The 140,983-nt window shown below is 40.2% G+C and overlaps 1 protein-coding gene across 5 annotated transcripts; it reads left to right on the forward strand.

Annotated features, from left to right (window-relative positions):
- The first annotated feature begins 8,443 nt into the window (after window positions 1-8,443).
- CDC42SE2 (CDC42 small effector 2) lies at window positions 8,444-94,204 on the forward strand. 5 transcript variants are annotated; one of them, XM_027653108.1, is made up of 7 exons: window positions 8,444-8,707; window positions 9,747-9,804; window positions 23,282-23,354; window positions 60,356-60,679; window positions 87,143-87,244; window positions 91,702-91,819; window positions 92,250-94,204. In XM_027653108.1, exons 4-6 carry the CDS (start codon window positions 60,626-60,628, stop codon window positions 91,798-91,800), a joined length of 255 nt encoding a protein of 84 aa, XP_027508909.1. In that variant the 5' UTR covers window positions 8,444-8,707; window positions 9,747-9,804; window positions 23,282-23,354; window positions 60,356-60,625; the 3' UTR covers window positions 91,801-91,819; window positions 92,250-94,204. The 5 variants fall into 5 exon arrangements, with proteins under 5 accessions (XP_027508909.1, XP_027508912.1, XP_027508910.1 ...); XM_027653109.1 differs by lacking the exon at window positions 8,444-8,707 and adding an exon at window positions 8,983-9,090; XM_027653110.1 differs by lacking the exon at window positions 8,444-8,707 and adding an exon at window positions 9,501-9,614.
- Window positions 94,205-140,983: the final 46,779 nt, after the last annotated feature.

The following is a 140,983-nucleotide window of genomic DNA, read 5'->3' on the forward strand; positions in this document are numbered from 1 at the left end:
AGAAATATTGTTGCAGAGAGCTCGGTAGCTCTGAGGAAAGCTTCCTATGTTTTGCATGGTTTCCTGAGGAAAGGAACTAAATTAACCATAGACTAGTAAAGGGAAACAAGATGGTTGAATAAATGCTGCCTTCTCAATTTTGTGCCATAAGGGAGAAAAGGCAGTCACTCAAGACAGTGAGGAAATAGAGTTTCAAAGAATATTTGGATTGCAGTGCAATTTCCTGGCAGATCTTATTGTTATCATATATTGTTAAAGGCATAAAGCTGGAAAAAAAATCTATTCTGGCTGCCTATGGTAGGTATGATTTTCATCATGTCATTTGGGTAGTTGGGTAGACCCATTTTCTAGGCCAATTCTCCAAAATATATACATGTGAAAACCAGAGATTTTTTTACAGCTGTTTTCCTGTTACTCTATTTGCTCTCTTTCTCAGTTTTGTGGTAGAGTTTTTTGGGGTTTTTGTTGTTGTTGTTTTGTTTTGTTGTTTTTTGATTTTTTTTTAATTTATTTTTTGTGCCGGCATAAGTAAGGCTCTTCTTATTTTAGTTCAAATTGCACATGCTGTACCTGTCTATATGTTTATTATAAAAAGGTAAAGTCCCAGTTTTGTAAGTCCCTACAAGTTTGAGTAAAAGAGTTAGCCCAAGAAATAAGAGAAATACTGTCCAGGAGATGGAAAACAACAGAATATTTATTAATCTGTGGAGAAATCCCACAGTAGAGACTTTGTGAATGTCTCCACTGCAAGAAAAACTTCAGTCATCTGAATTTTTTATGAGACACCAGGGAATCAATCACAGAATAAAAACTTTAAGAAGCTAGAACATGTGGGTTATAGCATTCATGGAACTCCATACTGTTCTCTTATTGATAGTCCATCTTAGCTCATATTTCAACCTACATGCACACATCTGTCCTTCTCTTTTGTAGTTTTGTCACAGATCGAGATATCTCTTCCCTTTGCAAATCTGAAACCAGCCTTCAGAATGGATGCTAACATCCATTTCCATCTCACGAAAACATTCTCTTACACCATTGTCAGTGTTATTTGCCACATCAGTGAACTTGTTCAGTTCAGCAATAAAAGGGCAGGTGTTTGGGTGCTGGCCTGTGCAGACAACCATGCCCTGTTGTGGCAAATTCTCTCTGTCTGGCAGCGCAAATGGACGTGCAGAACTGCACCTTTCCCAAGAATGAATCAGTGAGGCTGATGGCATGGTGATAAAAAACCTCTGTAACCTCACACACACATTTTCTGGGGCGTGAATAGCATGTGAGTTTAATTTTTGAGGCAACTTCGTGTATATCCTGCCTCTGGATTGATTGGAGAGTTTTCTGAAATAACCCCGACTCTGCTTGCAGTTAGCAGGATTCCCGTTCTAGGAAAAGCTCAGCGTGTTTTTCCTAGCACATCAGCTAGTTCTGCTGTAAGCCCCACCTCTTTTGACCAGTACTGTTGGACACAAAATACACCACCTGAACTCAACACTGTCCAAAATCCCAGCTGCAGGTTCGAAGAGCCAATGTTTCGAGGCATAGAGTCGCTGCTCAGATGCTTAGGGTGGTTGTTTTTTTTTTCTCATGAATACAAACGTTCAGTTCAAACCAAATGTTGTCAGTCTATGGTGGCCTAGGACTGAAAGCAATCCTGAATTAATCCAGAAGGTTTTCAAGAGACCAAAAATACCAACGACATATGAGTTGATGCAACTTACTGCCAGTTACATAAACAAGGAAGGCATCTTAATGGAATGGTTGTTGGCCCAGCCAAATACTGCTGCAAACAGGCTTTTAGTACTACCTACTCATCAGCTGTATAAGATTCTGAACAGAATGAACACTTGCTTAAAATTAAATAATTAAATTTAACTAGCTACAATAAAGAGCACAGGATTAAAAAACAAAACAAAACAAAACAAATCAAAGCAAAAGTTACACTGTATTTCATAAGATGGAGCGGAACATGGGAGCCCCTGGTATAAAAAAAATAAAGACCCAAACCCACCCAGTGCTGTGTTAGGAAGCTGAATTTTTTTACAATGTGAAAAACTGGTATCACTGAAGACAATGGCATGTCTTCCACTAAGTCATTCAAGTATTAAGGTCACTTTGCTGTGTTTAGGAACTAGAGAACATTTAATGGGTATGACAGAATTCACCTTAGAAGCACAAAATACCCCTGACACTGGATACAGTATCCTACTGTATTTTTTAAAAGTCAGAAATAGAGTTATTCTGAAAGTATTAGGAATGCTGGTTTTCTTTTCAGTGTTCCTTTTATTCTGGTGATGGGGCAAAATGGATGGCTTAAAGTGATGGAGATTACTTTAAAAGAAATGGAGATTTATATTCTTATTAGATGAAGACTTGCCATCTTGTCATTAATCCTCAGCTACACTGAGCTGGTTCTATTGCAGGGACTGCAGTTAGAATGTGAGTACACCTGGTTTGCAGTTCAGGACAGGGCTGCTATGGTTGCTTTCAAAAAAACAGTAAGTATGAATCTGTCATGGAAACGGTAACTAAAAAAGAAGAAAATGTAATAAGAAAATTAACTCAAAGATCAAGAACAAGGGAGCCATGTCAGCTTTCAAAGTGCTGCCTGGATGCTAGAAGGGATGATGGTAAGTGGTTCAGAGGCCTAGTAAGCCACTTACCTACAGATCCTGTTGACTTAGGAGGACTTTTTCCCAGACAAATAAAAGCTTCCTGGGAAAACACTTGAACCTAGGTAGGAGCACTGATGAGATAAGTCTGTAAAACTCTCTGTGCCATTAGCAAATCACCTAGCATTATTAACAGCACTGGTAAGGAAAATTAGATGTCACAAAGGATTCCAAATGGTTTCTTCCCATTCCCAGACCGTTCTACCTGCTTTTTTGTAGTGACATGCTGCAAGGCCTGTAAAATGCAAAGCCAGCTTTTTACCGTGCCTAGTGGAATGCCCCTAGTCTCTGGCATAACCAATAAAACTACATTTTCATAAAAGGGAAACCAAAGTAAAGCCCTAGAGCTTCTGAAACAATAATGAATTTTAAAAGTGTGGAATTATTTACTATTTGTATCACAATAGCAAGCAGAGAAGCCAAAAAAATTGGGAGTTGCTTAATACTGGGCAATGTGCAAACATAGCACAAACATCACAGAAATATGCAACCTAAACAGTCCAGACAGCCAGAGGGTGATAGAGAAAACACAGATGCATGTTAAACAATTACGAATTTCCAAAGCCAGAGTAAAAACTAAGAGAACCTACAGAAAATACATTAGAGACCTAATTATCAGCAGGTTTCCTGCCAGTGTAAAAAATGCTATTGTTTGTGGAGTTTCATTTCTGCCGGAGAAAAAGGGCAATGAATGAAGGTATCATGCAGATATTTCATTGCAGGCTCACTGTGAAGCAACTGTATCACTGCAGCTACTTAGCAAAGTTCCTTTCTGATAGAAGCAGTACTATTATCTGAGAAAATCCCATTGGATTTTCACTTGGTGAGCTTCTTTTGTTTAAGGATCTTCTTTTTATTATGTAGAAAAGCTCTGAGCTACTTTGCTCAGGTCTTTACATGTTGAGTGAGAACTTACTGAGCCAAGAGGGCACACATTCTTTTCCTCTGTCTCCACACTTTCTTGGTGAGTGGTAAATCCGCTTCACACTACTTGGTGAAACAGCACCTCAGTTTGTGTTTCAGGTCAGTTCCAATTCAGAAAAAGACATACGGTACCTACAAGGCCTTCAGGGAGCAGGCATGGTGCATCAGCTTCCACGTGGGCAGTTATTGGGCCACAAAGAGGGACTTGTATCCAAAATGCACACAGATTCAGAGACTTTGCTGCGACTTCTGGGTGAAACTCCTACTCTTCTGGAAAAAACAACAAGTTTTTTCCTTACCCTGTCTTGTTCACAGAGAAGAATCAATCAGAGAAACAGTGGAAGGTGAATATCCCCGCCAGCTTCTTCTTTTACCATAAAAGAAGACAAGCAAGAAGTTAACCCTTCTTCTCTGCCCCCACCACCCCCACTCACTGGGCTGAGTTCCTCTTAAAGCTGGTGGCTGTGACTGGACTCACCTTCTGCATTGGCCATGGACAGACTCTTGCAACTGACTGAACGAGCAAAGCATAACACGTTGCCTCTTGTTAGCTGAGCCTCAAGAACAGGCTGTATTCCTGGTTCCTTGCCTGTGGCAACTGCGAAACAAAACATGTTTGCCCAGGTTGCCATCGCGAATCACACACTCACAGAGTCATTTAGGTTGGAAAAGACCTCCAATATCATCCAGTCCAACCTTTGACTGGTCATCACCTTGTCAACTAGACCATGGCATTAAGTGCCATGCCCATTTTTTTCCTGGACACCTCCAGGGACGGTGACTCCACCACCTCCCTGGGCAGTACATTCCGATGTTTAACAGCCCTTTCCATGAAAAGATTCCCCATGAAGGTATGAAGGTACGCAGTTGCCACAGGTAAGGAATGTAGGTATGGTCAGCTAACGCAACTCAGTGAGTAGCAATTACCACTTGTAATTGCTGGTACACACCTTCACTGACTTGTATGTGGTTACAGTAGAAATAGAGGAATCCCATGGAGTTTATGAGTGTTATACCCACACACTATTATTTAGTCACGGCTAACACGTTTGTTGTATTGTTCATTCAAAGGAGGGAACAACATAATGTTAAATTTGGAATTATAAGGTAATTTTTCCCTTTTGTAATCCATCTTTTTTTTTGTTTTGTTTTGGTTTGTTTGTTTGTTTGGGTTTTTTTGTGGGTTTTTTTGTGGGTTTTTTTGTTTGTGTGGTTTTGTTTGGTTTTGGTTTGGGTTTTTTTTTAGGGTTTTTTTTTTACAGACACCATCAAAGCCAGACGATGGATTTTTCTATTTGTTGTGTTTGGTATGCTAACTAGGAAACACTCTGGCCCACAAGGTGAGAATAATGTTGTTTACCATCAAAGCTTCATATAAATATTGATTTATTTCTGCCTGTCCATTTTTTTTCATGCTTTGGCCTGAGGCCCTGGGAACAACAGGAGAGGAAGAGGTTTTTGAAAGAAAAAGTTCTTGCCCAGCTTTGGATATGGAAGAAGTAATTAGTGAAAATAGATAGTAATATGGGCAAGACTGTCACTGGGGAAAGAAATAAGAAGAATGGTCAGTATTTAGTCAGAAAGACACAAGAGAGATACTTGGAAAGTGGTAAAAGCACCATGACTGTGCCTTTGAGGAACTAACCCTAACGAAGCAGAACACAAACTATTGGTCAGAGCACATTTGTCCAACTCAGCTCAATCTACTGAAGGCTTAATTGAGTTTATTTGTAAGCATGGCTGGCTCTATACACAGTTTGTTCTCACACACAACATGATTAGTACTTTATTAGTGACAACGGCAGAATAGGTACCATTGCTGCCAGAAGCAGCCTGGCACATGACTGCCTTCTGACAAGTGTTTGGCACATGCTTTCACAACACAGATGAATATTTTGACTCTGCTGCTGGACCTGGTTTGAAAAGGTTATCTTCTCAGAGGTTTATGCTACTGGCTACACAACGTCCCTTTGGGCACACTAGTGTGTGTGGAGACACGTGACAGTGGGGATGCCTCAAACTCTGAAGTTGTACTGGAACCATCTAACACAGATGACAGTGGGTGCAGACGCTTTGTTCCTTGAGAGGAATTGTTCAAGCCACGTGTTACCACAGTGCTTGATGAAAATCCCACAACTCTGAAGGAGTATAATGGTACTGGTAAAGTGGATAATCCTTCAGGATATCATTCCTGTGTTAGGTGCTCTGGCCAAAGATTTCTGTGATGTTTCTCCAATTCGCCTGCTCCTGCATGAAATTTGACCAATAAAAACTGGAAGTTCTTACATCACATATCTTAAATATACAATATTGAAACAGCACATTTCATCGTGTTCACCTTATTGGTTTGTACGCTTAAAAAACCAGGACGATGTTTCTGCTGACATTTTCTGTGTAAATATGCCTACTCTCAACATTTCAATTCAACTACACATTATTTTTTGTGCAAGTTCAACAGAACTTCTTGTAGCATGTCTTCTTCAATATTGCTTTGTTCCTTCTCCCAACAATTTTTCAGGAGTGGAGTCCCAAGAAACAGAGCTTGAGAAAGAAAATGAACTTGTGGTTTAGACTGACTGATCTTCACTCAAACGCTGGATTAAGTTTCTGGTTTTACCACATCCTATATGTATGACCCGAGGCAAGCTACACTGCCTCTTTGTGCTGCAATTTCTCATCTTGAAGGTGGGGATAATAAGACTTTCTCTACATCACAGGATTCTTGCGAAGTAAAGTCCATTAACAGTAATGAAAATCTTCAGCAGAGTGGAAATAACTGTTGCAGCTGTTCTTTGCAGGTATGAATAAGGTGAAGTGCCAGGTCCTCCACTTGGATTGCAGCAATCCCAAGCGGTGCAACAGGCCTGGGGAGGAGTGGCTTGAGAGCTGTTCTCAAGCAGGGACTCGAGGAAGGGACTTGGGGGTGCTGCTTGACAGCTGGCTCCATATCAGCCAACAGTGTGCCCAGGTGGCCAAGAAGGCCAATGGTATCTTGGCCTGTAGCAAGAATAGCTGTAGCCAGAAGGACCAGGGCAGTAACCATCCCCCTGTACTTGGCATTGTTGAGGCCACACCTCGAGTACTGCATTCATTTCTGGGCCTCTCACTTTAAAAAGGACAATGAGGTGCTAAGATTTGTCTAGTGAAGGGCAACAAGGCTTGATTAGAGTCTGGAAACCACCTCTTAAGAAGAGCTGACAGAGCTAAGGTTTGTTTAGTCTCAGGAAGAGGAAGCTCAGGGGCACTTGATTGCCCTACAACTACCTGAAAGGAGTCAGTGAGATGGGGGCCAATCTCTTCTACCTTGCCTGTAGTGAGAGGACTAGAGGAAATGTCCTTAAGCTGAGACTGGGGAAATTCACATTAGATATTAGAAATTTTTTTTCACTGTTGGGGTAGTCAGGAATTGGGATAGGTTGCCCAAGAAGGTTATGGAGTCATTACCCCTGGATACGTTTAAAAGGCATTTGGGTCTGGTACTGGATGATATGATTTAGTGGCTAAAGTGGTGGTACTGAGTTGATGGCTGGACTGGATGATCTTAAAGGTCTCTTTCAACCTCATTGATTCTGTGATCTAAATAAGGGTGTTCATCATTTAAACACAAGGAACAGAAACACCATTGGCAGGGCACTGAGCTGAAACTGGTTTTTTAGTGACTGTCTCTGCAAGGCGAGATCAGTGGTAGGGCATGCCTGATGCAGATGCTCCTTACACCATGTCATTCTGAAGGCAAATTAGACATAAGCACATCTGGTACCTCAGCAGACACAAAGCCCTCTTAAAAAAATGCCCAAAATTGTAAAAAAATAGTCTGGAAAAACAATAAAAACCAAACGTTGTCAGTCAAGAAGTCTATATTGCTAGTTAAGTGCAAATGTCAGTGACGCATACAGGCTGAAAAAAGAGATCAAAATGTTTTTAATTATCTTTTATATGTATGATACTCTTTTCACGCTATTTTATACAATTTTGTGGATTTAGGTATAGACCAGGAAATTTTCCACTCCACAGCTGGTATCTCCAGTTGCTTTCCCTGTGATATCCAAATTCAGGTTACCGGCAACTCATTAGCACTGCCACATTTTCCATTCTAACTCATGCCACTGAACCACAGATGATGTGCAAAACTGGGACAAGTAATGCACAGGTGAGATGGCAACCTGTCTCTGTGTGGAGAGCCACATCTTGACCGGGTCACTGGGTAGAGCTGTACCTCTCTACCCAGCAAGGAATATCCGATTTTGTGCATTCATCATATTTCATATTTGAGTAATGGTTGCCACCTTTAGCATTTTCGCCCTCCTTTCTATTTTTAAAAGACAATACATGAGCTGGTGGAATTGAGTGGTGACAGCTCTCTTCAAGAGTCGCAGTGGCACCTATTTTGAACCAGTAAACCATTCACAGGTGTGGAGCACCCACGATGAGCCATCACCTCCCTGTCACCGACTGAAGCGACTGCCGCGGGGGGGGAACGGGGGGACGGGGATGTAGCACTGGGAAATTTCACTGACGGTCAGAGCGCGTTAGCAGCTGTCAACAGAGGGAGGTCAGAAGCCAGAGACCCGGAGGTCTGGGCACAACCACACCAGCTTTCGTGACCTGGTACCCGCTACTCCTCCCCGCCCCGGCAGAGTCCGGCCGGGCGGCGGGGACCGCTCAGCCCGCGGGCGGCGGGGGCGGGGCGGGCGGTGGTGGCGGGGGAGGAGCGGGGCGGGCGGCACGGCGATAGCGCTGACGGGCAGCGGCAGCCGCTCTTTGTCCCCTCCCCTCCCCGGCGCGCCCAGCCCAGCCCAGCCCAGCCGGCAGCGCGGAGCGGAGCGGGCCGGGCTGGGGATTCCCTCCCCGCGCCGCCGAGGTCGCCATCTTCGCCCCCGAGCTCGCCTCGGACGCTGCCGGCCGGGCCCCCCGGGAGCCGCCGGGAGCCTGCGCCGCGCCCGCCCGCTGCATGTGACCGCCGGGCGGCAGCGGCCTCCTCCTCCGCCGATCTCGGCTGCGTCCTCCTCCGCCCCCGGCGCGGCGGGGAGGGGGCGCGGGGCGCCCGGCAGCGGGACACGGCGGTGCCGGGGCGCGGCGGGCAGACAAAGGAGCGGGCGCCGCCGTGGGCAGCGGTGAGTGGCGGGGCAGGGTGCGGGGACCCCGCGCTCGCCGCCTTTCCCTGTACCTGCCGGCGGGCTGGGCTGCGCCGCGGCCGCTCCCTTCCCCCGGGGGGCCGAGCGGAGGGATGGGGAGGGGGGCGATGCGCTGCCGCCGCTGCCGCCGCCGCCTGGGACAGCCCGGTGTTTCCCGGAGCGCCGACCCCGCGGCCGGGAAGCGGCGAGTGCGGGCCGAGCGGGGTACCCGGGGGCGGCGGGGGCCGGTGCTGGGCGGGGCGTTGCGGGGGAGGCTCCGGCCGCGCTGCTCGGGCAGTGCCGCGGGCGCGGCGAGGGATGCTCGGCGGTCATCGCTCCTGGCGCTCGGGCAAAGAGAGGAGCGAGCGGCACCACATTTTCTGGTGGGCGATTAAAAAAAAAAAAAAAAATTAAGAGGGGTTATTTTTTCGTGATTTTTTTTTTTTTTGTGTGTGTGTGTGCGTGCGTGCGGGGTTTTGTTTTTTTTTTTTTTTGGGGGGGTGGGGAGGTTGTGAGGGCTTTGCTTGCTTGTTCGTTCCCTTTTTTTTAATGGTCGTGTTCCCCTGCCCCCTCGCCCGAGCGTGCGGCGGTAGGGCAGGTGCTGCTGGGGTGCTGCTGTGGGCAGGTGGACGAACGGCGGGGCAGCGCGGCCTGAGGCCGGGCTTTGCTGGGGCTGGGCTCGGGCTTTGCTGGGGCTGGGCTCGGGTTTTGCTCGGGCTGGGCTCGGGCTGTGCCCGGCGCAGGGCGTGGTGCCGTGGCGGGGATGCCGCGGCTCCTCCTCCCCTCCCTCTCTCGCACCCGCGTCCCCGAGCCCCGCGGCGCTGCCCGAGCGCTACGAGGCCGCCCGGGAGGGGAAGGAGAGGCGCTGGGGTACAAACAGCTATGAATTTCTTGCGCGCCCGGAGAGGTGAATTAGTATTTAACGCGGTTACTTGAAGCGTGGCGCTTGCCCTCTGGGTGTAAGCGTGCGGTTTTGAGGCGGTCGCTCCGTGTATGCGGCCGTGTGCTCTTACCGGAATTATAACTCTTTCTCTCCTAGGCCACGAGAACGTGAGGCTCTGTGACTTTGAACTCTGAAGCTGGATATGCATTAAACTGTAAGTCTCCTGATTTTGGTCCTGAACTTGAATTCATGAATGAAAGGAGTAACGATTTCATGTTTGTGAGACAAAAACTGGAGAAGTAATTTAAGTGAAACCCTAAGCAGGCTTTTCCCATGCCCATTACAAGTATATTTCCCTCCTGGACTGTGATAATTGGTCAAAAGTAGAAAAGTAAAGAAAGTCTGTAAAACCTGGGGGAAGGGGTTGCCTTAAGCTTGAGTTGTCTTAAGCTCTTTCTTTAGGTATTGTTTTGGTGATTTCTCTTATTTATTCCTCAAGGGCTGACAGTCACCTTTTAAGGAAACACCTGTAAGCATAATACTAGTACGTTTCTCTATATTTGACTGAAGTAATTGAGGTTAGGTACTGCTTTTTCCTCGCTCATAAGCAATATTTAGTCAATTATTTTGTTTAGGTAATAGTAGCTCACTGAAGGTACAGATACATTTCTGAGAGTTGGTTTTTTATGGTTTTGAAACATAGATGGGTTTTTGAAAGGTGTAGTAAAATACTAGATTTCTACTATAATAATGTTTTTTGAAGGGCAGATGGGGCTGTTGTAGATGAAACTGATCCAGAAAGTGATCCAGCAAACGATTACAGCCACTAATGAAATAAGTAGGAGCTCAAATAAGCCATGAGTTAATTCACTGTATAAATTTAGTATGTACATAAACTGAATTGTGTGTCAATAGATGCATCACTGCTCTGTTAAATTTGGTTTCTCCCATTAGCTTGGGTGAGAAACTAGAACCTGGATATAGTTTCTGTATATCTAGGTCGAAGCTGTACAGCTTAGAAATTACATCATGCAGTCCAGAAAATATTATATGGCATTTCTGCACCGGAGGAATGAATAACTCTGAAACTGTTGTTGTGCGTAGCTTGTCCAGAAACGTTACAGCTCTGTCGTGCATTATCTTTTCACTTAAAGGCTGTTTTGCTGAAAAAATAATTGTTGATTTATTACGAGGGTGTTGGAAGTTCCACGGTGGCTTGACATGCAGTCTGTGGGAAGCCGTGTGGGCATGTTGGCTGGTCAGGATAGGGAAAAGACCAGTTATAAGTGTTTTGAATGTCCTATCATAGTTTCTGCTGTCCAAAAACCAAACTGAGTTGATTTAGAAACGGGAAAGGGAGATGAGAAATTGAGTGTCTTTCTAAATATTTTGCTGTGCCTTTTTTTTGCCTAAATATCAGAGCTGTCATTGCAGTGATAAAACATTAACCCTAGAGTGGTGATCATGTGGTATGGAGGCATTGCAGTAAACAAGATGTATTAAATGTCTCATTTCATATCTTTCCCCAACAAGAAGTGTAAATGACACTGTCCTGGGTTTCTGGGAGTAATGGTTTGTGGTGGTGAAATAATGCTAATCAGGAGTTGTTGCTGTAGTTGATTATCCACTGAGGAGGAGTCCGTGTAACACCTGTTAAGTTGACCAAGATTTTTAGAGCAAGCCTGCACAAACCCCTAAGATATTTGTGCCAGACCTTTTGGCTCCCAGAGGTGGGGTGCGAAGGAGTTTCTTTTTTTGCCTCTTTAGTTTCTTCTTGCTGGAATTATAGTGCACTATTAGAAAAATACTTTTTTCTGTAGAAGGAAGGAGAAGGAAAACAGGTTTCGTTCTGTGATATGTAATTGAGATGGTAGTTCCTTGGAGTTGAAGAATTTTTTTCCAACTATTAGGAATGTCACTGAGATATTTGCTTTGCTTTGTGTGATTTATAGACCAACCTTTAGGCATGAAGCATAATGTGAAATTAAATTAGTCAATAATGTAAAAAAAACCCCCAGTGTTGAAGTACTCCATGGAAATAACTCTCTTGCTGATATTTTTTTTTTTTTTTGGGTGATTGTTTTTACTTTCATTTTCAGTGAACTTAGCTTGATGTGGAGAGACAAATTAGGTGTAAACTTAGCATACCATATTGCTAAAGAAAATCTCATGCCAGTCTGTTTTGCAAACTCTGTCATGCTTCCTGTTAGCTCTGGGCAGAAACCCACACGATCAGTGTCATTTGGATAAAATTCAAATGTAACTAATTTTTACTAATTTTTTTGAGTGATACTTTGACTCTTCGAATTAGTTTTCAGTAACTCAGTTGCAACTCTTGATTAGGCTTGACAGACTGAGCCCAGGTACTAAGTAGCAGTTTATCATGTAGTTAATTACCGCAACACATGTTTTTGCTAGATAGGGTTCTAGCTAATGTTATAGAGTGTTGCCTTGCGTAAACACAGGTCTGAATGGCCCCTTTATCTTTGGTCCCTGCCATACCTCTGGGTGTCTGTTTCCTGTTCTACACCTCTGTGTGCATAGATAGAGAAAATGGATGAAGACTAGTGTGGCCCTTCCTAGGGCCTTGTTGTACCTCTCTGTGTCACATTCATCAAAGTACGTTTGCTGGTAACTGCCCTACGTGTTTAATGTCAGTCTTCTTGTGTCCCCTAGTTTTGATATTGACCTTTAAAGGGGATAAAGAGTTTGAAAAGAACTTAGGGTGTTGTGAAAGTGTTAGTCGCTGTTTTGATGCTTCAAAAGTGAGAGAAATGCTTTCTTGTATATGTTGAAGGGCTGTAGAGAAATGGCTGCTGTTTACCCCACAAACATGGCTGAAGCATATAAATACCTGTCTTCCAATGCAATTTTACCAATTCTCAAAGTATACTTAGCAGGGTTAACATGAAGGAGTTTTTTTAATGTTGTAGCTGTCTTATTGTATTACTTTTACATTAAAAAGTACTGAAGCAAAGCATACATGATGACTGCACAAATAAATGATTTTTTTTTTTTAAAAGAACAGATTTTTGAATTAACTAGATGGAGATGCATTAGAAAAGCATGGACGTGGTGTTCCTTCCTGTAGCCAAGCCTGGGAGAAAAATAAAGGGGAGAGGAGGAGGAGAAATGCTGCTCTGAAAGATGCTGATCCTGAGAGAGGTGGATTGGATTTATTTTTCTTTAAAAAACTTCAGTAGATCTGAAGAGAGGCTTGTGATTATTCACAGTCACTTGGAGGTTTCATGTAATTTTGATGAAACAAGTCTGTCTTACATGATTAGTATGTCTTGTTTTATTGTGTGACTAGCAATGGTGTTAAGAAACAATGACAAATTCAAGGAAGGAGCAACCTGAAGCAAATGGAAGTGGGTAGGAGAGTAATCAAACAGCTGCACTGAACATGTTGAAGTGAGGGCTTCACATAAAGGGCAGATTGAAGAGGAAGTTCAGCAGCAAGAAAGCTGACTTAGTAACAAACTGAATGTAGGAAAGTTAGGCTAGTGAGTGTCCTACAAGAGGGTCTGTGCTCAGTGAGTTACACAGATGGGTTACTGTGCCTGAGCACTCCTTTGGTCTCTTTCAAGTTCAGTGTTTTCTGGGTGGTTGTTAGGGGATGTGTGAGATGAAATTCCCAGCCAGTCCAAGGGTAACTATTGCTCTAAGAGGATCAGTAGTTTCTGTTGACCACCTAAACATACAAGAGGAAGAGGAGCTCTCTTGCTCATATACAAGGCACAGTTAAGGGAGTGCAGACCTACTTCAAAGCAGTCTTACATATTCCTTGTCAGTGTCTCATTAACAGAAGGTCTTGGAAAGGAGGTGTAAGGGGGAAGATGTGAGGTGTCACTGTGATCGTCAGCAGGTTTTGCAGGCTTCTTCTGGAAACATGACTGAATTGTATTAATTTTCTCTTCTGGTTTAGTTAGCTTTTTGTCCAGTCAAATTGGCAGTATTTCTTGTGAGATGTCAGAGGGAGAACTCATACCTTCTCTCTGCATGTGCAGTAGGTGCAGGAGTGGTGCATGGGAGAAAGCAAGCTGCTTACAATTGCACTGCCTGAAGAGTTAGGAGCTGTTCAGCTTACTTCAAAGTTATGGCTAAGCTATATTCAACAAACTACTGAAATGGGTCTGTGTGGATTGTGTTCAGTGGATGGCTTACTTATCTGGCTGGTGTTGAAAGTAGGGATCACTTTATAGGCCAACATCTAGTAATGTCAAAGTTCTGTTGGGTTGCAGTTGCCCGAGCACCTGATCTGATACTGTGATAATTAGAAAACTGTGAACTCAGTCTTTCACTGAACAGAATTTAAATTCTTTCCCCACTGTTTGTAAATTGTAACAGAAGTGTCATGGCCCAGGGTGAGGTTTATCTGCACTATATAAACCAATGCCTCTGTGCTGGGGGAGAGGTGCTGGAAAAGAAATTGCAATTCATCTTCATAGTAAAGGAGAAAGTTTGAGCTAAACAATAAGGGGCTTGTAAGGCTGGGAGAATATCACACATGGTGATGACCACTGCGATCCAACAGTTTTTCACAGCTTAACAGTTACAGTACTTAGAGTTGCACTTTAGGCAAACGGGGGTAAAATACTGTATGTATCTGTGGCTGTTAAAGCTAAAAGAGAGAACGATTTGTTTTATCAATGTATAAACAGTACAAGGACAAAACAGTGCATGAACCAAGTAGCTGATTACAGACTTTATCATTGTTTCCTGGATGTTTTGGTATCTTATGCTTTTTTACAAATTGCTGTACAGCTCAACCTGGTTTTTTTCTCACTGTACGCGCCTTGAACTTTATCAGTTGCTACACAGAGTTCAGAAATGTTTCCTTAAGAAAACTTTCTTTCCATGGAGTAGAAAGTGTTTTGTCATCAAAGCCTTTGCAGTCAAAATCCCAATTGTCCTCACGGAAAAAATAAATGTTTCTGCCTTTTCAATGAGGTTTGTAATTTTTGACTTTAATTTAGTGCCTTTTCTATCCCAAAGTACTGGCCTATCATGTATGGGCTTGATATACCTTTCCTTTTTGGAAGGGTACCTTCTATCATCTTTCTTGTACTCACCCACTGAATTTGGAGGCCAACTGTTTAAGTCTTGTGTAAAAACAGGACTCCTCTAAATTGCATCTGGCTTCCTTGTCAAAACCGTTATATTACTAAATACTGAAATATTATATGCAGAAAGTGCCTTGTTACATTTGTTGGTTGCTTTTATCTTACAGCTCGTTTTCACTAATTCTTGTGCTGACTCTTTTAATTGGCCCTACGGTGATGCAGCTATTAGCATCAAACACCAGTTGCCAAAGGAATTCCACCTACTCCTTTAAAGCTTCCCAAGAACTATTGCTCATTTGAGCTCAACTACCTATTTCCCCTTCTAACTCTTCAAGTCAACGGTATCTTGCCCTGATTTTTTGCACTAAAGTTCTTTTCTAATAAGCTGAGTTTTATAAGGTTTGTTCTGCCTTGATGTAATTAAAAAAATTAAAATTGATGTAAGAAGATTGTTTTAAGTTAAGAGTAATTCTGTTTATTTGAACTGTGTAAAGAGATTTTGAGATACAATAGGAGCTGTTTCCTCCAGCCAAAAATATGTGTAAGTATTTCAGAAGCGGGAGTTTACCCGTTCTATTTGGTGTTGACATATCCAAGAAGTCAATGTACAATGGACTGGAAGAATAGTTTAAATATATGTGTTTTAAGTAACCTCTAATTTTGAAGTGGAGAGAGGAGGGAGCAGGGAATGGTCTCTCCATACATTTTGTTAATGTATTTACTGTTTAGTTGGGGCACAAAGAATCAACAATTGTCACCTTTGCTCCCAGTCCTTTGCCCTCTATGTTGTCAGGGTATGTACATATTCACAGTAAGATGATCCTTATTTATTAAGATTTTTTTAATTATTATTATTATTATGTATTTCAGTTGAAAACTGTGATAAATTAAAGGAAACTGCATCAAGGGCAATCCCATTTGGGAGAAGCAATAGGCACAGGTCTGTTATAGTCCAGAGTCCAAGTGTGCCTTTTAGTTAAATAGTACATAGTATATAAATTAAGAATTCCTTTGAAAAAAATACATTGTTCTGAAAGTGACACTTCTATAGAGAGCTGCTCAAATATTGACTGAGATAATGGATGATTCTAGATTATGCTTTTTATACTGTATATATGCTATTTCTTTTTTCAAATTATTAAACTTCAGTCCCTATCTTTCAAGCACAGAAAGCATGATGTGAAAGCTTTGTTGCTTTTTTTTCTCCTGGCTGAGGTCATACTAAGATGTTTTTGTCAGTGTTCTTCTGTACAGACAACTTTATCGAAACTATTTGTGACTTACTGTCTCTTTAATTGTAACTTAATTTGTGTTTGCATCTATTCAAAGATGCTGAGGGCATTTCAAATGCCATACTGTTCCAAAATCCCAGGCAGCAAATTTTGCACATCACCATGGTAATGTGTGTGTGCACATGTGGGAGGAAGGCTAAAGTTGGAATCTGCATTTAACAGAATCTTTTAATATTGCATATGCTCAGTGGCACTAGCACTGCTTGTTCTTTGACATAGATATGTTCTTTGCTTAATTAAAAACAAAGTAATATAATGGACTTAAAACTCCCCATCTTCCTTTTTTTAATTGTTGGGTTTTTCTTTTTTTTTGCGATTCTGAAACAAATCCACTGAAATAATCAGATATGTGGCTAATTATTGAATCCTCTTTCTGTTCTGAAAATGGCACATGATAATCTTGCAATATAGCAAAGAAATTTCAAAAGTTCTTTGTTCCCTCTCTGAGAACTTATGGACAGGCTTAAGTCACTGTTTTCCAACTAGATCTACCTAGCAAGGACACTTACTACTGATAGCACGTCCTTGTGATTTCTGCCAACTTACTGTGAATGTTTAAGGTTCTCGATTTTTGGGTAAGCCTATCTGGATGCTTTTCTACATGCAGTTGTTGCCTCAGTCACAGAATTAGTTCTGAAGTGTCATCAATACTAGTTTGTTTCTTTTTTTTCAGAGAGGAACTGTTTTGTGTTCTGGAGTGCTGAAACTGGTTCTTAATTGCCCTTATTCAGTCAGCGCTGATGACAGATAAACTTATAAATGCCTATGAATTTATAGGAAAAGTGGATAGGAGTGAAGTTAAAACTAACTTTTGTCTCTACTACTGTAGTCTAAGTAAACTGGAGATATAAATATATTGGAGGCTTGGATGAAGAGTGATTTGTTTTTTCCATTACTATATTGATTGAAACCTCTAAGAAGGAGAGCTATGAAGATGGTGAAGGGCGTAGAGTGGAACCTGTATGAGGAGCAGCTGAGACTTGGCTTGTTCAGCCTGGAGAAGAGGTGACTGAGGGGAGACCTCTTTGCAGTTACAGCTTCCTTGGGAGGGGAAGAGGAGGGGCAGGCACTGATCTCTGCTCTGTGGACACCAGTGGCAGGACCCTAGGGAATGGCCTGAAGTTGTGACAGGGGAGGTTTAGGCTGGATATTAGGAAAAGATTCTTCACCCAGAGGGTGGCTGGGCACTGAGCAAGTTCCCCAGAGTCACAGCATCAAACCTGAGTTCAAGAAATATTTAGACAATGCTCTCAGGTACATGGTGTGATTGTGGGGTTGTCTGGTGCAGGGCTAAGGGTTGGACTGTGATGTTCCTGGGGGTCCCCTCCAACTCAGGATGTTTTATGAATCTATGAAATTTTGATGAGTTGCAATAATTTACTAGTTTAAAAACACTGACCCACTGGCATTGAGAATTACAGAGGCATTGATATGGGTTCAAAATGTCAAGTCATGACTTTTGTGTTAGATGGCCTGAGGGGGTGAGCTTCTTCACGCTGTCGTTGCATAGGTAAACCTAAAGCAAAACTGCCAAGAAGGATGTGGAGTTAAAATGCTCTTGCTGCATAGGAGTTCAGATGACTCAGAGGAGGCTCATGAGAGCTGCCTGTGCCACCAGCAGAACAGAGTCATTAGCCTGGCGTGACATGAACTGTCAGACTGTCCTGAACTTACACGGTCGTGTGTAGATCTGAGCCATCTGTGTGTGCACTCACGTTACTTGGAGTATTTTGTTTTTACAATGCTATTCTCTTGTTGTACACAATCTGTCATAGTAATAACACTTATTACCGTGGTGTTCTTCCTTCAAAATGCCAGGCCTCCTTTCGAGAGTGCCGGTGTGGGAAGTGATGACTTTGACAGTCTTTGCCTTAAGAAAACAACTTGTGTTTTTTCAAGGTTGTTTTTGTGAAGGCTGAACACTGTAGGCAGGGGAGTCATTTGTATATCTAGTGACTTGCTTGTGGAGGAGAGAGACGTTTAACGTCCGCTAACAGACTATCGCTCTTCCCAGTTCTTTAAAAGACAAAACTGGAGGGTCAGTAGGACTTCAAACAGTGGTTTGGGTGGGATTTTTTTTGTTCCATTGATTCCCTCAGACTTCTGTTTCTGTTGTGTGCAGTATTTGTAGTAGCACACAGGTTGATTGCCACCTGGGTGACATAAAGCAGACAGCTAAGGGATTATTCATACTAGAATTTGAAGGAAAATTTAAGTAAATTACATCCTTTACCTGATGCATCAGTGAACCTGCCATGGCAGGTTCTCAAAGTCTGTATTGGCAGCTGTGAAAACACAGTAACTGCTTCTGAAAAATATGCTAAATGCACCTTCCTCCCACCAAAACTCCTGATAGTCTTAGATTCCTTCAACTGTTTCCTTACAAAAAAAAATGAAAGCCTTTATGATAGTAAAATAATCTGAGAAAGAAGCATTAGGGCACAGATACTTTTTCCTTCATTTTAGAAAGGCTTAGCCTTTCAAACACTGTCATACATACTGAATGTCTCCATACTAAAAATTTAGTTTGTCTAATTAGAGTGAAATATTAAAAAACATTTCACTCCTTATGTAGCTGAATTTCTGTGCTCCCAGCCTCTGACCAAGGTGTCTTTCAGTCTTCTCCTTAGTGTATTCATGCAGCATTGTCCATTCATCTTCCAAGTAGACATATGTGTCACTGATGAGCCAAGGAGTTTCACTGGAATAGAGAAGAAATAGGAAAGCCAGATACCAGCACAGATAAACATGACTTGGAGGTCAGTCTTCTAGGTGTCTGACACCTGCTGATTTCCAAAAGAATTATTTTATTTTTTCACTTTTTTTGTCCTCGGGGAGATTTCTGGATGCCAACTGAAGTAAATGTGAACATTATAAAGAATTGAAATGTCTTAGTGTTGCTGTCTTCTAAGGATCTCTTGAAAAAAATGTTTGAGGTGGGGAAAAGATGTTCAGAGATAAGTTGAAGCAGGCTACTCTTCCCAAGTTCTCTCCTAGGCTATCTTCCACCTAAGTACGTATCTAACTGTAAATTCTGTCTCTAATTTGTTCTGTAAAGGACTCTAATTTTGAGATTTGTATCCCTCTGATAGGAATAGGAGAAAGTAAAATGAACTTTTATGATTTTTTTTGTTTGTCAACTTACCTTTAATGTTATGTGCCTTATGGCTCTTTTGGTGCCAAATATGCACAGCTCTGAACTCACTGACATTTCCTAACTCTGGTGCACCAATTCATTTAATAGAACCATAATGAATGTGACCAGTTATAAGCTTCATAATGAAATAATAAAGTGTACTTTACTGGCTGTCTCTGATTTTCTGTATGTATGTGACTTTGCCATTGGCTGGAATAGGAGGATGGTTGTAAATCTCTGTGTATATACTATTTATGTCTATGGGGGTGAACATTACTTAGCAGGTGCAAGACTAGTCCTTGATATTTTTTCCCTTTCTCTTTTTAATAGCTTGCAAAAGGATGAAAAGGTTAGATGTTATAATGAAGACTGTAAAACCCAATATAAAATTTAGAGTATCATTTTCTTGTGGATAAACCAGTGAAACTGCTAGAGTTCACTGCTTTTTTTTTTTCTTTCAACGGAAAAGACTGAATGTTTGCAGGCTACTTAACTAGTTGTTCATGTACCTTTAACTTATGGTCTCTGTAGCTTAGAAAATAGCTTTTCTTATGACACAAATGCATTTTTAAAGCTTACTCTACATGTGTAGTGTTTTCAAGTTCTCTACCAAATTTCAACCTGTTTTGTGTAATTAGAAAACAACTTAGAAAATGTTGTGGGGCTACACTGACGATTTTCCTCTCTGAATTTGATGCTTAGGAATAACTATTAATTTTCTCAAGTCTGTTAATGCTTATGATGCTTCTGTAACTGCCCCATTAAAATATACTTCTTTGGCATTTAGGTTCTCTAAAATAATGTGTGTCTCCTCAGTAGAAGCACTGTAGATATGTTTCACCTTTCTAAGGTAACCTGTGCCTCATTTACCATATTGATTTGTACCTTGTCATCTTCATTTTCATACACGGGTTTCATAGTGAACTCCTCAAAAAAAGGCTAATGTGACTTTTAAGCTGTGGTGGACTAAGACAAATAAGAAATCATCTGACCAGATAATATCAGGATGATGATAAAATGACCTGCTAGTGTGACAACGTTAGTGATTTCTTGTAACTGGTTAAATCAGTAATTTAATTATTACTTAGGAACACAGCCTTGAAAACAAGGCTTCAGACAGGCATAAAGCTTCAAATTCTCATGCAAATGATAACAGTTAGACAATTGCTAGTTATAACTGACTTTTTTAATGAAAGAGTGATGTGGGCAGATCTGCAATAAGCTGTCCAGACTTAACAGAAAGTGGGCACGGCTTGATTAGTAGTGTGCCTTGGTAGTACCTGCAAACAGCCATTCTTTCCCCTCTGCTGTCATTTAATAGCCTTTCAAGCCAAAAGTCTACCATTTATAGAAATGGTTTTGTTAATTAAATTCTCCATTGGGATGTGGGCTTCTTTCACGTGAGACTCCAAATAGCTGTGACATGATAACTTACAACCACTGGTCCACATCATCTCATTTGTGACAGACTTTTTGAAATGTTATGTACAAGGATGGCTTTCATTGTTCTGTCCTGCTGCTCTAACAGCATGGCCCTAGATTTCTAATGCTACAATTTAGGAAAGTCTATAAGTCTATACTTGGTCTAATTTTCTTTGAGGAGAGGGGTGGAGGAAGGCATTCGTCTTAGAAGTTGTAAATACAGATACTCTTATTTTTACCCTTACCTCATTTGTTACATGTTGAAATTGTTTATACAGAATTGCAGTCTCTACATGTTCAGGATGTTATGTATGCTATCAATGTGTACTCAATGCTAACATCTCATAATGCTGAATTGTCTCAATTTTCTCTTAGTAAAATTTACTAATATGGATCTTTTTCCACTTTGCTTTCAGTTGCATTGCATTTGAGTGAGGAGGTCTTTGCTTAACTGCAGTTAAACTGGTTGTTTCTCACAACTGTATATCAGATTTTGTCTACAGAGTCTTGAACTGGAAGGTAGCTAATTTTCAATGACAATTCAGTTACAAAATAGACACCTGCTCTCAGGGTACATGTTTGTGTTGCTGGCATTAAGGGGTTTGTTTGCTTTCATATTGAGGTTGTTAAGCAGCCTGTGTGGTATCATGTGCTGTAAGCTGGTTGCTCGGTTGTTTTGTCAGAGGAACAACTTATTATGGTATGGTTGTCTTACTGGGGTGGGGGGAGAAGTCATCATATCTCTATTTACAGGTATTCTGAATATTTTACATAGCTTATATAGCTTATGTGGAGCCCAAGTACCATGCTGTTGAAGTGTTTTTCTTGTATGCTCTGTTGCTTTGCTCCAACTAGATGTCCCATCTTTGGGATCTGTAGTTCTCCAACCCTCATCCAGCAACTCTGCACCTTTTATGTAGTCTGCTAAGCTTATTGTTCTCTTAATTAAAGTTTACTTTTGTCTCCACTTCATTACTCTGTGGTAACTAAGAATAAACAAAGAGTAAAAACCTGTTGTCTCACTCCTTAGCCAAAGGGAGGAGACTGGAATCTCATACTTTCCGCAGAGTCTCCTTGTGTCACTGTCAGAACTGTACAATAATCAAACATTATTTTCCTGAAGGCAGTTATAGCCAATTCTTAATACTGTTTCTTTTAGTAATCCATCCATGTGATGTATTTGTTTTTTGAACACCCAGATTTCTATCCTCATAAAAAAGGTGCTCAGAGCTCTTGACATGTAGTGCTGTGCAGACAAGTTTCCCCCTTTCCTCCCCAACATATTTCTTTTGTTTTAGCATTTTTCTGCATTTGTAGTCTATTTTACTTGCTCTCATCTGCCTTAGCTCTTTGTTTCTAGTCCATAATTTTTCTGACAATCTTTTCTGAACACTATGTAGGTAAAGATAAAAACCCCTTAATTTTACTTTTTAAATCTGTCTTATGTCAGTCTGAGAGAAAATAGAAGACTCAGTTCCCTAGGTTGTGAACAAGGAAGGGCTGAAATATGACAAACAAGACCCCAGTAAATGTCAGCAAGCAAATACCTTGACATATAGCGTGAAAATTAAAACATCGGGTATCTGAAGTGTAGCAGAGAGGTGGGGCTTTTTGTTTGTGGGTTTGTTTTGCTTCTTTTTAAAAATAAAGTCTACAAAAACACTGCCCTGCCTAAACACAGGAAATGCATAAAATCTGATTTACTGCTGCATTTGCCTTATTTTTGCGTGCACATTTGAAGTGTGAACTGGATTGTTTGGGGTTTTCAGCTTTCTGTGCAGCTTCTGTCTGTTTTGAAGCTCACTTCTGATATATGAATGCTGTCGTGACAGTTTGTCATTACAGGTGGATGCTCTCTAAACACAGGCTGTTTTCTGATTTATTGTGTTTGCATTTTTGTTTTTTTTTTTTTGTTTGGATACAGGTTTAACAGGAGTAAATAATCTGCTACCACTTCAAATAGCAGTGATTCTTCTTGTCTCTCAGAGCCAACTCTTATGAATGTGTTTCCTTTCTGTTATTGCCTGCAGTACTTGTAATCCATCCTTCCTTTAGCTGAGAACTGCTGAACTTGGTAACAGATGTCATGGATGATAACTCAATAACAAACTTGTTTGCTAAACCTCACACAGATCATGATTTAACTGCCAACACATTTTTACTGGGACTTAGTACAAACTAGTTATTCCCTGAACTACCTGGTATTACCAGTAATCTGAAGTCTGATCATTAAGAAAGATTACCTAGCTAATCTTGCAACAACAACAACAAAAAAAATTGGAATATATATCTGGTTCAGGGCCTTTCCACATGCTCCTGCCAATATTAAAGTCTGAGCCTAGCAAAGAAAGCAGCCAGAGCTAAGTAGTTACTGCTTTTGTACCCTTTCTCCTTATTTACTTTGTATAACTGTCATATGTATGTATATATACATATAAATTATTTATGTATTTTAAACAGTGTGTGAACATATTGGGATAAAAGAATAAAGACCTGAGAGTCACAAGTCAGTGAAAGTTTCTTCCAACACTGCTGTGAACAAGGTAGCCTCTAATCCTTCAATTCATTCATATATGGAAGTAGCTCTGTCATTCTGACATCTGTGGTGCTCTGCAAAAGAGAACTATTGGAGAAACTTCTGACTTTTCCTCCTTGGTAGCTGTTTTCTTTCTGGAAACATGAACTTACATTGCTCTTGATTGTGAATAATTTGCATTAGGAGCTGTAATACATGGTCACTTATGTAAATTTTTTTCTCTTTTCCTTTCTCTCTAGTATTGGGGATCTCTTCACTGAATAACTTGCTGCTTAAACAAAGGACTAGAGTAACTGAAGTTGGGAAAGTCAGGTGGGTAATACTGTCACTTTATATTTCACATTAAATATTGATGTAAACACAGATGACAGGTCTATGAATATTCTCTGTGATACTAAAACCATCAAAACATGATATGGATTTTAAGCTTAAGTAGATTGGACCTGGTTTCATGGACTTTTTGTGAATTCTAAGCAACATTTCAAGTGCTTGGTGAGAAGCCCCTGATAAGAAGTCCAGCAGACTTATGCTAAGCAAATGTACTTTGTGCTCATAATAAAAATAGATTAATATTCATATCTAATTGAGACTAATTTTGACAGGAGGTCCAGGTATTATTAATTTAACAAATTATTTTTGTCAGCATTGTTTTATTGTCCCAGCATACTCTGGTATTCATGGTATGTGCAGCCACATACACTCTATCTAATTTCCTTCCCCAATGTTCTTACCAAAATAATTTCTCAATGGATTTGTTAATTACATCCATTTCTATACATTTGTTTCAAGTAAGGCTTCTAAATAGATCTCCAATATGTAACTCTTAGATAAGATGGCAAAATTCTTTTAGTGATCTTTGTGTAATACCTTTCATGGCTTCAGTAATTTGATTTGTGATGTCATATAATATGCTATTGTTTGTCCTGGTTTGCACTGATTTTAAGGACCCATCCAGCTTTCTTCCCTTCACTACTTTCTAATTTCCATCAAGTATGCATGCTTTGGTGTGGTATTAAATAATCTGTTTGAATGGTCAGTGTTTTTAATCAGTTGAATTTGGCTACACCGAAATTCTGAGATAGATCTGTTCCTATTTGACTTTAGTAAGTGATTATGATTGCAGTACATTTATGTGGGGGAAATGTCTGTGAATTACGTGAATACTGATGGAACAGTTAAATCCTGAAACTATTGCTGGTTTCTTATGAGCTCAGTTCTGTATAGCAACTTTAATTTTAGAGACTTGTGGATTCTGCTCTGATACTGTTTTCTTGTTTTTGTCTAAAAATCCCAAATGCACTGTGGAAAAGGATTCTGTAGGGTGCCAGTACTTTAGGAAATGTGCATAAAAATCTCTTACACGTGCTGTTTCCTCAGAAAGAGGTGTAACTTCTGGAACACATTGCACAATTCTCCGCATAGTGTTTTGCAGGCTTTGCTCTCAGCTTCATTTCTCAGGAGCTATGTAACAAGTATCTTTCTATTTTACCTTGCTCTTTGTGCTGCACCGTTCAGGCAGTACATAATTCTCTTTCCCTTCCCCCATGTTTCTTTGACAACTCTGAAGTGTTTTCAGTGCAGCTGAAGATACCAGACATGTTTGGGCTTATCCTTCATGTTGTACACTTCCTTTCCATTATCACCTGGTCTTTTTAGTTCTGATTTCACAATGACTTGTAAAATGTTTCAGCTAGAGAGGCTGGGGAAGAAAGAGTATGCATATGAATTTGCCCTGGAGAAGTATGTGACAAGGAAGTGGTTGTATTATACCAGCATGTGAAACTAGAGTGTTTCCCAAAGTGGGAGCAGGAGCTGCAGCCTCTGTCACTGGCCCTGCAGTTCCTCCTCTGGCTTGCTTCTCACTGCTGTGGCTCAGGAGCATCCCCAGGTGTTTATATACCCACCCTGTGAAAAAATGTTCCGTTGCAGAATGAGGAGGGGCTGTGCAGATGGGGAATCTCTGTCCCTGAGACTCTGTCAGGACAGGGGAGAGAGAAGAAGGAAATAGTAGCCTAATCATGTAATTTTTAAATAGTTAAATAATTTTAAAAACTACCAACCTTTGTAAAAATCCACAGCCAACCCTCCCTCCAGCCCCCCGCCCACAGTAAAGGTGGATGGAAGGGGGAGAAGGGAAGGCAGGCAGTTGGGGTAGCATGTGTAGGGATGATAAGGGCAGGTACAAGATGGTGATGTCTCTTTGAAGAAGAAGACTGAGAGGAAAAGAGGAACAATATTTAATACCATAGGGGAGATGGGGTTGTATTGCAAGCAGCAGCAGGAGACCACAGGCATGGATGAGGGCTGATGCAGGAAGACCAAGTGGGGAAGAGACAGGACTTCTGGAGCACTGGCTCAGTCGGTGGTGATCCCCACTGGAGCTGGAGCAGGCAGGAAGCAAAGAGAACTCCACAGGGCAAAAATATGTGTATTTCATCCTTGTGCCAGAAACAAGTGAAGTGCACTGCGTGTTCCCAGCCTGTTGGCTGCCCTTTCTGTACGTGCTCCAGGAGTGTCTGCAGGAAGCTTCAATCACAGGTCAGGAAGTACAGCCTTCCTGACTTGCCTTGCTGGCAGCTATGAAGTTGGTGAGAATAAAATCTCCATAAACATCTTATATTATGACCTATCCCAGCCTAAAAAAAAAAAAAAGAAGTCCTTTTATTTTATCCTTAGCCTTAAGTCCTAATAAATTCTCTTCACTTATCTTGAGTTTTTGAGGTTCAAACTGATAGATTGTAAGACAGTGATGCAGGGCAGTGCTCTGCCACTATTTCCTGCTGCCTCTTTACCTAGAACTCTGAAACTTTTCCTTCCTCTGAACCACTGCAATTGTGTGGTTGGATTTGCATCTTTGTTCACATGCCAATGTTTTTTGTCGCATGACTTTGACCATGTGCTTGGTGGATGTACTTCCAGTCATGTGAAGTAGAAGCATTAAGGCTTGTGGCTCTTCTTCATAGTATATTCCTCATCTGGTCTCGTGATACTCTGAAACATATACTTTCCAACTGCTTGGAGCAAACCTAGAGAAACACGGGAAAAAAAAAAAAATAGTGTTTTTCTCAACTCTTCCTTTCTAGTAATTCACTAAGGTTCTATAATAATGGGGTGGTGAAAAAGATGGAAAAAAATACCTTCTGGAGGTAGTGTCAAAACGGTAATGAATTTTAGATAAATGCTTTTACACCAGGAAATTACTTGAGTTTGTTGAGGAAGCCTTTGTTCCACTCGTGTCTGGCACTAAAAACTTGTGCAACACTTCTGCAGTGCACTCCTGTAGCCAGAAGAACTACCTAAAATGTTAGTGGATTGTTTGTGGGTTCTGTGCACGTCTTGATACCACCACAGAAAAGCCCATATATCTTCAAAATCTGAATTATGTGTTTTCTGTTATTTTGCTTTTTTGCTATGCTGTTTTCAAATTTGGTTCATGGTCTGGCTTTTCTGAGCAAGATTTTAATGGATCTTAGTTTCTTGTGTAAGGAAATGTTTAGACTTCATCCACTATGCTATTATCAATTCTGTGTGATTCCAATTTTCAATTTAATAATTGATTCATAAATTTGGAGCTGTGCCATAAAGAAAAATTTTATTTCATTTATATAATTGAAATTTAGCTCAATGCTGTTCACTTTTAAGGACAGAGGAAGAAAACTCACATAAGATGTTGGATTTCAACATTTTTGTTTCATGAAGGGCCTTTGTTTTTCAGTTTAGCTTGACTTCTACCTTTAACTCCAGATTTCTGATCGTTGCATTAAATCTGTAGAATAACCCTGAAGTAACAGCGGTGTAAAACTGTCCTTCTGTTACTACATTTCAGATGTCCATTTGTGCAAACACTCACATTTCAGTACTGCTGTCTCTTGTACCATCTGTGTTTGTATCTGACTGTCCTCCACTTCCTTCTTTGTTAAACTTAGGTCAGAGCACTGGGGTGCAGCAGGATTATGTGACTGATTCAGCTTCTCACATAGGTCTTCAAAACTGGTTTGTTGTTGGTTTGTTGGGTTTTTTTCCCCTGAAGTATCATATTTGCATTTTGAGGTAGAACACAACTGATCTATATTAGTGTAGAAGCCCCCAGTGCAATTTTTGCTCTCACTTTTCGCAGTGAGGTGGAACATGAAGCACAAATTCTCTGAAGCTTTGTGCCACTGGAAACCATAAAACAGGGGAAAGTTAGGAATCAAAGACTGTCAGTAAGAGAACTGAAGTCATGGAAACCAACTTTGATTACACCTGTCTGTATGAAGAGAACATTAAACAAAAAGTAGGAAAGAAAAGTGTATCAGGAATGTTGGTTGATGTCTAAATTAGGTACTTAAACTGGTTTGTCCTCCTCTGTGGTGTAATGGGGAAGAGAAGGAAAGCACAGGGCCCACGAAGAAATTATACTGGGAAATACACCTGCATGATGTTCAGTTTCTGTAATTTGAAGTATTGAATATCCAACCTGAGAGATCTTTCATTTTTGAGGTTTTATATTTAGGCTTCTAACTAGCTATAGAATGTACTTTATAATGATATTTAAGTATCTCTAACAGATTGGGTAGATCTCATGGAAAAGATTTTTTTTTTTTTCCTTTCTGGAAGCACAGTCATATACTGTAATCTTTTCCTTAAATTGGCTAATCTTATATACAGTGTGAACTATGGCATCCTGAAAAACCCATATGTGCTTCCTGCTCTGTAACACCCACTGCCCTTTGCAATCAAATTTTTGTTTTTGTGTAGGAAAAAAAGTGCCATTTTCTAGTTAAGGCACAAAGCCTAAGAAGCCTAAGAGTATAATTCTGGCTTTTTCCACCATGAATAATCACATCTCCACGGAAAATGCCCGAAGTCCCTGTAATAATGCTTGGGACAAAGTGCTGTCTGCAAAGAGAATGCGAAAGACAGTGTCCTTGGACTACTTGAACGTTGGCATCCTGTTTCCTGGGAGAGCCCAGGCTGAGTGTTAACAGTCCTTGTCACAAATTGTTTAGCACTTACTGTTTGTCTTGTGTACATCAGATTTGTAGTTACCCCCCAGTGTGTGATGCTTATTCATTCAGAAAAGTTACCAGACGTGTTATGCAGTCAGATTGCTACAGGTATGAAATAATTAAGGAACCCTATTCTGCAGCAAGAAATTACTTGAAATACTTAAAACCTAGTAAGTTAGGTAGCTCAGAGGCAGAGAAGAGCTCCTGTAAAGTCTAAGAAGCTGAATCTTTACAGCAGGCTGAAAGTGTACACAAGTGGAGGAGATCTGTTTCCCTTAACATACCTTAATGTTGTTTTTGAATTCTGGGTTGGACTTCTAACCATGACAGCTGTCCATTTTCTTCAAAGGAAGGAGAAGGATAATATTCTCTCCTATATGAACGATCTAATATCAAGAGGAAAAGAGCAAACCATGAACAGATCTGTATTAATGGCAGAATTTAACTATCAGGTTCATCTTTGCCACAGAAAATACTCTCACACTCTGTCTTTTGGACCAACAGTTGCTACAGCACACTGAAGGACGTAGAATAGATTATATTCTCTCTTTGTTTCTTAACACTATGTACAACTTAATGAGTACTCCCTTATTAGGAAAAACACTTTTAAACTGTATTCCTTAAAGGAATGATGTGTTCCGATAAGCACTTGTTCAGAATTTTGACACATAGTTCCAAAATACCATCTTGAAAATCTTATTAAAATTAAATTTTGAACATGCAGATTTCAAAGACTTCTTTATTCCTTTCTGTCATTTCATAGATGTCTAATTTGGATGGTTTCTCATGTCCAGAATTGTTTGTTTGAGCTGCTCTCATGCTCGGGAGAGACTGATCTGGTTTATTGGCATATGCTTCATTCAAATCATATTAGGCTTACCACAAGATATCACTCAGTTATGTAATTTTCTTTTTTAAAATATAATAAGTGAAGCAATTCCTCTCTGCTCCTGACTCCTTAAACATGAGCTACAGCATTTTTCAACAATCTGATTTCTTCTTTTGACTGAGGCAGTCCAAAAGAAGCACATCTTGCCTTTAAGTCTGTCTTTGTATTGAAATGTATATCAGTCTTTAATCCTTCCAGTCTTTCTTCATTCTCAGTTATTAATCCTGCCAGGAATGTTTTCTGTTACTGAGCATATTGGGGAGGAAAGGTAAATAGGCCAGTATTTCCATTATTCCTGTTGCATAATGGATCCATGCCTCTTTCTGACTGTGTTATGCGTGGCTGACCTTTCATTTGGGACTGGTTTGTTAGACTTCATTTCAAGTATCTGCCAAGTTACTTTGTCAGTCACAGACTCACAGAACCATAGAATATGCTGAGTTGGAAGGGACCCACAGGGATCGAGTCCAACCCTTAGCCTTGCACTGGACCATCCACAAGAGTCACACCATGTGCCTGAGAGTATCATCCAATGGTTTCTTGAACTCTGTCAGGCTTGGTGCTGTGACCACTGCCTTGGGGAGCCTGTTCAGTGCCCAACCACTCTCTGGGGGAAGAACCTTTTTCTAATATCCAGCCTAAACCTGCCCTGACACAGTTTCAGGCCATTCCCTCAGATTCTGTCACTGGTCACCACATGCTCTTCTTCTCCTCCCCAGGAAGTTGTAACTGCCATGAGCTCTCCCCTCAGTCTCCTCTTCTCCAGCTGAACAGACCAAGTGCCTTCAGCTGCTCCTCATACGGCTTCCTCTCAAGACCCTTCACCTTGGGCAGTTGCAGCGGCTTCACCAGGTTTTTGTTTGCTTTTTAGTTAAAGGGAGTGGACTTCCCATATAGCTAGAGGGAGAAGCTGGTGCTCAGGAACTGTGAGAGAAGCTTTTTGAGCAAGTTACCACGGAGAGTGATGGGAAGAGAAGACAGCAGCAATCACTGATCAGAACCACTATTCTCAACCCCTCATCATTTAATCCCCGGGCGTTTCAACGCACTGCTCCAAGCTCTTCCTGATATCCTCCTCGGGGTAACTTCGGAGGGCACTTCACTGGTGCTCCCTGGAGGTGTGGAGAAGTGTCTCGGAAGAAGGAAGAAGTTTTGTGGGGGTTGTGTGCTGAGGAGGAGAAGATGGGCTGGAAGCGCTGCTGCTGCTGGGGAGGCAGAGGCGCCAGGGACCTTCTCTGCCAGCTCATCCCAGTGCCAGGGTTCCTGCTTCCCGCCTGCAGGACGCGCCTCTACATCAACCACTGGGCTGTGCAGATAACTGGGGGGCTCCTGGAGGCCAACAGGGTAGTGAGCAAATATGGATATGTCAATATAGGAAGGAAAGTTTAAGCAGTACCTTTCAAGTGCCTCTCTGCATTCCTGAACATCTCTAGAAGAAAGTGTCAGTTTGACAAAGCTGGAATAGGGCAGCAGATGATCTTTCTTGATAGTTCTCCAGTTATTTTTATCAGACTCCAAGCCTTGTAAAGATTCCATATATTCCTCAAATGTCTGCATTTTTCTTGCCATTATCTTCCCTTTCTTACTGGCTTACTGTTACCTACATCCTGAGGATCCAGTTACCTACTGGATGTTGTTATCTACATCCTGAGGACTTTGCTGTCACCGTCCAAGCTCGCTCGGCCCTGGCAGATGAACCTTAGGATTAAAGGGTGGGTCCAGTTCTGTGCATGCTGCGTCTCACCTAAAAAATCCACCGCGCAGGCTTGAAGGATATATCTACATTCACAAAGCCCTGTAGCGACAGGCAAGGGTCGAAACGGCAGGTGAAAGGTGCCCTGGAAGCCACAAACCCAACCCTGGAGGCAGGCGGTTCAGGACATTGGTCGTGTGAGACTGACCCCGGAGATGACAGTCTCTTGGGGCAGCACCCTGAATGACCAAGCAGCCTTTTCAAGGACAGCACTGCTTGCTCCACACAGAGAGGGGCCTAGAAAAGGTGACCTAAACAAAGCTCATCTCCACCCTTCACCCAGTTGGTTAACCGCAGCCAACGGGCATCTTCTGATGTGGTCAAACAAAGATTAAGAGACAAAGGCACACACTTGCCTTCAAAGGTGTATCCAAATTGACACTCGCATGCTGGAACATCAGAACCATGCTTGATAATGCAGATGGTGGACGTCCTGAGTGTCTTCTGCTCTAATTGCCCACAAACTGTCACGACTCAACATTGACATAGCTGCTCTCAGTGAAGTTTGTCTCCATGAGGAAGGCAGCCTTATAGAATATGGTGCTGGTTGCACACTCTTCTGATCAGGTAAACCCAGAACTGAAAGGCATCTTTCAGGAGTTGGCTTCACGATTAAAAACTCTATTGTCTCTAAACTTGAAAATTTGCTGACAGGTCACTCTGACCGCATTATCTCCCTACGCCTTCCACTACACAACAACCAATACGCTGACCTCTTTAGTATATATGCCCCAACTCTCCAAGCTGACCCTGCTGAAAAAGATAAATTTTACGCTGATCTGCACCGCCTTACCCAAAAGGCACCTGCAGATGATAAGATCATTATCCTTGGTGATTTCAACGTCACAGTAGGAAAGAACTCTGAAGCTTGGAAAGCAGTATCAGGCAAGCATGGTGTTGGAAACCGCAACGATAACGGCCGACTTCTGCTAGAGTTTTGTGCAGAGCAGCAGCTCACCATCACCAATGCTGTCTTTCAGCAGAAAGATAGTCTGAAGACAAACTGGATGCATCCCAGATCCAAGCATTGGCACCTCATCGATTATGTCTTGGTGTGACAGAGAGGTGTTTGCGATGTTCACCATACCCACATGATGCCTGGTGCAGAATGCCAAACAGACCATCGGCTGGTGCTCTGCAAACTTAACTTCAACCTCAAGTTCCAACTTAAAAGGGGCAGTATCCCAAGGAGAAGACACCAAGTTAATGATCTTCAAACAGCCACAGTGAGAGACTGTTTCCAGGCAAATCATCAAACTAGGCTTGAAGATCATTCCATAGATCCCTCTCCCAAAACACTTTGGCAACATATTAAAAACAGCATCCTGCAGTCCTCTGAAGAATCCTTAGGGTTCTCCTTCAAGAATAACAAGGACTGGTTTGATGAAAACAATCAAGAGATCCAGGAATTGTTGAGGAAGAAGAGAATGGCTCACCAAGCACACCTTGCACTGCCATCCTGTCACATAAGAAAAGCAGCCTTTCATCTCGCATGCAGCAGGCTCCAACAGAAACTCTGTGACATACAGAACAAGTGGTGGGTCAATTTAGCAGAAAAAATTCAATTATACACAGACACGGGTGATCACAGAGGATTTTATGGGCTTTGAAAACAGCATATGGACCTACACAGCAGGTCCAAAGCCCTCTACTCAGTGCAAATGGTCAAATGCTTCTGAACTGATGGTCTGAACACTTTCAGACTCTTTTCAGTACTAGCCGTGTAGTTCAAGACTCAGCAATTCAGTCCATCACACAACAACTGGTGAAGAATGAATTGGATATTGCCCCTACTATGGGAGAAACCCTTAAGGCCATACAACAGGTAAAAACTGTCAAGGCAGCTGGGGTTGATGGAATTCCACCTGAAGTCTGGAAACGTGGGGGCCAAACACTCCATGCTGGATTTCACAAGTTTGTGGTGCACTGTTGGGAACTAGATGAACTCCCATCAGACCTTCGTGATGCAGTCATCATCACTTTGTATAAGAAGAAAGGAGATAAATCAGACTGTTCAAATTACTCTGCTCTCCATTGCTGGCAAAATCCTGGCAAGAATACTTTTGAACAGACTAATACCCACTACAGCAGAAGGAATTCTACCTGAAAGCCAATGTGGTTTCAGAGCCGACAGGAGTACCACAGACATGGTGTTTGTTCTCAGACAACTGCAAGAGAAGTACAGGGAACAGAATAAAGGTCTCTGTGTAACCTTTGTTGACCTCACCAAGGCTTTCGATACTGTGAGCAGGAAAGGTCTGTGGCAGATTTTGGAACGTTAGGATGTCCCCCCAAGTTCCTTAAAATGATCATCTCACTCCATGAGGATCAGCATGGCCAAGTCAGACATGGCAATGCTCTTTCTGAGCCCTTTCAAATAACCAATGGTGTGAAACAAGGCTGCATTCTTGCACCAGCTCTATTCACAGTCTTTTTCAGCAGGATGCTCAAAGGGCCACGGGAGACCTCGACAAAGAAAATGGTATCTACATTCGATACTGTACTGATGGAAGCCTATTCAACCTAAGGTGACTGAAGGCCCGCACTAAGACCTTAAATCATCTTGTCTGGGAGCTCCTTTACGCTGACAACAACGCCCTCATCACCCACACAGAAGCAGCTCTGCAGCGTTTAACGTCCTGCTTTGCAGAGGCTGATGAGCTTTTTGGGCTAAAAGTCAGCTTAAAGAAGACAGAAGTTTTCTATCAACCTGCACCTCAGGAAGTCTTCCACCATCCCCACATCACCATTGGTGAATCAGAGCTCAAATCAGTCCAGCAGTTTAATTACCTAGGCAGCCTCATCTCCTTGGATAGTAAGATTGATGGGGAGATAGACAACAGGTTAGCAAAGGCATACAGTGCCTTCAGAAAACTCCATAAGAGTTTGGCAAAACAAACACTTGAAGAAAAGTACCAAGATCAGTGTTTACAGAGCCATAGTGCTGTCTGCTCTCTCATATGGATCTGAATCCTGGGTCATCTACAGCCACCACCTGCGACTCCTCGAACGCTTCCATCAACGCTGCCTCCGTACAATCCTAAACATCCACTGCTCAGATTATGGGACCAATCCATCTGTTCTAGAACAAGCAGCAGTCACAAGTATAGAGGCCATGCTGATGAGAACACAGCTGTGCTGGGCAGGGCACGTCTCCAGGATGAAGGACCAACCACCCCCTCCCTAAGATCTTACTCTATGGTGAACTTGCCACCAGCTGCCGCAAGAGAGGAGCCCCGAAGAGGAGATACAAGGACTGCCTGAAACAACATCTCAGCCTTGGCCATATTGATCACCAGAACTGGTCTACTCTGGCCTTCAATCGGGAGGTCTGCAGACACACCATCTATAACGCTGCTGATGCCTTTGAGAACGCAGCAGGATCACCCTTGAGGAGAAAAGACAACATAGAAAGAACCATGTCTTGTCAATACCACCTGAGGAGTCTTTCTGCTGTGTCTTTTGTAACCAGACTTTTCTATCTCACATTGGCCTTTTTAGCCACCAGCATGCTTGTAGCAAGTGTGGGTGGAGTCCTTCCCCAATCTTCATTCGTGAAGCCTGGCCATGATGATGATGATGAGTTAATGTGAGTGAATTAAAAAATCAGAATGGTAATGCCAGCATAGATCCCCTTTTAAGAGTAGTTTATTCAAGTTAATGCTAGTATTGCGGGGAAGGTGCTTTTACTGTGGTAAGGAGGAAATGTGAAATACCTTCTCTTAAAGAAGACTGCATGGGTCTTATTTGCTGTAGTATTTATAGATAGATAGATACAGATATGAAAACATATTAATTACCTTATGCAGAGGAGGTATTGGAGGCACAGAGAAGCATTGTAATTAATTATTGGGGGGTAGGAGTGCCAGAGGAATTGTCTGATTTGTAAAACAGCAAGCCACATCTGTAGTTGAATAACACCTTCATCTCAAAAGATCTGTCAGGCTTTGAATGAAAACTGCTGAGTGCTTGGCACTTCTGGAAATCTAGCTACTTAACTTTCCATTTGAGTTTTGAGATGCTTTTAACATAAGGGTCCTAATTGGAATGCCACAAGAAGACTGCTGTATTGAATGTTTTCTGTCTTTTAATGGACTGTGACTTAACACATAAATGAAAAGCCACACATTGACATGAATCTCTAGTCCCAGCTGATTTTAAAGTGCAGATCTAGTTTTTATACAGATGTTATTACTTGATTTATCTGTTGTAGAACAAACAAACTCATGGAAGATAACTGAAATTTCTTGTTGTTAACAGAGTTGCTTTGGAATAAAAATATGATTTACTGTCAAAATTTCATTATTTATCTTCAGATAACTCAGTCTAGAGAATGATTTTGTCAGCAACTGCTCTTTTATAAATATGATGGTTCCTTTGTTTCTGTACCCTACTTCTTCTTCTCAGTACCTCCTGCAACTATCTTTGCCCCTGGATATTTAGAGAGATTTCAGCAAAGCTTCTTAATGTAGTAGGTTATCTGTCGTGCTTTTACTTTCCCTCCTTTAATTTCTTTTATTTGTTGAAAAACAAATCTCCCACCCAGTTATTTTATACTGTATGTAGACTTCAGACCTGTTTCATAAGTGTAGTTTCTTTTGCTCTGCTGTGCTCTGCCTTGCTTCTCCCCCTCCTCTCTCTTTCCCCCAGCATTACACTGGCTTTTCCTGTTACCCCCAATATAACACTAACCTTTCCTGTTACCTTTGTGCTTCTTCCTGTTCCTTTCTGCTGCTTGTGTCTCAATATAGCTGTAGTGGTTAATATCACTGTGGTGATGCTTGTTAGCTGGACCAAGAATTTGAAGGCTGATGGATAATGTTACATTATGAAGTCTTTTGTGGGGTGGTACAGGAGACAAATTGTAACTAATTCTGTTTTAAAAGCCTTAGAAAAAGCTGATAGCTCTGCAAAAACTGACTGTGGTGTCATTTAAGGGCAAGGGACTCAATATGTGTTACAAATCATAGAATGGTTTGGGTTGGAAGGGACCTTTAAAGTGGTATTGGAGACTCTTGGATTCTCTTTGTTAACCTCTCTATTGGTTTGCTGTGACCAGTAACTCCTTGTAAATAGGCATCAAATCCCAGGTGTAAAGTTTTGTTGCAGAAAAATTTTTGTTATATATCCCCAAAACAAGCATGTGCTTGTTCTAGTCTTTATAGGTTGATGTACTTTCATTTCCATATATGTTTAAAGAAGTCACATACCGTTAACTTACCAGAAGCTTCTACAACAGAGTAGTACTGCAGCTATTGCTAATTTGGTAGTTGAAACTGAGCTCAAGTGTGGAAGTGGTTTTTTTGTTTGTTTCACTGCCTTTTTTTTTTTTCTTTTCAGCTGAGAATCCTCTAGTAGGAAGACTCACACATATTCAGAAGTAATAGCTTGTTTTGCTGAAAGTGATGATATTCTGTGGATGTGTTCAATAGCACAGTTACTAATAACACGCAGTTACAAAAAAAACCAAAAGCCCGTCACTTGACAAGCTGTGAGAGGTAACTTCTCAGAAAAGCTTCTGGAAAGCTTTTCACTATTTCTTTGTTTTGCTGTTAGTATTTGTACATTTAGAAAGTACTTCTTTTTGAGATACTGCAGTTTCAATATTACAATAAAATAGGGTATTCACCAAGAAGTGGAAGACAGTATTTTATTGTTTTCAGAACTTTTTCAAAAATCCCAAACACTTTGTCTCATTCCCCTTCAAAATACCAGTATGAAATTAATGAGTCAAAGTTGATGACCACTATCTGCTGATTCTTATTACTGGTGTAATACCAGCACTGTCTAAATTTTACAGCTGCCTAGGGTATCAATATATTATAAAGCAAGTTAAATCAGCATTTGTTTTGAGGGTGGTAGCTTTGTGCACATCTCACTGAAGCAATTGGAATGCTTGAGATATCTATTTAGCAACATAAAAATATACACACATACTAGTTAATTTCAAATGTTCGAAAATGGATGTACTAGAAACGTAAAAAGCAGATTTACTCTCTTTTGACAAATGTCAGCATTATTCACTACATTGCATGTCCAAGAACTGCAGTTGTGTCAACACCACTTTGTGTTATTCTACTGCTCCTCTAACTTCTATTCCTCTTTATTCTTCTAGTTACTTCTGCCTTGTGTGGTGCTTAATGTGAAATAACATGTGGTTTTATTGTTGTTGTTGGAGTTTTCTTCCCTTGGACTCTAGCTGATGTATATGTTTAACATGGAAATTGAAATTCTTTCTACTAGTTGTTCTACCATCCCAGTTACAGGGCTATACAATAGGAGGTGGGAGAGAGGTATGAGATCAAGCTAGATAGAAGAGCAGATGGAATCAAGTATTAAAATATTATTATATGTAAACATGGTAGCTCTATCTTTTCTTGATCTTATTTTGTTCTTACTTTAAGTATTTATGAGATGTTCACATGAAGGAAAGCCCACAACTGTAGGTTAAGGCATCACAAATTCTGGACTAGAAGAAAAATTAACTTTTTGTGGCACTGGAAGTATTTCAGTCATGGTTCTTGAATAATACCAGTTGTATTATTCTTCAGGATTAAATGCTTTACACAACACTGAGACAGTTAACTGTAAATGTGTTGCTTTTGTAAGTTCACAAATTAGAAATTAGGTTTGTTCATCTCTGCTTTTCTTTGTGCCCTTCAGAAATAATCATATGAGGATCAAAGACCTCAGCAGAAGTACCAAGGGGAGACACATTAGGGAAGATCTCTTTCTTAAAAGGTTATTGTGAAGTAGACTAGTCTGTCCTTTTGTTAACACAGAGTTAAAACAGCATACTTCTGTCTATGGTCCTTCCAGTGTTAGGTCACCATTGTCAGATCTTGGGACAGGTAGCAGCCTCTTAATTTCAGGCTGTGTCTGGAAGTCATCACCTCCCGACTGTTCAGGAGTGCAGCATGCTCTGGTAATCTTATGGGCAGGAAATGCTGCAATTCTTATTGCCTTCTGTGGACACTTGGCTTCCTCAGAGCTGGCACAGATCCCACTGCTGCTGCATAAAGAGGCAGACCTTCAGGTACAGGACTGATGATTTGATGACATTTAGTGAAAAACTAGTTTGACCTTTAGTTAAGGCCTAGAAAAACTGTGATTTCCTTCTCACCTTTTGTTATGTGATAGTCTGACACCCTAGGTGAGAACGCTTTTGTACCCCATTTAATCTCTGCATGTGCTATTAATGTAAAACTAAAGATCACTTCAGCTTGCTCACCATGCAGTTAATATTCTGTTTCCATTGTGAACAACTTATTTGCACATAGACTCAAAAAACATGTTTTATGAGTTATGCGTTGGTACTCAGGGTTCTAATGAAGAGTTAATATCTTTCTCTAAACAGTTTTATGCTCTTTAGCAGTGAATTTTTTGCCCTGAGGAGGAACAGTCTAAAATGAAAAACAATTAATTTTGCTTGTTTTCTTTCTTCTGACATTAGAAATGCTAAACAACTTCTTTACAGAAAATTGCTGACAGCATATTGGCAAGCAAGATGGTACCAAAACCAGTCCATGAAACAATTAGTTTTTAAATATTTTGATTAAAAAAAAATATTTATTTGGCTATGTTTTCTGAATGGAAACACTGCCCATATCCCTCTCCTTCACAAGTGACACAATCATGTGAATGCGTTCATAAATGAATCCAGCTGTTAAAGCCAATAAAGATTTTAGCTGAGCCCTGGTAAGGTGGTTCAGTGTGAATGAACAGTGCTTAAGACCACAGCACAGTATGCTGATTCAGTCACTGAGTCCTTTTCTGTTTTCTGTCTTTAATCTGTATGTCCCAGAGAAGGCTAGCACTTTTTAAAACAGAGTTCTTTCTGGAAGGTCGGGCATATTAGGATATTGTTCTAACTGGTTTTGAAAGTACAGTTCTCATCTCAATAGTTCTTAAAGTGCAGTGCGAGCTTCCCGAGTCGTTTAGTCAAGACTGGATCATAAATGAGCAGCTTCCGAGGAGCATCCCTGGAGGGGAGCAGGCTGTGGGGGTGACAGGCAGCTGAGCCGGGGCACCCCGTGCCTTCTGCAGCTCTTCACATGAGCAAGGTCACGTCTGGCAGCAGCGCTTGCCTGCCTGCTTTCTGCTGGGGGGAGAGGGGGGAGTGCTCTAATCTGGCGGTGCTGTGCCTGCTCGGAGGAGCAGATAATGAAACCCTTTGTGTCCCCCCTCTTAGAGACATGTGCTTCAGCAGCAATGGGCCGTGCAGCTGCAGCCCTGGCAACAAGGGCCCGGAGGAAAGAATGAGGGCAGCTTCCCAGCGCGGGATGGCTGGAGGGTTGGGGATGAGCAAATTAAACCGGTGGCATAGTGTTTAGACGAACCTGTTGCCTGTTATCCTTCCTACGGATGTTTGGGGTTTTTTTTTTCCCTGATTTTGACCCTTAGAGTGAAATCTGTTTATGTGGTTTTTAGTGCATAGATAAATCAATGGCTACAGGCTTACCAGTGTCTTTGTTACTTTTAGAGTCTTGATAGTGCGTTTTCTGGAGAATTTGCAGTGTTGGTCTGATACAATGCACATTTCATTGTCACCAGTTAAGGAGCACGAAAGAAGTCAGTTTGAGCTGATTTTTGTAGCATAGGTGCACGAAATACTTAAAGAAGCCACGCTTGGAGAAACTAATTTATTTTTAAAAGTGTATGTATATGTATACATATTCATGGCGATATTTGCATTGGTGCTTCTGAGGTGGTTACGCTCATTGTGACAGCTGTCTTCTAGAAAAATTAATGTTGAATGTTTCATTTTTCAGATGTGACAATCTGATCTATTTGCATGGGAACTTCCACGAATGAACTGGGGATAAGGCTGCTGTTGATGTGAATATGATAGGCTCCATTAATTACCTTAGCTGTGGGTAGTGATTCACAAGCCCCAGTTGGGGCTGCATGTCTGGGAGAGAGGGGGCATTTGTTTGAGGGAGAGACAGAATAATGAATATCTTAAACCAAATGGTCTGTGCCTGAGTGGCAGACAAAGAGGGCTTTGGGGCAGTGGCTGATTATTCTGCGTGAAAGGACCACAGCCGTATCTGCCTTTTGTGCTGAACCTCTCATGTGAGCCATTGCCCCCTATTTTTGGGGAGGAAAAGGGGAGATCAAATCCACTTAGGAAGCAAGTGCACCTTGCCAGTGAAGGTGCTGTTTCTGACTCCATCACGTACATCTGGTTAGCTTAGCGAGGAATGGAGATGTGGAAATTTTGGTTATTTTGTTTCTGTTTTCTAGTCTTTTGACAAATACAGTAGACACTTTTGAGCAAGTTGTGTACAGCCCTTTGTTTGTTCTCTCTTCCCCCTTCCGTACCTCCTAGATGCAGTCTCTAATGTCTATGCTGCAAGCTGATTGTAAGTCAAGAGCCCAGAGCAAATGGAGCAGCAGATGTGATATGATTCCTGGATGTTCTCTGAATCAGGCCGGAGTGCTGACCTGAGGCAATCACAAGTCAGGACAACATTCCCTTCCACTGACTGTGCTACACAGGCACTATTGTCCTGTACAGGAGCTGGGTGAAAAACTCCATCTTTAACATCTTTAACTTCTTTAACTTCTCAAGCAAGAGTTAATGAAGCTTGATTGTAGACTGAATGAGTTACTGATTTCTTGAGTTTTCTTTGTTTTCTTTTTTTTTTTTTTTTTTTTGTTTTGCCTCTTCCCTCACTTGTTCTGTGTTCAGCTTGAGCAATGAAAGAGGCCTGAAGGTGAAAGCTAGGGAGAGCATGTTCTTCCACTAGGTGTATTTGTTGACTTGCTGTAAAGGCAAAAGGAAGGGTCTTGCACTTAAATATTTGGAAACACCTTGAGTCTCAAATTGTAGAATTCTCTGTCTTTTTTGAGGAATAGGAAAAATGAGGGAAATTCTTTGGGGCTGGGAGACAACTTGAGGCTGTACTTAAATGGTAGGTTTAACAATTGTATCTTGTGCTCTTTTCAGAAGTTGCTACTGAAGGCAAAGCTACAGATTTAAAGTTCTTTTGTCCTCTTTAACAGTCCTTTTCCTTTATTTGAGAAGGAGCAACCATAACGGAAAAACATGTTCAAGAGCAATTGCAACTTTTATCTATATGCATACTTCTTACACCTTAATCTTAAGTTTCAGATAAAAATTGTTATCCTAGGCAAAGGAATTGGTGTGTGGTTTTGGGTTTTTTGTTTCCAAACATACACAGAAAATCCTTGTCAGCAGATACAAGGAGAATGTCCCCCACCCCTCCCACACACAGAAAAGAAAAAATGAGCAGTTGTGTGACATTGGAGGAGATAGGATCTCATTCAAAACAGAGCAACTTTGTATGTCAGACTGAATTGTCACCATGCAGCTGTTTGACAGTTTATTCAAAGGAGTTGCTGCTTGCCTTTCCTTTGAGTTGATTTTCTTAAGTCGGTTCTACATGCAGGTTGGATTGTACATGGCAGTAAAACCCTAATGACAAATGAAATACTATGGTGTTAACAAATGTTTAAAAACAAACAATACCAAACGGAATTAAGACAAGTGTGAAGGCAGAAAATACCTTTGTTTTCCCCCTCTTGAACAGGGAGGCTTCCACTGAATTTTACAGCTGAAGTTGTCGGTGGTGGTGGAGTTTCACAGCAGTTCTGTAGTGTGCAGAAAGAATGCTCACCACAAAGCTTGTGAATGTCAGTAAGAAGATATTTATCAATTGTATATACTCCAAATATATTACAATACCTTCTTCAAAAGTGGTTGCAGACCTTCTTAGGAGTTCAGGTTAATTGGGGGTAGGGGAAAATGTCTCCTTAGGACTAAAGAAAATAGTACATCTTCTCTTAAAGTCAAAAAATCTACCATTGTAGTTCTTTTGTGAAAGGCAGTGTGCTAGTTTGGGCTATTGTAGTCTTTCCAAAAGTTGTCTAATCCCTGTTTCTTGGTCATTTGCCACAGCAGTTCTTGAGAGAAAATGAAGCTGTTGTACTACTTAGTGGTTTGTATCTCCAAATTACTGTGATGCTGGCATGGGACAAAGTTCTACTGTGTTTAATGAGACTATGCCCGTGTTTTAAAAGGGAAGCATGTGCTGACCATGGCAATACCAGTAAAGGTAGTGGATTTGTGTGTTAGGAAATTCTAATGGCTTGTCCTGTTTCTCCATAATAACAGTTGGAGCCAGGATGATAATTCTGAATATATATTTACCACTGTGGTCTAAGGAACTAAATATTCACCAAGAGAAATAACTCTGATTAACCAATTTTACCTGTCAGAAGAGCAGAATAAGACACCAGATGGTAAGAGTAGAATAGGTGGTGTTGGAAAAGCATTTTTTTTTTTCCCAAGCTTAAACTTGGAAGCATCTGATGTGAAATCCATCAGGAGCTAAGCCTTGTCACTTACTGTGCTGTCTGTGGCTTCTTCAGGTCTTGGAGGAACCTGATAGTCTTTCCTGATATGAAGAGCCTCAGTAGTTGCCCCTGCCATTTTCCTCATGGCATTTTCTTTATGGCTTTGTCGTGTACATCACAAAAAAATTGCTGCTTATGCTGCCTGTCTGAAAAACTTCCGTAGTTGATCTTGAGTAAAAGGAACTTTTATTTCCCTGTTTCAAGTGGGCAAATGGTTTTGAGTCTCCATGCTTGTATTTACTGAGAGTCTCACTCTGTGTGGCAGCAGCATTCTTTTCATAGCGAGGCAGCACAAGTGTTATACCTCATATTTGTTATTCAGGACCGTTCAAGTTTATCAGCACAAGTACTCTGTGGGTTATGATTGTTTTGGCATGAGAAATACCATGGTCAAAACACTGTTTATTTTATATGCTTCCACTAGGGGTTCTCTCGAGGTCAGAAGGTTGGAGAGAAAAGTAATTTTTGCCTGTATTTTCTTTGCCTTCCTCACCTGATGGCAAGCAGGTAACTAACTAAAAAACCGTAAGAAAGATTGTGTGGAGATAGTATGCCTCTGATCCATATCACAATTGCTGATACTGTTTTCAAAGGTGTTTTCTTGTAAATAAGCTCACTTATTCCTTTTCCTCCCTCCCAAACAAATTCTCCAGAGCTAGGTCTTCGTCCCTGAAAGTGTTCACTCAGTGTGGATAAGCAAATATGGACAGATAACATGACAGCAGAATTGAAGTACCCACAATTGGAAAAAGAATGTAACTTCACTGCTGTGCCATCTTACAGTGATAAGACTTTATTTCACGCTGATAACATCTGCTATAAGTAGATACTGTTTTGACCAGTACAAAATTCAATATTTAGTGAATTCTTTTTCCTTGCCATATGTGTTCATGGAGGAGAGAAGTACAGATATTCTTGAGGAGGAAGAGAAAGCAAGAAATAGGTAGGAGCAATGTCTGAAGACTGTGCTGAGCTAGTGTGGAGACCTGGACAACACAGAATGAGAGCAGGAAGTACAGGCTCCTCTTTTAACAAAACTTCTGGGAACATAAGTGTAAAAGGACTCTGTAGCAAGAAGAACCTGTTTCTCTATGAAGGGCAACACCTGTATGGAACATCACTGTATGGAACAGGTGGTGTAGCACAGAAGGGTTGCTCTGCTTGTTCTTTCTACTTTGTTTTCCAACTTTTGGCTCCTATCCCTTCTGTCCCCAGGATGTAACATGCCTGCTTCACAGTGCAGAACTGCAGGAAGAACAGAGGCAGCACAAAGAGGAAAAACACTAGAGACTGAGAATTTGGCAGCCTGACACATCTTGAGGGTGATTGTTTTGTTTGTTTGAAATACCAGCAGAAAGATAAAAGTTGCACAGAGTTCTATTATCAGTTTCAGCCTTAGCAGCAGCATAACCATGCAGATATCTTGAGGGAAGAGTTAAGGAATATGCTTAGTAGTTTGGGGTTCACTTTTCCCAAATTCTGCATCTCTTGTCACTCTAGTATCTTTATTTCTTTAAGATTTGAGCTGTATTTCATAGACCATTTTACAGAAGCTAAATACGTAGACAAGACCCAACAGAATATTCATTAATTTAAAAAAAACCCAAAACATATGGAAAACATCCACAGCAAAAATGTTGAGGTAGATTGCGAAGCAGGGAAAATTACTACAAAGCTTTGATTATTTGTTTATAAAGAAAACAATATATGTCTTTACTTGGAATGTCATACATAATGAAAATAATAGTAAAAGGCTAGTGATGTATGATCTCCCCCAACATTCCACACTTTCCAGATGCTTATTTGTACTTCTTCCTGTACCTTCCCTTTTAAAAACTGAGGAGGTAGAGCAAATGTTCTTTGAGAAAGCAGAAAACAAAATTAAGGGGAGAGGGAGGGATGAGGAAGTGTTGTGAATTGGAAGGAAATGGAGGGGTGCTTTTCTAAGACTTAGCTGGCTTAATCATTAGAATAACTTTCTAAGGGTACTAATAGATATGCATCATTTGTTTTCTTCAAATGTGATTTGAATGCCTGTTTAAAAATGTGATTTGAATGCCAGTTTAAAAATGTGAATCACGAAACAGACTAGAGATTCACTAAAGATCTTCAATCATGACATCAGTGTCTCTTTGTGTAGGATATTGGATGGCAGTGTTGTGGAGGCCTTTTCAGATTGGAAGCACGTTGGTCTGCTTCTCACTGTTTCTGTTTGTAACTAGAAATTCCAGAGCAGGCCGTCCTTAGTTTATCTAGCATTTGTCTACAGAGTGAACTTTCAAACTCCAGGGAGGTTTTTTCTGCTGCTTAGTTTACAAAAAAAAAAAAAATAAAAACCAACCAACCATTCTCCCCACTCTCCAAAAAAAAAAGAGGGGAAAAAAAAAAAAAAGACAACATTTGGCTAAACACAGAGCAGTACAAAGTACAATATAAGTGGCCACAAATCAACCAGTGACTTAACTATATATTTGTTTGTTGTTTTTACTTGTTAAGAATCTACTTTCGACTTAATCCTCCTTGGCAAAGAGCAACCACACAAAGAAATGTGGTTCCAGCAAATATATGCATCAGTAAACAGGATGTTGTTTGTTTTCCAGGTAACTTCTATAGGTCAGCATTAGTAAGTAAGCTTTCTTTTCAACCTGTATTTTGTTTCTTTAGCCTGCTTTTTCTTGTGTAACTTGTCTGACTTGCAAGGCTTTTGACTCTTAGTTGTAATCTCAAGCCTTAAGTATAAAGTCTGTGTCTTGAGAAAAAGATTAGGCATTTAAAAATCCTGTTATGTCATATGAAAATCATTTCAAAATAAAATACAAATTTCTAGTGACTTACACAGACCCCCATGTATTAATAAACAATAAGAAATACAGTGCTATCTGGTGCAGTTACAGTCACTTGTAGCAAAGACAACAAATCTTCCTTCATATTTTTGAGATATCTTTGCTTGGCATGTACCTGGCAGTTAAACATTGATAAGTATAACAACTGCATATGTGATATATTAATGTTACAAACTCACTGTGTCCATTGGGGTTTTTTTAGAAGTTTGTGCAATGAGGTTTTGTCGAGGGCTGCTGAGGATACTGCAGAGCCTTTATAAATACACAAGACAAGGTTGACATAAGGGAAATGAAACTACTAAAAGCACATAAAACTTGATAGGTATCGTACTCTTAAACTCCCCATGTGGATACTGTAATTTCTCATGTCTAATAGAGAAGTAGTATCCGTGGATACTGCAGCCACTGCAATATGTTCATAATATGGCTTACTACAGTCAGTCTTTCCCACCTAAGGAAGGATTAAGCCTAGTCTTTTCTTAAAATTACGATGTTAATTGAGAACCAGCTGCCAGACATGCAGAAGACTACTTGTTATATTTGTTCTGAGGAGCAAAATCAAATACCTGAAAAGACTCCCTTTAAAAATAATGTTGATTCCATCACGAAATGGTCTGATTATGTATCTTCTCAGTTGTATTGATAGAATGCAAAAAAGCAGATACCAAGACAGATGTGTGGTGGTGTTTTGTTCTTTTTAAAACCATCACAAATGAAAGCAATTCGTGACAACTGCAGAGTTCTGTGAGCTGAGTTCAGAAAAACTTCTGCCGAGGAACATTTTTGTTGCTTTCTGTATAAAGGTAACATAGCTTACTTTTGTTATATCTGTTCATAAAAAGGTAAAAGATTAACATACAGAATTCAAAAGTAATAAACATTTGTTGGCCTGCTGAAAAGATGCTGTCTTTAGCATCTCAGAGCACTTTTGATGTCCTACCTCTGTGATAAAACATATTTTGAAATCTGTACAATGGTGCAAATGCATGTGCTTAGAACTAAGTTGACTAAGAATGTCCTTGGCTATCTTGAGTTGTAAAATAATACTATTGTATTATTTCTCACAGATGTAAAGTGGAAGAGGTTCAGGAGACTTTCTCAGAGCCAGAACGGTCATGACAAAGGCTCCAGAGCCTGTCAGAAATCTCCTGTTTCTCAGTTTGTTTTTAGCAGTTAAATTAACTCCTGTTAAATAGTTAGAAATAGAATTCATGATATTTGATTATACTCAAAGATCTTTTTATGTATGCATGATGTTTCCTTTCAGTAATTACCACGCTTTGCTGTGACAATCCTATCTCCAAACTGACTTCACAAATTCTATCAAAGAGGTGACTGGGGCCCAAGATGAAGAGTTATGCCTGTGTTAGAATTGTGGGAAATACATTAAGCAAAAAATTGTGGTTTACTTACCTGCTTAATACTATTTCTCAAAGTTTTTGTGAAGTCTTTAAATGGTTACTGAATAATTTTTTTTTTTTTTTTGGTAATGTAACTTCTCAACATACATTAAGGTCCTTTTGATATTTTTCCCCCAGAATCATGTGCTGAGACTTCCACTGTTTGCCTACAGAGACTGTTCTACAATTTAGAAAAAAAAATTGAAAGGTTTTTTTTTTTTATACTAGCTTTCCATTTTTTCCCCTATAGCATTTAACATGGGTAAATTGTGTTAGAGTAGGAAGGGGACCTGGAGGCTGGATGTCAGAGTACAGAAGTGCTTGTTTGCAAACCTGCCTTCAGAAGTAATTACCCAGTTATATCAACAATGTAATTTTTGTTTTGGGAATAATAATTATTTTTCTAATTAAAGTTGTGTTTTATGATTCCATCTTTCATTTGAAAGCATGGCCATGCAAATAAAAAATTGTTATGTTTGGTAAATAAGCTAGATAACTTGATCTCATGTTTATTCTTTGTAATTTAACTTTGATTTTTCATTTATTGGTGAAAACGCTACACTGGTCTCTTAATTGCTCTCAGTGATTAAAGATATTGAGTTAACAGGGGGCTTTCTAGCCCATATCAACTAAATGAAAAATGCACATCTGTGTTCAACTCAGGCACCCTCTTTCTCTTCAGAACAATGGTATCTTTCTGTGAAATTAAAACAAGCATCATACAAAGTGTCTGAGTTGGCAACGTGCTCTGAGCTTCTGTAGGTGCTGTGTAGTACTTACTGACAGAAGAAGTAAATGTTTGATAAAAGAACTACGCTCATAAATGTGTTTGATTGAATGAAACAGATTTATAAGCACAGTGCTATTACAAAACATAAACTTAGAACAAACCCAAGATCTTTTAAATCGAGGTTTTTTTATTATTATTATTGTTATTGTTATTATTGTTGTTGTTACAATAACCTGGGAATAGTTATTTTAGTTTTGATATGATGCAGCTCTGATTCTTCATGCAGCATAGCAATACACAGGAATTTTCAGGAGGAAAAATACTTGTCAGAATATTTTTTAACTAGGTCCTACCACGTGGTTCTGCTTTGCAAATGTCACATCTTATAAACTGAGTTAGGTCTAGCCCTTGATGCCCAGCTATCAACTGCACACAGATGCCCATGCAGGGGTTGAGGTACAGAGCATGTGAGGGAGCCTGTGAATTATTTTAAGAACAGACTTTCCAAGGCAGAAGTTGTAGTGTAGGAACACAACTAACTGAAAGCTAATAGGATGTAAGCGGCAAATGCTGTCTGGCTTTGAGCTAAAGAAAGAAATATCCTTATTTGGGGGCAGGTAGGACTGCGAATGTGGCTGTTTGGGGGATTTTTTTTGGATGGTTAGGATGTTTTGAGAAGGTCTTGTGTTGTTGTGGTAGCTCCTTACTCATTCAGAACAGAGCTATCTGGTCAGGCTAAGGAACCAAACCTGATAAGAAGAACTGGACATCTTGTTAATTTTTGTTTAATGAATTTGGAGCCTAGTTAAGATTGCAGATAGCTCAAGCACAGGGGTTGAATGCATTCACAACATCTGTTTCTGAGCACCTTGTAGCAGGATACAAAATAGTGTTTTTCAAACTGCACTAAATTGAGAAGCAGATAGCTTTGCTGCGAGTTGAGTTTTAGTGTACATAAAACATCTTCTACCAACAAGAAAGTTAACAGTTAAATCAGGGAACGTGAAGGTAAATTGAGCAAAAAAAAGTCATGTTATTTAAATCTTCTTTATTGCCCTGGATCGAAACACAGAGCAGATTTACAACTGCGTGTGTGCTCTTTGCTTTAGAATGGCTTATTTTTTTATGTTACAGTGGCCTCGCATTTGAACAATATACAGTGTAGCAAAGGTAGCACTGAAAGCTGCAGCACTGAGATTTTTGGTGGGAAAGCTTTGGTGTACCTTCTCTTTCTCATTTGCTGGTTGGGTTGAGGCTGGAACCTGAAAGTAACTCTCCATATGATTCTTTATGTCTTCTGGTGTACTTACCCCCACCCCTCTCACCATCCCCCCCACCAAGCTTGTACCATTAGGAGCAAAATATACTGTTCTGATTAATTTTTAGCTAGGTTGTGTTGAGTAGCTGAGTCTGGCATGACTCTGCTTTGAAAATGTCATGTTCTGCCTCCGGTGAATAGAATTGCTGTTGTGTGACATGAGCTTAGTCTAGAATGTATTAGGAGAAGAATAGGAAGGGTGTTTCTAGTGCAAAATATGTCTAAGAGCAAAGAAAAAGCATTTTTAAGGAAGAGATCTAGCATCAGATGCATGAGTGTGTCAAAGCCAGCTGGCTGAAGCACTTCTGCAGTCGGAATAAATGAGTAAATGTGATGCAGGTGAATCAGACTTTGTTACTGGGGAGAAAAATAAAACCTTAGTAATCTAAGTATCCGTCTGTTTTCTCCTCCAGCTTTTAAAAGAGTTGTCAGCTATCTGCACTGAGGGTGATTGCAGATGTGTGTGGCATTAGTGAGGCTGTACCTGGGGGTTGGAAAGCTGAGTGAGGGTCCCTGGCCCAGGGCTTGCCTCCTGGGAGTCAGGCTGGTCTGCAGGCAGCAACCTGTGTGCCCACTGGCTGCACACACCCACCTTCTTGCACCCTTGGCCAAGAAGCTGCTCTGGATCTTGCCAGTTTACCTGTTCATCTAGTTATCTTCCCCTGCTGTCATATAACCCAAATCTTAGAGAAACCAAATTATTCCATGTCACAGAAAACTTTCAAACTCATGGTGAAATAGACACAACCAAGAGAATTGGTATCTTGAGGGCGGACAAGAGACCACCTGCCAAATCCAGATGTCTCCTGAGAAGTATCTCTGGCTGTGTCCTGAGGAACAAAACAGAAAGTGATCAGGTGTATTGTCTCAGTCCTCTCTTGCTTATTAATAAAATACATAGAAAATACTTCCTTTGCATCACAAAGAACAGAATTACGATTACATTTTGAAGTAGCTGTTGTTAATATCACTAGAAGTTCATGGTGGAGTTCAAATAGTGTCATCCTGTGGTTATTTGGTGTCAGAGTACACTTTTCACATTGCCTACTTGCTTCCTTATGGCGAGACACTGATTAAGAATTGAGGCACGTTAAGTTTTACTTTCATATTTAGTAGCCATGTACTGCAAGTTGATTATGAATTTGTCAGCAGCTTTGAGTTTGGGGAGCTGAAATAAACCTATTAACATTTAAAGGTATGAACAAGCTAGCCTAAAGCTTGTTGGAAAAATAACTTGTGGCCTTGACACACCTTTATTGTAGGTTTTCCCACTCACTGGATACCTAACAGTGCAGGTAAGCCATAACACCTCTGTATATGTGGGTGTTTCCTGTGGAAGCCAAACCATTTGAGGTTTACAGGGGTTTTACATTGGCTGTAAAACTCCAGGTGAGTTTTACTCTGCTGCTGAGATGTGTCCCTCAGGGCGTTTTCCAAGTAGACATTTTTAGCAGTAATGGCATTGAACTTTTTGTGGGTACACAGGGAACACGATTCAGCGTTCCTTGGCAGGACAGGCGGGTCACTTCTGAGGAGACAATTTAGCTTCTTTTGTGTTCAGGTCTCAGAACGGCACTAACTGTTCCGCTGAGAATACACACTTTGTCAAAATGTTTCTGGAACATTTTGAAACTCCCTTTTGTTGTACGGCACTTTGTTTCTTAACTAGGTCAATAATTTTGGTATCTTCACTGAAATTGCATTTAAGTGTTGGAAATCTGTGCACCACGTATTTTTATTTTAAGATGACTATATGTACCTAGCTATTCTTCTACACATGTAGGAAAGACAGCATAGTGTCTTTTGGTTTTAAAATTGCACATCTCTACCTTATTTAAATTTTAATAACTTATAATTAAACTTTACTTGGTAAAGTTTTCTTGTTGTATAGTTGTCTAGTTGTCTAGTGTATAAAATGACGTGTTGTGGGTGAATTAAGAGAAATCATGGTTATAATGTTAACTAAAAACGTTTTGTTAGTGATTAAATGATGATCAAATTATAATTAATCTGATTAAGTGATGATCAAATTATAATTAATCAGTGGTTGATTGCAAATTAAATGATAATCAATTAAGCAGTAATTGAATGGGAACTAAGCAGTGATTTAACCCGGTTTTCAAGAAGGGTGAGAAGGAAGACCCTGACAGCTACAGGCCTGTCAGTCTCACTTCAGTATCTGGTGTGGGAGTTACTGGAAAACACCTGAAGGACAACAGAGTCATCAGTCACAGGTAGCATGAGTTCATGAGGCGAAAGATCTGTTTGACAAACTGGATTTCCTTTTAGAACAAAGTGGCCCACCCCGCTGACCAAGAGAAGCCAATTGATGTAATCATTTTGGATTTCAATAAAGCTTTTGTCACCGCCTCACAGGATCCTTCTGGCCAAAATGTCCAGCACACAGCTGGATAAACACACCATGTGGTGGGTGAGCAACTGGCCCATGGGTTGGGCACAGAGGGTAATAGTGACTGGGGTGACAGCAGACTGGAGGCCTGTCACTAGTGGGGTTCCACAGGGCTCCATCTTAGGGCCTGTGCTCTTTGATGTTTTTATAACGGGTCTGGATGCAGGTATTGAGTCAGTTGCATTACATTAAATAAGTTTACCAGTTACACTAAATTAGGAGGAGCTGTGGACTCCTTTGAGGGTGGAGGGGCCTTACAGAGAGATCTGGTTAGACTAGAGGGATGGGAAATCACCAGGAGTATGGAGTTAAACAAGAACAAGTTTCAGATTTTGCGTCTGGGTCGAGGTATTGCTGCTTGAACATACAAACTGGGGGCCAAGAGTCTGAAAAGCTGCCACTCAGAAAGAGAGTTGGGAAGAGATCTGTCATTTGGGTTGATGGCAAGTTGAATGTTATTTAACAGTGTGCCCTGGCAGCCAGAAGGGCCAGCTGTGTCCTGGGGTGCATTAGGGACAGCAACTGACAGCTGAGTGAGGGAGGTGATTGTCCTACTCTGCTGTGCACTGGTGCAGCCTCTGCTCAAGGGATGTGTGCCATTTTGAGCCCCGCTGTTTAAGAAGGATATAAAGCTGATGCAGAGGGAAGGGTGACCAAAGCAGTGGAAGGTCTCGAGGGCAATACTTCTGAAGAGAGGCCGAGGTCACTGGATTTGTTCCACTTGGAGAAGAGAAGGCTGATGAGTAACCCCATCACAGCCAGCTCAGCATGGCACAGTTTGGTCCTGGTAAAGGCATGGCCGAGATTCCATAGTCCCTATGAAGATACAGCCTGGGACAGGCTTGCATAGCAGGGCTGACTTCAGTCAGACCTTCTTGTCAGTGATGCCTGAAACAAAGCACTCCTCACTCAGAGTATGTGCATCCACCATGGGCTTGCCAAGCAACAAACTTGATCTGCACTTCCAACCAAAAAAATTAGCAAGCAAATATCTGTCACAAAATGAAAGTCAGCAAGGATTTTCGAGACTTTGTTTGCAGTTACATTTTTTTCATGCTCTGATTGTGGGGGTAAACATTTTATCAGTGTAAGCAGCAAGAGCTTTCTGTGGTCAAGTACTTATTTCAAAGAGTAAATTAGATACTCAGATTCAGCTGAATATTAAGGATCATTTGCAATGACTCTCAATTTGAGAGAGGGACAAGCAGAGAGCAATAGTTCCTCTTAATTAATGTGCAGTATCTGAATCAAGCTGCAGTTCAAAGGTGGTCCCAAAATAGGATATTTTGGGAATTACAGTATTTCATCTATGATAAACAAATCTGTATAGGTACTGGTGTTAATGCTACTAATGAGGTATGAGTATGTGTGCATGTGTAATGCCTTGGTGCAAGCAACTATGGAGAGAAAAAAAATCTGAAGAGTTTCTTCATTTTTCTCCCCTGTCTGAATTTCATTCTGTTTTGAAAAATCAGAGATCCTTTCAACAAAAAAGAAAACGTGCTGTTGACTTGGAAAACTTAATTTCATGCTGACTGCAACTCTAACATATGAACTTCTTCTTTACCAGCTGACCTTAGTTCTCCTTAATAGAGCCTGGTTGTCTGAGGTTTGTAGAGGTAAAAGCTTGTTAGCTTTCTCGTTGTTTACATACTTGCATGATAGCCTTGGCCATGGGAATGAAATACTTTATGATTGCTGCAGTTACTAATTACAGGTTGTGTGTGTGTGGCTTCATATGGATATGTGCATGCACAGGCAGTCGTGGTGTCTGGTAGGTTTCTTGTGTGTAGAAGTGTCTAAGAAGGGTTATCTGTTCTGTGGAAGTCTGAAAGCTCTCTTGTGTGTACTTGTTAGTAGTTGTATTTCAGTTCATTATTTTCTTTGCAATTGTTTAATTGTTACAGAATTAAGACACTTCTATGCTTTATGGCATATTTGAATTATGGTACAGGAACCAAATTTCCTTGTTGCTATGGTTATGTCTAGATTTTCCTTTCCCTTAAGTGACTTAAGAAATGTCTCAAGGCAGGGGAAGAGAAGCATTTCTTGCTGTATGCTGCTACATAAAGATGAAACCTGACCCTCCTGTCCAGGTGTCAGTTTGTGCTGCATGTTACACAGTGCTGTGCTGCCAGATCCCAGGCTACTGATGGACAACTAAGAAAAAGTCAGGCAATTTATCAGGTTGTTTTTCGGTTGGTTTTGGTTTTTTTTTTCTCCACATGGTCTGGTTTGAAAGCACACATAATGCTATGGTAAGCATTTTTACATGTATACAGATTCCTGACTAGAGCATTCTTTTTGAGACGTGCTTTATCAGTCTGTCTACTGGTGCAACTCCCCATGCTCAAGTTTAGAGCAAAATCCAAACAGGCCTAGTTATCACTTACCACCTCTCACCAGTTCTAAAATTTCTGTGCTTTCTGGCTCTGCAACATGCCCCAGTAACATCCTGCTTTTCCCGCCTGAGTTGGGTGGTATTGCATGTATTTCTGCTCCATTTTCTGTCTGAAGATGGACTTCCTGTAAGATAAACCAAACACTTAATATACTACTCTGAAGTGTGTAGTCAGGAAAAACTGATACCACTCCAGACCAGTTGTAGCCTGGTTTAGACTTGTGTATGTGTGGTTCTTGTGTGAGTGCTCTTCAAATGAGCAACCAGTAAGGGCAGTAGAAGTTGAAGCCAACTTCTGTAACCTGTATTAAGCTGCAGAGTGGTCATTTAATGTGATTTCTGAAAGTACAGTCCAGTGGACAGTAACAATAGACTGTACTGCTTCCTGGGAACTGATACTCCTGAGAAAATGGGCTGCATGAACTAATAGGTCTCTACCTACAGCTTCTGTGACTACATACTCTAAAAGTCCTGAATTCCACTTCTTCTCTACATTGATCCAAAGTGTCTTTGAAAATGTGATTTGTCTTAACTTTTAAGTTTCTTTAAGCAATCTCCCATCTGCCTACATGTGGGTACACATGTAGAGTTCAAATCATCTAAAGCAGCTAATAATAGAGAAATTATAAAAGGGCTAGAGAATAAATATGTATAAATAGTAAGGCTATTAAAAAAGCAGATTAAAAAAGTACACAGTTCTGTTGCACTCTGAACAAAAAGCTGTTGCTATTTTTGTTGCTTGCAAGCTGTGGAACTGAAAGCTAAAGCAGAGACGTGCTGCTTGAGCTGATGCACTCTTCCTATTTGGAACACTGCATTGCCATGTGCCAAGGGCAGCTTGAACAGAGGTGTTTCATCTGGCTTTTCTAACAGGGGCGTGTGAACCCTTAGATAGCAGCACTGGGCGACTGAGTGAATGTAGTGATACAAAATGTGATGCTGCTTTTGCTTACTGTAATTGGTCTCATAATTTGAGACCTTGAGTGGGAGGTGACAAAGTGATGTCCAGGTATTAGATAAATTACTTGTTAGTAGAATTGCCTCATTAAGGTGTAAGGCCTGACATGGCTCCATGATCTCAGACTTGGGGGAGAAGTTAACGAAGACTGGGGAGAAGGATGTGCTACTGATAGTAGACAAAAACAATAGAGAATTCATAGGCCACAGGGACTTCTGGCAGAGCTCTAAAGATAAGGAAGAAACTAACAAAGCCAACTCAGCAACTGTGCTGAAATCAGCTCCAGCTGAATAAAAGGTGGTTCTGGCAGAGGGAGATTGTGACCATTGACTCATGGCCCACTGATTCAAGAAACCCACTGACTCAAAAGAAGAGGCTGACTGAGCATGCTGACTAATTAGCATGAGAAGTGAGAAAATCATTTAACCAGTAGAAGATATAGTACTAATTAATAAGAGAACTATGTAACTTGTAGCCAGTGAATTTATTGTAGCCAGTGAATCACTTGTAGCCAGTGATTTATTTGTTTGTTAAAATGTATAAATAGTGTAAGGTTTTGACGACTGGGGAGACAGCCTTTTGTGGGTTACCCATCAGCTCCCTACTTTGTGCAAAATGGAACAAAGAAATAGAAACACCTTGTCTTGGGTGTGTAAATTGGTGCTGCACACCAGCTTGCCTTCAGGACAGCAGAAGGGATAGCAATAATTTGCTGAAGTGCCTTAAAATGTCTTCAGATGCAATGTTAGACTTGTGTTGCAAGGCTGTTTTATCACAGATGGTGAAAATCTGCAGTGGTGGTGTGCCATGGTGATTGATTTTTTTGACATGACACACTTACTGTACTGGTGAGAGTTTGCCTCTCTGAATTGCTTGCAGTTTTAATGGCCTTTTCTCCTCTTGTTCACACTTACTCCTTTCTTCTATCCTGAATCTTTCTTGAAAATTGTTTTGATGTATTTGTTTCCTGTGAAAAAAAGAATATTATAAAGGCTGTGAATAATGCTTTTTATCTATTGTCATATTAAAAAAAGGTAAGGGTCCCTATCTTATATGGTCTGCATGCAGTTTGTCATGAGCATGACTATTCCCTTCCTTTTAATGCTACTCTGTTTTTAAAATTATGGTCTCTCTGGATGAGAATATTGTGGATTCCCAATCATTACTTTAGAATTAGTAACTGGGGATTCTTCAGGGAGGTTTGAAGTTTGTTTTTTTTTTTTTTTTCTTTCCATTCTTTATGGAAATGATACCTTGTTGATAGCCTGTCTTGAACCTTTACTTTGCCCTGGGAATTTTTTCCTCTCTGACTGATATTACCAGTTAGAATTAGCAAGGAGGCTAGCTGAGAAAAGCATTCTTTTGTGTTACCCTCAATAGGGATTACCACTTAAGAAGAAAATGTTATTGACCAATTAAAACTTCGACTAACAGGAATTCTTTTTTTTTTTTTAAATATAATATGCTATCAGTGACTTGATAGGAATAGCCTAGTATTTCTCCTTACAAACTTACTGTGGTTTCCTTCCTGTATCTTTTGCTGCCTTCCCATGTATTAACCTAGGTGGGTACGTTTTTTTGCAGGGAAACTTGTGATGACTTCCTAAAAACTGAAAACACAAAAGCTGGGGGTGTTCTGGTTCCAGTGAAAGATGAGATTCTTTGTAAAGCCAGACTCTGTTCTATTACCTACAACAACATTTTTTTTTTTAAATAAATCAACCCATCTGTCTCTTTAAGTATTCCATAATAGTGCCTGTACCCTATTCCCTCATTTTCATCACTCTTTCAAACTTTTAACTCAGAAGAAAAGTACTGTCATAGTAGTAATCGTTTATGGCTATTATTTGTGTTGAGCTTGATTTGAAGTACAACCTTGTTTCTATGTTGAAAATATACTAATGCAAGCCATTTCAGTATAAATAGGGACAAAAAATAAGAACTGATTCCAAATGACCAGTAATCCCAAAATAAAACCCTGTAATAAAATCTTATAAATGGCTTTACTCATAATGTGCAAAACTATATTATAAAGATGTGGATAAAATAACCTCTTTGCAGAGTCAGGACCTATGTGTTCAGGACTTGAAAACATACAAGAAAGTCTAACTCAAACGTTGAAGAAGTTTCTTAGATGTCCTTAAACTAAACCCTAAAGCACTTGGCTGGGGTTTGGAACAGAATCGATATGGGAAAATTAAGAGGAAATGAAGAAGGGATTTCAACCTTATTTGCCCTGTGTTGATGGCGAATGTTGTCCCTCTTTTGTCTGGCAAGAGTTACTTGCAGCTCAGGTTTCTCAGGACCTGAAAGTGCAAAAGATAATTGGTGCATTAATATGAGTACCAGAGTCCCCAGAAGTGCCTGTTCTGGTAGCAGTGAAGGGAGGAAGAGCGTTTCTAAGTGCAGTGCCCCGGTGAGGAGATAGTTTCTGATACAAAATTCATGCTTGAAGGCAACTTTCCCCATGGGTTGTGTTTGTTTAAGACCTCTTACTTCTTGTAAGTTGTTTTCTTTAAAAACGTGAGACTGGTAAGGGAATAAACACTTCTCACTTCCTTTGAGGGCTGGAGATCATCCTCCAGTTGCTACAGCTGTAAGTGTATGGAAGTGTGCACCACTGCAACCCCTCTGTTGGTTTGGACACACCTTAATCCTCTTTCCTCCTCACTTCTGGCTGCCACTTGTGTAGTCATCATCAAGAGGAAAACGTGTGGCTACAACAGAGGTTTAAAGTGAAAAACATGAAGTCTTAAAAATACGCTCAGAAATGATAGTTTTTCTACTTACAACTTGCAGGATTGAAACTAATTATAGCTTTTTTAAACCTTTAAGGGAAAAAAACCCCAGTGGAGAGCAACCATGTATTTCAGTGAATTAATCTCCAATATTAAGAATATTAAGAATAACTGTAAATTTCTTTCTTATAAAGTACTTGAAACTAAAATGCTAGTAGGTCTGATTGTGACTGTGCATACATGTGCACATTATCATGTACATGTCATCATGTTGTGTCATGACATGGCATACTTAGTTATGATTTTTTGTTCACAGTTTGAGGTTTGTTTTTTTTTGTTTTTTTTTACCTTCCGCCCCCCTTCTCCTTAAGCAGTAGTCTGAGCTTTGAAGCAAATCTAGCTAAATTCAGACACTAACACCTGCTGTCATTTTTTTTCTCTCTTCCTGTGGTTTTATTTGCTTCAAGTAATTGTCAAAGAGTGTTGTTACTGCACTTCCTGTTTGAAGCCACAGTGAACAGTGTGCAGTCAGAGGACACAGAGGGTTCACCCTTAAAAGGAACTATATAGATATTTTTTTTTAAAAAAACAGTGGCTGTTCTTAAGCTATATAATTAATAAGTACCTTTATTTTAACTGACCCTTCTCTGCATACAGCATATTCCTGTATGGATCAGCTAAGGTAAACGCTGCCTAACCTGCTTTTTATCAGTAAACATAAAGAGCTAGGGGGGAAAATTGATTTCCTTGTTTACCTTTTCTTCTCTGTATATTTCCCACAGAGAAGTTAATACTGCTTCAGTAAGAAAAATGGGTGATACTGCAACAGAATGTGCTCTGCCTCAACTATTCGTTAATGCTGCCTTTATGACTGGTATTTTACAATCAGCCATGGTTTTGGGTTTTGCAGTAAACCAGTCACCGTGGAATAAACCTTAGAGTAATGAAAATTACCTTACTGGTTTTCACTCTAAATATTAAACAATGTATTATTTTTTTAGTATCTTAATTTCTCCATACTACTTAGAATGTCTGTAAATGGTATGAGATTGAAATAATAAATAAGGTATAAAAGCCTTAAGATGCTGAACAACTTTGTTCAGCATGATAGTCCTGTGTGTTCTTGCAATGTGAATCAGGCACTCTAAAATAAATTGCACTCAGAGTTCAGAAGGTTTACGTGGGAAAAGCAAATAGGTGTTTCACCACTCATCACTTGATAAACTTACCGGTTCAGACAGAGTAAGTGCCTTATCTTTTCCACATGAGCTCTGCAGTGTTCTGCAGCTCTGAGCACCATAAACTGTGTAAAGAGCAAACACAAAGGGTGGCAGAGCTGTGGTCATGAACTGTGTTCTTCAGCCTCTGATCTCTAAGGTCCCTTCCAGCCCAGACCATTCTGTGGTTCTATGATTCAAATCTTAATCCTATGACAAAGCAGGGAACTAGCTGTAAAATATTGCACAGATTTTGGGACCTCGTAAACTGCAGCCAGGTTTGAGGTGCAGTTCAGGCTTTGGAGGAACACTTTCCCACGAGATTGCTAATGTGCTGATGCTACGTAATTACCTGACTAGTAGCTGTAGGTCAGTATGGTGCTTTTTATTTTCTTTCTTTATAACCAGTAATTTGGAAAAGAACAGCAGAATTTTCCTGTTTCAACTTGTTCTTTAAACAGGAAACTAGCAGTGTAAGACAAGTTCCTAATATGTCGCCATTGACATCGCAGCGCTGATACGCCTTTTTCTTTTCAGATTAATTGTTTTTTCTTTCCTTTTCAGTGCAGCAGATTTATACCTTATATTTTATATTAATTTTACCACTGTAAAAAATCATGTTTAACGGGCTGGGGTGGAGTATGAAATTCTGGAGCTCTAACAAATCCTGCTAAGTACTTGTTTGCCTTTTAAGAGGTGCTTTTAATGTTAGTTTTCTCCAGACTTAGTGATATGTCAACCATGTTTTTTTAATTAAAAGACAGCAGATTGAAAAAGTGTTGTTCAAGTGTTGAAATCTTGAAAAAGAACCATGAAACTAAAGGCAAATATAGCACCATACCAGGCAATAGAAGATAAAATATATTTTTAAGAATGAACATGTTATCAGAGGCTATTATTCACAATCGCTGGGTTGGCTTTGTTATTCAGCAGCTTTTAATCTAAGGTGAGGAGTCATTGCTGTGTTTCAGAACAACTTGGAGCCTATCTTCTCAGAAGTAAACCAACCACATTTTAAGAAGGCATAAGCTGTACAGTTACTGAACTAGAATTGTCAAATGTTACACGCTAACAGGAGTCAACCGTGTTTGAATTCTGATTTTGTTACATACTGAATGAAATTTAGAAAAGAAATTTGTGTAGCATGCAAATGCCAGTACTGCAGAGAACAATAGAGTATTTTCTTGTCAAGGTTTCCTTTGTTAGTCCAGGTCTTGCTGTTTAAAGTTCATCATATTTTCAGTTGTATAGAGAGCTGATGAAGGTGGTATCAAAGTGGAACTGCTCTGACACAGAATGTGTGTGTATATTTATATATGTGTGTGTGTGTGTGTGTGTGTAGTTTTATGCATCCCATGGAGTCTCCAAACCACTTCATACTGTGAGGGATTGCACTGAAGTAATGATACATAGCTATGCAAATGTTTGTACGAGTGAAGACACAGTTGTATATAGAATTATTGAGTATGGATGTAAAAACTTCAGAGTACTCATTATCTTGCTTTCTCTTAAAGTCAAGTTTATGATAAATTTCAAGATAAATGAAATCTCACAGGAATTTTTATTGCACTCCTACCGAAAGAAACTGGAATGGAGATTTATCAATAAACAGTATTTTAGCAAAGGAATGGTTGGAATCTGGAACCTCATTTGTTACACTGGAGGAATTTTAGAGCTTTTAGGAAGCAGTTTCAAACTCTACGATGTCCTATTTTGAAGTCAGTTGTACATGAAGCGTAGGGTAGAAGAGAATAGAAGGAGAATACATTGTGTAGACCAAGTCCAGCCATTTTGCAAATTTTTCATGTACATAAATTTTATTTGTTTCCTCAACATTTAGGAAAGCATCCCTTGGACTGACAATTGTGTGACAGGGTTGAGGTTATATACTATTTAAACCTCACACTGTGAATGGACTGAGTAACTTTTCCATTGAGAAATATGATGTCAAGAGGCACATTTCCCTAAGAAGTTTAAAGGGGTGTGTGGGCAAATTATCACTTTCCGAAATGACATTTGAGAGTTAAAAACAAATCAAACCAAGATGACTGCCAAAAGATTGGATGCCAGTTCTTACTATCACTTCATCTAACCAAAGCTGGAATGTAGGCCTCATATGGATTTTATGGTCTATGCTATTTTTGGTAGTCACTGCAGAAATAAGCACATGACTTCAGTCTGTGATTCAGGATATTACCAAGAAATTGGTGCTGTGGGTGGCTGGCTGGGAGCTTAAGATTCTGTATATTCTCTCTTTTTGATGTAATGTACTTCTCTTTTCAGGTTCACATAACGCTAGGGACCAAAGAAGCATACATAACATTTCTGTGGTGCTGGGATCAACCTTCTGAAAGAAGACTAAAATAACCTTTTGCCTTCAAGTTGTTTGTCCTGGGACTGACTTGTCTTTGGAGAAAGAGCTCAACAGAAAAAAAAGATTTTCACATTGGAGCCATTATAAATAAACCTGTTTGAAGAATTTGCTATCTGCAGACAGGCTTAGGAAGGTTGAGTCCTGCATTTCATCTGCATTCCCACTTCAGACTGTAAACAATGAGTGAATTTTGGTTGTGTTTCAACTGCTGTATTGCAGAACAGCCTCAGCCTGTAAGTATGATATTGGCACTGCTTTGTTTTAATATAATTAACCACATTGTTCACATTTTCTGGTTTTCTTATGGCTTTTTAAATTAGTGCTGTTTGGCCAAGCTTGGTGAGAATTAATTAACATCCTGCCTTGCTGGGGACAGAAAAAAATCTGTTCTAAACTGCTGTCATACTGGTGTTTTCCTGTCCTTAAGATCAGATATATCCTTGGAAAGAGCCTGTATTTGTTTGAATTGAAGAGGAGGAGAAGGGAAGGGTGATGAGGGTATAAACTGTCATCCCAGAGTAAATAACTTTTTAGTGAAAATCCGTAAATGTCCTGACTTCTGTATGGCTGAAGGCCCACCTATGGGTGTGGCTAGATTATGACTGGAGAAGGAATCTGTTAAAAAGTTCGAAGTGAAATCCAGCCCTCCACTGCCTTAATTTAATCAAGGATTTCAGCTTTAATAGTTCTGTTAATTTTTAGAGTAAATCTTTAGAGAGTGAAGGGATGCACTTAAGTGGAATTTGAAATGGTGGTTGTGTGAAAAACTACGTAGCGAACAGTTGGATGAAAGAACATTTCAGAGCATGCGTAAGGAAAACAGAAAAAACTCTTGGGAAATGTTTTTGGGTTTCATATACCCTAAGTACCTTTAGAGTATGTTTCCGAGTTCAGTGCTGTTGGGAGAAAGTCTGCCTGCATGAACCAGGCACATGGTTAGAATTGTGAGAAAAATCCTTGTATGCTGGCATTCAGATCAAGTTAATAAATGTATAGAAATGACAGTGAAAAAAAGCCCAGTTACTACTAAAGGATATGCTGGTATTACAGTGACCAGGAGAATCCCAGAGTGACTAAATTCATGTCAATATGCTCAGATGTTAATATTTGGCTTTGGGGAAGCCAGAGGATTGGGGGGGAATCTCACATTAGGCGTTGTCATTGCACAAAGACTGAATGCCAGACTGAACCTTGGATGGCATGCAAATATTAAAGTGTGACCATTACCATTTTGAACTAATAAGTGCAACTTCATCACAATCCTAGTGAAGCAGAGCTGTGGGAGATGAACTGTGAGACACCAACATGGGAAGCTGTGATCCTCTCCTGTTGCTTGTATACCATGCAATCCTTTAAAATGCTAGCTGCATCCATATATAGCCAAAGTTATTTGCCTTGGTTTCTGAACATATATTTGAATAAGATATGAAGTTCAAAATATTTCAGGTAGAAAAATTGAGTGTTCTGTTTGGCTTTGAGAATCCCAAGGCTCAGTTCATTACTCAGAATCTTAACTCAAGCTTCACGATACATTTAAGTTACTGCCCAAAAAAATGCACATACATTAATAAAGCACGTGGAGATCTGTGGGTCATGACTCATGGAGCAGGTGGGAAATTTACTTCAAAGGTGGAGAAAAGGGAAGCAACCCATTTTTTTGTTTCTGCTGAAATAGTGGTGGGCATTAGCTTGATAATTGAAACCATCCTTGTGTTTAAGATACAAATAGCACATTGCTGAGCATTCACCTAGTTTCTGAAATCTGCCTTTCAAATGCTGTAGGAGACTTGCTTGTTATGAAGTGCCAAAATTGTTAAGGATGCATCTCAGAAAAAAAAAAAGGAATGTGTTCCCTTTGTGGCATGCTTGGCAAAAGGCATTTAATTATCCTTTCCCCTGTTGTGTTGTGTTGTACAGCCATTGCTCTACCATACACTGTTGCACTAAGAGGGGTGTTTGATCAGACAGGTGTACCTCTGAGCAAGTACAGGAACATTTTCTGTCTCTGACATGTAGCAAAGCAGGTACTGTAAGTGTGAGGCAAACTGATAAACGAGACAAGTGGTGAGGAAGCAGTGTTTCCCCTGTCTCTGCAGGTGCTGTGTGATTACATGTTTGGGGGACTTACATGCCGAAAAACCTGCTCATTTTTAGCCCAAAATACAGTTACTTATTGCCCCATTGTATCATAAGCTGAGTGAAACATGCAAACTTGGATAAAAGTTACATGTCATTCCCCTGCTCTGGACTCAACCTGTCAGTTAGAGCTAAGGAGAAATGCCTAATCTGCCCAGTTTCATCCTTTTCATATACCTTCTTTCATTTTAACTCCTGCATCTCAACTTCTTCATGGCCTGGCTAACAGTGTCCCAGCTGAACTTTCATGTTCAGCCATTGCATGTTTAAGTGTACTTCTTCTGTGGGTGGACTAATATGGTCTTGTAGCAAGACCAACAACCACCAGTCTCTCAAAATAGACTTCGAAAGCAGGAAGTTAACTTGCTGCTTGTTCTGATCAATGTTCAAAATGTTTCTTCTGTTTTTAAACTTATATTTGTTGTAGAATCATCATAGAATCATAGAGTTAACTGGGTTGGAAGGGACTTCTGAGATCATCAAATTCAACCCTCGATCCAACCCTGCCGTGGTTCCCAGACCATGGCACTGATGCCACATCCAGTCTCTTCTTAAAAACCTCCAGGGATGGAGAATCCACCACTTCCCTGGGCAACCCATTCTAATGCCTGATTACCCTTTCTGTAAAGAATTTCTTCCTAATATCCTGAGTCTGAAGTGACCCACAAGGATCATCAAGTCCATCTCTTAGCCCTGCACAGGACAGCCCCAAGAATCACACCATGGTGCCTGAGAGCATTGCCCAAATGTCTCTTGAGTTGTGTCAGGCTTGGTGCTGTGACCCTGGGAAGCCTGTTACAGTGCCCAACCACCCTCTGGGTGAAAAACCTTTTCCTAATATCCAGCCCATGAAGCTGCTGACACAACTTCGTGCTGTTCCCTCAGCTCCTCTCACTGGTCACCAGAGAAAGGTGAATCAGCACCAGAGAAAGGAGGAAAATCTTGTCTACATCATCTGTCCATCCAGTTCCATGGCTGTTGTGTAAGGGCACCTGGGAAGGTGAGGCAGGCTGGGAGGGGACTTGCCTGTCACCACGAACCTGCTTCCATTCTCCTGCATCTCCTAGGTCTTTTCCTTCTGCCTGGTGGCATTCTCTGAAAGATGAGCTTTTTTCTCATTATCTCTGGCAGTTGCTGATGTCTGAGACACCTTTAATGTCATGAATAGTGACATGAATTGAAGCATGTTCCTGATAGTGTCTTAGGTCTTCCTTTTAAGTAGCCAGAGGTTTTTACCATGGTAGGATCCAAGCAAAAGCCAGTGGAAGGTGTTCTTGTGTGAACTTCTTTTTTTTGGATTGATAACATATTTTACCACAGTTAAGCTTCTTCACTAGAGAGGGAAAAAATGAAACTTCTAATAGTTGCATGTTTCTGTCGTATTTATAGCATCCATTGAGCATCCAAGGAGTTTCCTCCTCCCTTGAAATCCAGGATGCAAGAACTGTCTCTGCTTTCTTCTGGCACAATCATAGCATACTGTATTAGAAATTGCCAAGTACAGCATCTCTGTTCTTTTCAGCTATAGTGCACTTAAAATGAAAACTGTGTACATGCATGAGCCCTTTCAGTCAATTTTATAGAAGAACAATAAGAACGTGTTAGTTACTGAATTTCACTGCCATTACTTCTCTAGGGTACCCTAGAGCAGAACAGTAACAATGTTGCATTTATATACTAGTGCACTTTGAGGTTCCTTAGTTCAAAGACATTATTCAAGCGTTACCATCATCTTTTAGTGATCTGTATCACGGCACAGCTTTTTGTCTTTTGTCAGTGCTAAATGGATACACCCTCCAGCTGTGGAACAAAACACAGATGTCTTAGAAAGCAGTGTTCTACTCCCTCTCCTAAAATATTACTTTGGTTGCTAAATATTTCGCTTGGTGTATCCAAAACTGCAGTATTCATGGGTCATGGAGGGCACATGTTTGAAACTGGGTCTCTAAGCTTCTCTGAAATAGGGTGATGAATGAGGAAAAGAAGTATTCAAAGAAACAAGGGTAATCAGGGATGCAGTTGAAGGAAGCATGTTCCTGATAGTGTCTTAGGTCTTCCTTTTAAGTAGCCAGAGGTTTTTACCGTGGTAGAATCCAAGCAAAAGCCGATGGAAGGTGTTCTTGTGTGAACTTCTTTTTTTTTTTGGATTGATAACATATTTTACCACAGGGAAGACTTCAGACAACCAGTTGCTTTCATATCTGTTTTCCTGATACCAAGGAGGTGTTGTTAATCTCTTAATATCTATGTTCAGGTTTTCTTGGTTGCTTAAGTAACCTGGATTCAATCACTTATGATCTGACCCAAACCTTTATTTTGAGAAGAGTAACTCTTTCTGTGATTCCACCAGGTTTCTTACACCTCTCACTGATACCCTTTATAGGTTCTGTAAGCTGATTTTGCAATTCCCAGTGCAAGATCATTCTTCCCATGCTTTCTCCTTGTTATCATCTCATCCACTGCTCATTTCAGTAAACTGCCAAATCCCCACTACCAGATGCATCTCTTGATAACAGAAATTTAGAAAGCCTTTTGTCTTGCAGGTTTTCAGAGGTGTCCATGCTTTCTTTTGTAGGCTGAGCTTGCCACCTACAACAGGAACCTGTTATTTTCCTATAGTTCTTTTTTCCTGTTCTGTCCATTTTTGACTTGCAAAGTTAATTTTTGGTCTGAGAAGCCTTTGGTCATGATCTGGTGCACTCCCACCTGGTTTGGGCCAGAGCTCAGTATATCTGAGCTTTTCAGTTTGCTTTGACCTTGCAGTAAAATTACTGCTCTTCTACAAAAGAATAAAAAATGGTTTCTTCCTTCCCTAGTTAATTAGTTGCTGTTTTACTGCCTGTCTTTTGTTTAAATGATTTCCATTTTGTGTTTTGTCAGGAGGCTGTTATGGTTTTGTTGCATGCTATGCTGTAAATGTTTAAAGTGGTTTGGAAAGTGAAGTTTGCTCGGTGTCTCTCTTGATGTATGAAAGAGGATTGAGAGATAGGTGGGGAGAGATAGAGTGGGGAGGCCCATCTTAAAATAAAGGCCGAAAAAACCCTGCACATACTACTGTATTTATCAGCTGAACTGAATGCTGATTGTTACAGAAGACACAAATGATCTTGACCCTGGTTGCTTAAGGAAATTAACCACTGACGGATATTGTCAGCACTAGCTTGCTTTCTGGAGAAGGAGTCATAGGTAGAGCTAAGGACATATCTACAACTGCAATTTGTGCAACTCTTAAAAACTTGATCACAGTAAAGATAGTGAAGCATTCAGTATGCCGAAGAACTGCAGAATAAATCACCCTCAGTAGGCACACAGCAATTTTGGTCTTTGCTGCTGAAGAAGTACTGGTCCAGGCTCCCAGCAGTACTGTGCAAGTGCAGCTTCACACTTAAAAACTCTAAAACTCAGTCTCTCTTTTCATTACATTTGATCAACCCATTGCATTCAGTAAACCCATGAAGGACTTGTGTAAAAAAAGGTGACAACTTTAGAGAGCCATCAGATTTCAGAGTTGTCCTACTGAGTTACATATTGAGCTGTCGGTTCAAATATTTCAAATTCCTTCTTTTTCCTATTCAGTGCTCTTGTTAGAAGTAGCTTGAGGGGGAAGTAGCTTGTCGAAGGGGACAGAGTTAAATAAGCAGCAAAATGCTTGGCCTTTATTTCTCAAACCTGATCTGCTTGTGTGGCTTTCAGCCTGATAGGGCTGTTTGGGGTTTTTCTTTTACCTTTAAATTAGCCTCCACATGTCTTAAAATATCTGCTGTGGTGTTCAAGTATTAAAGTGTCCACAAAGAGAAACAACAAATGTAGCATTTTTTATTTATATATAAATACCTGAATGAAAATTAACTGAATATTTTACGATACTTTATTATGGCTGTGAAATTTGTTAGCTCTCCCTTAGCTTTACTGACGCTGTTTACTTAATATAATGCCAGTTGATGACATGGAAAATAGCTCTTTGGGGGAGGCTGGAAAGGAGAATTATGCCAGCTTTCTGTTGATGAGAATGTGTCTTGCCATTATCAACATGCTTGAAGAAGGACGTAATAAGCTTTTAATATCTGCAGGCTCTACAGAGCCCAGGCTTTCCACTTAAACATGGGGAGGAAGTAGGTTGTGCTCTTTCTTGACCTGGATACCAGTGTTAGAGCCCTTGAATTGCTTGGTTCTCTTAAACCTTGAAATCTTTCAGAGAGAAGACATCTTCAAGAGCAAACCCCCCCCACCCCCCGTAAGAGTCACTGACAAAAGGAGCAGCTGCAAGAACTAGTTGATACTCCCTAGAAAAAGTTGATAGGTTTTTTTGCAGCCATCCTTGGAGACTATGCTGAAGCATTTCTGAAATTACCAAACCCAGTGCAATTTTTTGCAATTTTTTTTCTTTTTTTTTTTTTTTAATGAGAGTTGAAGGTACAAAGCCCCGGAATTTTTGGCATGTCTTAGTTCTAATGCTTGGCAGTTCAGCTGTTTTTTCCCTGTTCTGCTTTTCATGTTGTAGCAGGGGAGATGGGCAAGCATGAAGGCTTAGGGACATTTCTACTTGCCAACAGCTAGAGGCAGAGGTATTTTAGGCATAGTCTGGGAGATGTGCACTTTCGCTGACACTGCATGGAAGTATGCTTTGTGTTAGTGAGTAGAGAAGTCAGTGACTGCCCTGAAGCTAAGTGTTCAGCCTTTTAGCTTTAACTGTTTTTCATATGAAAGGGTCTATTGAGACTAGAAGCTTCCTCTGCTGCTATCTTACTGTAAAAACACTGCTGTATTTTCATCGTAACTTTTCTGGAATGGATCTCTGGATATTCTGTTGGAGGTAATTCCTAAGACTAGCATGCAGGTCACAGAATATGCATTTTTAAATGGCTGTTTTAAAGATCTCTGCCTGTACTTACATTTTCAATTCCCAACATGAGCATTTCACAATGCTGAAAGTTTTCCTTTTTCAGACTGTTCCTCAAACCTTTGGTTCTGCAGTTCCAGTCTTGACACTTACTTATGCATGAGACATGCATGACAACAAACTTCTCATTTATTTATATTATAGCTATTCTTCAGGTATTCTCAAAGATCCTGAGTTTTTAAGGTACACATTAAGCCAGAGACTTTAATATGTAATCACTTGCAATGATTTTCTTGCCTTCATCTTCAAAGTATCGTATCTGATCACTTTAAAATGCTGACTTCTGTAATTCTAGGCTTATATCCTGCCACAGAGTGAGGAGAATAAAAGAGTGGAGCTTGGGCAGAAAAGCTGAAGTTTGAACTGCACTCTGATGCAGATTCAGGGAAGTGATGAATCTGAACCTACTGGGGTTTTTTTGTTTTTCAAATAATTTTAGAGAGTTTTTTTTAGCTACTTGGGCGTATCCTCAAGAGATCTGTATTTTACTGTAGCCAGGGAAAGATAATATCTCTCTTTGTGTTCTCTCCCTTAAATAAATGTGTGACACTGAGTGATTTGTTAACTGTCATGCTCTGAGAGTCTCCTCACATCAAAAGGGTTGAGGCTTGCATGGAATTTTTTTTAATAGTTTTACTACATTATCTCTCTTCTTGCAATTGTAACTTCAGCTCATTCAGACTCAGAAAATAATGTGGGTTTATAATATGCTGTCTTTAGGAGGCACAGAGTCTTCATAATTGTATGTTTCTCTTGCTTGTGATATGACTTTTTCAGTGTGAACATAACAACCCTTTATGTTCTACTTGATGGTGTATCAAAAAGGACTACCTGGTTCATAATTTGCGTGTTCTGGGATGCTCTCACATCAGAATGTTTTAATTTTGCCATGTCTTTGTCAGGACCACGTTACAGTTTATGTGTTTCTAACCAAGAAACACAAAGATTGTTTCAAGTTAGTGCGTGGCTGTTTTGCCTCCAGACGTTGAGAAATTAATTGGGACCAAATTGTGATTTGCCTTTTAAGTTTGCCCAGACCAGCCCTTCTTTGCTGACACTGGGGGTGGCTCTTCATGCTTTACAGCTCAGCCAGCTGGAGCTTTCCACCTGTGAAGCAGAGGTGCAGAGCTCATCATCATCACAGTGCATAGGAAGAAATAGTGTTGCTTATCAGAGTCTGCATTCCCCCGAAGTTTACACTCATCTCTCTGAGGGGGATGTGGTGCAGCACAGGGCTTTGTGGTTTCACTTTGTTAAAAGACATTGTGACCTTTGAAAGTATTGGACTTACTTAAAAACACTTCCCGTGAGCGTTGTGTCGTGACCACTGAGTGCGCTGGAAATTTGTAGCGTTCTCTTATTCTGGCTTCAGACTGCTTTAAGCACAGGCTCAAGTCTCATCTCTACTGAAAACCCTCCCAGTTCTGCCACTAATGCCAAGTTCAGGCCTTCTTGCAGTCCAGGCCTGACTCATTCAAAATGTCAACATTGCTATGTCCTTGTTCTACAGCTGGAAGGAGTCAGGCAGGTTATTTGAAGAGCTATATGGTGGTCCATCAGTGGCTTCAGAGCCTGGGACCTTAAATGAAGAAAGAGCAGAAAAATTGGGACATGAATTGAATTTTAATGAAATGGATGGAAAGACTTCAACAGGATTTATGAATAGATGTTAATTGGGGATTACACCAGAATGATGGAATTTTAGAGGTGATGTCACAGTCAGGGTTTTCAAAAAGACAGTTGCATAAACTGTGGTTACCAATCTTTACCTCACCATGTATATTTGCTTAAAACTTGCCTTTTGGGGTGCTTTGTTAGTTTTGTGAACTCTCAGGAATTAAATTATCTAAAGAAAGCACACTTGGCTACCTTCAACTGGTAACTGAAGTTGTGTATCAAGGAAGTGTATTATTTAGAGAAGGAAATTACTATTATGACACATCAAGTTCTTCTAAATGTTTAGCTTACAAGCTAAAATCCACTTCAGGTAGATTTCTTGCAAGACCACAGTAAAATTTATATAGGGCATGTCCTATTTAACTCTGTCTGGAACAAATATTACTTTAAATACAGATTGCTGTACTCCGCTTACTGAAAAGACCATTTAATTCCTAGGCTCTAGGATGGTGGTTAAGTAGTGGATTGCTGTAAAAATGGGGGAATGAATGCTGCTAAGCATATATTCCAAACAAATCTGCTAGGATATGTAAACACACACACACACGTGTGTGTGCAGGTATGTGACAATACTGGGTTGCTTGTGTTTGTGGTAGCAGCTTGGAATTGCTAAACCTGTAAAGAGAAGAAGAAATGCCAACACAAGAACAGGCATGCTGATCCACAGATCAGCAGGCAGAAGAGCTCACAGAGCCTTTTATTCTCCGTGGAAGAATACCAGATGCATATTTTCTCTTTTTTAACATCAGAACGAAGCTTTGAAAAATGAAATTTCTCTAGGGTTTTTAGTGCAAAGAAAGGAAGATTTGAGAGAGAAAGAAAAAAAAGTTACAATGTGTGTACTTCAGAGATTAAAGAAACAACACGAGAGAGAGAAGTGGGCCTAGTTAATTATTGCTTTTAAAGAGTTTTAAAACCTGTAAAAGATTTCTAAGCCCGTTATGCTGTGTGGATATTTACTTTTCTATAATCTAACCATGAAGACAGTGTAAATCCACAAAATGCTATGCAACCAATGCTTGGGAGGGAGAAGAGGTTATTCAAGTGGCCGTGGTAAAGCAGTGTGGACTAAACTGACTGCTGGAAGGCTAGAAATGTAGTTTTTGTGTGGTCCTGCCCCTAAAGAAGTAAAACCTGTGTGCATCTCAGGTCAGTGAGATTCAGCTGCTCTTTTTAATTCAGGAATAAAATGCCAACATTTCCATTATTAAAGGAGATTAATGTTCCTACACAGGGAAGATTAAGGAAGAGGAAGTTTACACCTTTTCATACATACACACCTAGATTAAAATCTGGCAAAAACCTGACTGAGCTGTGAAGACAGATGTGTGTTTAGCTGATTTAGTGGTTAAAGAACTGAAGGTTGTGGGGTTTTCTGCAGGCTGAAGCACTTAATGTTTTTTCCATATAGCAAAGACATTTTCTCTGATTTGTAGAAGTATTGGAATGTAAGGCTGGATTTTGGTGTTTAGTTGATTTTTCTTTTGTCTGTTTTGGTTGGAGTTTCTTGTTTATTTTGGGTTCTTTTGTGTGTGTTTTGGGAATAATATTCTGAACTGCAGCAAAAACCAACTGCCAGAGTATTTTTCTTGGTGCTTGCCTGGGATCCTACTGATTGCCAAGATACTCTTGGATGTTTAGTAGTAGTTTTTATGGGCAATAAATTTATTCTAGCTAGATTTTAAAATGGATGATGCTACTTCTTGGTTACATGAACATTATTTTTTTTTTTTTACTTTACTTACTTGATGGTCACTGTGAACACCTTTTCTATATCTAACTAGATTATAAAACAAGAGTTCCTGAAGCAATCAATATTCATTGTTATGAATCAATCTGCCATAACATTTTACAAATGTGAGGGCATCTTGATCATCCATTGAAGACAGTAAAATTATTCTCCTTGTGTGCTGCTGGTAACATGTTTCATATCAACAAAATTATGTTCTGCAATATCTTTGTCTCTTTCTCACTGTCTGTGAGCTTGACACCAGTGTAAACACTGTTTACTCTGTTTAGTCAGAGAGAACACAAGAGCTTACATCAGCCTGTTCTATCTCTATATAATAGGAAAAGTGACCCGGTACCTTACAGTACCTTATATTACATAACAACTTACGTAATTTAGTGTTCAGGAATTAGTCAGCTCACATCATTCTCCAGTGAAAATGAAAGAAAATATATAAAGGGAATGAGAGGACTTTATTTTGTTTTGTTGTGCTTGTAATTTTTGTCTAAAAAAAGGATGCTCTGATACACAAGTCAAAAACCTATTTTACCATATGGTTGTTTGCTGATCACTAAAATGTAAATCAAGTGATTGACTCCTACAAGGACCCACTTTTGAAAATAAGTAAATCTCCCAGTTGCCAAGTCTACAAGCTCCATCTGGGTTCAGAGAGTCGAGCTGAATCTTTTTCCCACACTGGTACAGTAAGTTTTCCACGAACAATCCCTCTGCTTCAGCTCACTGGAATTTAGTAAATAATTTGGTCATGCCCAAGAAGGAATAGAATTCAGCTTGGGCTCTTAGCAGTGTTGGCTCTGCGGGGCTGACTATTACTGACAATTTACTTGTTATGACCAAACATAGCAGACACTTTATGTTTTTAATGCCTAAGACAAGAAATGCTGTAGGATGCACTGTCTGTGGTACAGATCGTGCTGTTACTGTTCCCCAGATAGGCAGCCACATCTAAGTTTTACACTGTGGTTTGTGCAAGTTTAAGTGGTTCAGTTTGTTAAACAAAAATGAACTGTGGCTATACAATCTCTGAACACAGAAGGAGTGGTCTGAAAATGAAGCCTGCAGGGAAACTGTTGGGAAGGGCAGAAACATTTGGGTTTCTCAGGGTTTTTTCGTAGCGATCACAGAATCAACCAGGTTGGAGAAGACCTCTGAAGTCAGCAAGTCCAGCCTTTGACCTAACACCACCTTGTCACCCAGACCATGGCACTAAGTGCCACATCCAGTCTCTTCTTAAATACCTTCAGGAGTGGGGACTCCACCACGTCCCTGGGCAGCCCATTGTAATTCCCAATCACTCTCTCTGTAAAGGACTTCTTCCTAATGTCCAACCTAAATCTCCCCTGGCGCAGCTTAAGACTTGGGTGTAGCTCTACAGATAGTTTGGGGCAAAGAAAGATTAGGAAATAGCCAAAAGCTTCAAGTGACATGGTTTCCTAAGAGTACTCTGTTGTCTTCTAGCTGTACAACCTTTGTGATCCTTTATCTAGGTGACTTGTAAAACAGTTGTTCTCTGCAGTAAGAAAAGCCAGCAACACTTGGGTAAAGTTCCTCAAAATTCTCAAAAATATTTGTAATGTGCTATTTCCAGACGTGTCAAGGGAGAGGTTAAAGAGGTTCTGAGGGTAACCTTACAGGCACCACTGGTGTTTTACCAGTTCCATGGTAGACAACTCAGAATACACCTGAAAAGTGAGACTTTTCCTGTTGGTGCAATTCTTCTTGCCCTGAAGTATTTTGATGTAGAGCTTTGCCACAGTTGAGAAGCATGTGTCAATGTCTGTTCATGACAGCAGCTGCAGGTGGCTCCTCTAATGCCTCTGTCTATGGATATTGTCAGAACTTCAGGGAAGCCTGGTAAAATAGTGAACCAAGGTTGAGACACAGAAAACATGCAGGATATCTGAGAAGAAAATTAACTTGTGGCAGATTCTGTGCCATGGAAGGAAGTGTCTGGGTGGTATAGCCTGGTGACAGCATGGCATAGGGAACTCTTAAATCTCATACGACCAACATTTGGCAGTTATCATACTATCGAGCCAGTGGTTCAGATCTAATTTTTTTTTTTAATTGGCATAAGCTGCCATAGTCCACTGAAGACCTGTGTGTTAGTAAAGGGTACCTGACACTTGGATTATGAAACACACAGTGGGGGTTGTGGCAATATTTTAGCTTAGTTGTTGGTGTTTTCCTTTAATTTAGGAGCAACATATATCCTTCTACAACAATTGCTATTCAATTCTGTGTTCACAGCTCTAGTTGTTGGGAAAATGGAATTGTGTCCTGTCTTTTTAGGTATCATATGGTTCCATTTGCTGAAGAGTAAAAGGAAATATATTTACTATAAAAAATCTACACTTATTATTTTGCAACCAGTTTAGAAATTCCCAGCCTGTAGCTCTTTAGAAAACCTGATTTGGCTCTGCGTGCTTATTCCTCTTTCTGCTCTTCATTCTGACCTTAACTGCCAGTGGCTGTAAATCTGTAGCCAAAAGCTGATGTTGGTTGGCTGTATCTTGGTTTTGGTAGAAGCTGACTACCCTTGTGGAGCTGGGAAGCAGTTGCCCTGAAGTTGCCAGTAATGCATGACCCTGGAGGAGTCTGAGAGATCTCCATGGTGCTCAGTGTTGCAATGCTAAATCTTCCTGTTTAGCTGACAAAGAAACATGCTCTCCTATTCTTCCTGTCATAAGAAGCTCTGGCATATGGCTTTATTCTGGCAAGACTAGTAGATCTGACACACTAAGAAAGCCACTATATTTCCCAGGTTTCTACAGTGAATCCAACTTCAGCATTGCCAGCAGTAGGCTGAGGGAATAGTATGAAAAGTATGCAAGTAGAAGACATGGTAAGTCAATAATAGAAAATTTATCATAGATAACTTAGTGCAGAAAACCTGCAAGACAGTGAGGGATAAGTTTGCAACAGAAATGGACTAGTAAGTAGAAAGGTTTCTCTGAAAGATTCAAGCAGCCAACACTGCCTCTGTAAATGAATTTGTGATATGTTGTTGATCCTACCCATGACTCTAGCAGTAAAGTAGGAGTAGTGAATATATCTGAGACTTTGTCCTCTACAAAATTTCTGTGTCTTTATAGTGCAGATAGTGGAACAGTAAGGAGCTGTTGCTGCTACTGCTCCTGAATACTTCTTTTCAACAACATTGGATTTAGAGTAGAAGAATTTGACAAATAAATTAGGAGTATGGAACACTTTCTGACTTGATGAAATTAAAATAGTTAGTGATTGTTTACGCTCAAGACCTGTGGAATTGTGGCATGCCTCAACAAGAATATTTAAAAGTGCCTGTACATGTTTGGAACTGGTGTTTTCCTTTCAAGGGGACACTGGACAAGGCACTAAGAATTCCTTTGTTTTGCCAAGGAAAGCAGAACACTCCTTGAAAGGGCTTCCTTTTTATGTTCCTTGTAATGAAATAGGTAGGCTTACAGTGCTTGACTAGTTTTCCCTCACAATGGTCTTTTTCTTTATTGTCTGTCTTTTGAACCTGCAGATTTGCAATGGCACATCTTGTTGCTCTTCCTTTGCTGCTGTGCTTCTGTTGGAACTTGTTAATTAGCTCCTGATCAGCTTCCCTTCTGACTTTGGGGGTTGTTTGCCACACTTCAGGCATAGGCTTTTGTGTTGCTGCTTGTTGTCAGATACTATTCTGCATATGTCAAAAGCTGAGCAGAGAGCTAATTTAAGTCTAAGTGCAGCTGTTAATGAGAACATTCCTGAAGAGTTGCTGGTGAACTACTCTTCCAGAGATGCTTCTGTCCATTCTAAGTGTGGGCTTGGCATGTAAGCATCCCTAAGCATCTACTTGGCCATCTGTTGCTGAATTGTTCTGGCTGGTTGTTGTGTTGTCTTGTTGTAATTTCATGTGTGGTACCATCATTTCCACGTCCATTAGTGGGATCACCATTCAAATGTGTGACTTTTATTCATAGCATGGGAAGAACATGGGAGGCTGTTCCTGCTTCCCTTGCGTAGGTTCTGACTCCTTTTTGCCTTGACGTTTTAGGAGCAAGCGAAGACAGACTGTCAGATTATGATGTATTTTGGGATGCACTTTTCCCAGTGACTTACCTAAAATGAACCAGATGAACAGATTTCCAGCACTAACAGTCAAATCTGAGAGCTTTGCACAAGTCTTCAGAGGAGCAAGATGTGGGATGGCACAGAAGGAAATCTGTGATTCCATGCTTATGAATGCTTCTCCCCTACTGCAGAACAGGGTATCTGAGGCCATGTGACAGCACTCACATGTGCTGAGGAGGTAACTCGGTCAGGATGCCTTTGGAGCAGAAAAGGACAACCCAGAGATAATGCTGAGTTTACTCAGGTGACAAATAACTTCAGCAAGGAAATGCCAGTGGGAAGAGCACCAGAAAGGTCAGCAGTCAGGAGTGTGTCCCATAGAGTGACACACAGAACTAATGGGATTTCTTCCCTTAGAAAGGGATATGTACAAAAAAAAGATAAAATATCTACATTCAGAGCACACTCATTTTGATAAAACTGCACTGAGAAGTAAATAGTACAGTACACCTTTAGAAAACTAGGAGAGTATTTAGGTATTTCATATGTGTATAAGCAAACAAGAAACTGCTGCTATCTGGGCAAACTGATGCCAGGTTTCTAGGATGAATACTCACGGAGGTATATAAAAGCTGACAAATTCACTGTGTGTGTGTGTGTTTGTTGACTCTTGAGGATATTGCTATTAAATGTTGTGGCTTTGTTTTTGCCTGCGGCGCAAGTGCTAGAGATTCCACTCATTTCCTGCTGCTGACAAATACCAGTGCCATAACTTGTGAAGATCCACTGTCTCCCACTAAGGGATTACTGTGAGTTGTGTACAGGGGTTTTCTGAAAATCCGAGGTGTGCCCTGATTTATTGTAGTAGTTAAAGGGGAATGGCGGCGTTCAGGCCTGTGAGCACATATGACAATGCATTTAGAGCTATTACCTCCAGTGCAGTGGGTGTTTTAACTATCTGGTCCAGAGACAGTGTTAGACTTACTAAGTGATTGATTCTGTGTGGTGAGTGTGACTGAGGATCCTGTATCCAACAGTGGGTGTTACCTGTTGCCTATTCAGAGGTAATATTTCAGTATGTTTTGTGTTCTTTTACTTTTCTGCAGTGGAGTTTGGTATGTGCATATCCTTCTGGTTTAGAAGATTATACAGAGTGTACATAGAAGTACAGAAGGCTTGTATGTGATGTACCTTCTGCAACATGTGTGCTTCCACCTAGGTGCAAGCGTGTGCAGACACCTGCATACTCACTACATAACAGACTTGTTTATATTAGTCAGCTAGCTCTAGGAAGTCGTATTAGAGGATTTGCAAGCATGAAAGGTAATTTCTCAACAAAGCAATTTCAATACACGGTGTATTCAAGGACACCCAAAGCTTTCGTTTTGTGTTGTAGCTGGGGAGTAAAGAGACATTCATTTGGCTGAGCAGGAGGGGCTGCATGCAATCCTGACACATGTCCTCTGGAGAGCTACAGCTGTCATCGTGCTAGATGATCTTTCATCCAGCAGTATTTCTTGTGTTCTTGTTGGGAAAGGTCAGTGAGGGAAAGGAAGGAAAGCTCAACGTGACGCAATTCGCGTCGTGTTCTTATCGACACTTGGGGATTTAATTTTTATCAGAAGCTATCAGAAGTTTCCAGAAAGTTTGTGTTGTGGTGTGTCTTTACATCATCTGTTTAACCGCTGCTTTATGTCGTTATGGTTTTGATTACTGGGGAGAATATACAGCAGAGTCAATTCCAGCCCACTCTGCTTTCTTCATCACCATCTGAAGTTAGACTTTTGGAAAGTAACCTAGGTGACAGGACACCTCTGGGTATCATCTAGTGCAATACACCTGCTTGAGGCAGAACCAACTAGACTTGGTTTTTGCAGGGCCATGCCTGTTTGTGTTCTGGGGATCTCAAAGAATGGACTTCTCGGTCCAGTGTTGGACCACCTACATAACTATTTATTGTATTTATTTGCTTAATCAGTATTTTCTATGTTGTTGTGGATTCTCAGGCTGTCACTGTGCAACTTCAAGTCTGTCTGTCTTCTGTACCTTCCTATTAGATAGTGGAAAACTATTAAGACCACAAGCAGATGTCTCTTCTCTTCTTAAGGGGAAATAAACCCACTATTTCAGTCTCTCTATGCCCTGTACAGCAGAATTCTTGTCCCTTATCTGTGTCACAGGTCTGGTTCACTCCAAAGGAGCAGTGATTAACTTTGTTTCCAACTGTGTGGGCTGGTAATAAGCACTTGATCCAAGCAACAGCTAACCTATTGGAAGTTGTTCAGCTAGGCAACTGTAAGGAAAGAGTTAATATATTAATGTTAAGGTCTGATCTTTGCTGAGATATTACGCCCAATATCACAGACAAGGGGGCTGACAAAGGCCTAAAAAGGCTGGAGAGGGATAGTAGAAAACCAGTATTATTATCTCAGATGTTTCGAGTTTTTTTAATTTATGTTTTATTTTTTAAATTATGTTAGAGACATTAATCATCAGAAGTAATTAAAATAAAATTATTAGAAAGATAAGTAAGAATTATTTTTGTGGTACAAAGTGGCAGCCAAGTTGAAAGTTCTAAATGTCATCTTAAAATTGTTCTGATGTGTATTTTTAAAAGGAGTACTTAGAAGTTATAACAAGGAGTGAATTCAGATTTACTGTGTTACTTAAAGTTGGTTTAAGCATCTGGAATGGAACAAATTCCCTTTGATGCGTGAGCTAAACACATTTCTTAAAAGATCTATTGTGTTTCAGTCATTTGACCTCATCTGGCAATTTTTTCCTGTTTATTTAGAAAACATAGGCTACAATTGCTAGTTTTGTCATATGATGACTAACATCATCATAATACAATGGAATATTGTGTAAACAAATCAAAAAGCTTATACTTCAAAAGATTCAAGAAGGTGCTGAATTTTCTAAAAGCAAAGGAGCTGTTTGAGATAATATGCAATCCACTTTGATGTATTAATTTATGAAATAGATTAATTTGATGTGAAGTTGAACATAAAATCAGTCTGGAAGATTTGATAAAGTCAACTTTGCTGCCATGTTAGCTTCTTTTTCCTTTTACCTTTGTTTTTTTTCTCTATATGAATGGAACTGCTAATTGTTTTGCCAAGGAGTTCAGAAAGCAATCAGATTTCCTAATTCTTTTTATTTCCACTCCAATCAGACAGTACATTCCAAGTGATTTTGCCACAAAAGCTAAATCCATCCACCATTTGATAATCAGTTCATTAGATACTAGTTATAACAGCTTACATTATTTAAAAGTTTAGATCTTTTCAGTCCTGGATCTCCATTTCCTAACTCCTTTAGCTAGAGAAGTCACGAAACATCCTGAATTTTTGGAAACTTGATGAAAGCTCAGTGTGCTGGACACCTGCTACTTGTCACTGTTGCTTAAAGAGCTGGCGTGAAAACCTGTACTGGTTTCCTCCTGCTTCTGTTCTGAGGAAGCCTTAGTTTGTAAGATCCTTAAACAGACAAGAGTCTCCAGGCAATCTACTTGAAACTGCCCGTGTAGGAGACTGAGAAAATGTGATGTGAAGGACAGCAGCTTTGGTGTTTTGCAGTTGATGAAGATCACAGCCCTGGTATCTAAGCCCATCATTATACTGGGCTTAGATACCACATCTTACTGCTTTAGAACAAATCTGTCACTGAAATGTGGCTGTTTGGAGGGAGGGAGTGAGTGGCTAGCATTTCAATTTGCCTTGCATATTATCCTAGTCGTGCTTCTCTCTGTGCAGTAGACCTTCTGACGTGAAGCATTTGAAACTTACAGGTCTAGTCCTTCACCCTTGCTTATTCAGGGAGGATGTGGGCTCCTGCAGTTCAAATGGTCATTGTCACTTTATGGTTCAAGAAATGGAATTAAATGTTCGAAACTTTAAGCTTTCTGGAATTTTAACATTACTCTGTGTGGTACCTCTTCAATTTCATCAGCTTCTCTACAAACTGCAAGCACTATACAAAAGCTGGACTTTGCAGTGTAAGTTCACAGATTTTAAAAAGCTGAAAAAAAATTGAAAATATTCAGGGAAACGTTTAGGGAGAGTGCAGCCTTTTCTTCTTCAAAAATATCACACTGGCTTTGTGCTGATATTACACATCCAGCCATTGGTTTCACAGTGTTAGCTTGCTACCTGATGGTCTAGTTGCTCGAGATGGGAGTGCATTAGCATTCCTGATTTATACACATACATGTTTTTTTTGTTTTTAACATGAACCTGTAGGTTCCTAATTAGGGAGGAAAGTGTGGAGAAATGCATCTTAAACGCACAACGCGCAAAAACAAATACAAGGGAGACCATTGCCCCTACAGCCCCCTCATGCAGGGTTTGGTGAAAGACTCTACAGCCTTTTTAGGCAATTTTGATGGGTCACTATTGGGCACCCAGACACGTCACTCAGACCACAGCTTGCTATGAGAGACAAACAGCCATCCTGTGCACATGAGACTATTTTGGAAGCAGAACAGCATGTGTGTGGGAGGACAGAAAGCCACCTCTACAGGGTGATGTGATACTTCCTATTCTGAGCAAGTCCCTAGCCCTTCCTTTGTGTTAGTCTGTGGAGGATCAGCTGGGTGCCACAGCACAGGGACTCTTTTGCTGCTGGTATTTTTGCAGAGCAGATATAAAAAGTAAGAAAGATCAAAGAAGGAAAATAAAGCAAAGGATGTTTTCTCTCCTTCAGTTTCTCCTCTAACCATCCAAATCCCCCATCTTGAAATAATTGACTATCTTGACTTTGATTAAATCCTTTCCTTAGGTTTCTATCCTAGCTTTTTTTTTTTTTCTGTCTTTGGCTTTCACTGCTTTTGAAGTTTCAGCTGAGTTCTTGAAAACAAAGCTAGCAAACAGCTCCTTTTCAACAGAGAGTTGTATCACTGAAACATTTAGTAGATCACTTTGTCCTCAGGGAAGAGTTATGAAACACCTATCTTGATTGGTGACAAAGAACCTGGAGAGTAAATCTGCACATTAAAAGAGTTTGCTTTTCCATTGGGTAATGCTGAAATTAACACTAGAATGAAAAGCAGCAGAAATTCTCAAAAAAAAGGTTGCTGTTTGAGGTTTTTTTCTGAAAAGTCAAACACAATAGGTGTGAGCCTCCATATAAATTTGATAGTTCCTATTTAATTTTAAAAAATCCGTATCATATCCATATTATCTCTGTCTTTCACACTAATATAGTGTGAAAACAAAATATTGTGAAAACAAATGTATCATGCAGATACAGTGGAAAACCAGGAGTATATTCCTTTTTTGCATATTCCCTGTCTACCCTAAGAATGTCAGTTGTGGTGGCTTAACTGGGATTTATTTTCTTTTAGGAGGGCTTGGGATTTGAATTGGTTTAGTATGGAAAGATGTAAAAGTGCTGGATCTCCTGGTGTAACAAAGGATTAGATGATGTTGTTAAATATTTTATTATGTTCAAATTACTATACTGTTACTTAAAAGTCGAGCTTGTGGAGAAGTATCAGGGAGTGAATTTCTTCTTATTGTATTTGATGCCATTGTAACGACTGAGATAGCAATGACTGGGCAGACTGAACAATTGACCCTTATGTGGTGGAGATAAGTTTAAAAGCTGCGTAACTTTCTAGTGCTTACAAGTGCACAGTGACCTTTCTGCTTTTAGAAGAGGAAACTTTTTGGAGGCAGTAAATGTTAAGTGATCATCTTTTCACCACAGAAACTCATTCTGCAAAGCAGCTCTTTATAGCGTCCAGATTGAGCATTCAGTTCTCTGTTCCCAGTGGGGAGTTAGCAAGTAAATTTATTAAGTCTTGAATGAGGCTTCAGAGAGAAATTAAATGTTCCTTAGTTATCTTTTGCCAACAGAGATAAGCCTGTTTTATGACAGTATTCTTTCAAGAAAAGGGGAAAACTATTTTTTGGCTTAGCTAGGTTACTGAGTCTGCAAACCAACAGTAAGCATTGCTGATTCCATGAAGGCCATCCCAGCCCGTGATGCTCCTACCATAACCCACTCTAATGTGGAATATTAAGAATATCTTGCTCTACACAGTCTCCACACCTTTTAGATTTTTTTTTGTTCTTTTTGATAGTCTGAAATTAGAGAAAAGACTGATACAAGACTGCAAAATTAACCTTGGGAAGCTGATGCTTCTACTCTGCATCAGTTGAGGTGCCAAAGCATGGTACATAGTGTTGTTTTTTCTCATGTATGTATCAAGCCAAAATAATATGTCATGAAAAATAATAGAGAGTGTCGTGCAGAATAAGGAGAAATGATGAGAAATTTGGGCCAAAGTTCCTCTTATACAGATAATGAGAATGAGAGACAAGACAAACTTGGTCAAAATAAGGAAGGTGCATCACTTGCTGTTTTATATCTGGATCACTTCATGTTGACTTGGATCTGGTTGGAAGTACATTGAACAAAATTAGACTAAATAGAAATATCAGCATGCTATTTCCTTTCTAATATATTTTACTGTGCCCTACAGTTTTTGGAACACAGATAAATATGACAGGACTAAAAAAAATGCCTTGAAATGCATTATATACTGATATAATTTATGTAATACATAAATATGTTGCGTAGAATGTATTTTTACTGCATACAAACCGGGACAAAACTATATCTATAAAATGTCATTAAAAATTACACATAAAGTTTGGGTAACGGCTACAAAGTTGGCAGCAGGAAAGTTATCCTTTCCTTGCAGTGTGTTGATGATATTAATAAGTAACAGTTAAAGTTCTGCTCCATAGAAGCACAGCTGTGTCTGTGTTAGTTTTAGAGAGGAGTGATTAAAACAAAGATTTGCTGTTTGTGACTTAAATACCAAATTTTGTCGTTCTAAATGTGAGTTGCAAAGATCCAGCCTGCCCCTGCCACTGGTGTGTTGCTCACGTGGATGCTGAGGGCAGCAGGTATTCTGTTGCCTGGTTCCTTACAGTTTACTGAGATCCCAAGATATAAAAACCCAGGACAACATACAGCTGGATAAAGAGCATTGCTGTGTGGGGAGGAAAAAAAAGAGTTGGCAGGTTTTCTTGTTTGCAAAGCGGAGATAAATTAAATGGGTAGGTGATAGGAGAAAAGTGCCACGTGGGTGAATTTTAATAAGGAAGTATTGTTTTCAGAAACTCTGTGTTCACAACGTGGTAATAACTTATCATCCCCTCTGAATTTCTTGAGTTTCCCCCATGGATCTCTTTATGCTTAGAGTGCATATTCTTCATCTGCACTTGCAATATCACTTTCATGTGAGGGCTGACTGGGGCTGAGATGGAGCCTTCTGCAGGTAAAATGCACTCAGGCTTTTGTGTCGCAGGATCCTTTGCAGTGCTGTGTGTCACTGACACTCGGATTTGTAACGCGTTTCTATCAGCTATTTTATAAAAATCTGGTGTAGATTTAGCAGAACATGCTCTTCTGCCAGCTAAACAGATTTCTTTGCTTTTGACTCCCAATGCATGTAGGTTGGCACTTGACTTTGGAGTACCTTCGTATGATATTCTGTTTGGCTTGATTTGCAACTTCAAGTTTTAACATCTTCCAGAAAAGTAATTATCAACCTCCTAGGATCTAAGTGACATGACTTAAATAGTTTTTTGATGTGTTTGAGACTGTGATTTTACTCTGCATGTCTTGTCTTTTTCTTTTTTTTCTGAGAGGGCCTCTCATGAAGAGCAGAGAGAGATGCGTACTGTGCAAAGGGGAAAAAATTCCAGAACTTGTGTTTTTTATATGTGTATACATACAGGCAGAGAAACTGTGTAGTTCACAACTGTTGCCATCACTTTGTGAAGTGGCTTGACCTAAAGAAGCACAGCCCAACCACTGGGCAAAATTTGGAGATAGTGACAAAAGATCACTTCTTCCCTGAAAGCCAAAAGTAGAGGAGAATAAAAATTAAAAATTAAATTTTACATACCTCTGGACCCACCAGTGACAATTGTTTGTTTAAAGAAACAAATTACAGTTCTGATTTTTTTGCCATAAGTAGTCCTTTGAACTACGAAAAACTGTTTCAGTAAAATGTTTGTGTCTTTGCTGAAGGGTAGGATCAATACATGGTATAATTAGATTTACTTTTTAGACAAAGGTTTAAAATGGTTTATAGTTTCAAGACACTTGCGGGGTTAAAATAAATTGTGTGTTGCAACTGTTGGTGGCTGTCTGAATTCTGATCTGGCACTTTGAAGGAAGTAGTGGGTGCAAAGCATCGCTTGCAGGTTAAGAATAGAAATGATCAATTTTTACTTCATTTCTGTGGGAACCTAAATCTGATCCTGTTTCATTGCATTTAGTATTTGTTCAAAGCAAAGCTCCTTGGATGGGTCCTCAGATTGCTTCCATTCCTTTCAGACATTTAACACAAAACCTGCATCTCTTCTGCTTCTGTTTAAAGATTAGTTCTACTTTTCATGGTGTAAATATTACCTGGTGTCTGCTTTGCAATCCAGGTTCTGCAGTTCTTTGTCAAGGGAACAAACTGAGCAAAGTCATTAAATGATAATAGTTCATATACCACTTCCAGGATCCTGTTGCTGGTCTTTTCATCTCGTCTTTGTTGTGCTCCTCGCCCCCTTTGTAAAGGGGTAAATGCCTTGAGATAAGGCAAAGAGGAAAAAAAAATCATATACTTCAATATAAATTTTAAACCTTTTTGCCCATTGATGCGAAATGGTTCAGTAACTTGATCCAAACTGACAAGAAAGATAACAGATAAGTTAGCTAACCATAATATGAACTTCCTTCTATTTCCCCCCTGCTAAGAAAAAAAATCCACAAGGAACACAGATACAGGACACATGGTCTCATTGCAGTCAGATTGACAGAGCTGAGGCATACATTTGTTCTGTCAGAAATGTATTGAAAACAAACCTCTAGATGATACAAATATTCAGGGGGGTGTGTGTATGTTACAGTTCTTTGCACTAGCATCACAGGCATTCGTTGTTTTTATAGATTCATTATTTTTATAGATTACCTTTATGGTGAGATCTCATTATTTACTCATTACTGAGTTAGTGGCGTGTAAATATATTCTAAGGCTAATTATTTATGGTATGATACCAGGTGGAGTTTGGGGTGTGGGTGAAGGTTAGCAGGATTAAATTTTGCTAGGCTCTGTCAGTATTTTTTTTTTTTTTTTTAACGCAGAGTAGTTTATAAGTCTTCCCCTCCTGAAAGTCGCCGTGATTATCTCAGCTGGTCAGCCAGATAAGTGGCTCTGCAGAAGGCAGTGGCCAGTTCCCAAGAACAGTATTTTTAACTCCCAGAACACAACCTAAATCACAATCCTCCACCACAACAAATCAATCACACAGGCAGATTCGTGACTTATGGAGAGACACAAACGATACACAGAGGGCAATGAGCACAATTGTACATTTAATTTCTTCCTAAGTAGGAGATGAACTGCTTCTCAGCCTCTTTCAAATTAAATTTACTACAGCATCCATCTTGTGTGTTAATTCTTACTGTTAATAGAACAGTGGTATTGCATGTATTCCTACAGGTACAGGAACTCAGAAAATACAACTTCACAATAAAATCCCGGAAAAATTTATGTTTATAATGTCCTCTGTAAAAGCTCTGTAACCTTTCTGGGTACGTTCCCATACTGCTTTCCTCTGTGTTGCATTCTTCACAAAGGAATGACTTTTTACAGTGTTTCCCATGTCCCTTTAAGCATCCTAATTGGTCAGTTTGGTTTTAGCTGAGACTGGGTCTCTAGAAATGGCACACCCTGGTAGGAGAGCAGAACAGTCGGTGTTGGGGAACCATGGCATGCATTAGATGTCTTTTGTCATCTGCTCCAGACTGGCTCACCTGGTTCATTGGGCTCAATGTCTGTTAGCAATGGGAGTGCATCAGTTAATCTTCTAGTTCGGCTTCATCCAAAAAAAAAGTCTAATTTGTACACCCCAGGAGTAATATGAAATTAAAATTGAATTGTGGTAAGTGGGGACTGGTAAAGTTGTTTCAAAAGCATTCTCATGATCCAAGCTAAAACAGTAATGTAAATGCAAACTGGGTGCTCAAAAAGGATTAAAAAAAACAAAAACAAACAAAAAAAAAACAAAAACAAAAACAAAAACAAAAAAAACCCCCTCCAAACTACTTTTTATTTGCTTTCAGTGTGAACTACTTTGTGGTTTTAATACAGCAGAGCACTTAAATACTGTTGCATTGCTTCATGGAGCTTGCATCAGTGGGCACATGCTGGGGTGTAACAGGCTGATGGCCTCTGATAAGGAACTCACTTGAGATAAGAAACATGGTTTTATGACAGTGCAGTTTAACTAGTGGTTACTGGTTGACTAGCTGATGATTAGTGGAGAATCATTTACAGTGATTCACAAGATTCAGCACTCTGAGCCTGTTACTGGTATGCCAGTAACCTTAACAACAAGGAGGAAAATAAGTCAAGTTACCCGAAGAAAGAGTTTGATTGTTTGCAAAACGCAAAAACAAGAAAAAGAAATTGAAAATCCTTGGGTTTGTCTGCATTTTCTCTGCATCAAGACCCTGCATTTCAAAACTGTACTAAAACAAAGAAATCATGGATGTATTGTTTAGATATATACATTTCACTGTTAATTTTTTGAAAAGGAGAGGGGCAACTACCACAGACCTGAAACTATTTTAAGTGTTTCTGTTGCAACTCTCTAGATCTTCTTTCTGTGTCAGTGGCACAGCATATGACAGTGGTAGATTGTGTAAATACAGCAGTGTGAGCTCTAAATAGTCTTGTACCTGGTAGAGATACTCCTGAACATGTCAGATGAGCAGTCATTGTAGTTAGCTATTTCTGTGGGAGAATTTTATGTGTTCCTCCTCATCCCAGCTATATATATGATGCAATAAGGTGCTGAAACCTACTGAAATCTGATTTTGTAATAGAGAAAAGGTGCAGGACAGGATTAAATGTGTTTTGTACTTACTGGCTAAACCCCATGATATATTCACATAGTTGTGGGCTCTGATTCATAAAGATTTAATCTGTAACTGTGTTTCAATAGAAGCTAGCCACAAATGAGACATGTACCTTCGAGTCTTGAGTCTGTGTGGTCTTACAGTCTCATTGCAGATTAGAAATGGAGATCTGTAAAAATGAGACCCGAGTGGACTTTCAGATGATGGGAAGATTTTACCTGAGCTCAAGCAGTTTCTTTGATGTTACACTCTATTGTGTACAACACGCCTAAAACTTGAGATGTTGATACTGTGCTTCATGGATATTTTATTTTTTCCAAGCACAGGCATTTTTCAGGTTATGGGCATGTGGTGATTACACACTGCATGGATTGCTCTGTGTCAACTCCCTGGCTCTGGCCTAAGAAAGGAGGATAGGGTTTTCTTGTCTTGTTCCTTTAGATGCAATGCTTAGCTGGAGGCAGGTAACCAAAGCACGTTTAATTAGAGGAAGTCTTTGCTGCCTCTAATTTTTTATATGCTTGTTATTATATTAATAAAAAACAAGGCTGTGACTCTGAGAAATCAGAAGCAGAGGTTAAGCAATTCTTGCCTTCTGTCTCACAGTACAGGAGTCTGAAGAGTCCCTGATCTGACATTTTGCCCTACTACCCCAGTGTACCCCTTCAGGTCACACTCTAGAATGCACACTGAAAGTTGTCTTGTTTCAGAGTTCAGTAAAGATATGCAAATCAAGGAACTATTCTGAACATCACTATGAAGTAAATTAAAAATAGTGGCATAAGTGCCCATGGCATGCAAATCAGAAATTCTGTAAGTTAGTGGTTTCATGGGCTATTCTAATGCTCTTTGTTCTTTGATTCTTGTTTTGAATGACTAAACCTCAAATTCGATCTGTCCTACCATGACTTAGATACAAATATAGGCAGAAGTTATTGCATGAAACATCACAAATATTGGTTAATAAACTTCAGAATTTAGTAAGGTTATTTACAAATGTTTTGTTGGCCTAACTGTTAGGAGTGCTATCAGTGCTTGTCTAACATCTGCTTTACATCCTCCAAGTAAAAACAAAGGACAGTGTTACAGCAGTGTAATTGGTTAACGTCAGAATTTGGTCCCTGCTTTTTGACTCTATGGAAGTACGTTATAGTATATGCAATATCCTATAGAGGGTTAACTTCTGCATTTATGACACACACTGGTTTTGCCTTTGCAATGAATCTCAGTTGGATACTTTCCTTACCTTCCTTTCAGAAAAGGCGACGACGGATTGATCGGAGCATGATTGGGGAGCCGACAAACTTCGTTCACACAGCTCATGTAGGATCAGGAGATCTATTCAGTGGGATGAATTCAGTAAGTGTGAGCAGATGAACATAATTTGATATTAAGCAGAACACAAGAGCAGTATATGTGTATTGTTGCTGAAGCAATGGGTCTTTCAACTGTAATTTGTATGAAACAACCTGCTAGCGTTTTAATTCCAGGTCCCAAACAGTTGCATTCAAGGATATGGAATATAATTTTTTTAAATCCTGTATTTATTGACAATGCATTTTAGATGCTGTATAAATTGTGCAGAATGCTCTCTAAATTAAAAATTTATTCTGACATCATGTGTGAACCAAAATAGAGGTGCATTTGAAGGTATGCTAGAGTATTATATGGGAAACTTTGTGTCTTATAACTGACCACATTTATTACCTTAAATGCTTAAAATTGTTTTAAATATAATTCATGTAAAACTCTAGCTTACATTGGTTTGTAGTGCAAACACATTTTGTGTGTGTGTGTGTGTGTGTGTGTGTGTTCTTGTTGAGGTTTTTCTATATTCTGTAGCCCTCTTTGCAGTGTGAATTATTTCCAGAGGAAGCAATGTCACAGGTGAGGTTTTGTGGCTTCCTGTAGATGATAGGAACAAGAAATATTTTCTTCCTCTCTGAAAGTGAAAATCAGAGGCTAAGATGATGATTATGGAAATAGAGTTATCTTGCACAGCTTCAAATTTCTGTTCAATGTCAATCTGTTTTTAGGTCAAATATATAGAGAAAAGGGTTGTATGTAGATAACGGTGACAGACACGTCTTGACTTTAATTATCCTTTTTAAAGGAAAACATGTTTGGAGATGAAAAATACTTGTTGACAAAAGAGAAGAAAAATCTCTGTCAGAAGTATCAGAATAGAGAGCAGAGCTGTAAAGAGAAGAGTGTTGTTGTAGGCAAGTGAAGTCATTTGTAGTTTTAACTAGTTTAAATTGATCTTACTGAGATTGGACAAAAACTTTTGTAACTCAGCATGTAATGGGGAAGGGCAAAGCTAGAAAATTTGACATAACAAACAATACACTATGTTTTCCCTGAAACAACATAGTGGACTGAAAGTGATTTGTCCTAAACATCTGTGAGCAAGTTAAATGCCAAACAGCTTCAACTTGATAGAATTTAGGTACAGCTAATTACTTATTTATTCCAATGTATTACATTAACATTTAAAGCATTTCAAACTGAAATAATAAAGTCATAATAAACTGAGCAGTTTTCATTTTTTTTTCTTAAACATGGCTTTTGCTTTTAAAATATTTGTTGTCTTTCCTGGGGAAACCTTCTTCACTCTCACAGCTGAGCTGCCTCGTGAGGTTTGTGGCACTTGCCTGAAGCCTTGTTTTTTCACCTCACACTTTCCCCCTGCTTGCCCTCACCTTTGCCTTGCATGACATTTCAATTTATCTCCAGATAGTAGGTAATTATTGTTGTCTCTCTGCATAGACTTTTTCATTTTGAATGCTCATAACTTGCTCTTTCTCTCACTTTTTTTTTCATTTGGATAACGTGGTGCATCAGTGGACAGAGGGATTTTTCTGATCCCAGATAGAAAGTATCTGTATGAAAAAATTAGCATTTTTTTCCCCCTCCCTTGCTCCAGAAACTCAAATCTCTACTTTTCCACACTGCCTGTTTTCTGCCTCTGCTGTGGTGGTCTCCATGTTCATTCTTTGCAGTGTTATTTCCAAGACTGCAATGTTAACCTCCACATATTTTTCTGCTGCATAGTTTTCACTTGTAGCATGAAGATTATGCTCCTTCCAGAATCTCCTTGTACTTTCTCTCTTCTAAATACCCTAGGAAAATACCTGCAATTTAATTGCAATTTCCCATATAAATTTGCTTCTTCATCCGCTTTCTGTCTGCTCTGTGGCTTTTTTCATCAGTGTTATTCTTCATTACATATCCTTATGATTTTGCATGAGTAGTTTTCTGACTACTGAGTTATTTGGCTGTTTTGTTTGCTCTCTCTGTAGAGTGCCTCATTCTTTTGTCAAAGGTACACTTAAACAGCAGGAGCCCCCTGTGCACTGGTTCTTTTTCATTCCCATCCCTTTCTTCCCTGTTTTAGTTTCATACTCCGTGGTGAAATCTCCTGCTTTCTTCTTCTGCTTCATGTTCTTCAGTCTAGTCTTTGATTTAATGTTTTTTTGTGTAGTTTTCAATTGTTTTCTTTCTCAAGGTCCATCTGTGCTATTTCCTATTTCTAAAAGGGTGGGAAAGAAAAGGAAAGAAGGAAATTAATGAGACACATAAGCAGCACAACAGTTTGTATGATCTTTAATTGGTGCAACCCTCTTTCCCTTCCAAATCCTTATCCCATCTAAATTAACCATAAGAGAAAAGAGCCTTGCTGTTATGTATCATCAAAGAAAGGCAATGACATCTTTGGGAAAGGATAAAAAATTAGTTTGATTTCAGCTCAAATTGCCTCAAAAGGAGGGTGCTTGAGGAAGAATACCACCCTATATGCCTGCTTCTGCAGTTAGGCCTGCTTTTTGTTCAGAGTTTTTAACACTGTCTGTCTCCTACAAAGATTTCATATACAAAATAGCCATGGAACTGTTAATGCAGTCAAATTTAATTTCTTGCATTCTCTGCTTCAAGTGCAAGATCATCTGCATTTTAGACTGATAGTTCCTTACCCACTAACACAGGCATTTATGTGTGTGACTCAGGAACCAGGGAAATTATTCTAACCTTTGGAAGAAGTACTCATAAAAATTTAGGCTTTAGCCTTGCAATTTATGTTGATTTGCTGCTCTCAGAAATTTTAAAGTCCCGTAGGCAAGTTGTCAGGCTGAAAGGTGATGTAGCCTGGAGGCTTTCCTAGTCCTTTTTCACTGGAGGCAGGGTTCATTGAGATGAAATTAACAACATCCTGAAGTCACTCTTTTGAATGCATTTACATGTAGATTAACCATTTTCTGAGGAAAAAAAAAAACTATTAAAGTCAAACTCCTTTGTTTCAATGGGCAACAGAAGATGCTTGGTGAAGAAGAAGAGCAGCTTGGTGAAATGTGAAAGTTATTAAACACATCCCCATGAGTTGTGATTCCAGTTCTCCACACTTCCTTACGGAATCTGTGGTCTCTGATGTCAGATGCACTAGAGTATTGGCTCTGGATGCTTTTCCCTGAAGAAAACTGGGATGGTAATACTGCTTTGCTGCAGATGTATCGCTTATTTTAGCAAAAGGCCAAGGTAGAAGATGGTTTTGCATTGCACTGCTTAAATACGTAAAAACACAACCTTTTGCATAGCATTGCAGTATGCCATGCTGTTGAAGATAAAAGATCAAAAAAACCAGGCTCTTTCATCACACAGGTTTGAAAAACTGTGTGGAAGAGAGTTCTGCAGATTCATTTTATGTGTGCTTGTGTTTTGCTGTGCTGTGGAAAAAAAAAATGTACTCCTATTGTGCAAGCTACTTGGAAATATTTCTCCTGTGCTGTTTTAATACAGCTTTCCAGTGATTTTAGGTCTCTGCTAAGGAGCATACATGAAGTAATTGCAAATGGTGCCCTGCAGGGATGGCCTTGCATGGATGCTGTTTTCTGCTCATTGTGTGGTTGTTATGGATGCTCTGGGGTGCAGAGAGAAAAAGACCAAACCTTTAAGGTTCTAGTTGTCTTCCTACAGGCACTTGGACATGATTATTTTGTCTCATGCAACACAAACAGGAAAGAACTATGGATTCCCTTTTTTTTTTTTTGTTGATAGAGGCAGTGCAAGTCATAGTGGGATATGCATGTCCTGGGGTCATGAAGGGCATGTCTTTATGTATTTATTTGCACCCGGCAAAAATACTCTCAAATAAGCTATTTTCAGGGAAGTTCAGATTGACTATGATTTGAATAATAAATGCCCTTCCATTTAAAGGAACAGTAGCAATCAATGAAAGCATTGTGTGCTGTTACATAAATAGATAAATCAAAAACATTCCACAAACAAAAAGGTCCTTTTTGATTTAGAAAGTCCTGTTTTATCCCTATTTCAATAATCTGAAATTAGCTGTACGGTGCAGATACTATCCAGATATTTGAAAGTTTTCTATTATATTTTTAACATAATGGTGTTAACTTCTCTGGTTTGTCATACTTGCCAAAGAACATTTTCCATATAACAAGATGAATTATAGTTTGCAAGGTGGAGTCTATACCAGTAAGATATTTGAATTTTTTTATATTTATTTTTTGATTCATCAAGTGGGTCAGTGAAAGCCTGAATCAGCCACTTTTCTTTGGGAGAGAAGAAAAACTTCTGCCTCAGCACCAGTTCTTCCATCTCTCCTGCTGAGCTATGTGCAGATGTTAGAATTCCAGCAAGCCTTTGCTGCACATACCTTCTTGCAAAAGTAATGTAGCTGTACTGTTAAAGGAGCACTTGAAAACTAAACCTACAAGAAGAAACAAAATTGGAACCAAGAAGATGCCACAGCTCACTGTCTTTCTTCTTTCCTCTGCTCCCCTTTTCCATTCTGTCTCCAGGTCAGCTCAATTCAGAACCAAATGCAATCCAAGGGAGGCTACGGAGGTGGCATGTCTGCAAATGTTCAGATGCAGCTTGTAGATACGAAGGCAGGATAACCTTGGGGATACTTTTCCAGTAAGTATTGCACTCTGTTTTTTAGGCACTGATAGAGTAGTAGGAAAAACAATCATGCGACTCCATAATTAGCTGCCTGTAAAAAGCTGTGTCTTTATGACAACCAAATTTTAAAATCCATTTCTGAGTAAAAAATTTGACAGCGTGTAAATGTGCTAATTTCTTTACACAATGAACAAGAGATTGTTCTGACTGTATCAGTCTGTCCTTAAGCCTGTTTTAACCAAAAATGATATTGTAGACTAATCTTTGCAAGTGAAGTTAGTTGTAAAACAAATCATCTCAGAAGTATGCTAGCATATGATTAGGGGTTTTGCAATGGTTCCATAAAATGTATGGTGTTAAATCAATGAATAGCAGCGTTACAGTTGGAAAATTGTTGCTCAGAATGCTCAAAACTTGGTTTAATAACGTGCTTTCTGTCTTTCAGGTTTATGTGAATTCCTGTGTCTTCTTTCCTGTTTCCTCTCTTTTGCCTTGGTGACTGCTTTCTGTGCTCATGACAAGAGAAGTGATGGCTCATTGTTCACCCTTTGTGATTAGTCCAGTGAAAAGTTGCTGTTTTGCTCTGATGATGCCATTTATCAGATTGGTCCAACTGTGCCTTTCAGTGGCATGCACGCATTGGCCTCTACCAGTATCATGGATGTAGAGCTGTTTAGGATTGGTTTTCACTTTTTTGTTTGTTTTAAGGCAAATTAAAGCACCAACCTTAGCTTTCCTCATTCCTCACAGATACTAATGCACAACATCGTGTTGCTTTATAGTGTTTTAATCTTTTTCCCTCCACTCGAGTAATTTAGAAATGAATGAGTTTCCATTAATGTCTTCAATCACCTGATGTTCACACCCATTTTTGAAAGGTCTGGGACCTTGCAAGCACAAGTAATTATTTCGTACAAAATCAACAGAGTAGATGACCGCATGCTTTGTGAGGTTGCTTTGTATGGTGGCCTGCTTGGTGCTAAAAGAGAAAAAAAAAATTGCTTACTGCAGATGTGAAAAATTTTGCTGTGGCACCAAGTCATGCCTGTTTCTGAAAAAGGACTTGTAACTTAGCTGCTTCAGAGTTATGTCTTTATTTTAGTTTTCACACAACTGGCCTTGAAATAATAAAGAGAGAACTTGCATTCATGAGGCATTTGTTGTAAATGTTGGGTATATTTATTTTGAAAGAGCTGACCTTGAGACTGTAAACCAGTGTAGTACCGTATCTAAGTGTTGTGGGATTGCTTTAGTCTATTTAAAAAGAAGAGCAACATGTTTGGCTGCTTCTTTTTCTTTCTACAGTTCTTCTTAATTTTAAGCTGTACGGTCATTTCCAGTAGCAGCATGTCAGACTGCCTGCAATATTAGCTGAAAAGTTTAGTAGACCTTTCTAAGTAGTTGGCAGTTTCTGTGTACTGAATATTTAGGGGCCATGGAAGTTGCTAAGAGCAACATACTAATCTGGCAGAACAGGTGCCAATGAAAACAACACACAGGGTGACTTTTTATTAAGTCAGTAAATTGCCTTTTGCTCAGGTTCCGAAGCATGTTTCTTTTATATGTTGTGAAACTGCATTTTAATACTGCACTGTTTTCGGATTATCTCTGTGAATGGTCCCTTTTTTTGCTCCTTGTTGGTGGTTTGAGAGGCGTCGAAGATTTGAGTCCTGGTTACATGAAATTTTTATGTGAAAAAAGCCCCAAAAACATCCCATCAAATAAGGCATTACTGAGTTCAATCAGATCCATTTTTGTATGCAAACATGCATGTAGATTGTTGTCATAAATGATTTTTTTATTCTATTTCCATCATTTCCCTGATTTCACGTTGCAACAGCTGTTGATTTAAACGTTTCTGAACCTACCAAATCTCCTCTCTCTGTTCATAAACAACACATAAAATACAGAGCCATGGAGGTAGTTTGCCTTCCCTAAGTTGTATTTCAGTGGTAGATGTCACTTATCTGGTTGAATAGTTCAAATTAGGGTGGATAGTGTTCACTGATAAAGGTACTGATTCCTGATGACAGAAGATCAAGATGTTCAGTTGTCTGGCTGCATAAACACATGGCAGTGCAGTGATATATTTTTTTTAGGGGTTAATATTTCCAATGCCACTTTATCAATGACTCTTAATTATACTACAAAATTATTACAAAATTATTTGATCTTTGTTACTGGTAATAGCAGCTTAAATTTGCTTGCCAAACCTATCTTGCACTTGCCAAAATGTTTTCAGCTCAAAAGCCAGGAAAAAGAATTGACATATTTTTATAACAGACATACTTTTTTTGTACATTGTGTTCATTCTTGAATAAAGTCAGTTCAGTGTTGGCTTGTAGATATTAAAAGGAAAGTATTGACTTTGATTCAATAAATGTTTTCTTTCAGTTGGTGGACTACCTTTTTTCTTTTACATAAAGTACATTTGCTTTAGAAAAACACTTGCATCTTACAGACAAATTAGTGTTAAAAATTCTCTGAAGAGTAGGGTATTATTGTCAATAATTTCCAGGCTTGAGTCTTTTTCATGTCACTTGACCATTTTGCTGCCAAGTGGATTAAGCCATAATTTTATCAGCAGTATTGTTGCATTGATTTAGCATGTATCCCGAGGAAGGAAAAGTTTCTTAAAAAATACATTGGAAATCTTTCCTTTTGACTGGAACTCATGTGTGTGTCACTTTCCTGATTGTGATGCAGATTACTGTGGTGATCAGTAGAAGACTTCATTGTCACCGTAATATGCTCATCTGCATTAAAAATACCTGCAAGGCACAATATTGTCTACTCTGTATTTGGCTCAATTAATTTTTGTATTTGACACTCTCAAAGTCAGTTCCTTAAGCGATAATTTACTGCATGAAATTTCATGCTAAATTGTTTTAAAAACTGATAATAAATTCTTCAGCTCATGCCAAGTTCATTAAATTGCCAGTTGAGATAAAATGCCTAAATGGGGAAGCAGGTTCCTAAAGGGAAAAAGAGATAAAGCCATGAGATATCAATAATCTAGAGGGTTCTTTTCTTTAGCTGTTGAGGTTATAGAAACTTAGGACTGTCTACAAAGATGTGTCTGAGTTGGGTGCTAACCTATAGTAAATGTTGGGAGTTTATGGCCAAATTGGTTAGTTCTAACCTGAATCAGTTTCTTAAAGCTTGTCCAGAGTAAGCATGGGAGCAAGTGTCATAGGATCAGAAACAGTCTGTTATGGGGAATGTTGGTAGCTTAGCCTAACTGTGGAAAAGCATCAAGATTTCTGAATTAAAAAAAAAAAAAAATAAAGCACACCACCAAAAAAACCAATCCACAGAACATTCCACCTAGTGACAAAGTTTAGCTCCCCCTGTGGCTGTGCATATGTCCACTGGAAGGAGTACTTCTGCTTTTTGGAATCTCTCTTTCCAGCGTATTTGGCTCACTAGCTTTGTCCAGGTTATTCTGTTTGGCTGGGGGGCACAGAGCATGCTGAACATGTTGCCAGAAAGTCAACCACATCATCACCAAGAGTCAGCCAACCTCAGGCAGCATGATTCATTTCTGCCATCAGTGGTGATTCTGTCTATCACCACTACACAAGACATAATTTTCTGCCTTCACGCAAGCCAGTAGAAATGATGAGTTCAGACTTCAAGTAGGTTTCTCATTAAGCCCAGAAAACTCAGAGTGCTGGTTTAGTTGGCAATAATTTGCTGAATGCCAAGCTTGCTTTCTTAAATATGCTGCAGATTGGTATAAACACATCCATGAATGACTGAGCTGTCATGCAAAAGGTGGATTCGTTTGCAGGTATTTAGGCATTTATGTGAGGTTTTTATGGCATGCATTGTCTGTAGACAAGTTTATGTTTGGGCTTTTTTTCAAGAAATTTGATTACCTGTTTTTGGATATAAGACAGTAGCAGAGCCTATTAGCAGAAAATAAAAGTAGGGCATTACATTTGGTTATCAGTTCTCTCAAGTGAAGTGGACGTCACTTTTGGACTTGGCCTGCTATGGAAGACACTTCTGTTATGCCATGGCAAACACACACAGCAGGGCTGGAGATCTGGTAAACACTGAAATTAGCCTTCTGGGATTTTCCAACAGGCTGGGAAGGTGTTGTTATATGGAAGGGTCATGGTAAGCTTTGTTAAGTCCCACAGTGACTTTGAGAGTGGGAACTATCTCAGCATTAAACAGGGAACCACCCACTGTGGATACTATGTCACATTTCCTCGAAATGCTAAGCAGTGAGAAAGCTCCATTTATTGGTGTCAGCACTCCAGGAGTGCTAGTCTTCTGCCAGTGTTCTGCATGGCAGTTGTTTCCCAGGAATGCTCTTTGTTTTGCCCATGCTATGCCTTCAGTTCCAGGAAGGGGCTGTTGGCTTTTGATTTGTTTGTTGTTTTTTTTTTTTTAAATCTCTCACCATTACGTCAGCCTTTGTAGGTTATAGTTGATTTGAAATAAACATATATTACATTTGTGCATTTTCTGGTGGAAAGCTCGGATGAATGACTTCTGTTGACAGAGCAATGGTGAGAGGAGCCCTCATGCAGCACACAGAAGCTTGAGTTAATCTTTTGCACCTGCTGTCACTCACCACATCCCTCATCAAATGCGTGAGGTCGTCTGTTGTTGTGCAAGGCCAGCTCTTAAAACATCGCTTTGGGGAGGAAAATGAGTATTACCTGAATTTGAAGTCCTCAGCTTTCTTGAAATGTGGCAACTCCAGGGAAATACTTATTCTGAAATAGGGAAGTGGCTGTTCTGAAATAGTTTTCCTTAGGAAGTCATCTTTACAGAATCAATAAAACATTCAAAGAACCATACTCCTTGGAGAAGAGTACGCTGTCCAGGTGGTTAATGCTAATGTACATTTTGGCACTCCACAGCTTTTTCCACTTGTCACAATTTCACATGCTGGAGCAGTAACAACCATCACTTGTATGGTGTATGCATTAAGGAGCAGAGATAATGCATTGATATGGGTGCACTGTGCAGTGTTTTGATCCCTGTTCATGAAGGAGAAAAACATTCCCAAAGATGAACATAAGGAATAAACAATCACATTCCAGCAAGCAGCACTGGGTTTGAAACGATGGAGAACTGTGGAGAAGGCAGATACTAATGGTGGGTGAGTGAAAAGAAATGAGAATAAGTGGGGCAGAAGGATAAACTTTGATAGATGACCTAGCACTGTACTCAGGCCAATTCCCCGTGGCATTGTTTCAAGAAGGAGCTATTGGCAACAGCCACAAAACCAGAGCCCAGTGCAGCAAGGCTTGTTCATTTGTCACTGTTTTAGGTAGTAGGTTCCAAGTCAATTACTCCTTCTGTAAGTTGCAACAGATGTTTGGTTTCCAGCTGGCATAATTAGGATCTGGCATAACAGGTGATAGGAGCAGCCCAGGGGAACAGGGCTGCATGGTGAACAGAGCTAGGAAATTAGGCTCTTTTTGACAATTTTCAAAGTCTGTGTTAAACTATTTTTCTTAATGTGAACATACACAAGATGGTGCAGTGGATGCCCATGCAGCTCCACATCTCTGAAAAAAACATTCAGGTGTCTGTTTCCAAACTCATTTGCTGGAGCTGGACAACATAAGGATGATATTTGGACCTACTGCTCTATGTCCAAATCCTAGTACTTTTACTGGTTAGCACCACCCACTTCTATCTGTTTATATCTATCTGCAATTGCACGGATGCTGTTTTCCTCAGAGACTACTAAAATGCACCAAACCCAGTCCATGGAAAGGAACTAATTGCCATGCCATGATTTGGTTGAGCTATATCAAGAAGACTGCTTACAAAAACAATTATAAATAGGATTTTCAGCCTCTTAAAACACAGTTGCATAGTCACTCAGTTAGTCATTTGCATCACATTCCTGGGCAGCACTGCTACCTTCCTAAGTGCAAGTTTGCATAGTACTGCCCTAAGAAAACCCTTTTTGAAACAGATTTTCTAAGTAAGGACTCTTGGTTAACTCTGTGCAAAGAAAGTCAGGTCCTCCTCTTCCCTGCCCCCATATAACAGGGCTATGCCAGCACAGTCAGCTAATGGAAGGGCAACTGTAGCTGTTTATTATCAATACAATAATCAGTGCTGTCACTGCTTGGAAAACTCTGATCAAGTATGTGCAGCTGCTCATTTGGACAGCTTTCTCACTGAGGAAAGCTATCCACACCCATGATGAAAAATCCTCCATGGGACTGACATGCCTGCTAAATTTAAGCTTCTCTGTAAGTAAGAAATTTCCACAGTCCTGTCCAACAAACCATGCCACAGGGCCCATAACCTCCCCTCGCCCTGCCTCGTTATTTGCAGTATTGATGTTCACATTACGACATGTTTTAAAAGCTGTAATAAATAGTTAGCTAATTAGAAAGTGGGCACTGCCCTCCCTGGATGGGCAATTGCTTCAGATAGCTCATTGTCCCATGATAAAGCCAGTTTCACGGCACACTGGACTGTTTCCCAGTTGAGAAACCTACAGTCAAACCCTCTGACCATAAATGAACATGCAAATGAGAGTGGCCTTTTCTAATCAGGCCAAGAGGATCCAGAATCAGAGGACTGCAAAGAGTTTAGAGGATTTTACAGAACTAAGAATACATTTCTGTGGTTCAGGTTTTCATTACTTTGCTTTTTCCTCTGCACAACCTTTTGCCCAGATTTCTGGTCCAACACATTATCTGCATCTTTATTCCTCTGCTGTGTACTGCTTAAGGTTTAGGGTTCCTGAGAACTATTTCTAAAGAATTTATATGCCACTGTTGTTTCTCGTTTCACATCTGAGGTAAGTCTTAATTCTCCCATCACAAATGGCATCATAGCCCCATTTACATGGATTATCAGGAATATGCAGCAGGAACTAATGAATTTAAGTGAGACTTGAAATAACAAATATAGGAAAGCTACCCCTACACATCTGCAATGCTCCTGAAGTAGCATCAGTGCTGTTTTGGTATTTGCTTGGGGGTTAACCCCCTCTGAAGGGTTACAGCAGTGCCATACTTTGCTTTTGTAGCATTGCATCAAATGACTGGTATCCCATGCCTCATCCTCTCCTCAGCCAGTAACATTTATTGAAAAGTCACTTCATAGCTTTCTAGTGAGGGGCACAAGCACACAGGGCATAATAGGCGCTTTGAAAAACTCACTTATTTTTTATTAATAAGTATATCAAATCAGCCATTTTACCCATAAACTAATTGCCTTATCCCTTGCCTGTGTTCTGTAGTCAGAATGATAAGACTGCTTCAGAAGCAGCAGGGTAATGAGAGTTCTCTACTGCTTCAAGCAATTACTGCGAAATAAGAAAAAATAGATCTTCTGAGAAAAGTAAAAAGGGTCATAGCATTCTTGTCAAAAAGCCTCATTTGTTTTAATGAAAAGATTTACTTGAACATGGGCTGCAGGAACTAAGCCAGAATAGAAAAACTTGTCTTATCAGAGGTCACTGCAACTTACTTTTACTTTGTTCATTTATGTCAGTAAGAACACTTAGGGTCATCTGGGTGAAGAGAGAGAACCTTTCACTCCTGTTAGAGCTTTTAGTGATGTCTGTCACAAATGTTCACTTGTTGGGACACAGGAACAAAATCTGTCCTCTGCCAAGCTTCTGTAGAGAGACAGTCCTTCTACTGACATCTTGACATGATGGAAGAAGCACCAAAACACAAGAGATAAGACTTAGGAACTTGCAGAGATAGACGGGGTAATTCCTTTTCTTCTAATACCTTTAAGCAACACCTCCAAGGAGAGATGGAAGAAGAGTGGAAGGGTAGTTGTCACAATTATGCCTGCTGTAAATGAGAGCTCTGTCTACAGGGGCTGCTCATCTAGCATTTTGCTCCCACACAGTGTCATGGTGTATCACCAACTCTTTGCAAGAGGCAGAGCTCTCTGACTGTGCAGCCTTGCATGGTTTCAACAAATATATCTATGTGCCTGCATGTGATCATCAGAGAGGTGGTGTAAGACACTAAGACATCCCCTTAGTCAGCCCCAATGACACAACATTGATATAATACCATCTTAAGCCCTTATCTCCAAGAAGAGAGATGTCAAAAACATACCACCTATTTTCCTTACAGACAGAGTGATTAACTGAGGAATGCTATTGTGAACATGGCACCATGTCCTCATCAGAGCTAAATGCTTCAGGTCTTGCCATTTAGCTCCTGTGGTTAAGTGCAAGGTCAATATTGATTTTGATTGTTTGTGGTTCTTTAATAAGCAAGTAGGTTGGATGTTTGCATTCATGGGTTATGGGAAGCAACAGAAAAATCCCAGCCTGCCTGGAGGTAAAAGTGCACTAAAAGGTGTGTGCTGCAGGGTCAGCAGTTTGCTAAAAAAACAGACCCAGAGTGTGGCTGCCCAGCTGCTTTGAGGCTGAGCACAGAGCTCAGTGTAATATCCCACAAATATAAGCCAGCTTTGGCAGCAGTTACTGGGAGTAAGAAAAGGAAAAATTCAGCAGCTACTGCACTTCCAGGCTCCATTAACTTTGTTTGGTCAGGTAAAACTGCCTAGATGGAGGAAAATGGGAAAAGTCTTTGGAGTGGTCCCAGCGCCGGTCCCTGAAGGAAAGAACAGTTTTGGGGCAGACACCTGGTCCTGGACTGATGAAAACATGGCAGTGGGCAAAGTCTCAGCTGACAGATGACCGTCAGCATCAGGACTCAAGGAAGATGGTAGGCTAAGTGACATGAGTTTCTTGTAGCTCATGGAAAACTGGAAACTGTCTTAGAACTCTGCATCTGCCTCCTTCAGCAGGAGCAAAGACATGTGTTTGGTGCAGAAGTAACTATAGTGAATGACACAGTGATGCCACCTAATGACCTGAAATACTTAGTCTGTTGCAGGAGCCTTTGCAACTCTGATTTCATCATCAGCTTGTCTCTTGTCTTGCCATGTAGTCTGAGGAATCATAATGCTCAAAACCCACTACACAGTCCAGCTCCACTCCCGTAGTCCTTGACCCTTGTGCCAGTTTGCCAGCTGTGGTGGGTTGACCATGGCTGCATGCCAGGGGCCCAATAAAGCTGCTCTATCCCTCCCCTGCCCATCTGGGCAGGTGAAAGAAAATATAACAAAAGGCTCATGGGTCTAGAGAGAGTCAGGGAAGGATCACTCAGCAATTACCATCAAGCGCAAAACAGGCTTGACTTGGGGAAATTAATTTATTACCAATCAAATCAGAGTAGGATAATGAGAAATAAAACCTGAATATTAAAACCCCTACCCCTCCCTTTTTTCTTGGTCTTAACTCTCAAATTCTCTACCTCCTGCCCTGCAGCAGCGTAGGGGGAATGGGGTTAGTTCATCACACATTGTCTCTATTGCTCCTTCCTCCTCAGGGGAAGGACTCCTCACACTCTTCCTCTGCTCCAGCATGGAGTCCCTCCCACAAAAGACAGCCCTCCATGACCTTCTCCAACATCAGTCCTTCTCGTGGGCTGCAGTTCTTCATAAACTGGTCCAGCGTGGGTCCCTTCCACAGGGTATAGTCCTTCAGTAGCAGACTCCTCCAGTGTGGATCCACCATGGGGCCACAGGTCCTGAGAAGTCTCTGCTTTCTGCATGAATCACAGCATTCTTCAGGCCAATTCACCTCCTCCAGCACGGGGTCCCCCACCAGCTGCACTGGATGCCTGCTCCACTGTAGACCTCCACAGGCTGCACAGGGACAGCAGGGGAATCCCTGCTCTGGTGCCTGTGGCATCTCCTCCCACCCCTTCTTCATTGACCTTGGTGTCTGCAGGGCCCTTTTGCTCACAGATTTTCACTTCTTTCTCCCAGCTGCAGTTGCACAGAGGGGTTTTTTACCCTGTGTTAAATACATTATCACAGAGTTGCTACCACTGTTTCTGATGGGCTCAGCTTTGGGCAGCAGCAGGTCCATCTGAGAGCCAACTGCAAGTGGCTCTGTCTGACAGGGGGGAAGCTTCTGGCATCATCACACAGAGGCTGTCCCTGCAGTCCTCTCAGGTATCAAAACCTTTCTGCATAAACTGATAAACTGCACTCCTGGTATTATTGGAGCTGGTGTTACTCCTGGTATTACTGGAGAGCTTATTTGAAAAATGTGGTGGATAGACATTATCCTCCTTTAGACAAGGTGAACTGGTGAGTCCTAAGCTTCATGTTCTTCAAAACACTGCACAGAAGAGGTGCTGTAACATGTCTGCTGCCCACATTCATACCAGCAGCTGACCTATATCTGAGAGTATACTGATGACTACAACTAGTGCAGAAGCATATAAGGGTTCAGAGGTCCCCTGGCATACTGCAAGTGGTGGTGTGAGTCACTGTGTAAGTCTCTGTGGTGTGCTACTGCCCTTGGTGCTCTCCATTTGTCTCTGGGTGAAGGCATCATGAGCTAGTGAGAAGCACCCTGATGTAGTTAGTGACAGGTTTCTCATTCCAAGAGAAAAATAGAAACACGTGAATCTAGAGAAAAATAATAAAACCCTGTATGCTTTTTTCCTCCCCCTTAACTTTGCTTTCTTGCCACTGCAGAAACACTGCAGAACACTCTGCAGCTTCAGGGAGACTTATCTTGCGTGACAAAGTTAGGCCAACCCTGTTTCTCACCAAGCATTTGTCTGTGAGTCTTTAAACGGTCTAAAGTCCTGAAAAATTGTGTAAATGAAGAAAAACTGCAGTGTAACATTGCTTATCCACTAGATCCCAAATGCCTGATGGACTGCTACAAATCAGCTTACAATGGTTGGCTCAGCTGAGCTGAGTGAGCCCAAGATTCCTGCCGTGCTCCCATCTGCACCGTGAGCTCCTCTTCCTCTGGGCTATGCAGTAAGATTTTAGCACCTGCTATTATTAGCTCTGTGATGACACCCATGGAGCCCTCAGGTCAAAGAAGATGCGAAAAAAAAAGCAGCAGAAAACACATCCCTCCTAAAGGGCAGAACAGAGTTGCTTGTTTGACACAGTGCCATATGTGCCATATTACTGTCTGCTGTAATCTTTCACTTCAGCTGGAACTGAAAATCCTAACTGGCAGTGCCCATGGCTGTACACTGGCAACCCCACCTCCTCTTGCACTGTGCCTCCTCACTTCTAGCTGTGGGCCTTGTTCCTGAGCATTTTAGCACCAGTTCCAGACAGGGCCCATGACCTACCCATTTCCCTCTAGGCGCATGGAGAAGAAACATTTTACTGCCCTGAGATAATTACCAACTCAGAAACACAAAAGCTTCTCTGCATGTCCCTTAAGATTGTCCCAAATCTCTGAGGACCAAGCCAAAAGAAGTAACTAGAGACTGTGCTTTTTCCTCCTTCCCCTACAGCAAGACAATAACAAGTTCCAAAAATACATGCACGATGAGGAAAAAAGTTACAAGTTTTCTGCAGCATTTGGCCCTCAGAAATAAGCACTAGTTAGCATAAAAATATGGATGAGGTAGAAGAAAATGCATAACTCAGACTATGGTTTTATCCTTTTCCAACAAGTCTGGCTATATTCTGGATCTCCTTCTCTTGTCTCCTCTTAGACCTTGCAAGCAGCTGACCTGGCAAGCACAGTTGAAAACTATTGCTGGGTTTGGACATCTTCCATCTCTGTTACTTCCCTGTAAATAAATTCACAGAGGTGTTGTATGCAACCACTTTTATTCTGGCAAGATGGAATAAAGGTAATTCTGAACCAGATAGGAAATATACTGGTTTTGAAATATGCTGTACAAAAAGAGTGTACACAGAACAAAACAGTACATGCATAAGCATGCCTGGTTCTCAGGTCATGCTTCAGCCTGGTACTGGTATTCAAACCCTTCATTTTCTCTAACTGCTTGTGAGAGAGATTACACTAGATATTATCAAGTAGTAAGACAGCATTACTGGCCTTTCAGCCTTAGCTCAGGTCTTCCTGCAGTGCTTTGTTCTCACATCCCACTCCAAATTTCTTGTCCCAAAGCTGATCCTAGCAGTGTAGGACGTGTAGGACCAAGGTGGCATGAACAGTCCAAATTTTAAGGAGTGGGGACCATATGGAGCACATCACATCCACAGTAACCCCAGGGGCCTCATGCTGCTCTGATTCCCCTTGGGAAGGCTCCAATTCCACTCCACTTGGGAGTGGCAGAGTGAATGAGTGTTTCCCACTCTGGGTCCCTGCATGTGCTTTGCCTTGAAATACTTCTCCATGAGGACAAGCTGGTTTCTAGAACCACGTGTAAAAGTTCCCTACCAGCACCCAGGAAATGAAAGTCCCCCACCCCTCTGCCCTGTCAATATACACTTTGTACAACAGCAAAGCTCACACTTAGGCTTCTCCAAATTTGTCACCTGGGGTGAGAAACCAGCTCTGCAGACACACGAATTATTTTGAGAGCAGATGTGAAAGCTGCCTAGCAATTTACAGGGAAATCATTGTTTCCATTCTCGATGAAGCCACTTACACTGAGGATATTCTGGTCAGCTACAAAGGGAATAGCTGTCCTGTGCTTTGTGCAGCTCTACTCTCTTGGCTGTTTCCTGCACGCCGAGAGTGGTGGCACTGCCACTGCTGGGTGCAATTGTTCCATCAACCTACACACTGCCCAGTTTCCCCTCCCTTCACTCCCTCTGCCTGTACACCTTGCACTGTTAGAAGGTGCCAGGAACATTTATCACACAGATAAGGCCTCTTCAGTAATGACAAAATAAAGGTAGCACTCTGTAAAATAAGAAGCAGAGCAAGGTACGCTGCAGATATGGGTCGTGAAAAATATCACACATGCATTAAATCTACCTATAAAACTTGTTTTCTTTTGCCAGTCTGTAGCACAGCAAACTTCAAGATATCTGTGCAGCAACTGGCTTTTCCCCCAACCCTGTACTTGCTTCCACACTCCTCCTACACTGGTAAAACCACTCCAAACTTCCTCTTGAGCTGCATCACACAAAACATGACTGAGGTTTGAAAAAATGCACCAGAACAGGGGCATTTTTAAAGCTCTGCTTGATCTGAATGGGAACTCTGAGAGTGGGTCAGGAGCATCAGAAGGAGCCACTTTCTCAGTCCCTGCTCCTTCCCCTTCAGGTTCCTCTGTGATTCTGTTCCCTCTCCTGTCTGACCCTGTGGCCAAAGCTCTGGCTAGTCTGCTACTCCTGTCAACTTATGCTCTTTATGCCTTGTCTCCCTGCTTTGAGAGTTCCCTTATTTTTTTCTCCATATGCTGTTCATGACAATTTTCCTTTCCCCCTCTTTGGCACTCTTTTAGCGTTGTGTTGCTGCAGAACCTCGTGGTGTGTGTCTCTTTTTCCTGTTCCTCTGTGCATGACCACAAAAGGGTAGTGCAAAGCACATATTCTCTTTTCTCAACTTTTGACATAGAAAAAAAGAAATCAGGGGGAGAGGGGTAGAAGATTAGTGATTATGAACAACATATCTGGAAATACAATGGTAGGTACACTGTCCCATAAGTGTGGTAAGCTACCAGCAACTATATCCTCGAGGGTTCAAAAATAAGAATCTCTAGAAGAAATGTCCCATTACTCTTGCTCATATAATGCAGGTTTTTCATTGTAGCAATGAAGTACTTGGCAAAAGCTGCTCTGCAGAGACACGGAAGAGAAATATTTCAACTGCTAGTACACTTTGATCTCTGGTGAAACACGTGCTGACCTCTGATGTTAGACTTATTTCCATAGCTTATTACCTCCTTTGGGTAAGCTCTTCTTGGGTCCCATCTACTGGAAGGGAGCTTCTTCAGCCTGGTAGGTCTGAGGAAGTGGTGCATATCAGGGTGCCTTGGTTACCCATACTAAATCTATGAGTTTTCCTTGAGTGCTTGAGAAATGTTTAGACACTTGAGGAAAGATGCAAGGAAGATGAAGTTTAAATGTTAAGAGTTCCCAAGCCCATGACAGGGCACAGCGACTAACAAAACAGGATCACTGTAGACAGTACTTTTGCACTTGAACTTCAAGCATTTGTGCAGAGTATGATGATTTCCTCAACCACTGCTGACCTATTCTGCAGGCAGTAGTGATGGGAACGTGCCTGTTACAAAACAAACTGCTAAGTATACAGTCAATTCTTTTCCTGTGTTTTCTTTGTGTGGTTTCGGTTCTTCAGGTAAGAGTTTTACTAGGGATGAGGAAACAGCACCCTAGCAGCATATCTCATAAGAACAAGTAAATAAGGCACAGAGAGAGCAGTGAGCTCACAGGACATCTGTGAACTCAGCTGTGAGGCTGAGGGCTGTGTGTGGAGCCTGATGGCAGCTAAGAGAAAATAGGGACCTAATGCAGCTACCAACAACAAAAACTTCCAATGTTCACCATACAAACAGACCTATGTGGACTCAAACAAAAGGTAATAACCATGGACAGTATTCTAACATTTCTTTGTTCTTCTTGCCATCAAGGATAGTCAGGCTTCTCCAATTCCTTTTCTGTAGTTCATATTATACGGATGAACTGTTTTAAAACAGTTTTGTCAACATGAGCCAGGATTGAACAGTTTGTGGAAAGTCATCATCCAGTAGCTGATGAGACATCTGAGGCACCATGTGCCTGTATCTGGTTTTCCTCCATTTGGGCTTTCTGTCTTTCATGAGATATTCACCCTCTACATCCAAACTGCAGATTAAAATGAATATGTCTATATACAATACACACATGCAAGCAAGCAATTACTACCAACAGGAACTTGGCTGCTGCAGTTTTGGACAATGTGCTGGAGCATCCATTAATTTCTTTTCCATGCAGTAAATGCAACAAGAAAGAGCTGCATGTGATCCACATGCACTCCAAGGTGGGTATCTGTCACTGCTCCCATAAGCCACCAAATACTAATTACAGATACTTCTAAAAGTGTTGCACACCTTTTGTGAGGTTTTTGGGCAGACTGGCATGAATATGCTGGCAGAAAAGTCTTTAACAATATCAAAAGAGAAGCCAGAAGGGCAGAAAAATAAGTGCCTCCTAAGAATGCAAAAAGTGTAGTTTTGGTTTCGTTGGCTTTTTCCTTTCCTTTATTGCTCTTGTTTTTCACTTACACTTTCAATACCAGCCTACATACCTGTGCTAACAAATATCTATAAAGATCATTATCAGTCTTGCTAAATTAAGAAATGCACTGCCACGTGCCAGAAAAACATTTTGGCTTTAAAATGAGAGTGGATTGAAAAGAGACAGTTATTTTGAAGTGAAACTTGGAGGCTGTTTCTTGGTGACAGTTTTGGGGACTGTGGAGGAAGAAGTGAAGGGCAAAGGCAGAGAGGAATGGAGTCAGATCAGGTCACTCTAATTTTTTCTGGTTTTCCACTCTTCACTTAAAAGCAAACCCAAAATACAAGAGTTTAGTGTCACAAGCTAATAATGGTGTTTTTACACTTCTGAAGTCTCTGCTCAAGTATAAATCTTCCTTAACTGCTCAAGCCAATTAAACTTTCAAACAGTACCAGAAGAGTAGGCTGCAATCCTGACTTCCAAGCACGAGCAGTGCAGGCATTCCCTTAAGGACAGACAATGTCATATGGGACAGAGAAGTGTATTAGCAGCAATCTTCAGACTACATCTGCAAAGTCATACTTGTTAAATAATTAATACACTTAGAAGTTCAAGGGAGAACAAGTGCTTTAGGATATCTACAAAATCACTCATGTAGTACCCTGAACTATTTTTTTGCATTACAATTATGCCTAGAGGCTCCAGCTCAGACTGAGGACCTCATTTTCAATAGGCTCTGAGTAATCAGAACAGTCACTGTAAGCTCTCCAGAGAAATCTGAACCAACAAAACAAGAGATAAATGTTACTTTCAGGAGTCAGACCAAAAATACAAAGAATTTTTTCTCGCCAAAAAAAAAATTAGTGCCTTCAGGTTGTGGAATAATCTCCTGTGAAAGAGGCAACTGAGAAGTATTTCTGCAGAAATAGTTTGTGATTTGCTTTCATCAGTCCTTAAAACATGTCACATTTACAGGCTTTATCCTACCTTTCCATTCTATCACAGAATATAACTGATGCCCACATTGAACAAGAATTGCTGGATAAATAAGTTTTACATCACCACAGTTTTTCTCTAGGTGATAGGTGTGCCAGTCCAAGCTTTGAATTGGCATTAATATTCTCTTATTTTCCATAAACCACCACACAGTAATGAAACAAATACAAGCCAGAGGGCTTAGTACACTGTAGGTGGCATTTGATGTAATTTAAAAGCTAGTTTAAAGGAAAACCACAATGGTTGCTCTGTCATACCTCCTAGAAATAGCTCTTGGGAACCTTTCCCAGTGAAAAAATATTTCTTAGAAGAGCACTACTGAAAAGGAGGAATTAGATGAAGGAACCTCCATTCCAATATTAAAATAGCCTGACTTCTTCAAAAGTGTATCATCAGCTCATGTCTGATAGACCTGAAGTACAAAAGATGCATCATGCTTCTGCTCAGAATATCCTCATGTTTTATTTCCTTATGTTGCTACACCATGGTGTTAGGATAATCTCATGGCAAACCAATGAAATCTACTTCTTCTTCTTCCCTGTCCCCCTTACTACATCAAGAGATCCAGTGTGTCACCTTTCTCTTTGTCAGAGGCACCAAAGGACTTCTGTCCTTCCAAACCCCTTTGCTAAAGGAAAAAGTGATTTTTGCCTAGCTCAGAAATGGTATCAGTTGAAGTCTTTGCTAGAATGTGTCATTTCATGATCCAAGTCCTAAGGCTGAAAAAAACCTCAACAAACAGTCATATGTAGCTTTTAGTGAAGCAATGGAGTATATACACAAAGGTAGAAAGGTAGAAAACACTCACTTTATTAAGGGGTTTATTTATTTTGTACTTTAAGTAATCCGTTTTGTCGACTGGCAGGTTTGTCTCGGGCTGGAGCAAGCCTGGGTAACGCTGAACCTCTCAGTCAGCAAAAAGAGGCTACTGCAAACAAGAGATTTAATTACTCCCATGTATGCAAAGAGATAGTTTCCATGCATGCAAAAAATGCTAGATGAAAGCACGTGGGGTAGGTTGCTGAAACACAAGCTTCTCCATATTTTCAGATGTACGCCTGGCAGCACACAAATGCACCGAGAAAAGTACACATTTCAGCTTTGTCAGGGAAATTTTTAGCAACTTAGCAAGGGAGAAGAGGTCATGAAGGCCATCACAGTTTTTTCCAAAGCATAGTGTTAGGTAATTCACAAAGAGTTGCATATCCAATACACCAGTTTTCTTTCAAATCTCTAAGACCAAAAAGATGAAACAAGACAAAAAACTCCTTCTCTAATTTTATTAGACAAAATTGAGAAACTATTAAAAAATTTGCATTTTAACAACATCAAGAAAACTACTATAAGTCTTGAGATGTATTAAATTACTGGATTTACCTCAAAAAATGTGGCACTTGGTGAAGAAAGAAACCCTGAGGAATCAGCTGTCTGGGTGCCTAGTTCCTGTGTTGCAGTAGAATATTAAAAAGGATATGGATCAAAGAACCCAAGCAACAATAAAGTTATTTATTTTGATGGACAAAGATATCAACATTCTGGGCTAAAATCATGCACATAGGTGGTGGAACAGTGACACTGTCTCACTGAAATGTCTTGTCTTTATTGTGAATCCATGCGGCACTGTTAAAAATTGAGCATTTATTTTTATCATGAAAGATAAAAATGGGGAAATTAAACATTCTTTACCCCAACAGCAGTTCACCCTTGTCACCTTGCATTTGTTGTCTTACAAGAAATAAGAGATGGTTTTTGACAATAAATTTTTTTAGTTCCTCTGAGCAGAAGTTTCTGACCGTGGTGGCAGCAGATCCTTTTTCTCTCCATAGACAGAACTTTTCAGAGGAAATTTTTCACAATGGGATTAACTCTGTTTTCCCTTTCACTAACCAAATATGACACAACACCTAAGAATTAGCAGAAACTGCTGATTTAATGAAACATGAAGGAGGGGACAGGAAACAGGTTTACTTCCAAACAGCTCAGAGCTACAGAGCAAGCTCAGCAGGTAGCAAGAATTACCTCTGCTTCCATGGTCAGTTATTAAAAAATAAGGTACATCACAGCACTGAACATGCACTGGAAACATTTTCCCACGTGGCCATTGCTCTGAAACACAGAAATTCTACAGACAGGTAATTGGCTAAGGCTTTAATGGAAGTGTAAATGCAGATTCTAAAAAGCATCTGACTTAAAGGGTCAGTTTGTCTTTGCATGGACCACAAGAATTTCTTCCTCCCTTGCACTTCTCAATTAAAGAATCTGGCCTAGCACGAGGCAGGAAGCTTGGAAAAAAAGAGGAGAGTTTTGCATCTCAACGTGAATTAATTGAGTCCCTAAACAATTTATGGTATCTGTTTCATGGTGTTAAAGACAACCAAAGTCAATAAACCATAAATAATGAGGAGGATAAATTTAAAGAAAAAGGCCTTAAGTTTTAGAAAAGACAATCCTAGAAGCATCCTTGCAAAAGCAATTAAAATATAATTATTTAATGGAAGAGAGACAAAAGTTTGGAGGCATTACAGTGTTGTGTGGTACATAGCAAGAGCACAAAACGTGGACTGGGCATTAGTCACACTGTCCTTTTTTGCCTAAAGCCACCACCAAGGGACTGCCTGTGCCATCATTACACATGCCTTTCCAAAGGCAAACACATTTCAATCATTCCACTGAAGACTGAGCAGCCAGCAGGGCCACAGGAAGGCTCTTGTCAGTGAACAGCTGGAGAAGATGTGCCAGAAGCAATTAATAAGGTGTTGCAGGAGTTACAGGAGCAGCGAGTCACTGTGCAGAAGGAGCCTGTTGGTTTGCATGGGTAAACAGTAGCAGCAGCAGGAAAGCAACAGAATAAGATGTCTGTCCAAGTAAACCCACTTCCTTCTCATTCTGTCTTTTGACACAGATCACTCTCTTCATGGTTTCTGAGCAACTCTGTAACTCAAATACCCTGTCCTAAATCATTCCGAGGAAGTAAACCTTCCAGAGCTGCAGTTTGCTGGCCTCAGGCAGCTCAGTGATAAAACTACAAAAAGTATTGTTACACTGTTTAGAATTATACAATCACAAGCCGCCGGGGGCTTTGCTTTAGATGTTTCCTTTTGGCAGTAAATCTCAAAATACTGAATAGTAACAGTGCTCTGCTGACACAGGAATTGAAACAATTTGGGGATGCTTCTCCAAGGCCTTTCACTTACTGACCTCAACATGTTTGTGTCTTACAAACACAAACCTGTGAGACACCATTCTAGTTTTCCTGGATCATCAAACCAGTCACAAATTTCCAATTAACCTGCTGACCTAGCACTTGTAGATAGGTTTGAATTGCTGATCAGATAAAGGCTTTGTCTCAGACAGCAAAGATCACATACAGTGCTACACTGCACTCATTCCTTCAACAGATAAATCAAAGCTCTGGGCAGCACTGTAAGTTAGGAAGGCCTGTTATCTAGCTTTTGTATCTTAAACTGCACATCCTGGATAATTGTTTTGGTACTGCCACATGGCAAGATTTCTTCCTGCAAACAAATGTGGAGCAAGGACTATTCTATCCTAAAGATTTAGCCACCAGGAATAGGAACTGAAACTATACAGACTTAGCGTGGCAATGGTTTTCTCAGCAGGTATAAAATCCTCCTGCCTCCTGACTCACCAGTAGCCTTTTTTTTTTTTTTGATTATTTGATAGTTAGATGTTCCCAGGTGATGCAGAAATGGGGTGCTTTCTCATGTGTATTTGCATAGAATTTGGTATCTTCATCACATATACAATGTGAAGCAGGAATTAAAAAGGACAATACATCTGCTTGATATACATGCAAAGTCAGGGTTTGCTTTTGCTTATCCTCAATTATATATAAGTACAATATAGTATACCCTGCAATGCAGGCCAAATAACAAGTCCCAAGAAAAGTGCATCTCTGTGTAAGAGCATCTTAGCTTTGTCATGACACAGAAACTTCCCAGATACACAGGTTATAGGAATTTGAGTTGGAATCTGTAACAAAGTTTTGCTGTATTGATCAGAGCTCAAGGTCTCAGGAGTGAAGTCAACTTGCTCAAGAAGATTAAAAGTCATCCCAGCATTACAGGGCAGAACTTCAGACACTTTTAAAAATCAAGTTGCTTATTTTTTATTATTAAGCATACAATGACATGATTTTTTTCATCTATATTTTCAGCTCAGTGCAGATTTATATGCTGCTGATGGGGGATTTAACATGAAAATCATGAAGATGATGTTCGAAACCACACAACTTCTGAGTTCAGTATAAAAGGAAGCATTTTAACACCTAAGAAGGCACTTGTGAACAGGGCTGGGAAGGTTACCAAGGTATTCTGCAGAGTAGTTGACTAGAGACACAAATTGCTATGGACTGCTGAGTTAGTTTATCCTTGAGCCAAATGACCGAGTTCACACGCTGTATGGACAGACATTGTCTAACTCTACTTGCAGCAAGCTCAGCTGCAGGCACAGAAACACCTCCTGTTCCCCACAATCTCTACTGTTCCCTGTCTTGCTGCTGGCTGTGGTGACAGGGGCACTTCCCAGCAAAACTGATGGCAGCAGTTCCTGCCTCCCTGTCCTCTGGCCTCTTCCCCTGCCGCATTCCCTCCCAGTTTTGGTAGTTGTGAGGTTTGTGAGACTGTTTCTAAAACCACAATTAACGAAAACAAGGAACTGAGTAAGGTTAAAAACACTCTTAAATAAGCAAGTGAGAAACAGCAGCTTTGCTCTAGGGCCAGGTATCCATGGACCCACCACTTCTACAGTGAAGATGGTATATTCTTTATAGTCCTACCACTGTTTCCAGCCTGACATGTATAAACTGCTGACCAACTTAGCTTATATTATGAACTAAGAAAAACAGGGTGCAGATATGTGGTTGCATTGCCTGTTCCTGCAGTGCTGGGGACAATAACCTTGGGGAAGGTTTGAGGCAGGAAGGGAAATCAACCACTATAGCTCAAGTTCTTCGTGATGGTGAGTCAGCACCCCAGGGCTTCAAGTAGCAGCCTGCATCTGGTTCAATTTCTTGCATATTTATTTTTCCTTTTAAGAAATAATAGCGTGAAAATGAAATTTCAAATTCTGGAGTGCAGTTCCATAGCAAGGGCATGTGTGGAAAGCCAAGGAGACTTGCTCAGTAAATTGGTTAGGAATCTGAGACTGGTTGTTTCTGCAAGTGTTTTTTTCCCTATCACTTCAGAATAAATCCAGCTTGGTGCTAGGCAGCTTTTACCAGACATTTTTTTCCCCTTTAGACCATGAGATCAAATTTATCCTGAGTCACTCAATTGTGGTGATTTCTGTACCAGTTTCTATACATTCAGTATTAATCAAGTAATTATTCTTCCTGACTCTCATGACTAATTGGGAATGTCTGTTTTTCTCATGGTTAGTCTTACACTACAGATTTCAGTCACACATTTCTGAGACATCTGAAGTTCCTATCACTGCCCACCATAGGTAGGTCAGGAGAATCCCCTTATAGAAGTACCATTACATTGGTCTCTTGTTTCTGCAGCAGAGGAGCACCGGAGACAGAAAAAAAAAGAAGAAAAAAAGAAAGCTTTTTTTCCCACTTGTTACTGTAAAGAACAAAACTTCGTATTAAGCACCAGAAGAGTTGTTGTTAAGTAGCACATATGCTTTTCTGATGCTTTTAATATATTAAAGCATACCTTCTTTAATTTTTTTTTGTTGGTGGTGAAGATTGGGTAACTACTTTTAGCACACATAAAATAACTAAAGAAGAAGGGGAAAAAATCCCAAATAATTTGTTTTGCTTTTATCTAGAATTTAGAACTAATATAACTTACAAAACCTGACTTAATTTTTATGGTAAAACAAGTGGAACCACTAATGTATTTAAGGCTTCAGATCTTACTCTTGGGAGTGCAGCTTAAAAACAAACATTTCCTAATGAAATAACATCAGCTAATTATTTTCTGCAGTCATATAATTAAAAAGAAAGGCCTTCACCAGCTAATTCTGGTATATTTATGACATCAAGCTGGTTTTACTTCTGTAAAACTCAATCTGCTTTGACAGTGTCTCCAGATTTCCCTCTGCTGGGATCATGGCAACATTGCTCACCAGAAATAAAACTGCAGTCTATTCGTTGTAGTTTTGCAGGGAACACCTCACCTCAAGTTTTTAGGTGAAAGAGAACAGTATGGCTTTGCCTGTGCATGGGTAGAAAGCTGCAAAAAACCAGACTGATTAGGTAAGATAAGAGCTTAGAGGCAGCCATCACTCACTTTCGTCTTCCATAATGTACCTGGCTGTTTAGGATGTGAGAGCAGATGTAGCAGATGAGGTGCTGAGAGATACATCTCAATGCTGCTACTTCTTTGGGAATTTTAGCTTTAAATTTTCATGCAGGTGTAGCATTGGCTGCTGCCCAGTAAAACATTAAACCCTTGCTGTCATGACCATAGCATCCAGTCTTCCCTGTTTCCTGACCTCCCATGAGTAAACACTTGCTCTGAAGGCCCCTTATTCATTCACATTCATGCCAGCAGAACTGGCATCAGCAGTTCTGGCTTACATTTCTATTAAAGCAATTCACTACTAGTACAAGAAGGTAATATTATGCATAAGAGACTGATTGATCTGTAAAAAAACCAAATTAACAGGCTAGGTCCTGTTCTGCTCCCTGGAGTTAAAGAGAGCAGGGTGAAAAGACACAGTGTTCATCCCTGCAATTTTCCTTCAGCTTGCTGTGTTGGAGAACAGGCTAGTTGGTGAATTCAGCCCAGTGAGTTCTCCAAACTTTTTTGGCTCAGCATGATTGTTCAGGGTCTCACATTCAAGGATATAACTCTGTGTGGGGGAAGGAATAGCTAGTAGAGTTCACGAAGGCTAGTTTGACAGCAACCAGTGAGAAAAACTGTAAAAATTCTTTATGCTGTCATGAGAGATCAAAATGGTTGTGCTTTGGACAAGTTGGGAAGCTGCTATGTTAAATATTAAATTAGGACCTCTCCATGTGTTTTTCAGGTTATATAGTATTTTGCTTTCCTTTATTTCACAGTCTATTTCAGATATGCTTTTTTTCCCCCCTATTCTTTCATTTTCTACAGAAAAACATGCAGATCACTGACATTACTCTTATTCCGCAGAAGTCAGCATTTTCAGCTCAAGGTTGTCCTTCAACCACAACAGCTGACACAAACAGCATGCCCATCAGCTGGAAGGTTCCTCTACAGCTCTAGATCTCAGAGAACACTCTGCTGAATGCAGACTGCATTTGCATTGCTTGGAGACTATTTCAGTATTCACGCTCATGGACAGTATTAAATCTGTACAACTAGGCAGCAATTTGGTTCAGATACCACCACACTACATAACATTTATTTAGATACTTACTGCTGTAATATTCCTATGTTCCTGCAGTTACTCTCAGACAAATCACAGAGCTCACTTCATCACAGTGTGGTATGTTTGACTCCAGGATATGGATCTGCTCATTCTTCCCCGTACTGCAGCCTGTTGCAGAACTATATTACTCCAAATAATGCATGTAGAAAACATTCCTTTCAGCTAACACTCATCTCCCACATTACCCCTCCTACCCCTTCTTTAAGGGTGTGTGAATTTTATAGACTTAGATTAGCTTTTGGATTGTCTAGGAATCTAGTTGGTCTGAACTGTTTAGGAGAGTTCATCTTTCACAGGACCAGGAGAGTGAAAATTGAAACAGAACTAGTTTGAACAAGACTCCCACCACTGACTCACTGTGGTATCCTGCTCAGCTGGAGGGAATGAACTTAACTTTCTCTGTATCAGCCCTGATAAGGCTGTGCTTTGTATTCGCAGCTAGAAAGGTGACAACACACTAGCGTTTTGGCCGCAGGCCTCCCACAGCATCAAAGCTACCCTTCACTCAAGGTTGTCCTTCAACCACAACAGCTGACACAAACTGACAAGGGGATAATCCATAACCTGGGACATCTGCTCAGCAATTAAAGTGAAGAGAAAGGGATGAGAGGCATTGGTTTTAAGTTGTTTGTTTTCTGGACCAACTGCAACGTGTACTGAGTCTATACTTGACTGGACATAGCCTGTTGGTGAGATGGAGAGAAAAAATATTTTGTTTTCCTTTGCTTCTGTGCACAGCCCTTGCTTTATATTTGTTAAACTGCCTTTATCTTGATCCAAAAGGGTTTTTTTTCATCTTATTTCCTCCCCCCACCCATTATCCCGCTGAGGAGGGGGAGTGGTAGAGCAGCTTCATGGGTTGGTTGTAAGGCCTAAACTCATTCAAGGGACTCTGAAGCTCTGCAGTCCATCACACTGAGCAGACGTGCTTTGACAAGAATGGAAATGTTCTACATTTTTTACATTGTGTAACCTATACAGTGTGAAAAACAAAATCCCTGGTCTCATTCCCACCCACGTTGCTTAAAGACATAAGGTGCACCCCTTTCAGAATGCACGTACAAAGAACCACCTCATCATGTGAGACTGCCTAATTTCAAAACTATTGCTTCTGTGAACTTGTAGCAACAAATCGCTCCTTGTAAGGAATCTTTTTTTCTCCTGATGTGTTGGGGTCTGGCTGAGCTGGAGTTCATAACAGCCCTCACAGTGCTGTGCTTTGCATTGGTATCTAGAAGGGTGTTGACAACACACCGAGTGTTTTGGCTACTGCTAAGCAGGGCTGGCACAGCATCAGCACTATCTCTCAGCATTCCTCCCTCTCCACCATCAAGGGCAAGATCCTGGGAAGGGACACAAGTAGGCCAATCAACCCAGACTAACCGAGTAGCTATTCCATACCATACGACGTCAGCTCAGATTTAAAAGCTGAGGAGGAGGAAGATGGGGGGCTTTCGTTATTTGCAATGTTTGCCTTCTGAGCAACCACTACCTGTGCTGAAGCCCTGCATCTCAGGAAGTGGTTAGACATTGCTTACTTGTGGAAAAGGGAGAGTAAACCTTGTTATTCTCCTCTTTGTTTGTGCACGCACAAACTTTTGCTTTTGCTTTAGCAAACTGCCTTATCTCAACCTACAATTTGTTTTCCACCTTATTCTCTCTCCTCTGTTTGGCTGGGAAGGGGGAGTGATAAAGCAGCTTAGTGGGTACCTGGTGTCCAGCCAAGGTCAACCCACCACACCTGATCAGACTGAGGAAGGTGCAAAGAGCAAGTTTTTCCCATCCAATGCTAACAGATTTCCTCCTGTAGTACAACATCACCATGTGTGATCCTGAGAACTGCATCTAAAATAAGAACACTTAGCCAGAACTATAAAAATCTAGTATTATGTTGTAATATTTTCTTTTTCTGATTCATTATCTGAAAAAAAACAAAAGGCAGTTTAATTCTCTGGCATCAGAAAGAAGTCTATTATATTTATTTAAAAAGTGAAACACATTGTTCTAAGTCACCAGTGCTTCACACAGATTCTAATACATCAGGATTGCCTGGTATCTGATGGAAAATGAGTATCTTGAGAGAGAAGTGAAGGGGGCTGGGATTTGAGTTTTCTGGTTGTTTTTTTGGATTTTTGGTGGTTTTTTTGTTTGTTTTTTTTTTGCATGTGCATCTGAAATATACAATTTTTCCTGCCTGAAGGGCATTCACAAGATTCAGGAGAAGTTTGACACTCCCCATCACGTGCAGCAGCATGTAGAAATTTAGTAGTGCTGCACAAGGGGTCTTTGAAGCTTTTAGACTGATACCTCTTACGAGCAATAAAGTTTTTTCCTGAGCAACAATGGGAATGGTACGGAGCATAGGTAGAGGAGAACAGCATTCTAAACAGAGATTCTCTTGCCACAGACAGATTGAGGAAAAAGGCATTTCTTACCTACTGGTTTCACTATTTAGTTACTTTGAAGTGGTTTTAGTTCAAGGCCTTCTTATTTGCTCTTTCCCTTTTCTATCCCTTAAGCTTCCTTCTCTGGTAAGTTCAGTGTGAAAGCACTAAGGAATCCAAAGTATTGGAGTGGTTTCCAACCTGGGCAATACCAGTTTTCAGAGACTTAGTGTCATGTAAAGGAAAGGTGAAGGAGAAAAGTACAGTACTTATTAAAATACATATATTCACAGAATATTCTGAGTTGGAAGGGACCCACAAGGGTCATCAAAGTCCATCTCCTGGCCCTGCAGAGGGCAGCTCCAAGACTCACACCACGTGCCTGAGAGCATTAGGTTCTGCACTAAATTTACTAGATAGCTTAATACACAGTTTCTGCTGTGGTCAGGAAGGAGGTGGTTATGATCCAGAAGTTGTTCCGTATCACCTCACCTGGTTGCCGGTGGCAGGTGAATGGGAATCTCTTCCCTGGGGAGCAGGGGTTCCATTCTGGTTAAGAAAATGTGGAGAAGGGAGAGAAAGCAGTGGAGGAGGGAGTTGTCTGGTATTATCTATTATCAGGGCTTTTTTCCATGTGAATAGTTTTTTTTCTTGTACCCTCCGTCTTTAGTGTTGCTGCTCTTACTATTCTTTTTCTTGTCTCATTGCTGTTTACAGTAAATTCTTATCTCAAACAGCGGTCTCTGCCTTTTGTTCCTCCAATCCTCCTCTTCATCCCGCTGCAGCTAGGATCGGGAGGGGAAGCAGGGGAGTGAGAGAGAGCGATGTGTGGTTTTGGAGAGTCTCCGTGGGGGGCAGTGAACTGGGGAGTACCATTCCTAAAACCTAAACCACGACAGATAGACAGATGCCTGGAAAATCTGCATGAACATGTGAGTCTTGAGATCTTTATCACAGGGAAAGCAAGCAATACACAAATTTAAGGATCAATAGTTTTCATCTGGCCCAATGAAGTTCTTAAGTAAAATATTTTTTTAGAAGAAGTAATTAATATATTTTGTGATGAATTCTAGTGCATCAATCAGCATCATTGAGGTGCTGTAACTGTTGCAAAAAATGTGTTCTGCTTCTTACCTCCTTTATATATTTGTAATAGGCAACTAAGGGAACTATTCTCCTTGGACAAGAATTATCCCATTTTGTCTTCCCACTTTTCACAAATACTACAGTAAAAAGAATTAGAAGGCAGGTCGGATTCCAATCCATTAAAACATGTTCTATCTGGAATGGCTACATTGCAGCTGACACAATCTTTCTGGGTTTGCAGAATTAACACCAAGATCAGCAGCTAACTGTTGGCCTAGAGTTTTTGAGAAGATGAAGCCTGAGGTCACTGGAGTCAGGTTTGGACACTGGCAACTAAAGTACCCAGTGTTTTGCTGAACAGAAACATCTTGGGAGACTGCCAAAACCAACCAACCAAAAAACCAGGGAGAAATCTGGGGAAGATAAATAGTTGCATCAGTCCTCTTTCCTTCTGCCTCCCAGTGTAATTTCTGGGCAATTTATGTCACTTTCTATACCTAAGTTACAATTCAGGAAATTACTTCACCATTAAAATGCTGAGGCATCTTTGCTGACACAAGGTTATATGATAATAGTGGACACAATTTAGGAATAACTTGAAGCAGCATTTTAAACCAGCCTTTCATGTGGTTTGGCTAGAATAAATAAGGGATAGAGAGGCAGCCTTGTTCCTAGCAGTATCTTATGTGGATTGTGCATTAAAAAGTACTCACAATACTATGCATTGCCTGGTGGGAAAGAACATGTGTGGTTTAGCTAATACTCCTGACTTCATTCTCCGTTGGAAAAGAGCTTGACTCATCAGTACAAGCTGAACACAGGATGTGAGATGGTTATGTTTGTTTTACTAGTTACTGCCACTACAGACTTATTAGTAAAGAAGTTTCTCACAATTTCTACCAAAACTGACAGTATTCTGATGTAGTATTTTGTCAGCTCCATGTAGCAATTGCTTGTGAAAACTGAGAGAGGCAACAGACTTACGGACAGTTTTAAATCTTAGTCTCAGAGGGACAAAGGTTAGTTAAATGCTGCTGCAAGAGAAAATGCAGCTTCAGCCAAGTATCCTTTCAAAACCAGCAGAGGAGGGAAGGCTGCCAAAAAAACCACATGTCTTTGGAATCCCAGCAAGAAGAAGAGCCTTCAGGTTAGCAGTGCAGTAAAATCATACTTTTGATAGTTTCTCAAGGGAGTAGGACAGAGGATGCAAGGATGATCATATTGCTTTTTCTGTAATAGCTGGCAAACTACTAAAAAGTAGGCTAATAACTAAAACTCTACTCAGTTCTTAGTTTCTCTGGAACACATCAAGATTCTAGCATGTCTCCAAGTTTACTCTGTCCTCCATAGCCCAATTTAACACTAAAATCTGATTCTGGACAACACATTTCTAAAAACAAAATAAAAGAACAAACAAACAAAAGAAAGAAAAGAACAAACAAAACAACAACAACAAAAAACTACCCGCCCCCCACCCCCCCCCCCCAGCAAAACAACACAAAAATTCCCAACCAAACCAACCAAAAAAGCCTCCAGAACCTGGAAACAGGAACCACAATCCAGGGCTTCTCACAATCAGAATTAGACAACAGCCATGAACCTTCCTTTGCTTTCTTTTGGCAGTAGAACTATTTTGCCCCTTAGTGGCAGCACCAGACAAGATGGAAGAAGAATACTCTGAATGTAGTTTGTCCTGGTTATTTCAATCTTCCAGGATCTACACAAACGGATTTGTTGCTGAATCTCTTAGTTCTTGATGACAGCTTTCACCAGGATCCCACTGGAGGAAGAGCAAGCAGCACCAGCAACCCACAGCAACTTCACTACTTTTGTGTTGGCAAAATCCTCTTCCCCACGGATGGCTGCAATCTACACCCTGTTTCAGGGTGTACTGCTGTGCTGTGCTTCTTGCCTTTGCTGTCCACGCTCATCAGAGGAGGTAAACAACACTAGGAAGAATTTTTTTGGACAATTTTAAAGTTCAAGGCTGGGGGAGGGGAGGCAATGAGACTGATGTGAGAGTCAACCTCACTGTCACCAAGGTAGAAGCCACCCCTGCTTTCAGCTGGGCTGACCCTGCACTTTGCCATAAACCCCCAATGCCACAGACTCAATAACCCTGGAGCAGGTACACCAAGCCAAGCTTCCCAGTTCATTTCAGCACATCGGATGTGTCACTGGGACTGGTGTGTTTCTTGAATGCGTGTTTTAGTTTTAAAGTGCTTTATTGTGAAAGCATCCAAGTGAGGTCACCTTTTCACCAGCACAGCATTCAGGTGAAGATGGCTCTTGATTTTAGTGCTAATTATGTATGTCATATTTCAAATGCAATAAAGGGCTAAAGTACACAGCCATGGATTCTCCAAACCAGCAAAGCTCTTCAGATCTCTGGTTCAGGTGAGCTCAACAGTAAAAGAATAAGGATTTCTCTCCTCTTTCCCAGGCTTTTGTAAATGAATCATGGTCATGAATCATTCATACTGCATAAGGGCAAACCATTTCATTAGTAAAGGACATTAATACCCATAAGGACCTTTTTTTTTCTTTTTTTTTCTTTTTTTTTTTCTTTTTTTTTTTTTTAAATATTTATTTCAGGGCCTAAGCAGAAGTTTACAGTGACTTTTCCAAAACTACCTGTGTAGGGACTTGCCCTTCCTCCAAGGTCTCTTCTCTGGAAGAAGTAAACTAGCCCAGATAAAGAAGAGTAGGCTCTCTCTGTGACATGCAGACAGTGGTGTCTAGAAGAAGAAGAAGGAAAAAAAATAATCTTTCAACTTATGTTCAAGCCATAAGTGAACACCAATAGGCAGTTAGTATTTGAAAAACACTGTAAAAATATACTGGTATGTCAGATGAACAGAACTACAATTTTCTTTTTGCATGCTATGTATACTAAGAAAGTTTGTAGGAAATATATCAACTATAGGGATTTTTCTTCTCACCAAATATAAGAGGTTTATTTCAATGCCCTTGAACATCTACAAGGTAAAGAGAGAATAACAATCCTTCCTTAGCTAGCTCTTCTGTGCAAATATTAAAATTGTGTAGTCAGTGTTAAATATCTTTGCTGCCTCAGTAGCCTGTGAGCACCTCAAAATTATATGATGTATCTCCCCAGAGAAGTAAAATTGTCTGCACTTCTCTGGGAGAGAAATGAGACTGAGACACTTAGAAATATGCACCTGTGAGGAGAATCAAACCTCATTCTGCTGCACAGCAATTAAAAGTGGTATCACATACATGACTAACCTTCTTTTATCTAACATAAACATAAGGTTAAAAAAAAGTCATTAATACTGCAAGAAGACATTGCACTAAGAATGCTTGGGGTCTGAAGGCCTTCAGAGGAGAGACTAAAAAAAATGGCTAGGATGCTTCCTTAATTTTCTACTGGAGTATACCCTGGTTTAAGAGATAAACACAAGTGACAAACTTCAACCAACCTAAAGAGCCTGCATAAGTCACATCAGCTAAAGTTTATGTACTCTGATTTAATTTCAACATCTACAACACATTTTCCCCTGCTAACATATTCCAATAGAGTGTACATTAATATATTGATTTGCCAGTGTATCTTTGCAGCTTGGCACTTTAAAAATAGAAATACCTCAATATGTCTTGGTTTGATTCTTTAATATTAACTACTGTTTGAAGATACTCTTGAAGAGCACTACTCCATGAAAAAAAAACCAGGGTTATAATTTTTAAGAGCTGTTATTAGCAGACTCCTAATATACTGTTTCCCATTGTGTAACCACATGTCCTAAGACAGAAGCACAAAGTCAATGCTATGATGTATTCCTAGAAATTTCTGGCAAATAGCAACAGCAGGGATATCAGAAAGAATCAGAAATCCTTTGAAACTGTTCTGAGTTGGAACTAGGTCACTGGATGATAGCTCTTGATTAACATTAAAAAGTTTAAAATAGCCTCCACTATTTTTCCCCTGAATCTCAAAGATCCTTCCAGAATAGCAGGAGATCACAGCAAGAAATCACACTTTCCTGCAATAAGCAGAAGCTTCTCACTAGTTAGAGATCTATTTTTCCAAAATCTGTGGGTGTCTGAGCTTGGCATTTCCATGCTAAGCTCACCTCAGGATGAAAACTGCACTAAGGAGGACAGAGAGAAGTTGCAAATGGAGGAGAAAACCAGCACATGCTGGTTCACTTTCCATGATCCACTACATATCAGTGTATCACTCTGTGTAACAACCTAATTTGGTCTGAGCTGTAAATGCGAGAGTCAATTAATATAGGCTGAATTTGTTGTATTTAATGCTAGAAAGTATATACTGACTTCTAGCAACCTTGAAAAAGTTGCTATAGTATGTCACCAGATGTAAATCACAAGGCTTAGTATATTAGCTCCTGCAAACCAACAAACGTTGGAAAATTCAGATGGATAGTCCAGGACAGGAGGAAGTTGTGTTTTGCTTCCTTTTTTTCCAATGTAATAGGGGAAATCAGAATTTCCCACTGTGTTGATGGCAAAAAATAGAATTACAGTTACAAAGCCTCTAATCAGAGAACACTGTGCCTCTTGGTCCCACTTTCTTGTCATTAATAATATAATAGGGAAGAAATGGTAGCTGCACATACTATAATTAACTCCAGTAATATGCTGCCTACTCAGCACCATAGATCTGACTTTATCAGTGCTGAAACAGACATTAATTTGACTTACACCTAATACACTTTCATACTATGATAAGTATTTCAGGGCAACAGTTGGTTTCTGAGGAGTTGTCCCTGCTCAGGATCAGGCTGATGAGCTTTGGCACAAGATTAATGCAAACAGTCCCTTCTGCCTTCCTTGTAGTAGGGCTGGATACATGGCAATTAACCAAAGTGACAATACTTACACCATACCCATCTCTACATCCAGTTGGGAATCCTAACGTAGTTAAATGAGGCATAGGAGGCATAAATTTTGCTTAAGCTTGTCTCCTTACTTAATGCTTACAATGGTACAACTGCCTTAAGGGAATAGAATCATAGAATCTCAGAATCACAGAATATGCTGAGTTGGAAGAGATCCACAATGGTCATTGAGTCCAACCCTCAGCCCTCCACAGGACCTTCCCCAAGAGTCCCACCATGTGCCTGAGGGTATCATCCAAACGCTTCTTGAGCTCTGTCAGCCTTGGTGCTGTGATCACTGCCCTAGGGAGCCTGTTCAGTGCCCAACCACCCTCTGGGTAAAAAAATTTTTTCTAATATCCAACCTAAACCTCCCCTGACACAGAAGCAGCAATGACCTGAGCCAGCAGCTGTTGAGTAGGCCAGTTCTTCTCTTGCTGAACCCTAGGTGACATCAGCAAGATGATATCAACAAGATTGTGAGAGGCCAGTGCTGGCTGCAGAATAATCAGATCCCAGTCACAGATGGAGAAATTCCTAGACAAGCACAGTGACATCTGGTAGTATATTCAAACCTCTAAGGTGTTTTACAAAGGAGAGATAGGGAAACAGACCACATGGAATGACAAAGTGAACATTTTTTTTGACTGTCTAGGAAGGAAGCAAATGAGACATCATCTCATTGCACCTCATTTGACAAGGCTAAGCCATATCTGATGATTCTCTCTTGCTTCCTTTCTGAAATGCTAAAGAGAACTGGACCTCACCATTCTGTTTTGTTCCTCATGGGAACCTTCAACCCCGCTTAAAATGATACTAGGATATCATTAAACCATAACATTTAAAAGGCAATAAGGCAATTATATAATTGCTATTTTTGGCACAGCAGACAACAGGTTCTATTTTCCTGGGCAATATGCAAATTTGCCTTCTGTTCCCAGTCATCTTGTTCTCCAGTAGCAAGTGAATATCCCAAAGGCAAAAATAGTAAGAATATCATTGGGAATATGGATGCAGTGCAGCAGCATGTTAAGAATATCTGAGTTATGTAAGCTTTTATGACTGAAGTTTTCTGAGGACATGCATTTGAATTCCTTTTCTCAGTCATGTTTTACACATCTCAGTTTAATCTGGTTTTCCGTGGTAGCTTCAGCCAAAATGCAGAACAAGCATATGGGTGAGAATGTCCAAGAATATGTTCATCCATTTTTTGAGTTTAACGAGATTAAGTGAAAAAAATGCTTCCCTCAATCCCCTCATAGAAGGGATCTGTCACAGAACTCACAGAGGGGATTAAAATTGAACCTGAAATTTTTGTGGGTTTTCATATTCAAGCCACCCCTCCTGAAGAGCTAGACCCTCTGTACTTCTTAGGATCTATCAGGTAGTGCTAGCTTAGACCACAGGAGACTTGAAAGATTCTCTGCCTGCAATACAGATATTTTTTCAAATCTTCAGAACTCCAATGCTGCCTTTTATCAGCAGTACATGTGCTTGAGCTGACAGAACATAACAAAGAAATTTGAGTAGAAAAAAATTCACTGTTGAAGTTCTTCAAGCACCCTGCAGTGTGTGATCACGGGATATTATATGTTGGGATCATAGCCCATTTTTGGGATCCTAGCCCAACTAGCAAACTGCACATGAAGAATGTGTACTATATAGAGTAATGAAAGAGGTACACCATGTTGGCCCATGAAACTTTGCTGTCACACTGGCCATGTTGGTTTATGATTTGTTCAGCAGCACTTTTTCCCCATGCTGTGCTAGTGAAAAATACCTGGAAGTATTTCAATATATATATTTATGTACAAAATATGTAAAAAATATGTATCCAAATATATATCAAAACAGTATCTCAAAATATATACACATTATATATCAAAAGAATGCCATTTTTAATATCTATTAACTGTCCTCAATTGAGGGATGCAACAGGTGTAAGGATATTTGCCCCACACCAAAATCTGCTCTTACAGCTATTTTATCAAAGAACTAACACAACTACTGATTTTAACAGACTCAGAATTATCCCTCAGATATTACAGTTTTGTGGTGTATTTGGACAACAAACAGGGTTTCTGAGCTTCCCTTTTCTGCTTTTGTGAAGTTTTTTTTTCCTTTTAGATAGTCAGAAAGCTTAAATACACACTCTGAAAGCCCCCCCTGCCCCACCATAGATACTTTGCAATAAGTCAATAGCTGAGAGGTGTTTCCATGCTGCTTCTAAATACAACAGCTTAATGGAATGTGAGATTAAAAAAAAGAAAAAAGCTGATTTAAGGGAGTGAAACATTTAAGAATTAGACATAAAATAATTTCAGCTGTTCAGTTTCCATCAGTTCATACAACATTTACCAGGGTAGTATACTTAAAATAGTATGAATTAATGTTTTGCTCTTTCCTGAATTTCAGGTTAACATGAAGAAAACTCTACTTCTGTTAAAGTCATCAAACACACATAATTTTTAACCATTACGGTTTCTCAAAGACACAATTTAGAATGATCAGAGAGGAATCTAAAGTCCCATTGAGAAGAAGAAATTAATACATGCCTATGCTATTCCCAGCCTTTTGAAATCTCTGGTGAGGATACATTACTCTATATGGTGCAAATCTGCTCTCTAGTGGCAAAAATTACCACACTAATTTTATAGAAAAATCCCTAGTTAATACTAACGTAATTAAGTCAATTCATTTTTATTTTGCGAGAGTGGGTAATAAGAAAAAATAATTATTGAAATAAATATTTGAGAAACTGAAACTGAGAGTACGTAATTCTGTTTAGATCTAATAATTCTAGTTAATTTTTCTGTCAGTACCAGATCAATATCTCTTAATATGGCTTAAGATACATTTGAGGTAGGGTGGGTAACCATAAGAAGAAATTTAACAGAATAAAAAGGCTAATTTACTGCTGGTGTGAATGGTGCATGAGTTTAGCAGGTTTGAATCAGGAAACCTGAAAGCTGGTAAGACTTGAATGTCAACTGTCAATGCACATGCACGTTATTACTCGTTTAGGAAGATTTCTTCCCCTTCAAGCTAGCAAGTAACCATAGAAATAGAAGATAATCAGACGATTCTAATAATTTCCCAGTTACGTCTTTACTTGCAGAAGTTTTCTGGAGTGACTTCAAGAAAGACTGAGGAGAAATATTGCACAACTGAATTTACGGAATCTGCTCATTTATTTCACTGTGGAGACTTGTACATTTTATTAGTAGCTCCTGAAATCATAATTGTGTTTAGAGTAGGCTGGGTAGCACAAGCCTTTCTAGCTTTTCATCTGCTTCATTCTTCATTTTAGTAATTCACATATAAATGTGTTCTTACTTAGGCACACTGGTAGATTAAACTGCAGAAGAAAAGCTAAATTGGCCATGATTTCCACATGTCAGTACTTGGTTGAAATACACACCTGGCTTGAGAAACAAGCTGCCAGTTTCCAGTCCAGGAAGTAAAGTCTATCCCAAACTGGCAATTTCACTATGCAGAAGTTCAGCAGCAGCTAGGTGTGCGTTTTTGACTAAGGGTGTACAGAAAAGAGGGTGATGACCAGTTCTGCCATAGCCTCCAACATACCTGACACTTGAGAGCATATTGCCAGAATAAAATTGAATTTTATGGGCCATTAAGAAGAAATATTTGGAGCTCTCCTTATACCAATGTGTTTGTATGATATTTGGTGGGCTTTTTACATGTTCAATAGAAGAAGATTAAGAAGAGTAGAAAAAGAGTGGGTCAACACACGAAGCGAGATTGCACTTCGTGACAATCAGAGCCTTCTTAGAGTACACCGACTGACTTTCTTAATTGCCATCCTTTAAATGTGGGAAGATAACGCAGACCAACATCTTTTGGTAACTCTCTTTTTTAGTCACTGCAGCAAAAGGTTTCTATCAGCTGAATTCCTGACTCTCAATTTTCAAAAGAAAAACGCATTCAGATGCGTAAATGTACACAGATGCATAACCTGTTCACCTGTCTGTCAAGAACACCTATAAATAGCGAATCCTTTAGCACTTTCTCCCTGTTCTGTTTCTGCACTGCAGTAGTGCACAACAGTCCTTGGATGTACAATGCTTCTCCTCACACTGTAGCTCGGCAAGAACCTATCTAAGAGCAAGCCCTGCCCCAAACAGACGGCAATCTAAGGCACCAACGTGACAACAGCCGAACATAATTAACAGAATGAGGGAGACAGACAGACTGATCTGCATAACAGAAGCCATCCCAGCTCAGCAGCTGCCTAACTAACAAAAACATGCTATGCTGGAAGAGTGCAGAGGATGATTTCCCTGGGGGTTTAGAGGGGACAACAAGGTTGCTTTGTATTTTTTAAAAAAACTTGAATTTTGCAGAGCTTGCAGATTCCTGCTACGACCAGGTTGCTGTACAAAGCCAAACAAAGTTCTGTGCAAAGAAGACACAGGTATTTGTGTTCAGAAAAAAAAGTAGCTATGGCAAACTAGTGCCTTGGGAAGTAAGCTGTCCAACTCTGCAAGAGCAGGACACTTTCTTGTTCTGCTCCAGATGTACCTTAGGTGGGCACTACACAAGCATCTGTTGGTATTTCTACCCACCTTTTTTAATTAACCAAGAACTTCCACCCCTACTCACAGTCCCTGACAATAGAAGATTACTACTTTACATTGTTCCTTTTGCACAATGTTATTTAAAAGCGCTTGCAAAACGACAAAAGATTTGTATTAAGCATAAAAGACTGTCCCTTGCTAAACCAGTCCAAAGTCAACATAAATCACTGCCTCACATGTGTACTATCCAATAACTGTAAGATTAATACTGATATAACCTGATGGTTTAGGAAGCATTGAGACTTTAAAGGACTTGAAAAAATAGAGGCAAAGCAGTGTTGCTCACAGCATGATTAACCACAGAAATTGCTCAAAACATCCTTGGCTAATGTTTTGCAGGATGTTAAAGAGAAAAGTAATTAGTCAGCTGGAAGACATACATATATGCAAACTAAGCTTTTTATGTCGGGAGCAAGCTGTCATAAGACATTCGTATTAATTATATTTATTGTAATAATCTGTATTATTAGATGAGTGTTGAGCAGCAAAAAGTAGAAACACTGAACAGTGGAGAAGGGAGGGGAGGCCTCATGGTTAAGAGAACATACCTTACAGTGGGACACTCAGGAATTAGTTACCAGCCACAGGAAGAATGTAGGACAGAATGTCAGACACAGGAATGATTTTTTTTCCCCCAGTGTCAGCATTTAATTCTTTCTGGCTTGATCTTCCTCCCTCAATTAGTTTCTTTTTAATTTTTAAACAATTACAGAAAAATTGCTCACGGGCATAATACAATTGGTAGTTTGAGCAAGGACAAAAGGTAATGCTTTGGTGGACATTTGTTTCTTTAGGACACTCATGTTTACTGGCCTATAAGAAAATATAAACCACGTTTCATAAGAATAGAAAACTGTCTTGACTGTCTAACCCCAAAACCAGGACCCAGAATTAAATTAATAGCTTGGTTTTCCTTTTGGAGCCCACAGATTACCAAAAATGAAATCTAACAACTGCAATTTTTTTCCTCACCAAATAAATTTTTTACTAATTCCTTGACTAGAACACTGATCAATAGTTCTAAAAGTGAAGACATTCGATCTCTCCTACTCCTGAAAAAAAACACAAAGTCCCCCAAAAAATTAGCAATGAAAACCAAGAAAAAACATTAGTTTATATTAAATTTAAGTGTATTAAACAGCCATCAAATGTTTGTGGGCCAACTGCCACGACTTGAATAATAAAAAGCAGGTAATGAATTATTCTTCACATGTTAAGCTCCTCCTTCAACAGCCTATTTCCCTGCAACCTCAGCACAAAATTTTCTGCAACATCAGTGTGTCTTTCCATTTCAGCAGCTTGCAACCTCCCCTCAGAAAACACCGAGAGAAGACCACCTCTCTGTTACTTGTGTGTTCTCACTCAGCACCTATTCACATGGTGTCTGAGATTCTGCTAGAGCTTAAAAAAGCATAGATGTTGTTTGTACTTTCATCCTTCCCCCAGGGAGGAAATGTGCTGTAAAGAGTTCTGTTTTCAAGATGATTTGCTTCTGTTGTCGGGGCGCGTTTTTTTTTTGCGGCACACAAAATGTGGAAATTTAACTTACCAGAGCTTTGGCCCAAAAGAAGGTAAATTCGTTCAGATTCAGCCGGACAAGCATCGCCGAGTCAGCAGTGCTCCCTTTTGTGGGTGGCAGAGCACACCTCAAGAGTCTCCTGAGTGCAACTGCAGTGTTACCTTGTGCCAGGGAGATGGTCTGATCCCCGCCCACAGGAGTGCCAGAGATGAAACCCCGGCGCCTGGAGTTTCGTGTGGAAATACAGAGACACGCATTAAACTCAGCATTATAGGTACTTGCTGCAAGGCACCAAGCAGTGACATGTTCCATCTCCGAGCAGTATTAAGGTTAAGATCTATGTGTAGTGTTTATGGCAGCCTAATTTTGTTGTGTATTCCATCTGAGGCCTCTGCCCCTCCAAACTGTCTCAAACCGAGACAACAGGAAATACTCTTACTAATAAGAAACTCATTTCCTTAGCCCCCTCCCCAAGAGTAAACACCATAAAAATAGAGAAATGTACGTTTGAAAGAAGCTTTACCATCGTCTAATGATAGATGCTGTGGTACAGATTTTCCAAATGCAAACCTAACATAACTGTGTCTTATGAAAATTACATAACTACAAATAGACAAAATGTCAGGAATAAATAGTAAATCATTTTTCCAGGGAAATATCACTGTGCCCTGATCTAAAATTCTCCTGACAATCACTGTGACACACTTTCCACACTGAACAGATTTTTTTCAAATCTTGTCAGTATTACCTGTTGCCCTTTACTCGTTGTATTCTCTAGGTACTGGCTTCACTGTTGACCAATACTGCACTTTAAAAATACACTTTATCAATACCATATACTTTAAAAATAATATAGTTGCAATAGTCTCTCTTTTATTTTTACTTTCCTGCAACATTATTGTATGAACTCTAGGGTCAGGCTCCTTCAGTGCACTTGCCTCTTGCTGGCAGCAGATGTCCCCTTGTGCTCAACACTTGGATTTGTAAAAAAGGCTGGCAGTTGCAAAACGGCATGAACAGTTTTCATCTGCTGAACAGTGCAGTATTTTTATTTCACAAACAAAAAACCCAGCAAAACCCGACAAAAACAAACAAACAAACCCGAAAACAAATAAACATGAAAAAGAGAGGATGGTTACTTTTAGGTAACTTTGCCAATTTACCACAAAAATCATGAGTCATTCCATAAAAGACACTCTGGGATTTCTCGACTGGTGTTTAAAAACAATTCTTCTCTGACACAGAACTTGATCTTTTGTAGTTGCACATTTCAATATCCATCCTCAGATCCTGCTTTTGGCAGGTCAGGGATCCAAATCAGAAAGCAGGTACAACTGGAAAATTTTGGATTTTATGCCATTTATTTGACCGTGCATTTTTGAGGGTAGCTAAATCAGTTTAAGAGTGTGTACTTCTCCAGTAAGCATAAGATCATGGGATTGGATACTAGAACACAACAGCTCTTCTACGTTAGTGGGAGCAAGATTAATCCTCTTGAGTCAGTGATTGTAGACAGCCAGTGTTAGCTGCCAGAGCTGCTTCAGTGGGGTTACAGAAACTTACAGTACCCTTCAAGAATTGCTTTGTTGGCAAGATCTCAGGGTCTACCCAATAATGATGTTCTCTCAAATGTACTTGCAATGTACTTTTGCAGTCTTTTGTAGACAAAAATCTGGTACAGAAGTTTTGCTTAAATTTCTCTGTGAGGCAGTGTGGTTAAGGTAGGGGGAAAGGCCTTGTTTCTGTAGCTAGCCACATATGTCCAATTAAGGTTAAAATATTTAACAGAAAAATCACTTGTAAAATGTACTGTAATTTTCCAAATGGTTTTTACACATTTGTCTCTCCATACGGAATAAAAAAATGTGTCTGAGAATTCTGGTGCCACAATTCCAAATTCTTATTGTCTCGGTCACTTCCTGATGATATCCATACACATATTTCTAAAAGCCCTGAAACATGAAATGACTGTAAAAACTCCTGTTGCATAAGCCACTCATTTCACGATAAGACTATTGGACAATTAAACAATGCATGATTCTTGTTTCACCAGCTGTGCTTGGGGCAGAAACAAACACTAGTAATGTTACACCATCACAAAACTGAACACAGAATTTCCAGGCACTACTTAAGGACAAATGCTGCAGAATCTACCTAACAGTTTCCTCTTCTTTCTACATAAATACAGACAAAATTCAAAGAAGCACACCAAGACTTTTTACCTTCTAGGTACAAAAGGAACTTAGATTTGCTTAGAAGTACTTCTGAATGTTCTCAATGGTTTTCTGTTTTTGGCAAAAAGTGAACATGTTATAATTGGAAAAACACAGCAAACCTACCAGGACAGAAAGTAACTGGATTACTTTACTTCTTGGGTTTGATAGCAACCACCAGAGCTGGTAAAGTTCATCAACTTCTTTGTATGGAAATTTAGCAAAAAGTATCTTTTTTTCAGGAATGAAGCATTTATCAGACTCTTCTCCAGATTTCTTTGCCTCCACCAAAGAATCAAGTACTTGCATTTGCATCAGTCAGTGGTCTCTGTTATTGGTACTAGATGGAGAAAGTAAGCTCTCATGTCACATTTTTCTCTATTTGGTAAATGCCCTGACAGCGAACGTATTTGTCCTTTCTTGTTCCCTGGAGAAGTAATTATCTCCGAAGAGTTGTTCCATTTTGTTACTATGTTTAAGCAAAGACCAACTGCCTATAAGCTGCTTTTTTTGTGCTACACATTAATGCCATCATTTTAAATAATCACTCAGAATATAACTCAGCAGTATAGAAATTAAAGACACAAAGAAGAAATAGCAACTGAAGACCAGCTTGCTTGTTTTTAAAACCAAAAAGGCACAAATCAGGCAAGCTCCAGCCCACTGCATTTCTCAGAAGACCATTCTAAGACACCAGATGTCCTATTTTTAATGTGAATTCTTAAGTGAAACAAGAGTATAAACGAGAATTTATATTAAAAATATCCCACTATTATAACTACAGAGAACAGAAAAAACCTATTAGGGTGTTCAGGAATAGTTAGGAGAATATTCAGATGGATCACAACCTGAGTTGTGCCAGTTTTTTTACTTGAAACTGCGCACCAGCTTCAGCTGCTGACGTAAATAATTGCATACAGCAGACTGTTTTCCAATGCAAATATCTTACAGAAGTGAAGCTTCAAAATAAATGTTTTGCAATGAGTACACTGTGAAATTCTGCAAAGCTTCAAAAAGCAAGTTACTCTTTTCTCTGATTTCAGCAGACTTTCACTTAGATTTTCAGAGGTGTCAGAGGGATCAGATTCTGTCTTTTAAAAGGCACCAACATTCACCCATTAACAAGGACTGCATTGTTGTCCCAGTTCACTGTTTATTGTTCAGGTCTCTCTGGAAAGTATATGTCAAAAATTACTTTGTGGGGAAAGTGTGTGAAGGGGTTCTCAGTCACTTTATTCTGTAACATTATCGTTTTATCCAGTTTATTTCATCTTTTAGATGTTAACTTCTCACCACTACGTAATTTTGTGAAACGTATGGAGAACACAGTTTGTACTCTGCTAATTGGCTATGAAACAGCAAAAGAACTGTGTTTTCACTCGGGCCTTACTCAGGTAAAATCATATGGTTTAAAAGCCAGGTAAGAATTTCAGAGCTTGCAAAAGCATTGCTCTATCAATTCAAAAATGTTTTCAGCCACATCTGGTCTGAATTCATAGCAGTTACGTTGCAACTCTCTGGGTAGCAAATATATGCAAGGTGTTGCCTGTCAGACTTGACTAGCTCTGCCAACACGTGCACACACGTTTTACCTATAACCACAAAATATTTCAGCTAGTGTTCTGGTATGCATCACGTGGATCTGCAATCAATACAGTGCCTTTGTGTGCTTCAGTAGATTGGTAACGAATGACGAGCTGGCAAAGGACTAACTTTGTATTTTTCTGGATGAAATTTAGTTGCTTCTTTTACATGCAATTTTACATATGTACCTTCAAGGGAGCAAACTCTATGGTGAAAACTGTGCATTAAAAATCTGAATTTACCATAACTTTTCAAACTTCTCTCTGCTGTTATAAGACCACCTGAAGTCTCTTGTTTCTAAAATCAAATTTGCTAGTAAGAGTTTTACAATCCCACACTTCAGACTGCGCTATTACCATTAAAATGCAGAGCCACCTAAACAGCAAAGGAAAAGCTAAGAGAAAAAGAGAAAAAGTCCCACCCTCTTAGAAGGTGTCACAGAATCTGTGAATGCATTCGTAATCAATGCTTGCTGCAATCAGCAAATGGTGTCACCAAGAGCACAATATTCTGCAGACCTTAGTGATGAAACCCAACCACTAAGGGGTTGACAGCTCAACCTGCTCTCAAAGCTCCTGGAAATGGTTTGTTAAGATTTACAGCTTGCTTAAAACTTGAAACAAACATTCAGACTGAGGTGGTTAAGACAGGACTTTAATGCCTCACAGTGTTATGTGGATGTGAGAAGCTACCAGAAATTGAGCCATGTGAACCACAGTGAAGGCACGGTCAAAAGAAGCTTTTGCTTTCACCAAAATCTGCAACTATCTGGCATCATTCCATTCTTTCTCAAGCCAACAAAAATAGCCACTGCACAGAGCACAGCTTCCTCCCGCTTTTGATCTGAGTTCTGCAATGTTGTAGGCCTCAAAAAGTTCAATAGTTCTGTTCTATTTTTCATTACAAAGATTTGTTGTATTAACTGTGAGACAATAAGAAGGCTTTATCCGTTGCTAATCTTTAAATATGATCTGCTACGGGAAGGGATTTAACATGTATTGAAATTTAGGACTAGGAACGGGGTCTGTGATACCTGATCCAAAGTCATTCATTAAGGCTGGTGCTGGAAGACAGGTATCTATTGCATTTATTGGTATCAAAAGCACAAAATTGTCACTTTAATCTGTAAAAATGCAGCTTTAAATCCAGTACACACTGTTCCCATAAGACTCACTACGTATGAACCACTCTCTAAGAGTGATTTGGGAAACATTTAGAATCACAGTCCGGTGCAGGAAAGAGTTTGTCTCTGATATGGATACAGTCTTTCACAGGCTCTGCTTAAGATCTCTTTTAAAATTGAAGTAGGAGGTTATCATGTTTGTGTAGTGGCATATTCATCTGCCTATTCTTTGCAGGTAAATGAAATCTACAGTTCACAGTGCAGCATTTTCAAAAAAAATAATGATCTTACTTCAGAAGATATCTGTATCTGACTAGAATAACCATGTTTTCAATTCATCTGACTTTTTTTATGGGTCCTTCTTCAAGGCATCTACTTGCAACTATGTGAAGGCTGCCTACATCACAATTCCATGCCTCTCGGTACCGAGATGTGTAAGGCTCTGTGCCTCAGGAAAACCTGCAAATAATGGCTCCACTGTTTCTTGTCACAAAAGAACTCATTAGAGATCCCATTTTTATATAAGACAGCCAGTGGATAACAGCATTATAAAAGTAGAGGGGTTTGCACAAACCAGTGTGATGTGCATGTAACCGCACAGAGGTTAAAGTTCTATTCAGGTTGCATTAGCAGACAGCCTTTTACCTAGTCAGAGCATCACAAGATGCTCCTTTGAAACTTCTACCTCCAAAGAGAGAGTACGGAAAACACTGACGACAAGAGAGCTTCTAAGATGTGAGATTGGAGTCCAAATTTTGAGGTAAATAAATGTAATTGACCCAGGGTTGATATCCCTTTGCCTCTCTTCTAGTTTCATTCTCAGGAGAGGAGGCCTGCATGGTGATAGCTAAAGGAGACATGGAACGTGAACCTTTGGAGTCAAACCTCATGAGCTTCTGTTGGACACCTTACTGATGGTTAGAATTTGTGCCAACTGCATTTTTCTCATCTCGCAGGACTCAAGCTCTACCTTGCATATGGCAAATGTCATGTGTGTTATCTAAAATTCATTTCAGATTAGTCTGTTGAACTGTTTTTTTTTAAAAATTTTCACATGAAAGTTACTTTTCAGCCTGGAAAAGTCAGCCTGGTGCAGACACTTAATTTTATGATGCATCACTCTGGATATAAGCTTGAATCTAGTCAGTTTGGACAATTTCCCTGGGACGAGCTGGTAGCGTTTGACAACATACTGCGTTATTTATTTTGACTGAATTACTCTTCTTGCTGAAGTGATCCTGCTGACCTCATTGTGGTCAACCTGCTTTAACTCCATCAGAATGATTTTGGGTACAAGTCTGCTCATAGTGTCTGCCGTGTTCCTAATTCAAATACGCCGAGGGAAACAGCGATTAGTCAATCCAGTGTGAGCAAAAAGTGGGACAAGAGGAAGTGAACACAGCTTTGAAATTGTTCTGTATAATACAGTACTTGTGTTTCTAAAATAAAAGAGATTTAAACTGTCACTCTTTGGACTAAATAATGTGCTGTTTGGACTAAGGTTTTGGAATAAAAGGTGGACAGCAGATCAGTTGCATATTGAGGCGGGTGAGCGAAACAGGTTAGCTGCACATCTACATTCTTCTTCAGCACAGACAACCAACCCAACTCAAAGTTCTAGGTGCAAATCTCCAATCTGAATATGTCTGAATTCGTGAATCAGAGATATGTGGGATTTAACCACACAGGATACAAAATATAGCTCTGCAACAGCAATATTGCAACACCACACATGGATAACTGGTTCTCTACAAGGGAAATATTCCCATTTAAACAGTGTCTGTCCTGTCAGTGGTCCTCGCATCCTGAGCTGAGCTGAGCAGCTCTTACAAGTTTCTAATACAAGTTTTCTTTAGTCATCACAGAACTGGGCCTATTTGTTGTCAGTTCCATTTTAAGATGCTTAGCTCTGCAACGTATTAGAAACCTAAGTGCTTAGTCCAGTGCTGCCAAACAAGCACTGAAAAGAGGCAGGAGACAGACTGCTATGCCTATATCCATCCCTCTGACAAGTTAGCTTTTCATTCCAAAAGTCCACCTTTGGCTGAACACTTAAAAAAGAAGAATCTGGCCACTCTTACATAGTTACAGTAGTCATTAACTTCAAACAGCTGAGGTTAAATTTGGTCCCCATTGTGTTCCAGGAAATCATCTCAGCATTTCCACTTAATGCCACTTCACCACTTCAGTTGTTCAAGGTGCCATGGCATAGTTTAGTATAGCTAGAATGTACCAGTGCTTTGACCACTAGGTACTCTTACTCTTTCACAAACCTTGTGTCAAAGGTTGAGATCTCCAGATGTTTCCCAGGCAGATCTGAGACAGGTTTCTGCTGATGAAGTTAATTTAAAGCTAATTCACTATAGAACTTGGATTAAGCACATTTCCAAGATGCAGTGGTGCGCAGAATGAGATAGTACTAAATTTATCCTTGCTTGCCTTGTGCACAATTACTCCTCCACATATGAGGTAAGTTACAGAACTTGATATTCCAGTTCTTCTTGGCACTTACACAGTACTCTTGCAACATCCTTCTGCTTCCCACTAGAAGTTAAGACACAATTTCTGAGCTTAATACTCAACTTTCAAATGACTTTTGACATTTTCTGTGCTTGCTGCCAGCATCATCTTAGTGGAGCATCAAGTTTCAAAACCTAAAAAAACCTAACTAGTACTACTCTGCTATTGTCTTTTTGTCCTTGCCATCATAGGATTGCTTTCCGAACTCTTTTTTTTTTTTTTCATAATTTTTTTGAGGTTAGCCACAGAGCCAATATGTTACAACTAGGTACACTAAAAACACAGTAATATAAATTAAGCTTTCACCACCCAGAATGTGTGAGAATGGTTGCAAACATTCTAATTATGCCCCTAATCTCCCAGGCCGTCATCCTCCTCCTGGGTGTGTAGCTGGAGGAGGCAGGGGAGAAGTGAATGACCCTCAGGAACCATTCCCACCAGTTCCCACATTTCTCTTCCTACCATGTGCATACCTCCAACACGGCACCACAACTAGGATGGCAGGATGTGCCACCATCCCCTCACAGTCATGTGTTACTTCCTAATACCATTCTCCCCCCTTTTTAGTCAATACCAGGCCAATAGGAACTCCTATGATCTGTCTCATACCTGACAAATCAAAAATTAAGAAGTCAGAGAAAGAACTAATAGAGAAAAGAGATCAGAAGATAACTGGCACTTGGCTACGCATGTGATATTTAGGAAAAATATAAAATTCCTGATAGCCACATCAAGTCTTATGTTTCTGCTTCTGGAGTGACCAGAGAACTATGACAGATAACTGCCATGCCACTGTTGACCCAGGGGAACTGAGCTGGGAATTCAAGGCAGGGTGTGGGAAATGAGTGGGTTGCTGAGGATGGTCCAGAATAAGAGCAGTTAAGGAATACAGAGTAAATGGAGGACATGGGGAGAAGACAAAATTTGAAACACACAGACCAGGAATTTCCATAGGGCACTATTTCAAAAGCTTTTGTCAGGACTTTTAATTTCACAGAAAGACTCAAGGTGTTTTTCCTCTCCCCTTTCCTCCCAGTCACAAACTGCCATCGCAAAGAACTTCTTTCACCTCACTCTCTTATTACTGTCAGAAGTAAAGCACCCTTAAGCAATTAGCAGCAGTTGCACTATGTTGAAACAATGAAACTGCTGAACAATAGGGATAGGCTCATTATTATGAGAGGTCCAGTGCTATGATGATCCAGGTCAGGAACTCTGAATTCACTGCCAGAAGAATTACTGGTTAGTACGTTATTAACTTCACTGCATTTCACTCTGGAAACAATTCACCCAGTGTTAAACAAAATCAACTTCTCAGTCTCCCAATCATACACATATATGTCCAACACTGAAAGTCAGAATCAGATGGTGAGATGGGATGTAACTCAATCTTCTACCTACAATACAATACAACTAGTGTGGCCCACATTTCTGGGGGCAATTTGGGACTGCATACATTCTTTGAGGTTGGTAGTAGCAGCCATCTCCCAAGAGTCCAAGACTGCAGCATGACACAATGGCCACAGAAGTACTTAAGAGTGAACACAACAGTCTTCATGCAGATAAAAACCAAAAGAGACATTTATTGTCTGACTTGACTTTTCAGATAGCCTTAAGCCACATTTTTCTCTTTATTGTGTAGAGCTTGGAATTCAACAAATGTATCATTATGTTCAGAAACTCAGGGAAATTAACTACTATTAATTTCAGCTAGTGTGAAAGTCAAGTTCACTGATTTTAACTATCTGCTACTGTAAAATTGTAACTTGCTGTTTTCCTGCAGTTAGCAACAGCCACAGGGGTTTTGCTATCATCTGTTTGGTCAACTATTGGCTCGGGTTTCTCTCCTCTAATCATGGTGAAGACCAGTGAGTGAAGCCCCAAGAGGTGCACCTCCATTGTGCTCTCCCAGAAGATCATGAGAAACCCTCCACAGTTGTTTAGCTTCAGTGAAACAGTTCTCAAGCATCTCGTTCAACAGCTACCTCACTTCCTAAGCAGTCTTTACAGCCCCCACTCCCCTCTACTGTCTTTTTAAGCAGTCGCTCAAGTTCTGCACAGGGGACTCAGTCACTCCCCCACACCCAGGTGCATCTGTGCAAGGTCTTCAACATTAATCTTTTCCTTCATGGCATTTGTCTTTCCCCAACAATCTTTGGCTTTTAAAGGCCACTCACTTTGGCAAGACTCTTAAAGTAGTAATTTGGACCCTTATTTGAATTTATTCATTATTTCCACTATACTCAGGTTTTTCTTTTGCTGTTCTGTCATTAGGCAAGTATCTGAGCAATTGCTCCTTCCAGCAATGAAGTCACCAGCTACAGGAACAGAGGTGGCAAGTGTATCATGTGTCGATGAGGTACTAAATCACAAGCTCTGCCCCTCACCCCCGTTCCAGCCTAGAACAGCATGGGGCTGTGTGGAGAATGCAAACAGGACTGGGTTTGAAATGTTGTGAGGAAGTATACACAAACATATCCGCATTTATCTTCTTAAGCAAGTCCAACTCATAGCTAATTTAATTTACTCAACACTAACGGATGCACCAATGTATGCAAGTATCTAAAGAGGGGGATGCCAAGAGGATGCAGCCAGGCTTTTCTCAGTGGACAAGAGGTAAACAGGCAGAAACAGATGCACTGGAAGGTCCACCTGAACATGAGGAAGAACTTCTTTCCTGTGCAGGTGACCAAGCATTGGAACAGATTGCTAGGAGAGGGTGTGGAGTCTCGCTCACTGGAGATATTCAGGAACAGGCTGTATGCAATCCTGTGCACTGTGGTCTGGGATGACCCTGCTTGGGTAGCGAAGTTGGACCAGATGATCCACTGTGGTCCCTTCCAGCTTGAAGGGATCCTCCACGTTCTGTGATTCCACGATTTTGCTGAGATCATGACAGTCTGGCCTCAGGGCCAGACCACAGGGCCGCCAGAGAAAACAGTGGCTTGGAGTGATGACAGCGCAGGAGGCAGACAATGCCAAAAAAAGGCACCTCTCCTACAGCACACTCCCGGAAAAGCTGGCAGCCCATGCCTTGGACAGGGGTACTCTGTGCTGGGTCAGGAACTGGCTGGAGAGCCGGGCCCAGAGAGTGGTGGGGAATGGAGCTGCATCCAGTTGGGATCCAGTCACTAGTGGTGTCCCCCAGGGATCAGTGTTGGGCCCAGTTCTGTTTAATATCTTTACTGATGATCTTGATGAGGGGATTGAGTCCATCATCAGCAAATTTGCAGATGACACCAAGCTGGGGGGGGAGTGTCAGCCTGCTGGAAGGCAGGAGGGCTCTGCAGAGGGACCTGGACAGGCTGGAGAGTTGGGCTGATTCCAACGGGATGAGGTTCAACCAGGCCAAGTGCCGGGTCCTGCACTTTGGCCACAACAACCCCCTGCAGCCCCACGGGCTGGGACAGAGTGGCTGGAGAGCAGCCAGGCAGAGAGGGACCTGGGAGTGTGGATGAACAGGAAGCTGAACATGAGCCAGCAGTGTGCCCAGGTGGCCAAAAAGGCCAATGGATCCTGGCCTGGATCAGGAACAGTGTGGCCAACAGGACCAGGGAAGTGATTCTTGCCCTGAACTCAGTGCTGGTGAGGCCACCCCTGGAGTGCTGTGTCCAGTTCTGGGCCCTCAGCTCAGGAAGGACATTGAGGGGCTGGAGCAGGTCCAGAGGAGAGCAACGAGGCTGGGGAAGGGACTGGAGCACAAGTGTTGTGAGGAGAGGCTGAGGGAGCTGGGGCTGTTCAGCCTGGAGAAGGGGAGGCTCAGGGGAGACCTCCTCACTCTCTACAACTCCCTGCCAGGAGGGGGGAGCCAGGTGGGGGTTGGTTTCTTCTCCCAGGAACCAGCAGTAGGACAGGAGGGCACGGTCTTAAGCTGTGCCAGGGGAGGTTTAGGTTGGATATTAAGAAGAAATTTTTTTCAGAGAGAGTGATCAGGCATTGGAATGGGCTGCCCAGGA

Source organism: Corapipo altera, unplaced genomic scaffold (assembly GCF_003945725.1).
Source record: "Corapipo altera isolate COAL_440 unplaced genomic scaffold, ASM394572v1 61305, whole genome shotgun sequence".
Taxonomy (NCBI): Eukaryota; Metazoa; Chordata; class Aves; order Passeriformes; family Pipridae; genus Corapipo; species Corapipo altera.

Bases quoted from the DNA above. Each gene is read 5' to 3' on its own strand.
- CDC42SE2 (XM_027653108.1), top strand. From the start codon at position 60,626: ATGAGTGAATTTTGGTTGTGTTTCAACTGCTGTATTGCAGAACAGCCT. The intron at 60,680-87,142 runs GTAAGTATGATA...CCTTCCTTTCAG, and splicing joins TTGCAGAACAGCCTCAGCCT to AAAAGGCGACGACGGATTGA. The intron at 87,245-91,701 runs GTAAGTGTGAGC...TTCTGTCTCCAG, and splicing joins TATTCAGTGGGATGAATTCA to GTCAGCTCAATTCAGAACCA.